This window comes from Pinus tabuliformis, chromosome Q (assembly GCF_031772625.1).
Source record: "Pinus tabuliformis cultivar Carrire ecotype Pingquan chromosome Q, CPIR1, whole genome shotgun sequence".
Taxonomy (NCBI): Eukaryota; Viridiplantae; Streptophyta; class Pinopsida; order Pinales; family Pinaceae; genus Pinus; species Pinus tabuliformis.
In genome coordinates, this window is record NC_142296.1 from 356,932,230 (window position 1) to 357,076,408 (window position 144,179).

Below are 144,179 nucleotides of genomic sequence, written 5' to 3' on the forward strand. Positions count from 1 at the left end.
TAAATTATAGCCTGTTCGAGAGGGAAGTCTCCTTTAAATTACACAAATGAACAATTCTTGGATGATCCAAATGACAAGACCTCCTTTATATATATAGGAGTCTAAGGGGTCACAATATTAAATATGAGTTGACATAACAATAATAATGTAAGGGCACAACAATAATAATAGTGGGCTTCTATGGGGCACATTAATAACAATATGGGGAAAAAATGGGCACAACAATAACAATAAGGGGTACAATGACAATAATAATAAGGGAATACACTATTATTATAGGGACCTAACAAGTTATCACATGAAAAACGTTGTCCATTAAAGAAGAAATTTATGTGATCATAAAATATTTTAGTATTGTTCAATTTTTGGCTAGTGCTTCTATTGATTTTCACCCTTGGAGTAGAATGAGCATGATTTACCTGGGGAGTACCTTTAGGATCTTACTGAGGATTGACGCATTGTTGACTAGTTTTTGCTTCGTTAAGATAACTTCAAGTGATGGTTGAAGACTTTTCTGGTTGGGATGTTTCGCCAGTGTCTCTAAGACCAATATTTATAAGAGGATAACATTGAACCTTAATGATTTCATCTAAAGTTTTTGATCCTTTAGCAAATCTAAGATTCAAAGATTTTTTCTTCTAAAGTTCTTTTCTTAGACTCACTACTTCATACTCTAATTTTTCATTATGCTTTTCCCTTTCAGTGGGTTATTGTGTTACAATGTCTATGACTATATTGTTTTCTTCCAAGCAGATTTTGAGTTGAGTGATTTCTTCAAGAAACTCTTCTTCTTCAAAGGCAACCATAAAATTATTATTTTCATAAGCCATGAGTAGTATGTTATCTTGTTCAGCTTCACCTTCATCACTATTAGACATTCCATCACTATCTTCATGAGTATAATAACTTCTTCTATTAATAAAATGTTTCTTATTACCTTTTTCAGAATTGTTTCCTCTGTCATGGTTACCTTTATGAGCACATTTGGCAGCATAATGACCAGCTCTAGCACAAGAAAAACATTTGAAGAGAAGCTTACCTTTGAATCTTCTAGTATGCAGTTGAAGTTTCTTCACAAATTTTACCTCGTCTTCTTCTGATATATATCCTGATTCCTTGAGATATTCCTTTTGTTTTCCCTTTGCAGAGGCTTTGAAAGTGGCTTCTTTTATTTTTGATGGACCTCATTTCCTCATTTCAAAGGCACTTAAAATTCCATGAAGTTGAACAACAGTAACAGATTGTAGATCCTGCTTCTCTTCAATGGCAGATAATTTTGGCTCAAATTTAGGAGATAGAGATCTTAAATTTCTTCACTCGGATTCTTCATATGATCTACAATCTCATCTACTCATAAAAAGTAACTAGCAATACTTTCATCATTATGCATCTTTAGAGTTTCATATTGAATTCTGATAGTTTGAAGCTTAGCACATTGTACATGGGCGTCTCCTTCGTAGCTCTGAATGATTTTGTCCCATATTGCTTTGGCTGTGTTGAGCTGCATGACTTTGACGAAATTTTATTATGATAGACTTCCCAATAATGCATTAACGGATTTGGCATTGGTTTCATATGATTTCTTTTCTGCTTGATCTGTGGGGATTGTTGCTGCATATTAGTATCATCCTTCCACAATTGCCCAAACATCAGCTCCAAGTTACTAAAGATGGCGTTGTTCTTTTCTTCCAATATTCTAAGTTATTTCTGTTGAAGATTGGTGGTTTGATAGATCCCATTCCTTCATGATTTCTCATCTTGAGATATCTTCCTTCAAGCAATCAAGATTCTTCTGAAGAACCCACTCTAATATCAATTGTTGGGAAAAATAATTAACAGGGAGGGGGGAGGTGAATCAGTATTTAATATTTCACAATAATGATTTCCTTTTTCAAACTGTATACGTTATTTTACAGAAATCAACCAGTGTATATCCACACTTATAATGAATGAAACTAGTGTATATATAATAAACTTTCATAAACAACTAATTCATTGTCCTAAATCAGAGTGTGATGAATTTACTAAGTAGTAAACAGATGCCGTAAGAACATAATAAATCAACACACATAAGCAGCACACATGAACACCAAGATTTTTCAGGTGGAAACCCAATGTAAGAAAAAAACCACCGTTGTTTTTGTATCAGTCTTCAATCTTCTTATTGTAAAAGGTGTTTATAAGTTTCGTACTGGTGCATACTTTTTCTAGTACACAGACATCTACCTGTTGAAGACTACAACCTTGACTCATTTCCAGCATCTACTGGAAGGGAGTTCCATCTCCTTAGCTCTTGTACTAGCTATTATGCTTACGAGCACCTAGGCACTGGCCTACAGAAGGCTACCACCTTCACTCTTTCTCTAGGGACCACATTTCATTTTTCAACCTGGACACTCCTATTACACATCAACACAATATGTAGGCCAAGTTTCATCAAATTTTTATACTGTACTCATCAATAACATTGAAGCTGAAAATCAATCACCACTGTAATACAACCATTAAATATAACTCTATCTATAAATCACTGAAACCCATCAACTCTGAACAATTAGATCATTGTCACCAGAAGAGAGAGTTGAACCCAAAACACTACGTCAACAACCAAAACAAACTACAAACTCAAAAATCATATGTCAGAATGTATACGTTACTTCAATGAAGCCAGCCTGCATGTATACGCTACTTTCTATAACCCAACCTGTGTATACCTCTAAGATACTGAATCATAAACTTTTGAACCAAAAACTGTACTACCCAAAGACATTCTGAAGATCTACTATCATGTTATAGAGTTCTAAATAGATAGCGGCAAAGATCACCCTTCTTACTTAATCAATCAACCAGGCAAACTTAATCACCTTATACAATCAATTTTACTTCAGATCTAATGAAGACATCATTGACAAATGGTAGTAAAATAGCATCATTAATTAGATATATCAGTCATTTCTAAATAACAAGCTTTTCTTCTACATAAGATACTTATAAGTGTTGAACGCATGTGTATACATGCCTTCAGTGAGGCGAACCTGCGTATAGATATGAAAATAGAAACTTATAACTTTGAAGCTTTTCAAGACTTCATATATACCCAAATCATACCATTTAAATGATAGAACATGCGTTAGCATTTAGATCTAGCCCATCCATTATCATATCATACAATGGTAAGTCATTTTAGGTCTCATGATCTTGATCCAACAATGTATTCAACGTTGCACAAGATATTTTAGATCTATCCCCCTTACAACATAAAATATACGTGTGATAGAAGTATTCATGAAAAACCCTTTTACTTGCACACAAAGGCCTTTGATCTTCTCCTCCTTATATACTAGATCCTTTCTCAATACCATGCACCAAAACGACTCTTAGAACCTATGGTATTCTTAGATGGGATCAAGTAAGCGTTATTCAGCTGAATACTGTGGGCTAATACCATGGTATGGACCCTTGGTATTCTTTAACCTTAATTTTACATCCCGTATGCATTTTCAGTTCTATTAAACTACAATCATACATATACCCACCTTTTATTCTATGTATCTATTTGTATACATGACTTGGACTAGGTGAAGTAGCGTATACGACTTAAAACATTCTCCTTCCTCAATTTCTTGTTTCTGATCTGTAATCATTTGTCCCATTATCCTGTTCTTTTGTGCCATTACGCTATTACCTCTGAATAGACATGTTACAATGTGAGTTTCCATCATACACCACTTTATCATTTCTGAACTGACTTGTATGTGGGTTGCCATAAAGGACAACACATGTACCAGAATGTGATTTTTCATCATACACCACTTTATCATTTCTGAACAGGCCTGTACGTGGGTTTCCATCAAGTACAAAACATGTACCATAATGTGAGCTACCATCATACACCACTTTATCATTTCTGAACTGACATGTATGTGGGTTTCCATCAAGGACAATACATGTACCATAATGCCAACATATATCATGTTGTATTTCTTCCTATTCTTCATGAGTAATGCTAGAAATTTCAAGTTGCTTACTAGGTGTTTCCATTTTCTTTCTTCAAGGCATCAATTAATGTTAATTATGCTTCACTATGTCCTTTGAATTCCTTCAAACTAAATTTTCAAACCAAACTGATGCAAAACTTTAAATAGACTACACACATTTTTTTTCTTTGTAGGAGCTCAATAATTCATCTATTTTATCTCTGTAATTGTGAATCTCCCAGGTTTGAAAATCCGTCTTCTAGTATCCCTACATGTCCTCATTGCGACCCTACAAGTCTGATCAATATTGGATTATGCAAGAAAGAGTTATGCCACATCTCCCACAATGACCTGATTATAGACTAGTTCAGTAGAGTGTACTTGTATGAAGTACCACGTCTCACAATTTCGACCTTCAGACCTAAAATCGATACATAGAAAATGAAAGTAGATCCTCTCTTTGTACCATTTTAGGAAATTTCAATCTGATGCTCAGAGAGAAAGTTATGACAATTTTTCACAGGTCACATGTTCGATATATAATTCGGGAGCCTACAAAAACCCTAACTTCCTTGGATCATATCTCCTAACACATAGCAAGGCAAGATCTAAAATTCATACCAATAATTCACTGAGATTGCGGATCAAATTGGTTTTAATTTTAGCTTCTGAAACATCGTAGAAAAAGCGGTATAGAAAAAGGTCCACCATGACCTATTTGGAGCAACGAAACCGTAGAATCGAAAGCTTTGATACCAAATGTTATGTAATGAGCTCACAAAATAGAAGAAAAGATAGATAAATGACTTCAAAATTAGCCTCTTCGAGGGGCAAACCTCCTTTACATTACACAAATGAAAAATTCTTGGATGATACAAATGACAAAACCTCCTTTCTATATAGGAGTCTAAGGGGTCACAATATAATTAGGTCGACAAAAAGATAATAATATAAGGGCACAAAAATAACAATAGTAGGCTTCTATGAGGCATAATAATAACAATATGGGGAAAATAGGGGCACAAAAATAACAAGAAGGGCCAAAACAACAATAGTAATGGGGGAATCAGTAGTATTATAAGGACCTAACATAGCTATAAACCACAAAGTTGTAAACATCTTACCAATGGATCCCCTTTGGAATGGGACTATAATTTTACATGGTAACATGTTATCCTAGAGCCAACTATTCTCATATATATAATACCAAGCAGGTACTATGCCATGTACCAATGATAGGATCCTACTTATCTATAGTCCTACACATCCCATCCTCCACAATGCAAGGCATTGTACCCCCTTCTCTATCTCTACATTAATTAAAACTATGCCTCTAATATCCATGAGATTGTAGTGTAGAATATATATGAAATATCAAACAAATATTCATTTGTGAGTTCTAGTTTCCCTTAGTAGACTTCAAGGAACCAATCAAACCTTGTAGCAGATAATTCTACCTAAAACATTCCCCTTACAAATTCCAACTTTGTCTAAGATGATTAAAGATATTTATAAATACAATTATGCTAAAAATTCACAATAATTTTCCAGGGCATAGGGCTCAATAGTTATCTAGGCTCACTTACCCCTAAGTCTATAGCATAGACCAACAACATGTTCATAATCGATCAACAGTGAACTAGGGATGAACTCAAAATGGAACAAGGAGGAAATGATGGTCAAATGACCATAAAATCATGGGAATAATTACTAGACACTGAACTTGTGTATTCATATGATATTCCTACCATGTATCACATGAGGGATGTACCACTTGGGAAGTCATGTAATACTTCTTATCCAATTTTACCTTTTGGACATAAGTTGTGACATTAAGAGGTGGATTAGGCTTAAAACATGTTTCATGACTTTTTATTATATTCATAAAGTGATGATATCAATATTATATTATTTTCATGATTTATCCACCATTTCATTGTTCCAGCCCCTCATCATTCCCTAATGTTGAGTCCTTATCCCACATCTCTCTTCTTTAACTTTGCCTACAAAATGGTGCATTTTATTAATATGGAATTGATTTCTATACTACACCATTAGTCTTAGTATCGATAATAACATCGATATTCTATCATGAAAACATTCTAGAATAGGCATGCAAGCCTCAAATCATTTATATACACATCAACACATAGGCACAACCAAACATAGCTCATTATTCTAATAATAATATGAATTAATATAACATAGAGATGATTCTAGGGGAGCTGAATTATGTTTCCCCGTTTTCAGGCATTTTCCTTATTGTATCAGATACATATGCATCGTCAAAATTAGTGTAGGTATGCCTATTGCATACCCTCTTCCATCTCCTATGTAGTGTTGTCAGGGATATAATAGCTCCATTATACCATTACTAACCCTATGAACATGTTATGGAGTTCCTTGACTTTCTTGTATAAGATGCACATTGTATATGCCTAAAAGTATCCTTAGAGAACCACCTAAATCATATTCTAATAAATTACATGGTTACTAATAGGAACACACATTTGTGGAAAAGAAAAATGAAACACATCGTAAATACACATGGATGCAAGAAATGAAAAATAATATGAAATTGGTCCTTTCGTTTACAAGATATCGAATTTCCCACATAATTTACATGTCAACTTAAAAACAATTCTCAATTTGAATGAACTATTTTTGGATTTCATTTTCGTAAATACATTTTCTCCAACTATAAATCCCCTCCTTATATAACCCGTATATATGTACCCTTTATTCATTTCTTAATAATCCTTCAAGTTCTATTTAATTCTTACAAGTTTCCCTTTCATTTTTGTGAGCAATACTAGCCCAATAATGTCCCTATCCATTGAGTTATCCCATGTCTAAGGAGTCCAGGATTTTTTAAGATATGAGGCTATAAGTGGAATCATCTTCAAGAATTATTTATATCCATCGCTATGAAAACTCCATTTGATGAGGTACTCAATTGATCGCTTTTCCCAATAATATTTTTAATTCTAATATTATTTTTCACTATTTCACTAATTTCAGGTAAAAGAGTTTGGACTTTAACATTTTCACTTATTATTATGATTAAGCAAGAAACATGGAGAAATGGATGTCCATGTGATGGCGAAGGTAACTGTAATTGGTAATCCATAATTTGAATCCTGCCCATGACATTATAAGGGAAATAATTCCTTAAGGTAAATTTGTTGTCCTTTTTTTTCCTTGAGGTACATCTATTTATATAGTTGTATTTTCACAAATACCCAACCCCCTCACTCAAATTATTGTTCACTCTAATGTCAATTGGCTTATTTTTTCATCCTATTTTGTGCTATAACTACATTTTCCTTCAACTATTTGAGAACCTCTTGTTGGTTCCATATCTAGTCCTATACTACTTGAGCCTTTATAGTCCCTTTTAAGGGTGTTGTGATGGATGTAGAAATATACCCATAAATTTCAATCAATGGAGAAATTATTGTTGAAGTTTCAAAGGATGTGTGGTACAATAATTATGCCATGTGAAACCCTTTCACCCATTATGTACGTTTATCAAAAGGAAAAGGCCATAAAAAAAATCTTTAATAATCATAGTTTTCCCATGGGATTGGGGATGGTAAGATGAGATTTTAGGCAATTGAGTATCCAAACAAGAAAATCATTTAGCCCAAAATTTTCCAGTGAAAATTGGATCGGTGTCACTTATAATAATCTTTGCCATTCCATAAAAATTTCCAACTATTTCCATGAATGCTTATACCATTGTAATTTCTTTAAAAGAATAATAAATAGAGGAAAATATTACTACATTTTAATTCTATCTACCACTACCATAATGACACTCTTTCCTTTAGATTTCAGTAATCTTATAATAAACTCCACTAAATATTCCTCCCAATGTTAGGTTGGTATGGCCAATGGTTGAAGGGTCCCTGTGGTATTAATTTTCTCTCCCTTACTTTGATGGCCAACCAAATATTTAGCCACAAACTCTTTCACACAAATGCATGACTACCTTCCCAAGAAAAATAATCCTTGATTCTATGGTATGTCTTCAAGAACACTAAATTCCTTTCTAAATGAGAAGTGTATAGTTCCAAAAGGACCTTTTGTTTCAGTCGAGAATTCTAAGATTAGTATAAGAAAAATTGATAACACAACAAATCATTATTCCACATCAAATTTTGTATTAAATTTTTGTCATCCTATAGTTGTTGAATGATCTTGCATAACTTGTCATCTTACTTCCCTTATCCTTTCCTCTTATAGCCAATCATATTTAGAATGGAAATAATGCATAGAAAATAGTTTGTGTATTCCTCTTTCTTTGATAATGCATTTGCCACAATGTCTTGTTCTTTCCTTTTGTACATAATTTCAAATTCATAACCCAATATCTATCTAACCCATTTTTTCCCTTCTAGATATAGTATTTATTTTAAGAATTTAATCAAATTGTTGTGAATTATTTCTACTTTGAAGAGTCCTCTATTTCTATATGGACATTATTTCTTACTTACATGTAGTGTGACCAAAATTCCATTTCCATAGATGGGTTTTAGTAAGATATTTTGTAACAGCCCTAGTTAAAAGTTCATATAAAAATTATAAGGCCACAGTGATGGGACACATATTCAAAGTTGAATGGTTGGAAAAATATCCTAGTGGGTGTTCACTTGGTTCATTATGACTAAGGAAAATGGAAAAGGCAATGGCTAATTCTTTGGAAAGGAAAAATGGTATTTTGGCAAATTTATTTATGAAAATAATGGAAATTAGGAGAAAAGGAAGGTGAAAGGTCATAGTTTACATGTGAGGAGGAAAATGAAGGAAAATAATGTAAATTGAAGAAAATAGAGGCGTCATTGATAAAAAGGCTTCTAAGGATCAGTGGGCAGGCTTGGCCAGTGTAAGATTGGTCATTTTAGTTTTCGAGCTCTCTCATTATTCTCTCTCTCATACTCTTGGATACGAATTTTCTTGGAACACTCTTGGAGGGTTGGACATACTTGGATTTTTGGAGAAAGAAGATAGAAAAGGAGAAGGAAATCAGAAGAGGACATCAATATCAGCAACTACAACGTGATTCAATTGCAGGTACTGAGTTGCATGTATGTTATCCTTGGTATTTTTTGCATGCATGCCATATGCATGTAGTTTGTTGGTTGTGATCTATCATTGGCATGGAGGATGGCCATGATTAACATTTGATTGCCTAGCCTTTCCATTTCTTGGATAGCCATGGAGATTGTGGGTTTATTTTCATTATTTTGTTGTGGTTGGTTCCCATGTTTCCTTAGCTTCGGTTGAGTTATTAGGCTTGGAGCCTTGGTTGGAAAAATGCTCTGGAGCCCTATAACATCTTGGATTGAGATACTATTCACGTATCCTTGATTGGACAAATGCTTTGGATCCCTTTGTGGGTTGAGCTACTAGTACTCGTGGCTTGGTTAGACAAATCCTTTAGAGCCCGATAAAATTTGTGGGTTGAGTTACTAGTCCTAGAGCCTTGGGTGGATAAACGTTGTGGAGCCCTGGAAGGCTTGGATAGAGACATATCTGTTGATGTTTCTTTGATGCCCAACCATCAGGTGGAATCAATTTTTAATTGTTTGAGGTTGATGCCCTATGGAATCCCTCAATGGTTTTGGATTTATGTGTTCTATGGGATCCCACCTTCATGCTTGGAATATGGCATAGGGGTGAATGGCCGAAGAGAGATTTGGGTCAGCCTTTCTACAGTTGGGCAGAACGTGGAAGTCCCATCCCAAGTTTGAATTTTTCTTCATCAATAAGAGGTTATTTCTTCTTGTATTTTTATGAGTGTTATAATGGTTTATATGTGGATCATATGGCTATGATTTCATTGGTATTTATATTGCTACTATGTTGTTATTTCTACTACTATATATGTGTTTCATGACAGTAGTTATGTATGGCTCTCATCATGTTTTTACTTTTACATGAATGAAAAATATATCTATGACCTAATGGATGAAATGGAAGTTAATGTGTTGATGTATCAATGCTTCATAGTGATTCTCAGCTAAGTATGGGACCTCTATGCTTAGATTTGTTATTTACACCTATAGATTACATATTCATCATATGTTTGAAGAAATGCATGTCATGGCTAGTAGGGGTCCATTCAAGGTCTTATTAAAGTAGATTCATTAGTAATGTTATTTGCATGTTATCATATTATTCTGAGGGTGTCATTCAATTTTAGGAAGTGACCTAGGCTCTGGGCCTGAAAATGTGGCTTAATTCCTAAGGAAACTGGAACAAAACTAAGAAAAATAATCCCTCGACACTGGATTGTAGGCCTGTGAGTGCGTCCAATTGTCCTTGGATGCCTCCATGCCCATAGAATGAGAGATTTCAGAGGTCAAGTGGTTCGAAATGTCAGTGGTACTCAGGGGTTGGTTGGAAGAAAGGTTGGGTTGTTTCCTGAGGTCCTTAATACTAATGTTGAATCTCTATATGGTGTGTTTTTTCGGTTCCACTTCCTTAGTGTGACTTAGGAGGTCTAATCATATCATAGTGGCCTCTCGTTGCATGTTTACCCCGACTGACAGGTTTCTTGGGTAGATGTTGGAGGAGGGTGTTATAGTGTGGTATGAGAGCCATGGTTCGCCCCTCAAACTGGATGGGCAGTGTGCTGGTCATGCATTCATGTCAGTTGCATATGTGTTGCTTATGGTTGTAGTTCATGTGCTTGTTGCATTTCCATGGTCTTGATCATGGTTGTAGTGATGTCAACATGTGAAGGTTGATGGTGTTGTTGTGGGATGTGTCGTCATTATTGTATGGGTTTATATGCATTGTCATGCATGTTGTTGTCTATATGCAGGCATTTCATGGTTATGGTTATGCATGTATGGTAGCCTAGACATGCATGGTGAGGTAATTGTATTAAATTAGGTCATCATGATGCTAATGGAATATTATGATGCAAATGTATTCGCTGAGATACAACAGGAGATGCAAATCATCAAAGTGAAGTTGCGACATTGGACCTCGAGGCAAGAACATGTTGTCATATAGGGTTGTATGTTGGGCATGCAAGTATGTAGCCTAAGGATTATTATGTGCATTATGGTTATGTGTATTTCTTTCATTTGATTTATGTTATGGTTAGATACATGATAGACGCTAGTTGATTAGTGTAGTCATACGCACATGTGTCAAATAGTCATGAGTGATACTAACCTCTGGTTGTATGCCCTTTTATTGTTGTTTTATGTTGTATAACTTGATGATTATGTTATATGCTGTTGATGAGCATGATGTATAACATTTTTTTGTTATATGCTAGTACCATGATGATAAGCGTTATTACATTAAGATCTTCATATTATATGTATCTTGCTATACTGGATTTTCCTATATGGTTAGGGTTATGACATTTAGGTATGAGTCAACTTCTTTGTGACATTTTTCTGTGGAAATCTCGACTGACTATGCAAATGTGACTATTATGTGTGAAAGATAAATTCCTATGAGCTTATGATGTGGACATGTTAGATAGTCACTATTATGGATATCAAGACCTTATTTGGGGTTTTGTTGATATGTTGTGAAGTTATATCGTGCTAATCTGAATTGATTGTGCAAACAAGATTGCCTCCCCTGAGATACATTGAGGTATGAGTTTGCTTATGTCATCTATTTTGTGCTCGATTATTTGATTATGACGTCTATTTGGTGTTTGAGAGTTTGGTGCCTATTATGTCATCTAGTTGATTATTTTAACATGGTATGTTTGCAAGTTGGTTGAATGTTTGATTAATTTCATAATATGTGTATGTGTTCAAACTATATTGTTCTAAGATAATTCTAATAGATATGTGTTGAGACAATTGATATGTACTTGACTGTAGTAGGTCATAGTTGTAGTATTATGTTTTATGATTGTTAGTTGATGATGGCTTGATTATTAGTCTTGGTAAAGGTTGATTTTAAATTGATAGATATAATTTTGTTTATATTTGGAACATGTGGTTGAAATGTGTGAGAAGTTGTAGGAAACATGATTGGTATTAGCATGACAAGGTAACAATTTGTTATGAAACCAGCTCAAGAAAAGATAGAAAAGATAGATCAACGCCTTAGAATTCAGCCTCTTCGAGGGGGCAACCTCCTTTACATTACATAAATGAAAAATTCTTTGATGATACAAATGACAAAACCTCCTTTCTATATATAGGAGTCTAAGGAGTCACAATATAATCCAGCCGACCTAACAATAATAATATAAAGCCACAAAAATAACAATAGAGGGATTCTATGGGGCACAGAAATAACAACATGGGGGTAATAGGGGCACAACAATATAAATAAGGGGTATAACTACAATAGTAATGGGGTAATCACTAGTATTATAGGGACCCAACATGCCCCTCTCCTTCAAAAAAGTGTTGTCCTCAATGCTTGAGTAGTTCTGGATACTTCTGCATAAAATTCTCATCCTCCCATGTGGAATCTTCAGCGGATAAGTTCTTCCACTTGATAAGATACTCTGAAATTGATCGATTTCGTAGCTGTCGAGTTTTTGTTTCTGTGACTGCTTCCGGTTCCAATATAATTTTTCCTTCCTCATCAAGTTCTGGCAATATTGTTTGAACTGGGAGCTTGTCGCCTATAACCTTCTTTAAACATGAAACATGGAAAACTGGGTGCAATCGAGAAGCTGCAGGAAGCTCCAATTTGTATGCCATAGTACCAATCTTTTGCAACACCTTGTACGGACCATAATACTTTGGTGATAATTTATTATCCTTCTTAGCTTGCTTTAGGGACATTTGCTTATATGGTTGTAGCCGTAGGAATACCCAATCACCTACATCAAAACTTCTTTCACTGTGATGTTGATCTGCCTGTTGTTTCATTCTATTTTGTGCCAACACGAGGTTATCCTTTAAGAGTTGGAGGACTTGTTGTTGATGTTCGATGTGATGTTCCACTGCCTGAACCTTAGAATTTTCTCTTAAATATGATGTGATGGATGGTGGTTGATACCCATAAAGTGCCATAAATGGGGTCATTTTTGTTGCTGTATGGAAGGAAGTGTTATACCACCATTCAGCCAGAGGCAACCATTTGACCCATTGTGTCTGTTTATCAGATACAAAGCAACGAAGATATCCTTCCAAACATTTGTTTACTATCTCAGTTTTCCCATCAGATTGAGGATGATAAGATGAGCTATGAGCTAACTGAGTACCAAGACAAGAAAATAATTCTGTCCAAAAATTTCCAGTGAAAATGGGATCTCTGTCACTTACAATAATCTTTGGGTTTCCATGTAGCTTTTGAATTGTTTCCATAAATGCAGTAGAAACTGTACTGGCTTTAAATGGATGTGATAATGCACAAAAGTGTGCATACTTGGTAAGTCTATCAACTACCACCATGATGACACTCTTTCCCTCAGACTTGGGTAAACCTGTGATAAAATCCATTGAAACCTCCTCCCAACGTTGGCTTGGAATGGATAAAGGTTGTAATAGACCCGGTGTCTTAATTGTTTCAACTTTATTTTGTTGGCAAACCAAACATTCCGCCACAAACTTTTGAATATCTGATTTAAGGCCATCCCAAAAAAATTCCTTCTTAACCCTGTGGTAAGTTTTTAAAAATCCTGAGTGCCCTCCTAAGGGAGAAGTGTGCAATTCCATAAGAATCTTTTGTTTTAGCTGGGAATTCTTACAGAGGTATAAGCGATCTTTGTACCATAATGAATCATTTTTCCAGCTAAATGTATCAGACGTACTGGAATCTTGTTGTAGCTTTCGAATAAGTGCCCACACTTCTTCATCATTCTTCCATTCCTCCCTTGCTTCGTTTATCCAATCTGGTTGGATAATAGAAATGGCGCACAACAATGCTTCCACATCCTCATCCTTTCTTGAGAGTGCATCTGCCACCACATTTTGCTTCCCTTTTTTGTAGATGATTTCAAAGTCATAACCCAACATCTTTGTGACCCACTTTTGTTGCTCTTCAGAGGATAATCTTTGTTCTAAAAAGTATTTAAGGCTATCATGATCCGTTTTTACCTTGAAGTGTCTTCCCATTAGGTAGGGTCGCCATTTCTTAAGTGCATGGAGTATTGCCAACATTTCCTTCTCATAAATAGCTTTGCTTAAAAACTTTCCCTTGATTGGACGACTTTCAAAAGCAATGGGTCTTTCATCTTGCATTAGAACAGCACCAATTCCATTTCCTGAAGCATCACATTCCACAATAAAGGTTTTTGTGAAGTCCAGTGTAGCTAAGACCGGTGCTTGGCACATTGCCTCTTTAAGATGTTCAAAGGCCTTTGTTGCTTCCGGAGTCCATGAAAATGCATCTTTCTTCAATAATGTTGTTAGAGGTGCTGCTATTCTCCCATAATTCTTAACAAACTTGCGATAATACCCTGTCAACCCAAGAAATCCTCGCAGATGCTTTATGGATGTGGGGATTTTCCATTCCTTAATGGCTTTAATTTTGCTAGGGTCTACCTTAACTCCTTCATGAGATACAATATGACCCAAATATTCCACCTCCTGGACTCCAAAGAAACATTTGGATCTTTTTGCATATAATTGTTTCTCCTCCAATAGTTGTAGCACCCTGTCAACATGTTCAACATGATCCTTCCAAGACTTGCTGTAGATTAGTATATCATCAAAAAATACTAACACAAATTTTCTAAGGAATGGTTTGAAAATTGAATTCATCAAACCTTGAAATGTTGAAGGTGCATTGGTAAGGCCAAAAGGCATGACCAAAAATTCATAATGACCCTCATGAGTTCTAAATGCCATTTTCGGAATGTCTTCAATCTTCATTTTGATTTGATGATATCCCGAACGAAGATCCAACTTGGTGAAGTAAATTGATCCATGCAATTCATCCAGTAATTCATCAATGACAGGAATGGGGAACTTATCTTTAATAGTGAGCTTGTTGAGCTCCCTATAATCCGGACACATGCGCCATGATCCATCCTTCTTGTGCACCAATACTACTGGAGCAGAGAAAGAACTTTGACTTGGTTGAATTATACCAGCCTCTAGCATTTCTGCAACCATACGTTCAATTTCACTTTTTTGGACATAGGGATATCTGTACGGCCTGATGTTTGGAGGAACACTTCCTGGAATCAGATGAATAGCATGATCATGATCACGCATAGGTGGGAGACCTTTGGGAGTCTCAAATACCTTGGAATGATTGTCCAGGACTTTTTGGAGATCTGGAGAAATAGATGATTCCGATGTGGAAACATCTAGCGAACATAATTGTGCAATTACACCTCTTTGCTCCTTTTTTAGAAGCTTTGTCATACCATTAGAGCTGATTATCTTTCTTGGTTTCCCTACAATACCCCTTAATTCAACTTCCTTTCCTTCCGTAGAAAATTTGATGAAAAGTTCTTGAAAATTAAAAGCTATTGTACCCAAGGATTGTAGCCATTGGACTCCTAGTACAACATCAACACCTCCCATTGGAATGGAAAGCATTGGGCTAGTCAATACATATTCTCCCATGGATAGCTTGATATTATGGCACCTTTAGAGAAATTTATTGTTCCTCCATTTGCAATCATCACTTGACACTCTGGTGCTGGATATAGGAAGCAATTCAATTCTTTTGCTACCCTACAATGAATAAAATTGTGGGTGCTTCCTGAATCAATCAACACTATTACCTTTTTCTTCTTGATTTGTCCTTCTATCTTGATGGTTTGAGGAGTGGTAATTCCCGCCAATGCATTACAAGATATGGTCGGATTTATTTGTTCTTCATCTAGGCTTTGTTCCTGGAGTATATCTTCTTCTTTTGACCTTCTTGCTCCTTTTCTTCTTCCTCTTCACAATCTATGTAGAATAATTTCTTCTCAGCACACTTATGACCTTTAGTGTATTTGCTATCACAACTGTAACAAAGCCCTTTTGCTCTTTTTTCTTCCAATTGTTGTGGTGTCAACCTTATAGGTTGTGGAAGACTAGGGGCAACAACACTTCCGTCTTTATAGTTGTGAGTGGTATGCTTCCTAGTTGCCATAATTTTGCTTTCCATTTTTCTTGCTAACCTGAATGCCTTCTCTAATGAATCAGGTTCCCAAAGGCGAACATCATGTTGGATATTATCCTTTAAAGACCCTATGAACACATCAATCCTATGCTCCTCTGGAATATCTTTTACCCTTATGTTCAATTTTTGGAACTCCTCAATGTGCTCCATTACTGAACCCTTTTGTTTGAGACTTATCAATTGGCTAAAAAAAGTGTTTCTTTTTGTATCTTCATAATGTGCTATCAATTCTTCCGTAAAAATTGCCCAAGTGATAAATTTTTTACGAGAGCAAAGCCATTGATACCATACAAACTGATTTGGTTCCAAATATACAGTTGCCATACGTACCTTTTGTGTGTTTTGCACATTATTGAGATCGAAGAACTGCTCCATCTGCAATATCCATGTGGCGGGATCCTTGCCATCAAACTTCCTCATATCGATTTTTGGAATATGGTGGGTCTTCGATCCAACATTAGCGTCTATGGAATCATGATTAACATTACTTTTGTTCACATCATGAGTTTACTTTACAACCTTTTCACCATTAGTAAGTATTTCTTGTAGAAAATTTGTCAAATCTGTCTTCAAATCTGCCATGTCTGTCTTCAAATCTGCCATGTCTTTCTTCAAATCCGTCTTTGAATCATCCATCTTAGCTTCCATTCCCTTTATCTTAGATTCCACGCCACTTATCTTAGCTTCTGTTAGCTTTTGTGAGCGTCACATTTGTTGCACTTGTTCTTGTAATTTTGATATATCATGTAGCATTTCTTCCTCTTCTTCATGAGTCATGCTAGAGCTTTCATGTTCCTTACTAGGTGTTTGAATTTTATTTCCTTGGGGCATCAGTTACCGATAATAATTCTTTACTATTCCCTTTGAATTCCGTTAACCAAGCTTACACAAAAATTAAAAAAAAAACTACACACCTTTTTTCACTTTATAGAAGCTTGATATTGAATCTGATGTATCTCTGTAATTTCGGATCATCTAGTTTTGAAATTGCGATCTGTAGTAGCCTTCCGTGTCCTCTTTCCAATGCCACAAGTCCGACCCAAATTGGATTATCCAAGGAAGAGTTATGTGAAATCTCCCACAGTGACTTGCTTTTAGACTAGTTCAGTAGAGCGAACTTGTACGACGTGCCACAAGTCACTGTTTCAACCATTGAATCTGAAACATGCATACAAGAAACTATAGTCCGTCCTCTTTCTATACCTTCTTATGAAATTTCAATCCAATCCCCAGAGAGAAAGTTATGACAATTTTCCCCCGGTCACCCATTTTCAATGTAATTCAGGAGTCTGTAAAAAGGGCAACTTCCTCAGATCATATCTCCGCAAATATCGCGCGAAAAGCTCTGAAATTCGGACTCAAGGTTCAGCGTGATTTCTTCTCAAATGGGTTTTTCTTGCGACTTCTGAAACATCACAGAAAAAACGTTATAGTGAAAATTCCACGATGACCTATTTGGAGTAGCGAAACCCTAGAATCCAAAGCTCTGATACCAAATGTTATGAAACCAGCTCAAGAAAAGATAGAAAAGATAGATCAACACCTTAGAATTCAGCCTCTTCGAGGGGGCAACCTCCTTTACATTACATAAATGAACAATTCTTTGATGATACAAATGACAACCTCCTTTCTATATATAGGAGTCTAAGGAGTCACAATATAATCCAGCCGACCTAACAATAACAATATAAAGCCACAAAAATAAGAATAGAGGGATTCTATGGGGCACAGAAATAACAACATGGGGGTAATAGGGGCACAACAATATAAATAAGGGGTATAACTACAATAGTAATGGGGTAATCACTAGTATTATAGGGACCCAACACAATTGTTGTGTTTATATAGCTAATAGTTGGATGTTGTGACTGTAAATAGTAATCCTCAATTGCACCAACCTAGAAAAGTAAAATAAAGGAATTGGGCAAGAATTTGTTTGGCCATGTTTAGAAACCCTCATTCGAAACAAATGAGTTCTTTGAATACAAGAAGTCTTCTTAACCTTAATATTGTTTAACATTATGTGGATATGTGTTATATTCATGAACATGTATTCAATAGGTATATTAGCTAGTCTCTAGTTGTAGGTGGATTTATCAAGGGAATTGACGTCCCTTGAGAGATGGTGTGGATATGTTCATTTGCAAGAAACATGCATGGCATAAAAATATAAGGTATCTAGTATATTGTTGTATTTATTTATACATTGACAATTATGTGTTTATGGTAGTGTGATGCAGGGAGTTGCATGGCAAGAGAGACTGCCATGAAATCTTGAAGAAGGCTCAGGTTCATATCTTCCTTGGAAGCATTGGGAACCACGGGGATTCAATCATGGTGTCTGTTATTAGTCTTTTGTGATTTGCTTGTGCTTGATTTGAATTTTCGTTATGTCTAGGGCATGGTCATGCCACTTTGTTTATGGTGTCATAGTTTTTGGTTTTCCATGGTTTTCTGCTTGTTTGCTTCTCGGTAATTGCTTTATTGTTTTGAGTGTCTTGGGAATTGGTTGGGAAAGAGGAAAGTTAATGGAGCTTAAGGAGAGCAGAATTAAACCAAGCAAGTAATGTAAGACCTGGATGAATCTTGGTACATGTGTCAGGGAAGTTGAAGCTAAGAATATGGAAATCACTTGTAGTGGTTTGGTCCATTGGTGTAAATGGACGATGGTGGGATAGTCATGGGAAAGGTAATTAGGAAAGGTGAAGTAAATGGACCTAAGGCATTAGATGCCTTGGTTACGTTGGGAATTGTTCTTCTTGATGTTGTGCACGTGTTGCATCAACAAAGGGAGTTATATTAACCTTGACTTTATGATATCTATGAATTACATTGTGATCATGATTATGTTGATATGTGTATACATTTATGTATGTATTTATGTCATGTCTAATAAGGTCATCATGGATCATGGTGATTTTATGATAATTTTTATATGTACATATGTATATATATATGTCATTGAATGACTAGATCATTAGTATTTTATTTTTATGTTTATATGTATGTGTATGTATGCATATCGTTGTCTCACAATATCATAATTTTTTTATGCTAGTGTTTATGTATATGTATCTATGTATCTATGTCACTGCCCGACAAGGTTTTCAGGGATCATTCTTGTGGAAGAATGATTTCTTATGCAGGTGACTGACATGACGAGGTTCCTGGTCTTATGCGAATCAAGTGGGAAGAGTAGTCATGATGAATATATGAGGTCAGTATCACATGGATATGAATTGATATTGTATGCTTGTGTTATGCTTATGTTTATGTTATTACAGGTAACATTGAAGGATACATCAACGAAATGAAAAAAAATGTGCTTTACGACATGCTCGGGTAAGCATGGATGGCAGGGAGACAATGGAAGCAAGGTTGCTTGGTAGAGACAGTGTGGTTTTGGATGTGTTGTACTAGTCTTGTGCATATGTTATATAGGTTGTACATGTTTCATCTATTATGTTGTGTGCATAAGGTGTTGTGCATATATAGTGTGTGTACATGTTGTTTAAGAAATGGTATGTACATGGTGGTAGAGATAGTGTTGTGCAGATGTTTAATATTTAGAGTTCGATATATATGGTGCTATGTATATGTTGGATATGCAGTGTCGTGTACATAACGTATTGTGTGAATGATGGATATGCGGTGTTGTTTGTATGTTGGATATGTAGTGTTGCACACATAGGGTGCTATGTGCATGTTGTACATATGGTGCTATGTACATATGTTGTGGTGTGCATGATTGTACAAGTGGTTTTGTGAGCATGTGGTGTCATGTACATGTTGTACATGTTGTTTTGTGATCATGTGGTGTCGTGTACATGTTGTACATGTGGTGTTGTGTGCATGTGGTAGTGTGTATCTATTGTGCATGTGATTCTGTGTACATGTTGTGCATGTGGTAATATGTACATGTGGTATTGTGTACATGTTGTACATGTGGCATTGTGTACACATTGTGAAGGTGATGCCGTGTACATGTGATGTTGTGTACACGTTGTGTAGTTGGTGCAGTGTATGGGTGATACTGTGTATGTGTTGTACATATGGTAATCATGTACATGTGGTATTGTGTGTGTGTCGTACATGATGTGTGTGGGCATGCAGTATTATGTATGTGCATTGTATAGTCATGGTATCGTGACATGTGTAATTTTTATCTTCTTCATTGTGTACGTATATGTATTATGTGCTAGTGTACATCAGGTATAGATGTATTTTGTTAGGTTGTGTGCCAGATGTAGGCACATGTATTGTGTGGTATTGTACATCGGGAATACATGGATGTATTGTGTTGTACATCGAGTGTAGGTGTATGTATGTGTTGTGTTGTACAAAAGGTGTAGGTGTATGTATTGTGTGGTGGTGGACACTAGGTGTAGATGCGTGTATTGTGTTGTGTTGTTCACTGGGTGTAGGTGTATGTGTGTTGGTTAGGTGTAGATGCATGTATTTCATAGTGTTGTATGTCATGTGTGGTTGTATGTGTGCGACGAACAATATGTTTATTTGCATGTGATTGAGGAGAAGGAACTGGGTGTTTTTTGGGTGTGGCAACTAATCCGGTGTGCATATAGAATAACAAATGTAGAAGCTAAGGATCGACTAAAGGATAAGTATCAGTATTTTATTTCAATTTTATTATGCATGCTATTTATGATTCTTGTCTATGATGATTACATGTGATCTATGATTCTAGTTTATCATGGTTACATGTGATCTATGATGTTGATCTATGATGATGGTTTTTTGAGATAACCTAATGTGATATGTTTATAAATGATGATTTGGTCAAAGGTGGTAGTCTAACTTGTTGTGACAAGAAGCGAAAAGAAATGCAAGTGTAACTTGTTGATGGGCCACCAATGAGGTACGATTTCAAGTTATTTCAATTTATTTTTAATCTAATGGAAGTTATATGCTTGGTACAACATGCATAGAAATGCCTGGTTAGGTGTTTGAAACCGACTACAAGATTTACCAAAAATAGTAAAAGGAATTGGAAAATGTAGTAGTATGTTAGTAAAGCATTCAAGATCAGGGCCATTGTGCGACATTGTTAGCCAATAATGTCCATTAATTTCCATGAGCATGCTATCACTGGTATGATGGTTTAAGGCAGGGATATGCCTTATTTTTTGTATCTTCTGATGTTAGGAATCCTTGCTAAGGGATTGACTACCCAATATGGGGGTGCCAATGGAGCTTGCAAGGTGGGTGATTGCACGGAAGGGGGTGACCAGATTTCCCAAGGGACTATGTAGTAGAGAAGGGAAGGTCGGGAATAATTTTTTTTTTTTGGTCATTCACATTTCTAGGTGGAATCAAATGCACATTTGGAGTGTGCCCTGGAATAATGACTTGGTAGCTATTCACTGAGAGGACAAATGGTGTTGGATTGTAGCGCTAGACATTGGATGCATATTTGATCTTGCATTGCATTTTGGACTTCCTGGGAAAGACTTGAATCCTAGTATTACTTTGATGGTGGAGGTGTGAGCTTCTCGATTTCCTTATTGTGGATGTAAGCATTGTATCCTTTTATTTTATGGTTAAGAAAATGTGTAGATGTGTATATCATTGTAAATATTTTATCAAGTTGGATTTATAAAGCTCCATAGACACTGTGATTATTTGTTGGGTGAAGAAAATGTGTATATGTGGTTATTATTGTAAATATTGCAGTGAGTTGTGTTATAAAGCTCCAGTAAATGGTATGTTTGTCATGTTTAAGAAAATGGTCAGTGTAAATACTGCAATGAGCTATGTTATAAATCTCCATGGCGAGTATGTTTTTTTTTAGTAGTCTTGTTGGTTATAGATTTCATTGGACACTGAGGACGGTGTTCCCCTAAGGGGGAGGGTTCTGTAATAGCCCTGGATAAAAATTCATGTATAAATTATAAGGCCAATGTGATGGGACACGTATTCCAAACTGAATGGTGGGTAAAAAAACCTAGTGGGTGTTCATTTAGTTTATTATGGCTAAGGAAATTGCCAAAGGAAATGGCTAAGGCTTTGGAAAGGCAAAATTTCATTTTGGCACATTTATTTATGGAGATGATGGAAATTAGGAGAAAAGGAAGGCACAAGTTGCATGTGAGGAGAGAAATGAAGGAAAATAGTAGAAATTGAAGAAAATAGAGGCCTCAATTATAAAAAGGCTTTTGAGGATTAGTGGGTAGACTTGGTTAGTGTAAGTTTGGTCAATTCAGTTTCGGAGCTCTCTCATACTCTTGGATACTTGTAGTTTTCTTGGAGCACTCTCGGAAGGTGTGGAAAAATTCTATTTTTGCAGCAAAGGAAGAGTAGGAAAGCACAAGAGGACATCGGGATCAACAACTACAATGGGATTTTCTTGTAGGTACTGAGTTTCATGTATGTTTTCATCACTAGTTTTGGCATGCATGGCATATGGATGTGGTTTTCTGGTTTTGATTTGTCATTGGCATGGAGGATGACCGAGATTAACATTAGATTGCCTAGCCTTGCCATTTGCTAGATAGCCATGGAGATTGTGGGTTTATTTTCATTGATTGTTTTGGTTGGTTTTCATGTTTCCCTAGCTTGGGTTGAGTTATTAGTCATGGACCCTTGGTTGGAAAAACACTCTGGAGCCCTATAACAACTTGGGTTGAGTTACTAGTCTCATAGCCTTGGTTGGACATGTTAGCACTTGAAATTTCACCTCAGGCTGAGAAAGGTAAACCTCAAGGCTACATCAAACCATTTAGCCTCGTAGCTAGCCCTACGGGGCAGGAGAAGGCTCTCTCCGGTCAATCTCGGTAGATCTTTAATGGGATGAGATGACCAACAAGGTAACACTGATATTAGGCTAGTAAATTGATTAAAAAGGTTGATTTTGGGTTTTTTGGGTTTTTGGTGGCAAATTGAGGAATTGCAATTTTGGGTGCGGGGATTTGACACAGTTTCTGCAGGGGGTTCTTTGGGGCAAGGTAGAGACCATATTGATGCCTTTGTTTGAGGTGAGTGGATGGAAAAGACCGGTGAGGAGCTAAGGAGAGCAAATAATACTTTGAATTCTCCTTAAACGGTAGAAAACATAGAAATTAAACAAATTTAAAAGCAGAGCATGGCAAGCATGAATTCTTACTTTAACACTTCATTTGTTTAATATGCAGAAGGAAAGAAAGGAGATGAATCACATAATACACTTACAAGAAAATTAATAAGCACTCCATCAATACATGAAACCACAAGAATCCCAAAAAGGACTGCAAAACCCTGGTCTTCCTTAGCCAAAAATTGCAGAGATACAAGTGAAATAATACAATGATAGCTTCTCCCTCAAGAGTCCAACCATGAAAATGAGCAAGAAAGTACATAATATAGATGATCTAACCTCTTTCCCTGCCTCCATGGGTCGAGCTCACTATCCTAGGAGCTGTTTCAACCACTTCTAAACTAAGCACTACAAACTAGGCAGTCAAAACAACTTGCCTCTATAAACTTGGAAACCAATTCATACATTTAATTTTTACCCTTTTCATAAATGAATCTTCTAGAAGAGTTACAAAAGGGTAAAAGTGTCTAAAAAGTGTCACAATTACATCAAAGAGGACCATCATTAACCTCAAAAAGTCAAACTGAGTCAAATCTGCGTTTTCTGGGCTGTACAGTGCATTTCTGGACAAATCTGCCTGACGGGTCGCGCCCCTTTGGAGCTCTGTTTGGGGTACTTGCAGGTGGCCAAATTGAGCAAAAGTGGGCTTTTTGGAAAGGTATGTGAGTCTACTTTCCAACCCAACTGGAATTTTTGAATTTGGAGTTCATTTGCCCTATCCAAAACCAATTCTCCCAAGACAGCTTTCTGCAGTTCAAAAAAGTGGCAGAAAGTCAAATTTTGCATGTATTTTGACCTTCTGGAGGCCCAAAACTCCATAAAAACTCAAGTCCATCCATGGGCATATGTAACTTTGCATGACAAATCAGGAAATGCTGAGTTTTTGTGAAAAGGAGTTGCCCTGATGAAGGGTCGCGCGGGGGGTGAGACCTGTTAAAGAGCCAAAACTTGTAAATTACCAAAAAATGCCAAAATTACCCAAAATTCTCAAAAAAATTTGGGATTTGAGCTGTGGCTAGGCTATTGAGTGCCATGATCTTTGAGTGAAGCCTCAGCCAAGATACGGAGGGGATTTGGCCTCTTTCTCCGTTTTAGAGCCTCGGTCAACCGCCTTTGAAACATCTTCATTTTGGCCTTGCACACATGCATTCTTGCCCAGTAATGGTTTTTCATGTTCCTAAGCAATATCTTCTCTTGGTTGGCCTTAGCCAACAGCCTCTCCAAGTGTGCGTTCTCCTGGATGAGCATAGACTCTCGGTTAGCAGGCAATGGGTCACCGGGTCTTCTACGGTTCAAGGTTCGGTCACTACGAAACCTCCATAGCTCATCAAGTGCTTTCTCCTCCTCCAACTGTTTGTTGTGCTGCTCCATGTAGGTGATGGTCCATTGGGCACCCTTAAATCTCCTCTGCAAAGCATCATTTTCAGCTCTGAGATGCTGAATGATCTCCTTTGCCTCTCGGCTAGGAGAACTGGCCTCAAGATCAATCACCTCAGTGTTTGGAACTCCTGATGGACCCTCATGAATCATGGGCTGTTTGTCCCTCTGTGCTGCCTGTGCTGGTGAAGGAAGCGAGGCCCCTTCCACCTGATGTGGAGATAACACTCGCTGAGCTGAAGATGAAGGCGAGACCCCTTCCACCTGCTGTGGAGATAGTACGCACCTGGATGCTGCAAATAAGGACCTTGGGCCTTTCTGATAGGTGACCAAAGGTGAGGAGTTGACATGTCTAGTGACAGGGATGTGATGCCGGTGTGATGGTCCTCTCTCCTCGTGAACAACCTCAGGATGTGGCTGTGATGGCGCTGTGAAAAACTCACGAGAGATGAACTCCTCCCATGAGATGCCCTGCTGAGTCAACTGATGCAATACTACTAGCTGAATCAAACCATAATGGTGAAGGCTCCTGTATTGCTGTGTCGGGGTCTTCCTCTGCAACATGGGCACCATCCTCTGAATGTTCTGAAAGGAGAAAACCGGGATGTTCATCATCCTCACTCGGGTGAAGTGCATCAAAAGGCGAATGTGATATGAGTACACCTGTGAAAATCTTCCCTCACAGGTAAAATAGTGCATAATAAGCCTCATGATGGGAGCATACTCGCTCCGGAGAAACCTGAATGGAAAAACACCCGCCAAATGTCTCATGAATGGTGGCCGAACATAAGGCTCAAAATGAACAGTATCTAGCATCTTGAGCTTATTCCACACCTCACCAACATTAGGTATCCCTGTAGCATGTGAGATCACCTCGGGTGTCAATGTAAAGTTCACCCCTACAAGATTGACATGTCCATCATGGAGGTGTAAAACAAAAAGGCGGGCCAACTCTCTGTGGTGCTGAATCCGAGAAATCCTCTCACAGAACTCATAACAAGACATGTACTGAAAACAAGTGACTGCCATAGGACATGCCTGTAACTCTGCTAAAGAAGTGGGCTCCTCTCGCTTATGATGTCCACCCTTACCACCATTACGAGGCCTCCTCTGTACCTCACCCTCTGCAGATGATGAATGGTCATCACTTTGCTCGTAAGTTTCGGTTTTTGACATAGTTTAGTAGCAAAGTGGACAAACTGTACTGCTGTCTCTGCCTGTAAAAAGTGTTGAATTCTATGTTGTTTCAAGGGGAAAAAGACACGAGGGAAATGTTAGGGGAGGGACCTTTTTACAAGGAATTGGGAATATATAAATATAACAGGGAATTTTTAAGGAAAATGTTGCAAACCATTATGCATATAGGAGTACATATTTAAAATCAGGGATATTGGGAAATCATTTGCAAAAATCACTGCATATGGGAAAAACATGTATGAAAGTGAACATATAGGGGAAGATAGGGAAACATATGCACAAAACTGCTGACATATTCACCAACATTTTCTATTGTTTACACATGCATATGGTAGAGGGAGATTAGGGTTTTGAATGCTTTGGGAGAGGGGTAGGGTTTACACTTTGAGTTATTAGGGAGAAGGGAGGGTTTGCATTTGATTTATAAAATAGCATGGGAGAAAAATAGGCATACATACAAGTGTGAGTGGAAAGGGGGAGGAGGGAAACAATTACAAAGGGAAAACACCTTGAAACAACACAAACCCTAGCACATTTTACCCATTAACATTGCAGTCATATGAAGAGGTTTCACTTGCACAATTTCGATCATTAAAACATGTTTCATGATATCCACCAATCATAACCAGCAACCATTTCAAGTTTAGAACACCTACCTCAAACGAATTTATGGCTTGGAGAGCGTTTGAGCAAGTTTAAAATCGATTTGCAGGGAGACAGCTCAACGGGTCGCGCACCATGCCCAACGGGTCGCGCACCTCTGACGGGTCGCTCCCGTTGTATTTTTACACTGTGGAAGGCCCTCTGACGGGTCGCGCGCACCTGACAGGTCGCGCACCAGTCCAATGCCCGAACTCGCTCTGTATTCGCTCCTTTCTCTCAATCACTCTCTCAAACCTCTCTTGCAAGCGTCTAGGATGCACAATGAGAGTGATAGGAGGGAATTTGGGGTTTTTATAGGTTTCATTTGAAAAAAATTTATTCACAAACCCACTTTCTAATGTTTTCTCTTTGACACTTGATAACACTGAATTTTTGGTTTCTTTTGTCCTGAATTTGACTCATTGAGTGCTTTGACTTGATTCTTTTTGCAGGTAGATCATCTGAGGGATCTTGGCAAGGGGACCAGGGTTGCATTTTGTTCGCTGAAGACTTTTGAAATTTCATCACTTATTTACAAAAATTTGGAAAATGACCTTGGCTTTAAAAACAGAGTTTTTAAATCCAAGGTGAAGATTAGCTGTACCAGATAAGAAATCTTGAAGAAACACTTTTACAATCATCCCTCTGGCTTGCTGAATACTCATTGACTTTTCAGACACATGACCCTGTAAACATATTTGACCAAAACCCTAGACCTAGGAAATTGACCTCAAGACAAGATAAGACAAGCTTGAAAGAGCTTAATGACTGAAATGACCTGAACCAGCAATGCCAAGAGGGGTACAACACACCAGCTCCTCCATCAGGGTTATGGCATGCCTAACGGGATGCAAAAATCGACACTGATGAGACACCTACATATGCAAATGCAAAGAGTTTTGATCGTTGATGGAGGGCTTAAGACCGACTCTAACAGGACAAACACTCTAGAGCCCTTGGTGGGTTAAGCTACTAGTCATGGAGCCTTTGTTGGAAAAACACTCTCGAGCCTGGTAAAAGTTGTGGGTTGAGATTCTAATCTTGGTGCCTTGGTTGAACACATGCTCTAGAGCCCTAGAAGGATTGATAGACACTGACTTGATGAGGGTTTTGTGATGTCTGGCCATGAGGTGGAATCATTGTTTGATGGGTTGAGGTGGATGGCCTCTCAAAGCACTGGATGGTTTTGGATTGATATGTTCTATGAGATCCCACATCCATTCTTGTTATATAGTGCGAGGGTGAATGGTTGAAGAGAGATTTTCCTCAACCATTCTACAGTTGGGTGAAACATCGAAGTCCCATCCCGGGTTTGGATTTTGCTTCATCAATAATATGTTATTTCTCCTTCTATTTCTATGAGTATTATAATGGTTTATATGTGCATCATATCATTGTGATTTCGTTGGTATTTTTGTTGCTATTACGTTGGTTATATATGTGTTTTATGACAATATCTATGTCTAACTCTCATCATGTTTTTACTTTTCTATGAATGAAAAATGTATCTATGACCTAATGGATGAAATGGAAGGTAATTTGTTTAGGCATCAATACTTCTTAATGATTCTTAGCTAGGTATGGTACCCCTATGCTCAAATATGTTATTTACACCTAGGGGTCTAGTCAAGGTTTCATTCAATTAAATCCATTAGTATTGTTATTTCCATGCTATATTATTGTTCTTAAGGTGTCACTCAATTCTGGGCTATGACATGGGCCCTCGGACTAAAAATGTGGCTTAAATCCTGGGGTCTTGGGGACACTGACACATAACTAAGCAAAATAGTCCCTAGACACTGGCTCGGAGGCCTATGAGAGCATCTAGATGTCCTTGGATGTTTGCATGCCCATAACATGAGAGCGTACAGAGGTCAAGTGGTTCAAAATGTCAGTGGGACTCATGGGCGGGTTCATAAAATGATTGGGTTAGTTCCTAAGGGTCTTAATCATGATGCTAAATTTTTGCACGGTATGCTTCCATTGGTTTGACTTCCTTAACATGACTTAGGAGTTCAAGTGATATCATAATGGCCTCCCATCACATGTTTACCCCAGCTTGTCGGTTGCTTGGGTAGATTTTGGAGGAGGTGTTACATAATTCCTCTAATTTCTTTACTTTCAAAGGAAAGTGACATTCCTACTTGCATCAAAACTCCACCAGTTCCATGTCCTAAGGTATCACACTCCATAATGAAGGATTTTGTGAATTCATCTGTCACTAAGAGGGTAGTTGTAGACATAGGCTGCTTAAGTTTTCCAAGAGATTTTGTTTCTTCTTTAGGCAAAGAAAATTCTTCCTTACTGAATAGTTTTGTTAGAAGGTTTTCTACTTGACCAAAATTGTTAAGAAACTTGTGGTAATATCTTATCAATCGTAACAATCCTTTAGTTTTCTTAAAGGTTTTTGGGATTATCTATTTCTTCATAGATTTATTTTGTCAAGATCAAATTTGTCACCCTCATTGGATACAATATGATCCAAATATTCCACTTATTGATCTAAAAAGGCATGCTTGGATGGATTTACATATAGACTTTTCTCTGCCAATTTTACCAAAGGCTCCGTGCATAACTATTTTTACTATTATGTGAGTTATATTAAATTCTTTGAGATATGGTGAATAACAATTGGTTATGAAAAAAAAAAAATATGTGCATTAATTCATATTGGAAAAAAATCAGATGCGTGAGAAACTGTAAAGTAAACCAAATTGATCAAACTCATTTAGAGTAGAGTTGGGTAGAATTTCCATTTGGAATTCTAGCTAGATTAAGATGGAATTTGGGAAGAAACTATGGAGGTTCCAAATTCCATTAAAGTCTCTAAGAGAGAGGAATAGTCATTTTTTTACTAAATCAATTCTAGCTAGGTTGAATGATGCCACCCCTAACATTTCTTGAATCATAAAGTCAATATCACTCTTCTATTCATATGGATGCATGTAAAGAATAATCTTAGGTGGTATACACTTCCACGTTGCAAATAAATAACATGGTCATGATTTCAAGCAAGTGGAAGACCGTTAGGAGTCTCTTTAACTACCTTGGAATGGTTATTTATTATATATTTGAACATCTAATAAAGATTATTTTGCAATCACAAATAAGAAATAATAATAAGTGATGTTTGCATACCTCTTGCTTTGTTTTGTTCTATAAAAGTGTGGTGAACCCTTCTTTTATTGGTACTTATGTACTAGATAGAAAGAGGTGGAGAAAAACTTACTAATTTATGGATATTTTTTAACTAGAGAGTTTATTTTCCTTCTAACTAAGGATTTCTATTCCATATTTAGAATCTTATTCTAACTTTTTTAGCTTAGATGTAAATCTATAGCACCCTAAAAGGATAAAAAAATTGCCAAAAATTTTACACCTTAAAACATTTCAATAATGTTTCACTAAATATAATGTGGTGGGTGATTTGTTTCATAATTTCACACATTGTGTATTAGGAAACAACTTAAATCTATCTTAACTCTAAATCTATCATACACTAAAATGATTAAAAAATAACACTTATGTGACTAAGAATTTGATCCTACATCTAAAATAAAATAATCTATTCCTATTAATGCATATAACATTTACCTTTTATATATATTTATAATAATTTTTTTTTATTATTACAACCTTATCTTATAAAATATTTTAAATACAATATATCATAAAGTCATGAGAATAAATTTAAAAAACATATAATCGTTCGGAAGTGACTATGAATTTTCTTAGTGCCCATAATAAACTTTATCAAAAAGTAAGAATATATGTACAAAAGATATAAGCATTTGGAAGTGACCATGAATTTTCTTACTCCCTAGTATATGAAACACAATAATGATGAATAGAGGATGATGAAACAAGATGAGACTTATGAATAGACTCGTGAACATTTAGAAGTGACTTGCCAATTGTGTTAGTGGCCTTAAATCCGACATGACATGACATGCAAAACACAGGGAGGATAACAATGCAACGCATTTTGAAGGGACTAATCAATTGTATTCCATGCTGGAAATCAACTGCATCTCAACCAGAAAGCATCATACAAATATATAACTCCTTATAGAAAAGTTATTTTCTATATATATACAAAGCTAATAAAATTGATTCGAGGAGTCATAAAAGCAATGAACTAGATGTAGGAAAAGAAAAAGAAACTTAATCAAAATGGTTCCTTTCATCTGTGATATCCATACCCACATGGTAAGTTATTTCCATAAGAGGAGACAACCATCATACTCATGAACGATAAAATTTCCAGAGGGAATACTTTGTAGTTTACTGTCTTACAATTTCCTACGAGTGGGAATGAAAAGCATTCATGGAAGTAAAGGTGTGCGTATACAACTCATTTCATAGGCCATTCATGTGCAAAACAGGACAGTATTTAAGCTCCTACCTTTTCTTCTTCGACTGCAAAAGTCGAAATTATATAATTAACCCAAAAGACAGACTATGTTCGTCAAACTATGTAGAATGTATTCTTTAATGGGCCACCAGAATAAAGCTGCTGGCCAATGGTATAAATCCTCAACCGAGCCCACAAGAAAGTTGCTAACTATTCAGTGAAGTTGTGTTTTACGGAATTCTTTTACCGGAATTCACGCAAATGGTGTTATATTTGGAAGACCCTTCTGGTCTAAAGATGATACCTTGACTTTATTCCAATCACAAACGAGAGAATTTTATTGGTATAAGAATTACGGGATGGCCAGGATATAACATTGTGATCGATCGACTTATTTGAGACTCAAAGAAATTAGTACCATTTCAATTTTTGTGTGGCTTTCTAGAAGAAGTGGTTGGTTGTGAAGCTAGCCCAAAGATGTCGAGATTGACAGGGCCACTGACAGTGGGGGGAGTTATAGGCGACGTTTTAGATATGTTCACACCTAGCGTAAAGATGACTGTGGTTTATAACTCCAATATGCAGGTCAACAACGGGTTCGAGCTAATGCCTTCGTCTCTCACAGCGCCTCCTCATGTCGAAGTTATAGGTGGTGATATGCGCACATTTTATACTCTGGTAACTTTAATTTTTTATTTACACCTGCTCTGCTTCTCCGCTCTCAGACAGCCTTGTTTTTGTATTCAGTGTTTATATCTCTTCTGGGAGGTCTTTAGATTCACGTTATCCCTTTCCTTTATTTGTGAAATAAGGAGAATAAGAAGCAAATAATGCTTGGTTGGGTTGAGTTAATGTGCTCATTTCTTACTGGGCATTTTTAGATTATGACGGATCCAGATGCTCCCAGTCCCAGCGATCCCGCAGAACGGGAATATCTACAATGGTATGCAAGTATATTGGGCAATTTTTTCTACAAAGTAGCAGTTAATGTCTAACTCTTGATATAAATGAACATGTTGTTGGACAAACCGACAGTGACGTTGAGTTGAATTCAGAAGCTCTGTAGTAGTTGAAAATATGATTTTCCATCATTACTAGATTTATAACGCCTTAGATATCCATGTCATGTTTTGCAGGATAGTTACCGATATCCCTGGAACAACATCGAACTCTTTTGGTAAGCACCGGATGCATACTCACATTAAAAGACTAAACGGTGCCCAGTACTGAGCAAACAAAATTACAGTCGCCTCCCTCTCGTTTCCACTATTTTTTTGCTTCGATTTCCACCACTTAGGGTTCATGCTTCAGATCTGTGGCTAGATAGTGTGAGCACTTCTATTTGCTATTTAGTTGCAATACCCGAATTTCTCTATTTAGTTTTCTTGTTTAATTTTATCTTATATCCCCGATAGTTCAATTGCAATTTTATATTACATTCCCGGTAGTTCAATTGCATAACAGACTTGTCTTTTGGCGGAGTAGTCTAACTTAATATGAAATAATTTTTTTCACTACATTTTTTTGGGTTAATTATAAGCATTAGGCCTTTAGCTTTAGTAGAGCTTTTTTTTTGGTAAAGTAGTCTAAATTTTATATCAGACTTATTTTTTTTTGCTAAAGTAGTCTAATTTATAGATAAAATTGTTTTTTAATTAAAATTCAGCAGAGATTTTTTTAAACTTGAGTTTGAGTTGTTTAATCACTAGATTATAGATGAAATTTTTTTTTAATTAAAATTCAGCAGAGATTTTTTTAAACTTGAGTTTGAGTTGTTTATCACTAAATTTCTAGTAAGAGGGTTTTTCAACCTGTCTAATCTATTTATGCATTAAAAATACATTTTAAATAAAAAAACATTCTTCCCTGAAATTATATTACCAAATTTCCATGAAATTTTTAATTTCCTCTGTAACAAATTTTGTCTTCCTTTGTAACAAATTTTGTCTTCCTTCGACATAAAATAATAGGCATATTTTTCTTTCATTTGTACACATCAAACATTCTATACACTCACAAGGACACTAAAATTATGTGCATCAGTGCATGGTAGTTTAGAGTTGCAGGATTATATCTTTGGTTTTCGTATCATTATCATTAACAATGCCGGAAGATGAATGGTAGGCAATCACGGTTATTAAATATTTATCTTCAGGTACAGAAATTGTGAGTTACGAGATTCCAAGGCCGTTCATTGGGATCCATCGCTACGTATTCGCTCTGTTCCAGCAGAAAGGTCGGCAAACGGTGGTCCCTCCTCCATCACGCCGCCATTTCAACACCAGGCAGTTTGCACAACACAATGGACTTGGGCTGCCTGTTGCTGCTGTTTATTTCAATGCGCAGAGAGACACCGCCGCTCGGAGAAGATGAAATGATGAAACAACGTACTGCATGTATGGCTGTTGTCCCTCTTCTATTGTATTAGCATTAGGAACCCCATAATATTCCATGAGCGTTAGTAATATTTCACTGTCCTGCCTTACATTAGGGTCGTCATAGCTGCATGAATACTACGAGTGTTCATTTGTGAATATGCTTTCTAGAGATTTTCATAGTGGAAGTGTCCTCCTGGTTAAGGGTGGTTTGGGTTTCGGTTAAACAGGCTGTGTGGAGAGATTTAGTGAAGGGATCTATCTCATTCAATTTGATGTATAAAAGGGGTACGTGTCTTTATATACGCAACACTCGGACGTACCTTTTGTTGATTTGTAACGTGTCCTAATTTCTTTCAATGCGTAACTTGGGCGGTTGAGAACCTTTTATTAAATTTGTAATATGTAGAACCTTTTATTATATTTGTAATTAAAATGCCGGTTCAGTTGTGATCTGTCACGTGTCCGAATTTCATTTTATGCGCACCATTTGGACAGCGAGGACCTTTTACTTATTTTTATTTGTAATGGGTAGAATGTTCATCATTAGAAAGGTTCTGATTGCCAATTAAAATGCCAGCTTCTCTTATTCCAGTACATCCTGTCCCTGAGGGATCCGTTTCAATAATGTCGGTCTGCTATTTCTTCTATGTCCGTTTCAATACAACGCAGTCTATAACTCAAAATTTCGTCGTCACGCAAATCCCAGATGGATTGATAGATTGTGTTGTACGGAATTGTGCGAACAATGCATTTAATCTTTCGCCATGGAATGTGTATATATTTGAAGATTTGGTAAGCTGTGGTAGTCATTAGTTGCTTTGTGAAACCTGAGTTGGAAAAGGCAAAAAAGATGTGATAAGAAAGAGTATGTATTTAGAGAAAAGTGACAACAGAAAAACATTTCATTTTAGAATATGACGTTTTCAAAAGTAATAAAGAAAATTATACTAGCAACTAGTTATTAATTCCCAAAAATTAAAACTATTTATGGTAAGATTTCACAATTATTGTAAAATTAACAGAGAGAAAAAAATAAATTTCTTGATTTCTTTCTCTAGAGCCTCATGGTGGTCATTTTATTTTTCAAAGTGTCAGAAGACATCTTTTACGTAAGGGTAAAATTAAGTATAACAATGTTGATTACAAATGTTTTATGTTCTGCCCTTTTTACCAAGGAGTATTTTCCAAAAACTGGTTACAGAGCTTTCTTTTCTGTCAATTTTGTATAATTGTGTCTGAGTTTAGTTAAAAAATTCCGATATAGCATACTGCTGTTCTTAAAATTGTAAAAGCTCATTTAAGTTTTGAGTCTAACATACCCAGCAATGATAGGTAAATTACATTTTAAAAATATCTAAATATATGTACGGTTAATACTTTATTTTACATTAAGGAATTAATACTTTTAATTGGAAACATTACAATACTAAATTAGAATAATTATTTTTGTGAAATTAAAATACTATATTTTAATAAACAATATTATATGACCGTGAAGTACCATATGACTATAAAGACAAGTTACCTATATTCTCATGTACCAACATCATTTCTCTGTCTAGGTAATTAAAAACCACATCGTAAAAAAATAGAAAATATATAAATTTAAATATTTTTGTAATTTTTTTTAATGAAATCATTAACTTTGGTATTTTTTAAGAAAGATAGAGAGAGGGAGGGAGTTAGACTTACATAGATATGGAGAGAAATAATCTGTGTATTCCAGGCTGAGATAGAGAGGTAAAGAAAGAGAGATGGAGGGAGAGATATGGATATAGATGGCGAGAAAGAGAGAGACAAGGAGAAAGGGAGAGGTGGAGAGAGAGAGAAAGAGAGAGAAAAGGGGAAGTGAGGGAGGGAGAAGTACAATGTTATTTACTATGCATTAACCTAAGTCTAGATGTTGGTTCTTATTCCTATTTTATTGATTGCATTCTATGCATTGATTTCAATGTAGTTGTTTATTTTTAATCCTATTTGATTTCTTGCATTGGATACATAGATTTTAGTATTGACATTGATTTCTAATTCTATGTTATTTCTTGGACTGGATGCATTGATTTCAATGTGGATATTGATTTCTAACCTTATTTGATTTCTTACGCTAGATGCATTGATATTTAGTGTAGATGTTGATTTCTAATATTATTTGAATGCTTACACTAGATGCATCGATTTTAATGTAGACATTATTTTTTTTTTTGAGGTAACTTGATGTATGATGTACATTAATTTCAAAGTAATTAAATTAATAGCATGTATTGATTTCATTGTAACCACAATTCTTTTTTATTGATAACATGCATTGATTTCTATGTCACTGTCATTGAACCATAAATAAAATACATAAATTTTTATCTTAAATAAATTGGTAATAGAAAATAACTACTACTGAAATTTACTTGGGGTTTAACCCTCTTTAAGTAAAATTGATTGACTTTGGAGAAAGTTACTACTAATATTAGAGAGCAAGAGAGAGAATGTGTGACATTTATTACAATAGTACAAGTTAAAGATTTGAATGGTCTATAATTTCAACAACCCTTTTCATATGATCCATATGAAAAGATGGAAAACTAATAGGCGTACAATAAGAATTGTAGAAGAACATAGTTATTTACACTCTCTATCATCTCAAAAAAATGACGTAATTGCAAATTAAATATTAAAAAGACGAGATTAATCTTATATATATTTAGCATATTTATAATGAACATAGTAATTAGATGTTCACCAAATTTTCCATGGCCACACAAGAATGGAACCAACCTAGATCCATCTAATGTGAGACCTATCACACACTCAACGCGATCAAATCCTTCAAGGTGCAAACCTTTCTTCAAGCTCTACATCAAAAAAGGAAGGTTTTCACATTGAGGGATTTGATCCATCCCAGTGCGTGATAGGTCCAATGTCAGATAGATTCTAGGTCGGTAAATAATACAATTATGATTATAGAACATAAAATCACCTACTCCTTAAGATATAATATTCATGTGTCTTGATTGGTTACCAAAAACAATTAAACTATCTAGAAATTGTTTAAGTAAAATACAATGGTATGTTTTTTCATTTAATATTTCTTATACATTTATTCTCATTAGTATTGTACAATGAAGTTAACTAAGTGTCTTTACAATTCTAAAAGATAAAAAGAAAGTTTCAAATTGTCTTTAATACTACATTAAACATATGATTTTAGATAGATGCTAAAGGAAGATGAGAAAATATTGCTTTATGTTTAAGAAATTTTTTAAGGTGAGAATTTATAATTTTATTTAAGGTTAATGATGGTAGATATAGATAACATGATTACTTTGAAATTTTTTACTTGATATAATATGTAGTTTGTTTTAATTTATTGTAAACAAGAATGAAGTGTTCAACATAATTCCCTATAAGTAAGACAAAGTTAAGAGGCTTAACTTGGGAAGTTAGTTAGTTTGTTTTTTTTTTGGCCTTGAATTTAATTTTAGATTTCCCTTATCTCCAAATTTGGATTTCATAGTAGAATTATTCCACTATAAACAATTATGAGAATAATGGGAGGGGTATAGGGCTTGCTTGAGGTATGGGAAACAGCGTAATTGGGATCATTTTGAGCTAACCAAGTAGTCCAAGATAATAGTTAGAAATTCTCATGAGAGGAGTGTCTAATTTAGTATCCGTGGACTTAGCATGTGAGGTTTTCTGTTGTTGTGAATGGGAGAGTGAAGAAGATTGATGTTGCATATTTTTGTTTAGTTGTGAAAATAGAGAAGCATAACTAGTGAAATAAAAATTGAATCAACACATAGGCATTGAGAGTGCAACTATGAATCAAGGTGGATAGAAATCCTTGTGAAGGACACCAACCTATATGGAGTTGTGAATGGGTGAAGAAGATAGCGTGGAAACCTTAAGCCTGAGCTAGAATGCCAAGAGAAGTTCAGAGAAACATGACTAAATTAACCATGAAAAACACTAAAAAAGGGGATGTACAGAGAAACCATTGGACTAACTCCCTTGTGCTTTGGAGGCCCATTGTTGTAGCAATGTGAGTTGTTAATGAAACTTTTCCTAGTGTTTTAAAGAAAGGATATTAACTTCTATTGTGAAGGAGAGTTTCCTTCATTATTTGTACCCTGCATTAAACCCTATCCCCTAGTGGGTCTTTCTCTCAAGCCGTGGACTCCTTTCTCAAAGTCGTTGGATGCAATAAAATTTTAGATGACCATGTCGTTGGGTGGAAATGGGATCTCCTTCATTTTTTCATCGATGGTTAAGTGATACAAAAAAGTAATATTCATATTTTAATGAAATAAAAGGATTTTCTTAACCTTCATTAATGTTATAAAGTTGAGTTTATAAGTATGCTTAAGTGGATGAGAAAGATGAGTATGCTCAATTATGCTTGGTTAGTAACTACCACAACTTTTATGAATGAACTCTACAAATGGGGGAAATATTTTAAGTATGTTACCTGTGATAAATGTCACATGTATGGTTCGTGAGATAGAATATAAAACCTAAAATTATATTTAATGATTTTCATGTATTATACTAGTTTGGTGGTATTGACTAGCCCAATTATGGGATTGAAGACTTGTCTTGTAGGCATGATTTGAGAGTGGAAAGATGTGTAATTACTGTAGTTGGGATAACCATGCAAGATAGTTTACTGATTCGTTGTCCAGGATCAATAGAAGAAAAATTCCCTTTAGAGATAAACCATAATAATATCCACCTTAATAAATCAGAATACTCTCCACCTTATCTGCAAGTGTCTGGAGTTTTAAATATGAGGTTACAACAAGACATGAGTGAAAAATACCTCATTCAGTGGGGTGAGGTTGTTGGTTTGGTAATTCGACATTTCTTTTTCTTGCTATGAGAAGTAACTTAGGTGTGGGTACATTTTTAGATGCCTTTACGCTATGAAATATTTTTATCACTTCAAAAGTATTCTATAGAAGTTTATGACCAATTGAAATGACTTTGATTTCTTTGAACCATGCTTGAATGTTTAATCAGATCTTATAATTTATTTAGATTTTGGGGCTTGAAATTCTTCTCCTTAAACCCATGTTGTATGATCCAAAATGAGGCATGACTGTCATCTCGCAGAAATTTGAATGTCGCAATTAACCTATAGGGGAGTGTTAAGGACATTCCATATATCTAGAGATACAACAATAATCTGTAGTCAATATAAGGTGAGGATGTTATGGATATCTATAGATTCATATATCCATGTATTTGGGAAAAATCACCAACAAATATTTACCTAAAATCCTAGACGTCTCATGCAAGGTACCAACATAGAAAACCACATGGTTGTTATGTGGAGCCCATAATAGCACTATGAAACCTAAAAGTAGATCGGGTTGATGCAGTAAAATGCTATTATAGTATGATATTGAATTATAATATGGCCTTGTAATTTCATTGTGTTTATGCATGATATACACACCTAGAAGTGGGCATGTCATATGTAATGTCAGCTCCATGGTGAGGGAGATGTGAAGACTTGATTTAAGAATAAAAAAGTTATGAAAATTTGTCATTTTTAAGTTCTGATTCAAATAGGATGTTTCAAATATCCATAAGTATATATATATTTGTATGGCATTGGTTATACTGCATTGGCAAGTGGATGGCATGATAGAGTGTTGAAGTGCATGGTCTAAAATAGTAGTTGATGGGTGAGCCTAAGTGGTACCTTAAGTTGAGGAAGATATGGAATTTCTAGGATAGTGGATTATATAGATATCCAAAGATGAAGCTATATGGACATTACGACTCTTAAAGTCCTCCTAGATGTGGACGCATATAGAATGGTGGAGAATAGAGAAGACAGTAAGTGTAGAAATTCTAATAAAGCAATTCATTGAAGGTCTGAGATCGAGAAGTGAGCATCAAGCTAATGTGTCTTGTTAGGGTGTGTTGTAGCGGCTACAATACACTCCAAAATTTTGGCCTGCATCTAATTTCAGAGCCTTCATTGGGATTTTCCTTGATGTTTGCAAATGCTTGGGCACATCCCATGAGCTCGTGTTGAGTCTTTGCACCCTCCTCGCTTGATCGTTTACCGACATCTTTTAGCATGTTGGTGAAAGTACGATGCTTGGAGCCATGTTCTAGCTATGCACAACGTCCGTCTTTGTGTGTACAAGTTGTATTCTCTATGTAAGCATGTGTCACACTAAAAAACAAAGTTGTATTCCATGTCATGCAAGTGTTGTCGCAGTCATTCAATGATACTTTACAAATGTGTTATAGACTTTTTTGGGCACTCCATACCCAATCAAACATGTCCATAAACCAAGGGCTCCTAAGCCCCTAAAAGTTTTGTTTCATACCCTAAAGGAACAAGGTCAGCTGATTACATCATCTCCCAGAACTTCACCACAGGAAACTGCTCAGAACTGGTCAAAACTGGACCATACAGGTTGCTCAGTGCTAAGGGTGCGATGCATCCCACCAACCCAGTGAAAAGGGTGCGATGCATACTGAAAAGCCCTTCTGTAGGGTGCGATGGGTGAGAGTGGACAAATGGCAGAGACAGTTTGCGAGGTGGATGACCACAGAATCTTCTAGAAACTTCTCCTATGACACTTGCCTCTCTTAATTCACCCAGGAATGAGTAAGAGATAATCAATCTCCAAGTGGAATCAAGAACTATCAGAGAGAGGACACTAATCAAAATCCCAGAAGTTGACTCACCCCCTGCAATCATCTATATATGGATCCCTCATCCTAGAGATCCAGAGGCTGGAATTTTGTATCTTGTAAGGAAGTGTTGTTGGTTTCTTGTTGGAATATCATAGTGTTGGGTGATCTAAGCTTTTCATGAGGTGAAAGAAGGGCTTTCATGCTAGAGGATGATGCTGGGTCAGAACAATTGGTTGTAATCCTCTTTGCTACTCTTGATATTAATAAAGTTATTCAAGTTTTCCTCCACATTCTTGTATGTTTGATGATATATGCATTTGTGTGGTCAATATACATCTCGTCCTATACTGTTTATGATTGTAGATCTCTGTTGTTTGATAGTATTATGCTGTTTTGATTCCACAGGTGCTCTTTGAAGCTGGGTAGATGAAGGAGAACTGGCAAGGATCTGTTAGAAGGGAGAGGAATCGAGCATGGAACCAAGCGCAGGACTGAGGTTATTGTCCTTCATTCCACTCTTATCTACTTTTCATAAAGGAAAACAAAAGTAGTTTTAGTTTGTTTGTTTCTAAGATAGCTACCAGTCTTAGTGGGACTAGTAGCTCCGAGTGACACTAGATTTCCCGATAACAAATTGGCGACTCGGCTGGGGAGCGAATAGATTGTTTTTTTGTCTATATTTTTTTGTTTTATAAACTTATAGACGGAGCCTGAAGTCAAGCTAGCTAGCCTTCGAACTTCATTTGCTATGCAAGTGCAAAGTAGATCAATGCTGCTTCAGTCTATCTCTGGGTTTTGTTTATAAACCGAACAATCTATTTGTAAAATTTCTAATTTCCATAGTGGTGGCTCTAGTAACCTCATTAGATTAGCCACTGTGATTTCTATTTACTGTACATCACTTTCCCGACCTAAATCCCTGAACTGAGCTGCAAACTGTGAACCGGAACCCAGTTGAAGTCTCATCCCTCGACCATCCACCTTTTACTCTTGGGAATCTGGATGCATCAAACTTCTCATGTGCAGTAGGTTCGCTGCATTGCACATTCCCTGTATTATAGGTGCGGTGATCAGACAAGACCTTTCTGCTCTCAGATTTTGGTTTCTGTGTTCACTCTCTTCAGCTCTATTCAGGAGTTTTGCTGTCTGTGATCAGCATACCATTGTCGAAACCCCCTTCCTTTCCATCATTCCACCTCCATTGTGCAAAGAAATGTGAATGTTTTTATGTATTTTCCGCCATTTTCAGTTCTCTTTTACAAAGTAGTAGCATAGTCGAACTGTCGTCTTTTGATTTGAAAGTGTCGCAAGTGTCGTTTTCAGTCAAAGAAAAGAATTCTATTGTTTTTGATGGTCGATTATACAGTTACTCTAGGATTTGATTTGAATTAGTAGTTTTTCAAGTGTCAAAAGCAGTTTTTAATTCAAAATAGTAAAGTGCCGTCATTATCTTCCTTTCATTTTTGAAGAGAAATTTGTCAGTACTGTCACTTTGAAAAGATAATTCAGATCAGTACTTAGCATTCTTCTTGTCATTCACACATTAAGAAAGCTGAAAACAAACACATGCATCTGCATTTGCATTTAGACTGCTTGTTGTTTTGATTTAGGATAGTGCATCTAGTGTGTGCTCTCTGCTCTATGTTGAAAGAATATCATCTCTCTTTCTTTAGTAGCTAGGATTTTCATTGCAAAAAGTAGATTAAACGATTTTTCGTCATCTTAGATTGCATTTTAGGAATTGTACATATACATCACACGGTGAACCTGAAAGGAAAATTTCTTAAGAAATATCAACTGTAAATTAAATTTAATGAACCTAAAAACACTTTGGAACCTAATGCACAACATCTAGAAGTCTAGGCTAGAGACGTATTCTGGCGTCGTAAAGCCTGGTAACTGTCGCTTTCACTACTGGTTGGGTGGTTCCTCCTCTTTGAGACGACAAGTGCCAGTACGGACTTGTGCTCCCACATATCGTCGAGTATATATTGGGAGACCACAATGGGCTATACCCTTTATCCATAGGAAGTCGTGTCTGCCGCCCTATTGATCGCAATGCACTGAACACAGCATTTAGGAAGATTGACTGACGTACCATAAAAAGTATTCTGTAGTTTTGCGATTGGTTTGGTAATCCCTCTATCTAGATTTCCAGAGTAGTCTCTTTCATTCCTTTTTAGACTCCTTAAAGGAAAAGGTCCATCTGAGCACTTGTCACTTCAGGCTCATTAAAAATCGAAGGCGACTAGAGTCATCTTTTGTTTTTTCTTGACTCTTAAAAATTGAAAAAACAAGTTGTGTCAAAGCGCCTAAAATTCATTTATTTCAAAAACATTTTCTCCTTTATTTTTAGTTGATCGAGTAATTCGCAATCGTGGAAGAAAGTCAATTGAAACCCTGTCGTACGAGTCAACCGTCTTTGTCCCCAGAATCAAAACTATTCCGGAAAAAGCAAACTCGTTTAACCAGCTCAAAGTCCCCTGGTCGGGTTGGAACAAGTGTTCCGACACCCTCGGAGACTCCGGCTACTCCAAACATTTCTGGTACTCCTACCTTTACAGAAGAAGTTCCGCAGGCACAAGAGGATAGTAGAACTGATCCTAGTGTGAGGGTAAACACTTCTATACCTTAACTGGCTCCATCCATAGCTGATTCGGAAGGTGTTGTTCCCCAAACATCAGTCACTACAGAATCTATACCTTCTTCGGCACCAGAAATATTTTACGGACCTGACAGTTTACCTCTTCCACCCGGTTTGATTGCTATAGAAGAGATTGTGGAGGATCCACCATCTAGTACTCCATCGCAATTTGGAGTGGGGGTCACTCTATATCCTTCTTCGTCAGAAATTAATCTACCGTTATCAGAAGTTCTTGTAGAATCGCTAGGAAACGTTTTGGATAGACTAGATATGTCTGAACAACCATCGACATCTAGGACTGTGTCATCTGACATAGCAGTGGCAGAACTTCCTGCTACTACTCCAACAATGTTCGTCGCCGTACCATCTGTCGCAATTAGCTCTCAATCACTAGATGGGATCCATTCAAGGGTTATTTCGACGGTATGGTCTGTTCTCGTTTGTTCATCTGGCATAATATCTAGAATCTCTTAGTTGAGTCTCAGCAAATTGATCCTTCGCAATGTCAATTTGAGCAGTCCTGTCCTCAAAGGAAAATAATTCCCTTAAGCACCAGATTACCGTCGTATGGAGGGAAATATGCCCTTTCATTGTCACCTCCAGGAGGTCAAACATATGAGAGTTCGCAAAAGAATTCAAGTTATGCTGGAATTACATCCAGTGGTTGGATACCAATACTGCCTCAACAACCAAGAGTTGTATACTCAATGAAACAAAGTATGCCTATGTCAAATATCCCCACTACACCGGCTGTTGTGACGGTGTCACAAGTACAAGCGTTACCTGTTGTAGGCCAACCTCAAGTCTCTCAGGTCGCAATCCAATAGCCCCTTGTCCCTGTGATGCCACCACAATCATCGGTTAGTGGCTCCTTAACTAGAGTGACCCAGGCTCAAACGGGTACCATTACCCCTCATCTCAGTCAAACAGCCAGTATTGGGCAACAGCACATGGTCTCACAACCATGGCTAGTGCAATATCAACAACCACAATTCCAACAAGTTTACCAAGGATCTGAGCACCAAGTCTTTGCAAGTAATGGACAGCCGTATATTCAAAACAGACAACATCAACCATTTCATAATGGTTATGCCCATCAACCTTATCAAAGCTATCAACATCAAATGCACTATGCTGGTATGCAAAGACCCACTGCTCAGCCAATCCCATATTATCCTGGGTACGCTTCGCCGAACCTGAATCAACAGTTTCCCTTCGTGGCAACTTTAGAGGTACCAGATCTAAACCAGCTAACAAACGATCCAATCGCTTACACCCCTTGGTGGCCAGCGATTCCTCATAAACTTCCGTCAGATATTCCTAAATTTAATGGAAATCCGGGTGAAGACCCGTCGAATCATGTGATGACCTCTCACTTGTGGTTTTTATATAACACTCTAAATGATGATTCAATCAGGCTTTGCCTTTTTCAGCGAACATTAACTGGTCCGGCAGCAAAATGGTATATCGAATTGCCTAGAGCTTCGTTTGTTAACTTCAGTACTCTAGCCACAACCTTTTTAACCCATTTTCAGTTACCCATAAGTTACGAAATGGGAACAGAGCTTCTTACCAATTTCAAGCAAATGACGGCCACTCACATATCCGATCATATTCATGAGTGGCGACGTCGTCATAGAATGCCAAAAACATATGTTCCTGATCAACTGTTGGCTGAATGGTTTATTAAGTCGTTGTTACCTTCTATTACGGAAGATGTGGCAAAGGGAGGAGTCATCACTGAAGAGCAAGTAATTTCTCGTGCGCAATATTTAGACTTAATCTATACTCAGTCTAGCACGCTCTACGATAAAATCCCTGATGCTCCTAGACCGAAATTTTCCATTCCTCCATCTCCTAAATCAAACAAAGACTCTCATGCCGGGGACGGTGTGATAGGAATGACCAGCACGAAAACCATAAAGGCTAAGTCGAAGAAAGCCCGTACGGTTTCAGGTCAAAATGCAAATGAAGAACTTCTCGCCTCGGAAGTAAATGTCGTATCAACTGACAAAGGTAAAGAAACCAAGCAACCAGGAGGCAAGAAGAAAAAGAAAGGGAAGAAGAAGAAACAGGAAGAGTCGTCCCCTGAAAAATCTTCTGCAAACCCTTCTGGAGATAGGAAACCAAATCGTCCATGCCTAATATGTGATGAGGATCATTGGATGAGAGAGTTTCCGTATAAAGGTGAGCTTAGAAAATTCTTCAAGAATTCAAAAACCTTGATAGTATTGACTGATTCGTTTCCAAATCCAGGAACAAATCTGGTTGCTAGTGATAATGCTTCCCCGTCCCAAGTGCTAATGTTGTCGGTTTCAAAGCAGCAAAATGATGCTTTGATATCAACAAGGAATAAAGATTACAGGAATCCACAGCTGTCAGACAACAAGGCCAATGATCAACCCAGTAGTTCGACAATAACTTCGACCGAAGTTGTGCCACCCATTATTCCTGAACTAACGATAAAGCCCGCCAAAGGGAGTAGTACACAAATCGACATTTAATCCCTGTGCGAGAGCAGCACAACATTATAATATAGTGGAGGATCCGGCCCAATCGCCATCTGCTATGTCGACACTTGAGGTACTGTAAAATTGCCCCTCTCAAAAGCAGGCTTTATTATCAACGATAGTTGGGATTGACCCAACGGATTCCAATCTTGTGTCCTTTAATCACAAAGGATATGACCCTTAGTTACTAGCTCAACTAGCTTTCCTTATTCAAGTGAAAGCCCTCAACAAAACTGTTCATCGAACAATTATTGATGAGGGGGCATCTACATGTATTATGTCAATGAGTTTCTGGAAAACTTTAGGATCTCCACCCTTATCGCGATCTTCGACAACATTAAAAGCATTTGATGGACGAACATACACCCCATATGGGATTTTAAGTAATTTTCAAGTTGAACTAGGGGGCAAAACAGTAGAAATAAATGTTGAAGTAATCAACGGAAACCTCGATTACAACATCCTACTGAGAAGGCCCTAGATATATGCTATGGCAGCCGTTGTGTCGACCTACTTCAGGAAGATTTCATTTCCCTTTCAAGGAGGAATTACAATCGTCGACCAACAAGCATTTCTCCCCAATAGTTCACAAGTTACAGGAAGCATTTCGATGATCCACGGAAGCCCTCATTTGCTTCAAAATATCAGAGTAGGTCTATTAAAAGACCCTACATTGATGGGGACTTTTTCCCTACCACCTCCAAACAATCTAGTGGAAGTGGCCATGGTGGGGACCTACAATATTTTATCTTCTATATTCAGAGGATTCCTGAACATTTTGACAGTATGGACCATCGCCATTTTAGAGATATTGTAGCAATCAATTTTCTTGGCCTGGGGGGAAAGCCCAAATCAACACTCATCAAGCATTTGGATAGATAGGTCTGAGGAATATGGCACCTCTTCAGATCCTTGGTCGCATGTACATTCTACAGACGAAGGAATAATTCAGTCAAAGATGATAGGAGAGGCACCATGGGAAGATTACCACCATTGTTCCCATCTTCCAGATTACCACGAAGATTATTCCGGCAACCTTAATCATGATTCAGTTTTTTATTTTCTATCAAATACTGTAAATATGGTGAATTCTGAGGATAGTTCTTATCCTGTGTCAACCTCATTAAAAAATGAAACAACTCCCTTTCCAAATCGAGTCTGTGATTACGATCTCGTAAAATCCAAATTAAGTATTTCAAAGATCTCGAAGGTAAACCTTCATTCCAACCACCGTGCTAAATGCAATGAAGCTTGGGGGGCATGCACCTTGATTTGCGTTATTATGCTGGGGGCATGCAAGCTTATCACGAGCAGTGTTACCGCAGGGTTCAAGCTCGCTAAAAAATAAACCTGCCACGAGCAGTTTTTATGTGGAGTTCAAGCTCGTTAAAAATTAAACATAAGCAATGAGCAAACGTTCCCCCAGAGTTTAATCTCATTAAAAAATGAACCAATTTCCGGTAAATAACCATTGTGAATGCTTTATCATCAGATTTTGAGCCCTGGTCGTGTTCTCATCATCGCCTCCACTTTGTTTTAGCCGATCATTCATCTCCATTTGATTGTTTTCCCCGTTTTGAGGAACAGCTACGAAGAGTGATCCTGTTAGCCATCCATGTGACATTGCCATGACTGGAAAATTCCAAACCTTACCTGGAACCAGCTGCTACCTGAAATTATCACTCGTTCCTCAAAAACGAGTCTCCTTTAAGCTCTTTTCATCTGACTCGTAAAATATGAAAAGATTGCCAAACGATTGGCCTCTCCAGCTCATTAAAGTGACCAGAAGTGTTATCCCTCCTCTAGATTTTAATATTTTTAGACCTGAGGGATTATTACACAAAAAGATCGAGCGCTTGTCTTGTTCGGCTTGTTAAAATTACCGAAAATTCATCCCTTTCATATTATTTTATACTTTTTCAGACTTAAGGGATTATATGACAAAAAAGAATTATTGGAATTTCCTTTACATCCCTTTCAGACTCTCTAAAATTGAAAAGGACCGAGTTATCTTTGTCGTTAAACTCGTTAAAACCAAATAGCGACAAACTTGTCCATTCAGACAAGAACGAGTTTCACTGTCGCTAGGCTCGTTAAAACATAGCGACGGGTTTGCTGGAAGGGAAAATTATAGAACAAGCACATGTTATCCTCCTTAAGCTTGACAAAAATAAAGGGGTACTAGTCACCGATGACTAGGGAAAAATTGGGAAGAAAACTTGAAGAAACTTTATTTGTAGCAAGTCGCTCTTGAACATGACACTTTCACTCCGCATCCGAGTCGGGTTGGGTTGTTCTGTTCACTGGTCATATCACCATTGGTCCATCACACCATCCATATTTGGGGTTAACATTACCAATACATGTCAGTGTCGCCGGTATGTTCAAGAGAAGTCGCTCAAAGAATTCACCTGTGTCCCATCCGCTGCAATACATTCACGCTCCATTCTTTCATGACCGCCACCCTAAACCCTGTATCATCAGATCGTTTTCACCTCCAAAATCATTTACTTCGTTCCATGTCATAGATGTGGGATTCGTTAAGGCCCTCCTACGGTAGGTCGCTTCTTGTCGACATCAGCTCATTATCCAAGAAATTGACTTAGGAACAACCCTTTCAGTACTTTGAAGCTTGCATGCCTCAATGGCAAGTTTCTCACTTCCAGCAACAGGTTTACATCAATGGCCTTCAACCGAAAGATTTTGCGTGGTGTTTGATGCCAAGTCCCTTATTCACACCACGCGAATTGTACTGTATTACCTTGAGGGTCATCATCATTATCAGTGATTCCTCTTGCACCTGTTAACAGCTTACATCATTGGCTGGTAATCAGGTGATGTCATTCCATGTTTGACTCTAGAATATCTTTCACATGGATCGACTTGTACTTCGAGTGAATATTGAATGAGTTAGAAGACCCCGGATCTAGATTCATCCATCTGGGCTGCGATATATTCAGGAAAATGAGGACACCAAATGTACATTGTTGCTACACAGATGATCATCCAAATCAAAGGATGATGACTCTATTAGAATCATCAGTCTCCCACACAGACAGTTTTCTGTCTTATGTACATGAAAATGAATTTATAAAGTTGAGCATGGGAATGCCCGCCTCAGCTAGATCATGAAAAATATTATGAAGATAATGTATTGTATTTTATCTTATTACAAGTCGCCTTCCAACTCGAAAAAACTTCGGATCCTCATGATAAAGCATTTCACCCGACATCAAAAGATTAACAGCCTCATGCTTTAGGGGGCAATTGTTATAGACATTTTTGGGCACTGCAACCCCAATCAAACATGTCCATAAACCAAGGGCTCCTAAGTCCCTAAAAGTATTGTTCCATACCCTAAAGAAACAAGGTCAGTTGATTACATCATCTCTCATAAGTTCTCCACAGGAAACTACTCAGAACTGGTCAAAACTGGACCATACATGTTGCTCAGTACTAATGGTGCGATGCATCCCACTTGCCCAATGAAAAGGGTGCGATGCATACTGAAAAGCCCTTCTATAGGGTGCAATGGTTGAGAGTGGACAGATGGCAGAGATAGTTTGCGAGGTGGATGATCACATAATCTTCCAGAAACTTCTCCTATGACACTTGCCTCTTTGAATTCGCCCAGGGATGAGTAAGAGATCATCAATCTCCAAGTGGAATCAAGAACTATCAAACAGAGGACACTAATCAAAATCCCAGAAGCTGACTCACCCCCCTGCAATCATCTATATATGGATCCCTCATCCTAGAGATCCAGAGGCTGGAATTTTGTATATTGTAAGGAAGTGCTATTAGTTTCTTGTTGGAATATCATAGTGTTGGGTGATCTAAGCTTTTCATGAGGTGAAAGAAGGGCTTTCATGTTGGAGGATGACGCTGGGTCAGAACAATTGGTTGTAATCCTCTTTGCTATTCTTGATATTAATAAAGCTATTAAAGTTTTCCTCCACATTCTTGTATGTTTGATGATATATGCATTTGTGTGGTCAATATACATCTGGTCATATATTTTTTATGATTGTAAATCTCTGTTCTTCGATAGTATTATGCTGCTTTGATTCCATAGGTGCTCTTTGAAGCTGGGTAGATGAAGGAGAAGTGGCAAGGATCTGTCAGAAGGGAGAGGAATCGAGAAAGGAACCAAGCGCAAGACTGAGGTTGGTGTCCTTCATTCCACTCTTATCTACATTTCATAAAGGAAAACGAAAGTAGTTTTTGTTTGTTTGTTTCTAAGATAACTACCAGTCTTAGTGGGACTAGCAACTCCGAGTGGACACTAGATTTCCCGATAACAAAATGTCACGCTTGTCACTCACACCATCGGTCAGTCACGCTGAGTGCATGTTGTCTTGATGGTTTGTGGTGTCTTGTCATCAAGTCATGTTGAGTTTTTGTTTGCAGGGTCATGCATGTATGAAGTCACTCATTCACAAACTTAGTAATTTTTTTGAAGCTATGTCAAGCAGACCAACCCCAACAGGTGAACTTTCGCTGAGATGCATTGCATAGTCTTAGCCATTAGTGAACATGTACTGCTGCCCAGAATTGCATAGAGCTTGAGGCTTCCTCCAAGGCACTCTACACTATGCAATCCTCGAGTTGACCTAAATGACTATCACCCAGAACAATGTAGAAGTTTCTTAGAAATCCATCTTAGTCTGTGCTGCCCACAAGAAAAACCACGAAGCCTCCAGTTGGTCAACCATAGAGTTTGATCGGGCTGTGACCCCGGGCCTCACACCTCCAAAAAATTGCACAGAAGCTATCAAGCATGCCCGCTTCCACTGACTGAATAAATTGCATAGAAATGTTAGGAAAACAGCCGTTGCCTGTCACTGCACTGCCCTAAAAAATTGCATAGTTTTCTCAGCAAGTCACCCTCTCAGCCAACCTGCTGCTCCTCTAGAAAACTATGTAGTTTTCATAGGTTGTCTCTCAGTTGCAGAACATCTCACCCAACCCAAAAACTGCACAAGGATGACTTGCAGGCCCGGCTCCCATATATGCGCAGTTTTGGCCAGCAGCCTCCTGTTGCCCACTGCAAGCCTCCCTCGAGAAATTGTGCAGTATTCACTACCAATCTCCTCCTATTGTCTGCACTGTCTCGCTAGAAAAATTGTGCATATCTGCCCTACAACCGAGTTAGATCCCATAGACAGTCCCTGTCGATCCGGATTTCCCATCTCAACCTCCTAGTGACCTTTGTGTAATTTTCATGGACAATGCTCGGAGCCCGCATCCCATATTGAAATGTGCTCTGCATAGTTTCAGAACCTTTTCCTCTCTCCCAGTCACCTGCATCTGAAAGCGAAAAAAATGCATCATGGTAGACTAGGATATTTCTGGATTTGATTTAGTCTCATCATGAGTGCTTTTAAATATAGGTACATGGCTGAGACACGGTGCGATTATGAATGAAATGAAAAAGGAGTGCATTCTAGGAGACTTATTCGCGAATGAGCGAACACATGAAGCATGCCAAGTATAAGTGAAGGAGAGACATGCACGTGCAACATCAAGCAAATAACAAGACCATCAAAGAATCCACACACCTTTCCATGCAGACGTGAAGCTATCATACACCAAGAGCACATCCATCACTCAGCAGCACCACAGCTCGACATGGACACCACTAGCAATATTAACATACTAGCTTTGTTGTGTCGAGTCATGTCATGAGTCATATAAGCCACATCACTATTGTGGACCATACTATTGTAGTCATTGTAATGTTATGTTGAAGTCGAAGAGCCCCACATGAAAATCTGAAGAGACATGTAAAGTTGAAGAGTCATGTAAGTCAAATAATCATGAGAGAAGTCGAACAGTCACAAGGGTCAGTTTTACCCTTGGCTACAAATACCCCTCATTTGTACATGCAAAAGAGTTTTCACCTTGGCTCCTCCCACATAGGCTTGAGAGTCTTTAGTCTTTTCTTTGAGGAATGACCAGTGGCTCCAACACCCCACTATCGGGCTTAGTGATTTATGTTGTACCGATGTGTCTTGGAACTTTCACTTAATTCATAAGCCTGATAATAGGCCGACACGTTTTCACACATGTATTGTATTTGTTTGTAAGAATATTCTTTGGACACTAGTAATGCATGTTTCTTCAACCTATATTAAGACATTTGAACTATTTCGGTTGTTCTAATACATATGCTTATGAAAATGTGTTGTATAAGTTGTTAACGATGTCTTGCCCATGTGGGCTATCCTGTAAGACACTCGATGAGCCCATTCCCAAAAAATTGATATACTGATTATTGTATTCATGTGGACTATTCCATTGGGTGTTGTACGTGCTATCTGTTCACTGTGTGTTTGTGACAGCTGCATCCATGTGGACTACTTTGTCTGAAGTTGCACATGTCCTATTGTGTTGTGTGTCTCACAGAGTTGGGACTATTCCCTTTCTACTTGAGACTCACCTCCACCCTCTCCCTCTACAGTGAAAGAACCTTGACACAAGTAACACTAAGCACTCACTAGGCATACCACTCTCATGTGCTGACGAGCAAGAGCTAAGGAAAACCTTTAAGAAACCAGGTCATCATACCGATGGGACTCCTACACCAAACAGTATGAGGTTTAATTGGGACATCATACCGGGGATATCCCCTAAATGTTGGCGGGTCCAGTACTATCAACATTTATGGCAGTAGAAGGAGGGTATCTAGTTATTTATGGTTGAATGTCCTCTCACTGCCACTCATCAATCATCTAGTCAAGGAAGTAACTCGCACTCCCTCTCACCTACGCACAACTCTAAAGGCGGTTACTCCTCACCTCCCAAACGTGAACATGAATTTTGTATCAGCACCTTTGCTCTGTCTGTCCTATCACCCGTTAGTTCATGAAAGCAGTCAGACTGATCCCAAGAATACAAGATCTTCCATATGCATAAATAAAGCCAAAAGGCCACTCCCACAGGAGTTGTTGTATCATTAGTGGAAGAAGTAGTTCTTGCCACACTCGAAGGTCTGGCAGAAGCTGTTGAGAATGAATAGGAACCTCTAGTCTTCCAATAAGGAGAACCAGACACCATCATGATCTTGGCCTCAAATTCAAATACAGGAGGTAGAGGGGAAGGAAGTGGAGGAGGAGGAGGCGAAGACGAACCAATAGCCTCAAATCCATAACTGCCATATTCTAAAGAAGAAGAGGAGGTCAAAGAAGAATAATACATGGTGGACCAAAACTTGGAATGGATGACTTAGGGACCATTGGCTCTCAAGGGTGCTTTTCACAGGATGCCAAAGAGTTCGGAGAGAATGCTCACAAAGTATGACCCTGACAACATAGTGAAGGCAGAATATCACTTGGACAACTTCTACTTATAGCTACAAACACTTGAGGTACAGAACAACGATGTTTCATGCAGACTGTTTCTGTGTACCTTAGATGGCCACGTATCAGTATGGTATCACAACCTTCCTATCAACTCCATCCATTACCGAGTCATGTTCAAATGGATATTTTTGGAAATATAAGTTGATGACAATGCCCCGACCATATTTCTCAAAACATTGGGTAGTCTAAAGATGGAGTCGAAAGAATATTTCAATCAGACGTTTTTTCACATATTGAACAAGTTTTCACTAGACACGAAACCTCATGGCTCCATCACTGTCGACTACTACACATTTGCACTGCCATCCAGTATTGCGCAGTTTGTTAAGCGAGTTATAAGACAAAAGTTATTAGCAAACTATGAAGAGGAAATTGTTGTAGAGAAGGACCTACACACAATTGGAGTCATCAAGGATGATGAACCTGCAAATATTCTAGAGATGCGATGAGGAAGCCCCAAGATATGGCAAGAAAGGGTAAATACAAGGAAGCAAGTGACATTGAAACCCTTACTTGTCTTGCCAAGAACTTGACAACATAAGTGTCTGAGCTGAAACAAAGAATGATCAACACATATGCAAGCAACCGGCCTCCTAGACAATAGAAAGGAAGAATGTCATGAGGTAGCAACCATTTCTTGGCTAAAACTGCATATAACAATGTGCAAATGATGAGTTTTTCTCATTCCATGAAGGCGATCACCCAAAGGTCTTGTTCGGATTGGAAATGAGTTGAGAACTTAGCATGGAACCATATGCCAAACGTAGTGAGAAGTACGTAGTGCTAGCCGAGAGACACAGGTGATGATGAAGATGTTGCACTTGATGAGGCACCCAACACTGGGTAGGTAATCAACATGTATCAGTTCTCGCAACCAATGTGGAAGACAAACACTGAGAAGCAGCCCCAAAATAAAAGTGGACGATACAATTTCAACAGTCAAGGTGCTCCCACTACATTTAGGGAAATGTGATTAAAGCTTCAACTGTTGAGGAAGGTTGATCCATGAGCCATTCAAAGGTAGAAAACACAAAGCAATCCTGGGAAGACAATGGTGGACAAGAGCACACCCATGAGCAGTGAACTATAGAACACTCTGCCGAACCGTACGAACACCAGTCCACCCCAGACACCTTAGTGAGTCTACCAACTCTTGACTACAGAATTGTGGAAGACATGAAGAAAACTTGTGAAAACATCAATTTGTTTGAGTTGGCTAAGATTCAAAGTCAACGGGATATTCAGTTGCGCACAATGGGGCAAAAATATACAGACAGTGCAACCTCTACCAACAAGGGAGCAAGAACATGTCCATGTTCACTCACAACTATGCTCAACGCACTCCATATGAAAGAAGAAAAATATGTTTGCCCTCCATTCTTTCTTTAATTCTAATGAGCCTCATCATTGGGTAACTATATGGACCTTAATACACCTTGAGTCTTACTAAAATCAACTCTTCTCATAATTCCTTACATGTTTTGATTATATTTGTCTTAATGAGAAGAGTAAATCTAAGTTGTTATGTCTAGTGGTCTAATGTGCATTTATTGCAGGTTTTTGAGATAAAATCATGACAATTTTAGCTAATTAAGGGTAGGAACTCAAATGAGACAAGGAGGAGAGATTAGGAGATATATCCTCCTCATTGAACCCTCACTCATTCAAATATTCCTCAATCAAATCACACTAGCTCAGAGTTGCAAGAAGCCGAGTCATGGAGATCATTGGTAGCCGAGCCAGTGACAGTTAAGAACCAGTTAATCTTGAGTTTGGGAGCCAAGCCTCCCTAGATTTAATGAAGTCGTTGGAGACTTCATTTTTACAAATAAGGAGGCCTAGAGCCTCACTAGGATTCATATTTTTTATGTAAGAGCACTAAGCATTTTCGAGGAGTAGTTTTGTGGAAAAGCATTGTTATGTAATTTTTCTGATATGATAATGAGAATGAGGATTTCCTTGATCTAGCATTGATTTGACTCAGAGGACTGAAGCTCTTAGGTTAGGGCCCAAACCTAGTAGCAAAGGCTCCCCTTATTGTACTTGTATGCTTAGGTTATTTCATAGATTAGTTGTTGAATTAATTTTAGCATTGTTTCATTGCAAGTAGTTGTGAAGTTGATTAGTTTGCTTTGATTTGTGCATAGCTTTAGCAGTAGCTTAGAGAGATAAAAGAATATCAAAAGGCCTGATATCAAGTGGATTTTGCCTCACTCCTTCCTTCAGGGACCATGTTTTGAGGACAAACTCCTATTCAACCCCAAAAAGACAGAATTTTGATTTCTTATGGAATTTATGGTTTTCTTCTATTTAGGCCACATCTTTTCAGCTTTCAAGAATAGGTTTCAATTTTCATTTCTAATAGATTTAGCATTGTATTAGATCTCATGGTGTTTTAGAATATTCTACAAGTATTTCCATGCATGAACTAGGCAACTAAAATATGAAATTTTGTTTTCTTAAGTTGATTGGAAATCTTCGTTGTTTGATATGATTCATGGATAAATGTCAGTAATGTATGTATTGAAGGAGTTTCAATAGTGCAGGAAGATATCATGACAACAACCACAACCTATCCTCATCCATCTATGATCACCAAAAACTACTAAGTCCCTCAACCAATTCATCATTCGATAAGAACAACTTTCCAGGTTGGTTGAGCAAATCCAACCACCTTACAAACTTTGTTTTTAACTTTGAAGAAGTCCTAGACACTCCCTTGCCTTATTTCTTCCATCGTTCACCTTCCCTAGATCTTATACCACCTTCCAAATCACTTCTATTTCTCTTGATGAGATCCTATAGGAAAACAGGGGATCCTATAAGAATACAGGGGATCATGTAGGAGCATTAGGACATCCGGTAGGAAGCATTAAGACGTCGTGTAGGATGACCTATAGTGGCCTATTTGAGGTCGATTTCTAGAAAAAGAATGCAGGAAGATAGGAGAAGACCCCCACTTTCCTCCCAAGTCATCTGACCTTTCACAACCATCTCTAACCCACGTGCCACATCACCAAGAAGATTTAGAATTCACATTTTTACAAAAAAATAACAAAAAGGAAAAAAGAGTTTTTGTGTTCATTCATATGCACAACAGTAAAAATTTTGGTTATTTCAGATTGAATGCCTAGGATAGTTAGGATTACACACATGCTAGCTTACAATTCCTCTAAAGCAAGATCTCTTAACAAATAGTTAGATGAATGGTGTGTTTAAAGCATTTATTTCAGTCTTTCATTACTGTTGTAGACAATATTTCCATTCTTCCAATTAGGGTAAGATTCCCCTTTCTTCATTGGTAATCAAACTTCTTTTGAATCAATAGAAGGCTGGTTTAAGAAACCATAGTAGTGACAAAGAGTGGACCCATTGCATCTGCTTGTGTATACAACACTGTCACCTCCAACTTTGTATGAAACCTGAGATGATGAAGTAAAGTTGGTAGCCCCAAGAGTTGTAGCATTCTTGCTGCAATATTGGTGCTCATTAGATTTCGGCATCGTTGCTGGGGAGGTGTTTGAGTAAATGTGATTTTTGCTTTCTTTCTTCAATTTCGTATCTCTTTCATTCAGCTATTAGCTTCATTTTTGCAAAATTAATTGTAAGTTGGTTTGCTTTCTTTTCCATTCTGCAAGTAAGATTTCATTCAGTGGTTAGTTTCCATTCATTTTGTTATTTCAATTCTGCAATTAAGTCTTAAAGCTTCAAAAACAAAACAAAACAAAAACACTTCTTTCACGCCTCATAGGAATAGGTATAACTTAGGGAAATTTCTACCAAATACCCCCACCACTGCCAATAGCTAGCCTTCCCTCTTCTTCGGTGGCTGTGAATTGGAGGACCCCTTAGGCGAGAAACCAGAGATTTTTGAAGAGCCTAGAGGAGGAGAAGAAGAAGGAAAACCCATTCCAACTGACCTAATGGATGAAAATAGAAATGACATTAGAGAGAGAGAAAGAATTAAGGGTGATTTTCCCATTAGAGAAACCAATGGGGATGCCAAGATGAAAAAACATAAGCCCCTCTTCTCTTCCTCACTTTCATGGCCTGATCTCAGAAGATGTAGATACTTTCTTGTTTGAGTTCATTGTCATATGGAGAACTTATGATTACACCACTGATGATTAGAAGTTGAAATTATTCCCATCCACTCTCAAGGATGCAACTCTGTGCTAGTTCATGGGTTTACCTGGGGATACCATCACAACCCGAGCTTAGATGCAGCAAGCTTTCAACAAGAAGTATCGAGACTATTGTAGGTCTAAAGACACTAAAGAAGAAATTTTTAGAATGAACTTGGGGCATGATGAATCCTTAGAGGATTATGAGGAAAGATTCCTGCTTAGCTACAGAAGGGCTAGGTACACACTTGATCTTATGTCACTGAAGCTAGTCCTACTCAAGGGGGTAGGGGAAGATATTCTAGATACCTTAAACATGCTAGAAGGAGGGGACATATACTAGCTACCCTATGAAGATATTATGACTGTTTTTAAAAACCATTCTAGGGAAACTAGGAAAAAGGGTAGGGACAGTCAACCAATTCCCAGCTCATCCTCTTCCAACACATCCATAAAAGGTGAAATTGGAAATATGCTGGAAGATTTCAAGAGTGAAATGTTACAAACCCTTGCCCTATAGATGGACACTATACACATCAAGAGAAAGTAGGAGGAAGTAGAGAGAGCGTTAGCCATTTTCTTCCCTAGATCCACAAGGAGGCACCCTAGGAATGAATGTCCATTAAACCTCATAGAAATCTGCTCGGTTTGTGAAGAAAACCACTCCACAGACAATTTCCCTTCTCTACCTGGACTAAAAGTTGTGTATCAAGGAACTAAAGGGTTAACTGAACAACTCTGCTACATAAATCAAAGGAGGCCTCATGGACCTCTACCATACCAGTAGGGCATGCAATAGTCATCCTATGCATATTACAACCCTAACCAAAACAAATCCATTCCCTCTTGGGGGCCACCTTCTCATCCCTCCTGGTCTACACCTTCTCCTTGGTTTATTGCACCTCAGTACCATTCCCAGCCAACCAACCGGCCATTTCCACCAAATACTCTTCCATAGTCATAGTGGAATGCACCACCCATGGGGTGGATGCCCCCATACAACAATGCTCTAGCTTTATTGCCTTCACCTCCTACTCAACCACAAATTTTACACCCTGCTCCACCTAAAAATCCTCAGATGCCTACCTAGTCAAATCCAAACCCGAACAACAGGCAGGAACAACATGTATACAATGGAGAGACATCCTACCCTACTTATGCTATGGAAATTCAAGAAATCAACTTAAGGCCTGGGAGAGTACTCTCAGACAACCCATCTCCATCTCCACGTAGGGAGAGTGAGGAGGAAAGAGAGGAAAGTATTCCTAGAACGAATCCACCATCGTTTCCTGAAAGATTAACTCATCCAATCTAAACTATCCCAGAAGAGAATGAGCTTCTCGGTGAATTGAAAAATCTATGTGTCAAAATTCCACTTCTCCAAGCCATTAAGGATGTACCTATTTACAACAAACTGATTAACGATAAGTGTTTCAAACATCCAAGGAGGTGATAAAGAGACACCCCTACCATTAATGTCATTGGAAAACTGCCCAATATAATGTTGGGGCAGGTAATTTTCCCAAAGTATTTAGACCCTGAAAGCCTTGTAGTAGATGTGCACATCAATGGCACCATTGTCCCACACACCTTGATAGATCTTGGGGCTTCCATTAATGTAATGAATAAGTACGCCATGCTCAAACTAAATCTCGAAGGTTCATTAAGAAATACCACAAAAGTCTTGCAGCTTACAGACCATTCCATAGTGGCCCCTGAGTCGATTGTTGAGGATGTGATGGTCTCCATTGACTCCAGGGAGTACCATATAAACTTCCTAGTTCTCAAACCTAAGGCCAAGCTTAATGGTTATCCTCTCATACTTGGGATACCTTGGTTAGCCACTGCCAATAGCTACATCAGCTATAGGGTTGGAAATATGACTATCAAAAATGGGCATTTGTCCAAGCAGTTGGTATTGTACCCTCCTACTCAGCGATCTTAAGAACATGATTTTCCTTTATGGCTAGAAGAGGAGGAAGAAGATGAAGTCTACTCAGCCCAACTCTATACCTTAGAAGCTACCATTGGAGGAGGACAGTCGGATGAATATGACTTCGTTGAACACATACTCCAAAATCCAACTCCCAAGACCTTGTCCTTACAGGAATTAGTAAAGGAAACCAAGAGAAACCATTAGATTGATCTATTCTTACCTGATTCAAACCCTACTTGTGTCAAGATAATAAAATTCAATCGTGAAAGAACTATGAAAATCAACCCCTCTCTTTCTGTACACCAATAAGAGGAGTTGTGCAAAATGCTAAGGGAACATCTGGATGCCCTCGCTTGGAGTTACAAATAAATAAAAGGATTTCACCCCTCAGTGTGTACTCACCACACTTATATCAAAGAAGGTTGCAAACCATTCCGACAATCCCAAAGGAGAATGAATCCATCTCTCGAGGATATAGTCAAAAAAGAAATGCAAAAGCTGCTCGATGCAGGATTCATTTACCCTATCTCGGAAAATGAGTTGGTTTCTCCTTTGGTGTTTGTTCCAAAGAAAAATAGGAAGTGGAGGATTTGTGTTGATTATAGAGAGTTGAACAAAGAAACAAAGAAGGACCATTTCCCTCTACCTTTCATTGACCAAGTATTAGATGGCTTGGCAGGAAAAAAGTTCTTCTCTTTCCTCGATGGGTTCGGTGCATACAATCAAATCCAGATTAGCCTAGAGGACTAGGATAAAACCACCTTCACTTGTAATTGGGGTATTTTCACTTATAGGTTCCTTCCTTTTGGCCTATGCAGCACCCCTGTCACGTTCCTGAGGGTAGTCCTCAATATCTTTGCCGAGCTAGTCCATGATGCACTAGATATTTATATGGATGATTTTACACCCTATGGGTGTGATTTCCAGGAGGTTCGCTAAAATTTGCGTAAGATACTGAACAAATGCATTGAAATGAACTTGTCCCTTAGTCCCAAAAAATGTGAGTTCTTGATGGCTGCAGGGACTATTCTAGGTCATTCAATATCCTATAAAGGACTTTAGGTGGAGCAAAAAAAGGTATCCATAATCCAAAGGGTCCCAGCTCTGCAAAAAAAAATGGATGTCAGAAGTTTGCCAGGTTTAGCTGGATATTATAGGATATTTATAAAAGACTTTAGCAAGTTGGCTTCTCCTTTATTTGGGTTATTGGCCAAAGACTCCGAATTTTTATGGTCAGAAAGCTGTCAAGAGGCCTTGGACACCCTAAAGAACAAGTTGACTATTGCACCTCTTCTCTGAGGCCCAAATTTGTCTCTTCCTTTCCATATGCATGTCGATGGCTCTCACAAAGCCATAGGAGTAGCACTAGGCCAAATATATGACAAGCTACCTTATGCCATTTACTTCATCAATAAGAATTTGTCAAAAGCCAAACTTAACTACACAATGACTAAAAATGAGCTCCTAGCTATTGTGCATTCATTCAACAAATTTATGAATTACATTACATGTTACCAAACATTTTTACATACTAACCATGCTACAATTAAATACTTGATGAATAAACCTGATGTAAATGCCTGGATTATTAGATGGTTACTTTTGTTGCAACAATTTGGTTTAACTATTATTGATAAGCCTCGCAAGGAGAATGTTGTTGCAAATTTTTTTATCCAGATTGACTTTGCCTCCAAGGGAGGAAGGAATGGTTGATAATTAGTTACCAGATGAACACTTATTCACCATTTGAGTTCTCTTTCCATCATTTTCTGACATAGAAAATTACATGGTGTCTTCAAATTTTTCACCAAATTTGTCCTCCAAGGAAAAGAGAAATATTGTAGGGAAGAGCACCCCATTCACTTGGATTGGGGGCAACCGCTTCAAGGTAGGCCCAGAACAAATTCTAAGAAGATTTGTCAGGGAGGAGAAAGTCTTTGACATCCTTCTAACCTGTCACGATGGACCTTATGGAGGTCACTTTGCAACCACAAGAAAAACATTCAAAGTACTACAAGATGGTTATTATTGGCCCACTCTTCATCAAGATGTGAGGAGGCATACTAGTCAGTGTGATCGGTGCGAAAGGATGGGGAACCTACCCCAAGGGATGAAATTCCTCTCCAACCTCAAGTGAATTTTGATCCATTTGACAAGTGGGGCATGGATTTCATTTGACCCATTGACCCTCCATCTAGGCAAAAGTTGTACATCATTGCATGCACTAACTATTTAACGAAGTGGACTGAAGCCAAGGCCATCAAAGAAGCAACATAAGAGAAAATGGCTGAATTCTTAAGGGAAAATGTATTTTATAAGTTTGGGTACCCTAGAGAACTGGTCATTGATCAAGGCAGTCAGTTTACATCTCACATGATTGAAAATCTATTAAGCGAACACAAGATCAAGCATAAAACCTTCACTCCTTACCACCCACAGCCTAATGGGTGAGTGGAGGTAACAAAAAGAGCGCTGGAAGGAATTCTGACCAAAGTAATTAGAAGCAGTAGAAAGGACTGGGTAGATAGATTAGTTGAGGCCACTTAGGCCTACAATACCACCTCAAAGACCACCACTAGATTCACTCCTTATGAGCTGGTCTATGGGAAGAAGGCCCTACTGTCCATTGAATTTGAGTACAACACCTTAAGAATGACAGCACAACTGGATCTAAATCCCACGAGGGCACAACAAGAAATATTTCTTCAGTTCAACGGGTTATAAGAATTTAGGATGTAGACCCTCCTGCACATAGAGGTGACGCAAGCTCAAAAGAAGATTTGGAATCACAAAAACATAAAGGAAAAATAGTTTCAAGAAGGTGATTGGGCTTTGATGTATGATTTGAGATAAAAGGATTTTAAAGGAAATTTAAGGACTAGATGATCACCCTCTTATGTCATAGAAAAATGCCATGATAATGGTTCAGTACAGATAAGAGCCATTGATGCAGAGGATATCCCTTTACTTGTCAATGGGTATAGATTGAAGGTCTACAAGAAACCCTTGTCAGGGAAAGAATTCATCAATGGCATTACCAAGACAACGATGGTGGTGGAGCAAGTCTCAGATTCTACCCTATCAAGTCCCTGAAAAAAGGAGAAAGAAAAGAAAAAAGAAAAAAGAAAATAAAGAAAAAGAAGAAAAAATAAAGAGACTCAAGTGAAAACCTCCACGAGGTAACTGAGTCCCACTGTTGGGTTGAAAACCTCTTGGGGCAGCCTAATGGTGTTGAAAAGGGGAAAGAGGAAGAAGATCTTTTAGTGGAAACCTCTTTTGAGGCACCCAAGGGAGGCAGCTAGGATGAAAACCTCCTTGGGGGTAGACCATTTTTTTCAAAAAAAAAACAAAAAAACAAAAAAAAAAAAGAGAGAAAAGGAAAATTTGGAAAATTTTCTTGCAGGTCAGCAAGAGGAGGATCAACGCAACTGGAGAGGAATAGAAGTACGCAAAAAATACATATTTTTGTCCCTCCATCCTTCCATTTATGAACTCCTCAAGCTCAGTTTACACAAGTTCTATTTTTTCTACAGGATTCCCTGTAATCCTACAGGATTCCATGAAAACCTACAGGAGTTTCCTGTAGGAATTACAATGGCTTTTAAATCCAAAGAAAAGTGATCTTAGAGCAAAGGGGATGACAAGCATGTGTCAAAAAACAAAACATTCACTCCACCTCATCATCTCCATGCCATTCAACACCATGATACCACTGAATCCATCCAATAAGTCAATTGAAAAATATAAAGTTTTCAAAAAAAAAGGAAAAAAAAATAAAAGAAGGTGAGAATAGAGGATAGAGGGAAAATACCTGAAGGCTATACCTCTTGCCTACCATTCACTAGAACCCTTCTCCACTTATGTCAACAATCCTCATTCTCCACAAGTGAAAAAATGTGTGAGAGTTTAGGGGAAAGGCAACTACAAGACATCCTATAGGTTTCCTATAGGATATCCTATAGCAGCCTAATCCACAAAGAAAGCTTCTCAGGGTTGCATCCATCTCCAGTAAAAACATTCAAAGGTTGCAGAATCTCCTCGAGAGCTCAACAGTAGTAGCAAGATCACCACATCATTCTGCAGCACCTCCACATCAAAAGAAACCATCATCAAAGCAGGCCAATACAAAGAAGGATATGCAGCAAATACACATCATAGGAAATAATTCTCTAGCATGCATCATCATCAAAGCATCTTACCCAAAGGTATGTCATCTTACTCATTCTCTCTCGTTAGCATGATATAATAAAAAATATAGGATTATGTAAGAGTTATTTTTATAAGCAAAGGTGGCCAGTTAACTTGGCCACCTTTGGCCATTTGACAAGGGGAAAACAGTTAGACCACTCCACATGTTGCATTAGTCAAATTAGAAGAAAAAGGAGATAAGGCAAAAAATGGTTAAGTTATGGAGGAATGAACTGGGAAATGATTACAAGGTAAGATGGCATGATGGACCGATAGTGGGACTAATGGCCCAAAAGGAGGTGCTCGTACTTAGATAGGGAACACACCATCCCATATGATCAACCATATGAGGAAATAAAAAATTGATTCCCATGCAAAGAGAGCATTAGAAATCTCGAGAATTCCTCCAAAATAGGTTACTCTCATCTTTCTTGAAGCAACACCTACACGAGACAGTTAGCATTTTGCAGCACAGGAGACCTACATGTTCCTACGTGAAAACCTACAGGTTCCTATAGGAAAACCTACAAGATACAGAGAAATCAATCTATAGGATTATCAGTGGGCACTACGGGAGGAGAAGTCAAAGGTTGTCCTCAGCATAACATAATTAGTGAGGTAGGATCTATACCTTCCATGTTTTCATGTTAAAAAGAAGAAAAATAATCATTTGATTAAGGAAATTACAATCTACGAGAATTGTATTGCATAGTTAACACTGCATCCTCTCTCACCAACCAGAATTATTGATTTTTATTCATCCAAGCCTCCACAATTACCAGGGAAAGATGACAGGGGGTTTTAACAAGAGAGAACCCACAAACACAGTGAGAATTCACCATCACCCTCCTGTAGTATAAATTTTCACCAGGCACAAAAGGATGTGGTCCTTTGAGAGGATTAGAGGATACAATGATGAGGTGGCCAGGGACTTTTCTCTCTCACTCATACCCCTCACTAGGACCCATGCCACTGTTGTGGTGAAAGGCCTATTGGTAGAAATCACCCCTGAAGTTATAAGAAGAATCACTACACTCCCTTTAGGGTTACCTTGGAGAAAAGAAGAAAAGGGTAACAACACCCTTGCAAAGAAGAAATTAATTTTGGAAGGGGAGGAGCTAATCAGAGACAAAAATGGGGTTAGAAGAGGAAGCATTCCATAACCTTGGAATGAAGTTAGTTACCACCTCATTAAATACATATCATGTGAAAGGAAATTCAATGTGGTGTATGGATACCACTTCACACTCCTCCAAGATATGATATTTGGAGTAGACAAACCTCCTCAAAATAGATTAAGTACACCCTACTTTCTTCTTGAATCACTAATAGATATGAGCATCAAAGTGTAGAAGGGAAAACATCAGCAACTAGCCCATCATGGGTTGATCAAATTTATACTAGAAGATGCTCTACAAAACCTAAGACTCCCTATTACATGGACAACTTTCAAAGACATGCAGGGAGAGGGAGCCATTAAAGCTCTCAAATATGACAAGATCCCCACTACTAGTGATAGGGATGAAGAAACAAAAGGATCAAATGAAGAGGAAATAGAGGAGGAAAAAGATGAAGAAAAGAAAGAGGAAAAGGAAGAATAGACCGAAGAGGAAACAAAAGAAGAGATAGATGAGTAGAGTGAGGAACTAGAGGAAGAAGAGAAAGAGAAAGACAATGATGAGAAGGAGAATGGAAAAGGGGAGACAAAACAGAAGGAAGAATAGAGGTCTACAATTCAAGGAAAAGAAGGGGAAGAATCACCAAGGGTATTTCCAAAACCCACAGAGAAAGAGGAAGCAACTTCTCTTACTACCCTACGTACACCTATCATGTCAAAAGGGAAAAGACAAAGACAAACCCCATTATACTTTATGATAGGAAAGACCACAAGGATTAGGCAAGGAAGACCTCAAACACCCAACAAAACTCTTGTTTTAATTGAAGACTCACCAAAGCAGCAAGAAAATGTAGCTCCTCTTGAGAAAAAACAAGGAAAAGGATCATCAAGAGAAGCCTTTCCCAAATCTCCCATCACATATGTCAGGAGGCCAGTCACAAGGTCTTCCTCATCAAAGGGAAAATGTATCCTAGAGGAGACATAGAAATACCTATAGGAAGCAGAGACCATCCTACCGAAAACTCTATTAAACCTACAAGAAACTCAAAAAATGGACCAAGAAGGCATCACTCAGCAAGAAACAAAGAAGGAATACCCAGAACTGAGAGAACCTAGTCCACAACCCGACATCAATTCTTACTATAGGTTCATTGAAGGGGGTAGGGTCATCCCACATAATTTTTTATTCTTTTAACTTGAGAAAGATAGGGTAAGGACACACAGGTGGATGCCAATTTCAAAATCAAAAGGAATGGAGGATGTAGGCCACATGGAGGAGAAATTGGAGGAGATGGCTAGAGAACTGAGCAGCATAAGGGACAGAGAGGCAATGATGAAAGCTGAGTTGGAAGCTATGGCCAGTTTATCATTAGAGGAAATCCAGTGTAGGATGCCAACAAAGTCTTATGCGTTGTATCTCAAATAACAATGTGTACAATTCCAAATTAAAACTTTAGTAAAGAGAGGCACTATTCCCTTCCATTACTATAGGCAATTCATTGATCTCTATGATCAAAGCACCTTCGAAGATACAGCAAAAATATCTGAGTTTTACCTATACAACTTGGCCTTGATAAATTTGAATGTGTGGGACCCAAATTCAAAACTAGGAGACTTGTAATTGATGGCCTTAGAATAGTGGATGAATCATGAGGAGACAAGAGCTACAGAGATGAAAACGGTAATGGAAAGAGAAGAGACATAATCATGTATGATAAGAGTTGAGAAATCTAATCCAATGGTTGTCATCAACACCCACAACCTGATTGCAAATGATCTTATGCTTGAACCTAGGTACCTTGCTGCCTAAGAATAGGTAGGCACACACTTTGAAGATATGTTCATGTTTCTAGGAGATGACAGCATTCAAGCTTCCCAAATGAGATGGAACACCTTGCGTTACAGCCTAAAAATCAGAGAATGAGAGAGGCAATAAACAAAAACCCCATGTACAAGTAAGCTCTACAAAGTCTCAAAGTCAATTGGATTGGCTTGAGACTCAGTCCACCACTGCTTTTAGGAATTCTCGAAGGAAGGAAAGAAGAAGAAGAAAGAAAGTAGTGGGAAGAGATAGAGAGGAAGGTAGTATTTTATTCACAGGATGAAGAAACTACAACAGAAGCATGGGATGTGAGCGAGGCCACAAGAGCAATGAAGGATATGGATATAGATTAAGTTTCTTGGAGGAGGAGAAACACTTTCTGTAGGGGGGTGCTGATGAGCCTCATCATTAGGTAGGTATATGGTCCTTAATACAACTCCAGGCTTACTAAAATCAACTATTTTCATAATTCCTTACATGTTTTGATTATATTTTGTTTAATGAGATGAGTAAAAGTAAGATGTTATGTTTAGTGGTATAAAGTGCATTGATTGGAGGCTTTTGAGAGAAAATCATGGGAATTTTGGCTAATTAAGGGTAGGAACTCGATAGAGACAAGGAGGAGAGATTATAGGAGATATTTACTCCTCATTAAATCCTCACTCATTTGAATATTCCTTAATCAAATCACACTAGATCGAAGTTTCAAGTAGCCGAGTCATGGAGATTCTGGGTAGCCGAGCTAGTGACAGTTAAGAACCAGTTCATCTTGGGTTGGGAGCAAAGATTCCCTAGATTTAAGGTAGTCATTGGAGACTTCAGTTGTATAAATAAGGAGGCCTAGACCCTCATTAGGATTTAGATTTTTCATGTAAGAGCATTAAGCGTTTTCAAGTTCAAGTTTTGTGGCAAAACATTGTTATGTAATTTTTCTAATATAATAATGAGAATGAGCATTTCCTTGATCCAACACTGAGTTGACTCAAAAGGTTGAAGTTCTTGGGTTATGACCCAACCCTAGCAGCAAAGGCTCCTCTTATTGTACTTGTATGCTTATGTTATTTCATAGATTAGTTGTTGAATTGATTTTAGCATTTTTTCATTGCAAGTAGTGGTGAAGTTGATTAGTTTGCTTCCATTTGTGCATAGCTTTAGTAGTAGATTAGAGAGATAAAAGAATACCAAAAAGGATGATGGTAGGTGGATATGGCCTCACTCCTCCCTTCGGGGACTATTTTTTAACGAAAAACTCCTATTCAGACACAAAAAGACAAAATTTTGATTTCTTATGGAATTTAGGGTTTTCTACTACTTAGAGCAACATCTTTTTAGCTTTCAAGAATAGGTTTTAGTTATCATTTCTGATATCTCTAGCATTGTATTAGATCTCACGGTGTTTCACAATATTTTTCAAGTATTTCCATGCATGAAATAGGCAACTAAAATATGAAATTATGTTTTTTTAAGTTGATTGGAAATCTTCCTTGTTTGATATGATTCATGGATAAATGTCAGTAATTTAGTTATTCCAGGAGTTTCAATAGTGCAAGAATTTCTCATGACCACAACCCATGCCTAACCTTATCCATCCATGATCACCAGAAACCACTAAGTCTCTCAACAAATTCATCATTCCATAAGAACTTTCTAGGTTTGTTGATCAAATCCAACCATGTTACAAACTCTGTTTTGAACTCTAAAGAAGTCCTAGCCACTGCCTTGCCTTGGTTCTTCCATCATTCACCTTTCCTAGGCCCTATACCACCTACCAAATCACTCCTATTGCTCTCAGTCGGATCGTGTAGCAATACAGGGGATCCTGTAGGAGCATTAAGACATCTTGTGGGCAGCATTAGGACATCGTGTAGGACAACCTGTAGTGGCCTGTTTGACGCTGATTTGTGGAAAAGGCATGCAAGAAGATAGGAGAAGACCCCCACTTGCCTCCTAATCCATTTGACCTTTCACAACCATCTCTACCCCACCTGCCACATCACCAAGAAGACTTAACATTCACATTTTTACAAAAAAGGGACAAAAACGAAAAAAGAGTTATTGTGTTCATTCATATGCACAATAGTAAAATGTTTGGTTATTTCAGATTGCATGCCTGGGATAGTTAGGATTACACACATGTTAGCTTCGAATTCATCTGAAGCAAGATATCTTAACAAATAGTTAGATGAGTGGTGTGTTTAAAGCATTTATTTCAATATTTCATTACTGCAGTAGACAATATTTCCATTCTTCCAATTAGGGTAAAATTCCCCTTTCTTCATTGGCAATCAAACTTCTTTTGAATCAATAGAAGGTTGGTTTCATAAACCATAGTCGTCTATCACCAGCTTAGTAATGACAAAGAGTGGAGCCATTGCATATGCTTGTGTATACAGCACTGTCACCTCCAAGTTTGTATGAACACCCAGTTGATAAAGTAAAGTTGGTAGCCCCCGGAGTTGCAACATTCTTGCTGCAATAATGGTGTTCATCACTTTTTGGCATTGTTGCAGGGGAGGTGTCTAAGTAGATGTGATTTCTGCTTTCTTTCTTCCATTTCTTATCTCTTTCATTCAGCTATTAGCTTCATTTCTACAAAATTAATTGTAAGTTGGTTTTCTTTACTTTTCATTCTGCAAGTAAGGTTTCATTCAACAATTAGTTTCCATTCAATTTGTTATTTTATTTCTACAATTAAGTCTTAAAGCTTGAAAAAAAAAAAAAAAAAAAAAACACTTCTTCCATGCCTCGTAGGAATAGGGATAACTTAGGGAAATTTATACCAAATACCCCCACCACTTCCAATAGCCAACCTTCACTCTTCTTCGGTGGCTATGAGTTGGAGGACCCCTTAAGTGAGAAACCAAATATTTTTGAAGAGCCTAGAGGGGGAGAGGAAGAAGGAGAACCCATTCCAACTGACCTAATGGCTGAAAATAGAAATGATAGAGGAGATAGAGAAATAATTGAGCATGCCTTTCCCATTAGGGAAACCAATGGGCATGCCAATATGAAAAACATAAGCCCCTCTGATCTTCCTCACTTCAATGGCCTAACCTCAAAAGATATAGATACCTTCTTTTTTGAGTTTGTTGTCATATGCAGAACTTGTGATTACACCACTAATGATCAGAAGTTGAAATTATTCCCATCCACTCTCAAGGATGCGGCTCTGCACTGGTTCATTGGTTTACTTGGGAATAACATCACAACCTAGGCTCATTTGTAGCAAGCCTTCAACAACAAGTATCGGGACTATTGTAGGTCCGACGACACTAAAGAGGAATTTTTTAGAATGACCTTGGTGCAAGATGAATCCTTAGAGGATTATGAGGAAACATTCGAGCTTAGCTACAAAAGGGCCATGTGCACACTTGATCCTGTGTCACTAAAGCTAGTCCTACTCAGGGGGGTAAGGGAAGATCTTCTAGACACCCTAAACCTGCTAGCAGGAGGGGACGTCTACTAGCTACCCTATGAAGATATTAAGACTATCTTTAAGAACCATTCTAGGCAAGCTATGAAAAAGAGTAGGGGTAGTCAACCAATGGCCAGTTCATCCTCTTCTAACACATCCATAATAGGTGAAATTGTTAATATGATAGAAAATTTCAAAAGTGAAATGTTGCAAACCCTTTTCCTACTGATGGACACTATTCACATCAAGAGAAAGAAGGAGGAAGAAGAAAGAGCATTATCCATTCTCTACCCTAGATGCAAAAGGAGGCACCCTAGGAATGAATTTCCATTAAACCTCATAGAAATCTACTTGGTCTATGAAGAAATCCACTCTGCAGACAAGTGCCCTTCTTGATCTAGGTGGCTCCAGGGACACACACAGGACAAAGAGGGCTAATCAAAACTCAAAAATCAAAGTGATCAGAATGCTTTCGTCCCAAGGCCATAGCATAGATCTTGTTGTCCTGATCGTGATGGTACAAACAGTTTGTCAATCTTAGTTCGTATGAGGGAGAACGATCCAGTCAAAGTTTTCATCAAAGTTGGGTTGTGGGATGGGTTTAAGTGTCCTACAAATTGACTGACCCCGGGGCATGAAATCTAGCTCTTGAAAGCAGAAGAAATTATGGCCTCGTTAGATTGCCCAATATCCCTTATTTTTGAAATATTTAAAAATGACTATTCATTTTTAAAAAAATCAAAAATATATATATAAATGAGGTGGTGGGCCACCACCTCCACCACCCCAAACTATATAACAAAAATTGTATTAAAATAAGGACCAGTGGGCAATGATCCCCACCAGTCCAACCAAAGCCACCAAATTTATATTAAAACATATTATGTTTGGGGTGGGCGGGCCACCTCTGGTCGACCCGACCCACACCCCCCAACCACACCACTATATGCGCCAAAGTTAATGCGACCAACAAACACATGCCATAAAAACTTTGGTCCGGCGGGAATCGAACCCACCCGACCACATGGCCGGGCCACTCCATGGGCGGCCCAACTATCCCTCTTAACACGCAATGACCCAAACATTAATATGACAATCGTTCCAACAATGCCCCCCATTTAATACAATGCCCTTTCAATCTTCTACTAGGGTTATGGGGCGGGCTGCCCAATGCGGACCCAACCCCCAACAAAAAATATAATGCAGGTTTTTAAACAGGAAATGTTTTAATATGGAGGAATCGCGGTTTGACCACCTGACCTTCTCCTTGTAACTTGGGCCTTATACCAATCTGCCCAACTGACTTCATTGATATTTCCACCTAAGATGTTATATAAACCTCCATTTCATCAGTGTGCCCAAGCATGGAGGAACCAGGAGTGTGCATGAAAATCGAGACAAATTTTTAATTAATTTTTAATGTAGAGTGGAACCATGAACCTGAGAAAAACACAGGCGGAACCATGATTGGGCGAAATTCTCAAGAGGGTGAAGTTTTTGCAGTGTCCAAATTGGACAAACTTTATGTCAATCCTACACCTCTATGCAACACGAACCCAATGGCATAGTCAATTTCATGATCTGAGCAACAGATTTGCAGAGGGCCCAGAGGAGGGAATCTTTGAGGAATCTAGGGGGAATCTAAAAGATTCCTTAAGCCCTAGATTTTTACTTTCTCAGAATTCAGAAATTTGACAGTCAATTTTGCGCTATTCAATGCCACAAATATGATGATGCGTTCATATTTTCCATTTGATCATTTCATTTTTTGACCACTTCTCAAAGTGGAGTGTAGGTGTCAGCATTCGACATGCAAGCAATCATTCCATGTGATTCGACACCGTGAGATTGATGGTATGGCCAACTTCAAAAGTTTGACATCCTTTTCTTCAAATGGTCCCAGGATGTGAGGTATATGCAATGTGTTCATTTACTTCTTTTGCTATGAGATGCATTGTGTTGCACTAATCCCTATTTGATGTTTGATGTGGGACCTTGTTTTTTACTTGTTTTGATGATTCCTGCTTGATGTGATGCAGAATCATTTCTGGGATGTACTTATTGTCATGATTCATCATGTTCTACTGAGATCCCTTTCTTTTTATGTTGATGGGATACTCATGTGTCGCCATGTATGTTTGCATTGAGATCCCTTTTATGCCATGTTGGCAGGATGCTCATTATCATCATGCATGATTTTATGTCATATTGATAGGAGTCCTTTTGACTGAGAGTTCTTGTAGGGGGACGTCTCTTGGAGCCACTCCTGCGTGAGGGAATTTTTCTTGTATGATAGCGACGTCACCTCTTATGTAAATCATCACTATTGACAACACTTAATGCAGTAGCCTAAACCATCTTGACACCAAGTCCCAGAGACGTAGTCCCTCCTGGACGAACACCATTATCAACGGCTTATGTATTCATGTGTTGATGAATGTCATTTTCCTCTTCTTTACAACATGCAGATGTATTCATTTATGTTCTTTTAAAAATGAAATTTAACACATCACAGAAGTAAAAGGTCTTGGAAGGGTACTTTATCACACTCGGACATGAATCAAGTGGTATCAGAGCGGTCTTTGCTTGGATGTGAATTTCAAGCATGAACAATGGAACGTGCAGTGACAGAGGATGAAAAATCAATGTACGAGACCATGCTCAAAATTTACAAAACGATGGAAATAATGTATGAAGCTCTACAAAAAGAGATAGAGGAAAAGGAGTGAATGCAGCATCAGTTGCAAGCCACAGAAGAGGCCTAGAAGATCTAAAGCACAACAAAAAAAATATTCAAACAGAGAATGTTGAATTGAAGATGCGTCTACAAGAAGAGAAAGAGGAAAAACATAGTTTTCTACAACAACTGCAAGCAAAGGACGAGGCCTTGGAAAAGCTGCAGCGTGACCCATGTGAGTTGAAGAGTAATTCTCTAAATTAATGTATATGTCCTAATGATGATTTCGTTGTTTTTGAAAATCATACCATAGGAATTGGCTTCAAACTATTAAAGAGAATGGGTATGAAGGAAAAGGCTTGGGCTTTAATGGCCAAGGCATTGTCAACCCCATCAAAGTAGAAGAATTACCCTGTCGAGCAAGACTTGGGTATGTCAGAAAGGAAGTTGGGGAATGCACCGAGACAGCTGGATAACCACCAACAACAGATGATGACAAGCCCTCATCAGTTCTTTCCAAATTGAAAAAGGAGGTAAAAGATGTTGATTTCCTTTCAATTTTGTCTTCACATAGTATGATTTCTGTGGGAGATGTGGGGATACCAATTACAAGGACAAACATGAGACTTCTTACCAGGATGAGATACAAGGAAGGAGAAGAACTTGTTGTTAATAACCAATGCATAACTCCACCATTCGAGGTTGTGTAGAGACCTCAATTTGAAATCTTGGGATACACCGAGGGAGAATGCTTGAACGTGTCAGATGCTTCTGAGACATCATTGAAATCGTCGAGGAAAGAGAATGATGGGAACACATCCCCATCATCCCATGGCAGGGAAAGAGCTGAGGCAATCTCTCATCACCATACATACACCAGAGACAACAAGGAAAGGTATAATTAGTTTTGATATTCGAATGGTCATTTTTATTATAATCATGTTGTTAATGATGAACGTAAAACATGGCATCGAAAAACATGTACCTTTTGTGGATTACATAACCATACATTTTCTAAGTGTTGGAAAAGAATAGCATAACAAACAAAGAAGAGGCATGAAATACCCTCTCAATAGTAGGTAAATAAACATGTTAAGCATATATGGAGGAAAAATATGTATTGCATTCATTGTGACAGAAGTGGCCATCAAAGAGCCACATGTTGGAGGCTCCATCCACAACACTTACTTAAAGACAAAGTTTCGGTGCATGAACCAGGTGAAATGATTGTTCGACAAGCAAAACCACCACACGGGGGTGACCCATTCACATTTATAAGTGAAAAATGGTTTCTAGATATGTTATCTTGTCATGGTCATGCTTTTTTAAATCATTTGTTTCATTTTAAAATGTAAAAGTGATGATGTGTTTTCCATCACTTGTTCAGCAATAATGATGTCTGGTCTTATTTTGTGTTGCATTTTACACTCTGAAAGTGATGTTGTGTTTCCATCACTTGTCGAAGAAAATAGTGTTTGGACTTATCTTTGTAAATCATGTGTTGCAGTGATGATGTGTTTTCCATCACTTCTTGGAGCAACAATGATATGTTGGCCTTGCTGTCATAGCTGGGGTATTGTGTCCATTTTGATGTAAATTTGACCATCGAGTATGTGTTATAAACTCGTGGAAAGTATCAGATGCTTGGGTCAGTAGTTGGTCATGAAAGTCAAGCATGTAATTTTCAGAATGGTACTATAGTTTGTAGAGGTTACAGGTGTCAGCTCGTCACTTAAGGCTCCGAAGAACAAAAAGTGAAGGAGATGGAAGCAAGACCTTTTTAGGACACTTGTGATGCAGACAAGGTACATAAACGTTTCTGACTATTTTTCATGCTTTTGGAGAACCAAAAGCTCCTTAGTGGGGAGGATTGATCCAAGTGGCTCTAGGGACACACACAAGACAAAGAGGGCTTATGGAAGCTCAAAAATCAAAGTGATCATAATGCTTTCGAACCAGGATGAGAGCGTAGATCTTGTCATCTTGATCATGTTGGTGCGAATGGTTCGTCAATCTAAGCTCGTATGAGGGAGAATGTGCTAGTCAAAGTTTTCCTCAAAGTTGGGCTGTGGGCCAGGTTTAAGTGTCCTACAAATTGACCGACCCTGGGGCATGAAATCTATCACCCAAAAGCAGGCGAAATTGTGGCCCTGTTAAATTTCCCAATATCCCTTATTTTCGAAGATTTTAAAAGCGACTATTGATTTAAAAAAAGATCAAAAAAATATATAAATGAGGTGGTGGGCCACCACCCCTACCATCGCAAACTATATAACAAAAATTGTATTAAAATAAGGGTCAATGGGCCATGACCCCCGCTATTCCAACCAAAATTGCCATATATATATTAAAACATATTATGTTTGGGGTGGGCGGGCCACCTCTAGTGGACCCGACAAAAACCCCCCCAATCGCACCACTATATGTGCCAAAGTTAATGCACACAACAAACACATTCCATAAAAACTTTGGGTCAGTACAAATCGAACCTGCCCGGTCACTTGGCCGGCCCACTCCATGGGCAGCCAAACTGTCCTTGTTAACATGCAACGGCCCAAACATTAATACGACAGTCGTTCCAACATCGCCCCCCATTTAATACAACACCTATTCAAATCATTGTGGGGGGTATGGTATGGGCCGTCCTATGTGGACCCGACCCCCAAGAAAAATATAATGCAGGTTTTTAAAAAGGAAAAGTTTTAATATGGAGGAGTCGGGGTTTGACCACTCGACCTCCTCCTTGTAACTTGGGCGTTATACTAATCCACCCAACTGACTTCATTGATATTTCCACCCGAGATGTTATATAAACCTTCATTTCATCAGCACGCCCAAGCATGGAGGAACCAGGAGCGTGCACGAAAATTGAGGCAAACTTCTAATTAGTTTTTAATGCAGAGTGGAACCATGAACCTGAGAAAAACACAAGCAGAACTAAGATTGGGTGAAATGCTGAGGAGGGTGAAATTTTTGCAGTGTCCAAATTGGACAAACTTTATGTCGATCCTACAACTCTCACCAACATGAACCCGATGGTGCAGTCAGTTTCCTGATCTGAGCAACAGATTTTCGGAGGACTCGAAGGAGGGAATCTTTGAGGAATCTAGGGGGAATCTAAAAGATTCCTTAAGCCCCAGAGTTCCACTTTCTCTGAATTTAGAAATTTGACAGTCGATTTTACACTATTCGATGCGACAAATCTGATGGTGCGTTTAGATTTTCAATTTTATCATTTCATTTTTCTGCCACTTTTCAAAGTGGAGTGCAGGTTTCAGCATTCGACATGTGAGCAGTCCTTCCATGAGATTCGACGTCACGAGATTGATGGTAGGGCCAGCTTCAATAGTTTGACATCATTTTCTTCAGAGGGTCCCAGGATGTGAGGTATATGCAATGTGTTCATGTACTTATTTTGCTATGAGATGCATTGTACTGCACTGATCCCTATTTGATGTTTGATGTGGGATCTTGTTTCTTACTTGTTTTCATGATTCCTGCTTGATGTGACGTGAAATCATTTGTGGGATGTACTTGTTGTCCTAATTCATCATGTTCTATTGAGATCCCTTTATTGTTATGTTGACGGGATACTCATGTGTCACCATGTATGTTTTCATTGAGATCCCTTTTATGCCATGTTGGCAGGATGCTCATTATCATCATCCATGAGTTTATTTCATACTGATAGGAGTCCTTTTGACTGAGAGTTCCTATAGCGGAACGTCTCTTGGAGCCACTCCTTCATGAGCGAACTTTCCTTGTATGATAGGGACGTCACCTCTTATGTACATCATCACTATTGACAACACTTAATGCAGTGGGATAAACCTTCTTGACACCAAGTCCTGGAGATGTAGTCCCTTGTGGATGAACTCTATTATCAACGATTTATGTTTTTATGTGTTGATGAATGTCATGTTCCTCTTCTTTATAGCATGCACATGTATTCATTTATGTTCTTTTAAAAATTAAATGTAACACATCACAGAAGTAAAAGGTCTTAGAAGGGTCCTTTGTCACAGCCGGACCTAGATCACTTCTCTACCTAGACTAAACGATGTGTATGACGGAACTAAAGGGGTGACTGAACAACTCTGCTACACAAATGAAAGGAGCCCTCACGGACCTTGACCATACCAGTAGGGCATGCAGGGGTCATCATATGCATATTACAACCCTAACCAAAACACATCGATTCCCTCTTGGGGGCCCCCTGCTCATTCCTCCTAGTCTATACCTTGTCCTTGGTCTTTTTCACCTTAGTACCATTCCCAGCTACCCAACTTGCCATTTCATCCATATACTCCTCCACAACCAAAGTGGAATGTACCACCCGAGGAGTGGAGGCCCCCATACAACAATTCTCTAGCTATATTGCCTTCACCTCCTACTTAACCACAACTTTTACACCTTGCTACATCTAAACAACCTTAGATGCCTACCCAACCAAATCCGAACCTGAATAACAGGCAGGCAAAATAAGTATATAGTGGAGAGACATCCTACCCTGCTTATGTTGTGGAAATTCAGGAAATCAACCTAAAGTCTGGGACAGTACTCCTGGAAAACCCACCTCCACCTCCACCTCCACCTAGGGAGAGTGAGGAGGAAATATAGGAAAGTATACCTAGAGTGAATCCACCGCCCTTTCCTGAAAGATTAACTCATCTAGTCCAACCTACCTGAGAAGCGAATGAACTTCTGGGTGAATTGAAAAATCTATGCGTCAAAATTCCAGCTCTCCAAGCCATTAAGGATGTACCTATTTACAACAAAATGATTAAAGATAAGTGTTCCAAACATCCAGGGAGGTGAAAAAGTGACACCCCTCCCATTAATGTCATTATAGAGTTGTCTGACTTAATGTTGGGGTAGGTGATTTTCCCAAAGTATTTAGACCTTGGAAGCCTTAATCGCACCATTGTCCCACACACCTTGATTGATCTTGGGGTTTCCATTAATGTAATTAATAAGGACACCATGCTCAAACTAAATGTCTAGGGTTCATTAAGAAAGACCACAAAGGTCTTGCAACTTGCAGACTATTTCACAGTGGCCCCTAAGGGGATTGTTGAGGATGTGATGATATCCATTGACTCCTCGGACTACCATGCAGACTTGCTAGTTCTTCATCCTAAGGCCAAGCTTAATGGTTATTCTCTCATACTCGGGAGACTTTGGATATCCATTTCCGATGCCTACATCAGTTGCAGGGATGGAAATATGACTATAAAAAATGGGCATTTGTCCAAGAAGTCGGTCTTGTACCCTCCTGCTCAACCATATTCAGAACATGATTTAACTTTATGGCTAGAAGAGGAGGAAGAAGTTGAAGCCTACTCAGCCCAAATCTATACCTTAGAAGCTTCCATGGGAGGAGGACAGCCGGATGAAGATGATTTGATTGAACACATACTCCAAAATCCAACTCCCAGCATGTTGTCCTTAGAGGAAGTAGTAAAGGAAACCATGAGAAACTATCATATTGATCTATGCTAAGCTGATTCAAACCCTACTCGTGTCAAGACAATAGAATTTGACCCTAAAATAACTTTGAAAATCAACCCCTCTCTTTCTGTATGCCAAGAAGAAGACTTGTGAAACATGCTATGGGAACATCTAGATGCCTTCGCTTGGAGCTACAAAGAAATGAAGGGAGTGCACCCCTCAGTGTGTACTCACCACATTTATATCAAAGAGGGTTGGAAAACAGTTTGGCAACCCCAAGGGAGAATGAATCGAGCTCTCAAGGATATATTCAAAGAAGAACTGCAAAAGCTGCTGGATGGAGGATTCATTTACCCTATCTCAGAAAGTGAGTGGGTTTCTCCTTTGGTGTTGGTTCCAAAGAAAAATGGGAAGTGGAGGATTTTTTTTTATTACAGAGAGTTAAACAAAGCAACAAAGAAGGACCATTTTCCTCTACCATTCATTGACGAAGTATTAGATGGCCTAGCAGGAAAAAAGTTCTTCTCTTTCTTAGATGGGTTCAATGAATACAATCAAATCCAAATTAGCTGAGAGGACCAGGATAAAACAACCTTCACTTGTCTTTGGGGTACTTTCGCTTATAGGGTCCTTCCTTCTACCCTATGCAACACCCCTGCCACTTTCTAGAGGGTAGTCCTAAGTATATTTGCTAAGCTAGTCCATGATGTCGTGGAAATTTATATGGATGATTTTACACCCTATGGGTGTGATTTCCAGGAGGATGTCTCCAACTTGGGTAAGGTGTTGAACAAATGCATTGGAATGAACTCGTCCCTGAATCCCAAAAAATATGAGTTCTTGATGACTACAGGGACTATTCTAGGTCATTCAATATCCCAGAAAGGACTACAGGTGGACCCAAATAAGGTAGACATAATCCAAAGGGTCCCAGCTCTGCAAAAACAAAGGGATGTCAGAAGTTTTCTAGGTTTAGCTGGATACTATAGGAGATTTATAAAAGACTTTAGCAAGTTGGCTTCTCCCTTATTTGGGTTATTGGCCAAAGAGTCTGGATTTTTATGGTCAGAAAGTTGTCAAGAGGCTCTGGACACCCTAAAGGACAAGTTGACTACTGTACCTATTCTCTGAGGCCCAAATTGGGCTCTTCCTTTCCATATACATGTCGATCCCTCTCGGAAGGCCATAGGAGTAGCCCTAAGCCAAATAGATGACAAGCTACCTTATGCCATTTACTTCATCAATGAGAATGTGTCAAAAGCTGAACTAAACTACACAGTGACTAAAAAGGAGGTCGTAGTTGTTGTGCATTCATTGAAGAAATTTAGACATTACATTACAGGTTACCAAACATTTGTACATACTAACCATGCTACAACTAAATACTTGATGAATAAGTCTGATGTAAATGGCCGGTTTATTAGATGGTTAGTTTTATTACAATAGTTTGATTTAACTATTATTGATAAGCCTGGCAAGGAATGTTGTTGCATATTTTTTTATCCAGATTGACTTCGCCTTCAAGGGAGAAAGGAATGGTTGATGATCCATTACTAGATGAACACTTATTCACCATTTCAGTTCTCTTTCCATGGTTTTATGAAATAGAAAATGACTTGGTGTCTACACAGTTTCCACCAAATTTTTCCTCCAAGGAAAAGAGCAAGATTGTAAGGAAGAACACCCTATTCACTTAGATTGGGGGAAACCTCTTCAAACTAGGCTTGGATCAAATTCTGAGAAGATGTGTTAGGGAGGAGGAAGTATTTGACATCCTTCCGACCTGTCATGATAAACCTTTTGGAGGTCACTTTGTAGCTAAAATAGCAACATTCAAGGTAATACAAGCTGGTTATTACTGGCCCACTCTTCACCAAGATGTGAGGAGGTATACTAGCCAGTGTGATCGATGTGAAAGGATGGGGAAAACTACCCCAAGGGATGAAATGACTCTCCAACCTCAAGTGAATTTTGAGCGATTTGACAAGTGGGTCATGGATTTCATTGCACCCATTAACTCTCCATCCAGGGAAAAGCAGTATATCATTGTGCGCACTAACTATTTAACCAACTGGGTTGAATCCAAGGACATCAAAGCAGAAACATAAGAGAAAGTGGTTGAATTCTTAAGGGAAAATTTGTTTTATATGTTTGGGTACCGTAGAGAACTGGTCACTGATCAAGGCAGATAGTTTACATCTCACATGATTGAAAATTTATTAATCCAACACAAGATCAAGCATAAAACCTCCACTCCTTATCTCCCACAAGCTAATGGACAAGTGGAGGTAAGCAACAGAGCATTGGAAGGAAGTATGACCAAAGTAATTAGAAGGAGTAGAAAAGAATAGGTAGATAGATTAGTTGAGGTCACTTGGGCCTAGAATACAACCTGGAAGACCACCACTAGATTCACTCTTTATGAGCTACTCTATGGGAAGAAGGCCCTGCTGTCCATTGAATTTGAATAGAACACCTTAAGAATGGAAACACAACTAGATATAGATCTCACCAAGGCACAACAAGAAAAATTTCCTTAGTTGAATGGGTTAGATGAATTTAGGGTGCAAGCCCTCCTGCACAGAGAGGTGACTCAATTTCAAAGGAAAATTCGGCATGACAAAAGCATAAAGGACAAATAGTTTCAAGAAGGTGATTGGGCTTTGTTGTATGATTCCAGATACAAGGATTTTAAAGGAAATTTAAGTACTAGATGGTTAGGGCCTTATGTCATAGAAAAATGCCATGATAATGGGTCAGTACAGATAAGAACCATTAATGCAAAACCTATCCCTTTACTTGTCAATGGGTACAGATTGAAGGTGTACAAGAAACACTTGTCAAGGAAACAATTCATCAATGACATCAGTAAGACAATGATGGTGGTGGAGCAAGTCTTAGCTTCCACCCCATCAAGTCCTTGAAAAAATGAGAAAAAAAAGAAAAAATAATGAAAGAAAGAAAAAATAGAAAACTCATGTGAAAACGTCCATGAGGCACCTGAGCCCCACTGTTGGGTTGAAAACCTCTTGGGGCAGCCCAATGGTATTGAAGAAAAGTAAATAATAATAAGATATCTGGGTGAAAACCTATTTTGAGGTACCTGAGGTAGGCAGCTAGGATGAAAACATCCTTTGAGGCAAACTAGTTGTTTAAAAAAAAAAAAAAGAGAGAAAGGGAAAATTTGGAAATGTTGCTTACAGGTCAGCAAGAGGAGGATCAACGTCGCTAGAAAGGAACATAAGGACCTACAAAATCCATATTTTAGTCCCTCCATCTAATATTCATCATTAATTCATCCATTCTTCCATTTATGAACTCCTCCAGCTCAGTTTACATAGGTTGTGTGTTTTTTATAGAATTCCTTGTGTTTTTTATAGGTGGCCAGGGACTTTGCTCTCTCACTCATACCCCTCACTAGGACCCATGCAACTGCTATGATTAATTTCCTATCCGTATAAATCACCGTTGAAGTTATAAGCAGAATCACTACACTTCCTTTAGGGTTACCTTGGAGAAAAGAAGATAAGGGTAACATCGCCCTTGCAAAGAAGAAATTCTTTTTGGAAAGGGAGGAGCCAATGGAAGAAAAAAATTGGGTCCGAAGAGGAAGAATTCCATACTTGATGAGCCTCATCATTAGGTAACTATATGGACCTTAAGTCACCTCCTAGCATAGTCAAATCAACTCTTCTCACAATTTATTACATGTTTTGATTATATTTTGTTTAATGAGATGCGTTAAAGTGAGATATTATGCATAGTGGACTAATATGCATTGAATCCAGGCTTGAAAGAGAAAATCGAGGAATTTTTGGCAAGATTAAAGTTTTAAACTCGAATGGGACAAGGGAGAGAGATTGTAGGAGGTAAATCCTCCTCATTTACTCCTCCCTCATTCAAATATTCCTCCATTAATCACACCATCTCGGAGTACAAGCAACCAAGTCATGAATATTAAAAGGCAACCGAGAAAGTGATAGTCAAAGACTTAGTTCATCTCGAGTTTGGTAGCCAAGCCTCCCTAGATTTAAGGAAGTCGTTAGGGACTTCAGTTGTATAAATAAAGAGGCCTAGAGCCTCATTAGGATTCAATTTTTTTTTGTAAAAATACTAGATATTTTTGAGCTCTAGACTTGTGGAAGACATTGCTATGTAATTTTCTGTTTTGATAATGAGAATGAGTTTTTTCATGATCTAGTACTAAGTTAACTCATAGGGCTAAAGCTCTTGGCTTAGGTCCCAGCCCTAGCATCAAAGGCTCCTCTTCTTGTATCTGTATTCTTAAATTAGTTTCATATATTCATGATTAAATTGTCCTTAGAATTATTTCATTGCACGTAGTGTAGATTTGATTAGTTTCTGTATTAGTTTGCTTCCATTTGTGATTTCCTTTAGTAGGAGGCAAGAAGGGAAAAAATCATCACAAATTTGTTAGTGGGTGTCTTGGCCTCACCTCTTCCTTCAGTAATCATGACTTGAGGAAAGGACCCCTATGCAGCCCCAGAAAGAGAGATTTCTATTTACTCATAGAATTTAGAGTTTATTGTACTTCAACCAGCATTTGATCAGTTTACAAGTGTAGGATTTAATTACCATCTCTACCATCTTCAGTCTTATAGTATATCTAATCAATTATTCCATTTCATTCTACAATTTTCCTCATGCATGAAGTAGATAGCTAGCTCATTAAACTATGTTTTTCTAGCTTATTAGAATTCTTCTTGTTCACATGATTTTTTTGGAAAATATCAATGTTTGATCTAGATCAGGTGTTTTAGGAGTAAAGAGAGATCCCATAGCAAGAAACTACCTTCCAACTTCATCCATCCATGATCATTCCCTGCTTTCACCAAAACCTTCACCAATTTCATCCTTTTACATAGAAACTCCTCCAAGCATGTTGAGAAAATCCAACCATATCCTAACCTTGGTTTTGAGTTCTGAGTGACCCTAGGATTTTTCTCACTCCAGTCCACCTACCAACCACCTTCCCTAAGCCTTCCATCACCTCCAACACCCATCGTTTTTCTCTCGGCTGTATCCTGTAGAAATACAGGGAATCTTGTAGGTTTTTAGGTCATCGTGTGGGCTTTCCTATAGTGGCTTATTTTGAGGCCGAATTGAGGGAAACCTTCTAGGAAGCCACACAAGGGTACCTGAGGGTCTCCCAAACCTCTGAACCATCCACTAGCATCCCTAAGCCATGTGCCACATCACCAAAAGATATTAGGGTTTACACTTGATTTTCCATAAAAGGAATAAAAAGAACAAAAATAGATTTATTTTAGTACTTTACATGCACAACAGTGATGTTTGATGTTTTGAAATTCCATGCTTAGGATAGTAGCATTTCATACATGTTAGCTTGGCATTCTTGTAAAGCATATTTTCTCAACAGTTAGTTAGAGAATGGTGTGTTTTTAGCATAATATTTCAGTCATTTTCCTTATTGCAGTAGAAAAGCTTTCTCCTAAAGTAGAATTCTCTTTTTCTCATTAGGAATCAAGTTTCTTCTGAATCCGTAAAAGTCTTTCTTGAAATCCCTAATGGTCTTTGGCTAGTTGAACTGTGACAAAAGGCATAACCATCACTTTTACTTCTTTATACAACACTATCACGTCCAAGTTTGTACGAACCCAACGTTGATAAAGTAAAGCTGGTAGCTCTAGGAGTTGCAACATTCTTGCTGCAATACTAGTGCTCATCACTTTTTGCTGTCATTGCTGTGGAGGTGTTTGAGTAATATGTGATTATTGCTTTCTTTCTTCCATTTCTTTTTTCTGATATTCTGCTATTAGTTTCATTTCTGCAAAAGTAATTTAGATTGCTTCCTTTTCCATGCTGCATTATTTGCTTTCCTTTCCATTCTTCAAGTAAGATTTCAATCAATTAGTTAATTTTTCATTCAGTCAGTAGCTTTCATTCATTCTACAATTTCTTTCAAAGTTAAAGAAAAAACACAAAACAAAACAAAAACATTTTTTTCATCCCTTGTAGGAATAGGGATAACTTAGGGAAATTTATGACAAATACCCCCACTGCTTCAAACAACCAACCTTCCCTCTTCTTCGGTGGTTGTGAACTGGAGGAACCCTTAGGTGAGAAGCCAGACATATTTGAAGAACCTACAGGGGAAGAAGAAGAAGAAGAATCCATTCCTACTCAACTAATGGCTGAAAATAGAAATGACATAGGAAATGGAGAAAGAGTTGAGAGTGCCTTCCCCATTAGGGAAACCAATGGGGATAGTAAGATGAAAAATATAATCCCCTCTACCCTTCCTCATTTCAATGGCCTGACCACAAAAGACCCAGAAACTTTCTTATTTGAGTTTGTTGTCATATGCCAAACCTATGACTATGCAAATGACGAGAAGAAGTTGAAATTATTTCCATCCACTCTCAAGGATGCAACCTTGTGCTAGTTCATGGGTTTACCTAGAGATAGCATCACAACTTGGGCTCAAATGAAGCAATATTTCAACAACAAGTATCGAGACTATTGTAGCTCTAAAGACACTAAAGAGGAAATTTTTAGGATGACCTTAGGAAATGATGAATCCCTAGAGGATTATGAAGAAATATTCCAGCTTAGATACAAAAGGGTCAGGTGCACACTTGAGTCACTGAAATTGGTCCTGCTTAGAGGAGTAAGGGAAGATATTCTGGATACCCTACACTTATTAGCAGGAGGGGATATCTACCAGTTACCCTATGAGGATATTAAGGCTGTCTTTAGAAACCATTCTAGGGCAGCTAGGAAAAAGGGTAGGGGTAGTTAACCTATGGTCAGTCCATCGTCTTCCAATTCATCCATCAAGGGTGAAATTGGAAATATGGTGGAGGATTTCAAGAGTGAGATGTTACAAACCCTTTCCCTACAGATGGACACTATGCACATTAAGAGAAAGTAGGAGGAAGCAGAGAAAGCCTTGGCCATTTTCTGTCCTAGATGCACCAAGAGGCACCCTAGGAATGAATGTCCATTTAATTCTATTGAAATCTACTCAGTCTATGAACAAAACCACTCCATAGACAAGTTCCCTTCTCTACCTAGACTAAAATCCATATACCAAGGAGTTGAAGGGGTCACTGAGCAGCTCTACTACATAAACCAAAGGAGACCTCATGGGCCTAGGCCATACCAATAGGGCATGCAAGGGTCGTCCCATGCATATTACAACCCCAACCAAACCACATCCATACCTTCGTGGGCCCCCCTGCACATCCTTCCTGGTCTACACCTCCTCCTCAGTCCTTTGCACCTCAGTATCATTCCCATCTAGCCATCCAGCAAGTCATTTCAACCATATGCTCTGCCACAACCTCAGTGGAATGCACCGCCCTAGGGGTGGAGGTCCCCATACAATAATGTTATATCTTTATTGCCTTCACCACCTACCCAACCACAAATTTTACACTTTGCTCCACCTAAGCAACCCCAGATTCCTACCCAGCCAAATCCAAACCCAAACGACAGACATGAACAACAAATATATAGTGGAGAGACATCCTATCTAGCTTATACTGTGGAAATTCAGGAAATCAACCTGAGATTTGGGAGAGTACTTCTGGAAAACCAACCTCTACCTACACCTAGGGAGGTTGAGGAAGAGAGAGAAGAAAGCATGCTTAAAGTAAATCCACCACCCTTTCCTAAGAGATTAACCCAACGACTCTAGCCTACCCTAGAAGAGACTAAACGTCTGGAAGAATTGAAAAACCTATGTGTTAAAATTCCACTTCTCCAAACTATTAAAGATGTACCTATTTACAACAAGTTGATTAGGGAGAAGTGCTTCAAGCATCCAGGGAGGTGAAGAAGAGATGCCCCTACCATTATTGTCATTGTGTAGTTGTCCAACCTAATGCTGGGGCAAGTAATCTATCCAAATTATTTGGACCCTGGAAGCCCTGTAGTTGATGTGACCATCAATGGCACCATTGTTCCACAAACTTTGGTCAATCTTGGGGCTGCCATTAATGTGATGACCAAGGACACCATGCTCAAGCTCGACCTCCAAGGTTCATTGAGAAAGACCACAATATTTCTGCAACTTGCAGATCGCACCACAGTGACCCCTGATGGGATTGTGGAGGATGTGATGGTCTCCATTGACTCTTGGAAATACCCTGTAGATTTCCTAGTTCTCCAGCCTAAGGCTAATATTACTAGTTACCCTCTCATCCTTCGGAGGCCCTGGTTAGCCACTGCTAATGCTTACATTAGTAGCAGAGATGGAAACATGAACATCAAGATGTAGAATTCCTATAGAAACTCCAATAGATCTAGAAGTATAGTTAAATTAATGACCAAATCCCTTGATTTAAGGGGGAATCTTCATGTGGGGCATCAATCCTCAAATAATTCAAGTGGATGAGGTGTGCTTAGGTTTGAACATGCACTTAGATGTCTAAATGGTTTAGGAAAGTGTTCAGACCAATATTTCCATAATATTAAGCCTTTAAAGGTAAAAAATAAGGGAAAGTTGGCCCACCAAACTAGTTTACCAAAAACCAAGTGTGAACATGATTTTTAGTGCATGTGGCTAAGTCAAGGATACTTAGGCTAAAAATAAATGTAGATGTTAGGATTATATTCCAATACCCCCCCTTCATCCTAACTCACATATATAAATTGAGTTCCGACCAAGATGCCATGTTAGGTACTCAGGTACAAAATAAAAGATCCTCATAAAATGAAGAAAGAGCAAAAGCCTCGTGGGAACAACCCCCCCCCCCCCCCCCTCCCGAATAAAAGAGGAAAAAAGGGCTAAGTGGCCATAAGGGCCTACTCATCTATCAGCACCACTCCAACCATAGCTCTTAGTTCTGAAAATTTATTTTCAGTGAAAGACTTGGTGAAGATGTTTGCAACTTGCTGCTCAGTGGGGCAGTACTGTAGTGATATGACTTAGTCACAGATCAGCTCACAAATGTAATGCATGTGAATCTCAATGTGCTTGGTCCTCTTTCTATGAACTGGATCAATCAATATTTTAATGGACCACTGATTGTCACAAAATATGATAGTCGGAAGTGGATACTGAATGCCAAACTCAGAGAGAAGCCCCTGCAACCAAACAAACTGTGTAGTTGCATTCGCTGCACCTCTATACTCTGCCTCGACTATAGATAAAGCAATCATGGATTTCTTCTTGCTAGACTAGCAAAAAGGCCCTGAACCAAAACTGAAAACATAACCAGAGGTGGACTTACGGTCTGTACCATCACGAGCCCAATCAGAATTTGTGTACCCAATCATTGAAAGTGGGAAATCTATAGCATAAAAGGTACCAAAACTAGAAGTACCTTTCACATATCTAAGGATTCTCTTTTCATCTCTCCAGTGAAGCTCATGGGGCTCCTGCATATATCTGGAAAAAACTCCTACTACAAAAGATATATCATTTTGGGTGTGAGTAAGATATAACAAACTCCCAACCAACTGTCGATACAGTGTATTGTCCACCAAAGGTGTAGTACCCGCATCCTCAAATTTTATCCCTGAAAGAAAGGGAGATGCTGCGGCTTGCATTCTGTCATGTGAAAGTGGACAAGTAGATTTGATGCATACTTAGACTGTGCCATCTTGATCCCTGAAGTAGACTGAGAAACTTCAAGACTAAGAAAGTAGTGCAACAGTCCCAAATCTGTCATGGAAAATTGATCGTGCAATGCTGATTTTTCTGAATCAATAGCTGATGTAAGCTTCCCTGTCATTAGTAAATCATCTACATAAATTACTATGGTCAAAAGGGAATCATCATGTTGCAGAAAATAAACATTTGGATCAGATTTACACCGAATGAATCCAATGGAAAGTAGGAGAGAATCCATCTTTGCATACCAAGCCCTGGGAGCCTCTTTTAGGCCATACAAATATTTCTTTAATCTACAAACGAGGGAGTTTCTGAATGTATCCATGTGGCTTCTCCATATATATCTCTTCCTTGAGATCTCCATGAAGAAATGCACTCTTCACATCCATGTGATGAACTTCCCATCTGCGAGAAGCAACAATGGCTAAAACTAGTCGAATGGAGTCCATTTTTGCAACAGGTGCAAATGTCTCGGTGTAGTCTATGCCATGTACTTGTGAGTATCCTTTAGAAATAAGTAGAGCTTTGTACTTGCTGATCTCACCATTTATAGCAATCTTTGTTCGATAGATCCATCAGCATCAAACAATCTTTCTTCCTTTGGGAAGTGGAACCAAATCCCATGTGTTGTCTTCCATGAGAGCAGAGTACTCTTCATCCATGGCAGCCTCCCAAAGTGGGTTTCCAGTAGCCTTAGAGTGTGACTGTGGATTTGAACCAAGTTTCATATAGCAATGTATGGGAAGCAATGGTTTGGTGGCAGCTAGGGCTTGAGGAGCCCCAAAAAACTGTGATCTAGTCCTTCTCGCATCCGCAGGATCACCGACTAGTTCACCCACATCTTGCAGGGTTTTCTCTACCCAAGTTGGCAGCTGAGTTGGAGCAGCCATGACCTGCTCCTCATCCTCTAAATCATACCCAGGAGTCTTCTCTGATGGCTTCTCTGAAGTCCTCGAAGAATTTTTAGTGTGAGAGTCCAGCAATCTATATCCTTTGACACTGTTAGGATATCCAAAAAAAATACATTCAACACCTTGAGGCTCCAAATCCTTCCTCTTATCTTTCGGAATTTGAGCCCATGCTCGTGAACCAAAAATGTGAAAGTGCGACACTTTTGGTTTCTTACCAGTCCAACATTCAAATGGAGTGGTGACTTTGAGTGCTTTGTGAGGAATGCGGTTCTAAATGTATGTTGTACATTGTACAATTAATATCTTCAGCCCATACCTTAGGAGCTAATGATTTGGACTGTAGCATACAATTGGCCATCTATTTTAACGACTGGTTTTTCCTCTCTGCGACACCATTCTGTTGTGGTGTATATGGCACTGTGTGTTGTAGCTGTATACTTGCATGAATACAAAGTTGTTGCAGATCCTTGTTAACATACTCCCCCCCATTATCAGCATGGAGTATCTTAATCTTACACCTAGACTCATTCTCAGCAAGTGCTTTAAATTCTATAAGGAATTCAAATACTTTCGATTTTAATTTCAGACAGAATACCCAAGTAAACCGAGAGAAATCATCTATGAAGGTGAGTACATATCGAGCCTTACTAATTGAATGCTGTGGAAATGGGCCCATCATGTCATTCTGAATCAGACCAAGAGGTGAAGAAGCTCTATGTGCCTTCCCTTTATCAAAATGTTTCTCCGGATGCTTGCCAAGAATGCATCCTTGACATACATCACTTGTGAATTTAATAGCAGGCAATCCTTCTACCATGTTTTCCTTGCTGAGTTGATGCAAGTAATTATAGTTTAGATGGCCAAATATTTCATGCCATAACCTTATGATATCACTAGATTGTGACAGAAATACAGTGCTAATAGATTTAGGAACAAAGTGGGAGATAAATACAAACGAGAACTGTGATCTGCAATTCCATGTGCAAGCTGTGAGCTTGTGGAAATGTCGGTAATCACTGCGGAGTCCGGATTGAACTCCACCTTCCTTCTAGAGCCAGAATGACTGATCTGATATATCAAGAGAATATTTGAGCACATCGAGGGAACATGAAGCACATTTGTGAAACAGCCCCCTTCAAGGTCTATAATTCCTCTTTGCACAACTTTGCGAGTGTGGCACCTCCCAAGTAAATTGGGGATTTGGTGCTTTCTTCGATGTAGGAAAAATCATATTTTAATGTAGCCATATCATTCGATGCACCTAAATCAAGGATCCGAGCTGATGGAGTGGATGTGAAAGCCATTAAAGCATGACCATCTCATGCTCTCCCTCTCCCATCTCCTATTCTGTTATCATTCTTGTTCTTTGCATTCTCGGGCACGGTGAGATTGTGCTGTTGCAATTGCTTAGCTGTCTCACTGATTTTTTTACACATGCAATTTTCTTCGAGATGAAAACCTTTGGAACAGTAGCTACAAAGTGTTATTTCCTTATTCTTCTTACCCTTAGGCAAAGAAGAGCTCTCTAAAGATTGTACGAGTCTCTCCTTCTTCGATTCATTAAGTTTACCCCTCCATTTTTGCTTGTCTCTACCATTGCTCTTTGGAGCATCAGTAGCCACAAGTTCTTGGTTTGTTGAGCGCTTGATGGCACCCATTTGGACTAACTTAGCTTTCTATTGAGTCAATGCTATAATGAAGTCAGTCAATGGAGGCATTTTCCATTTTTCCTGAGTGAATTTAGATGCTTGAAAAGACGATACAAATACAGAATATTCAGGGCCTATTTTCGATAGAATCGAAAGGATGAGTTGATCTTCCTCTTTCTTGACTCCACATGAATCAAGTTCAACTAGAAGGGATTTAAACTTGGTGAAGTATTCTTGCAGATTGCTGAAATGAGTTGGAGCGAGGGATACGAGTTCATTCTCCAGTTGATGCACTCTCATTTCATCCTGTGTTATGAAACTAGCTCAAGAAAAGATAGAAAAGATAGATCAACGCCTTAGAATTCAGCCTCTTCAAGGGGGCAACCTCCTTTACATTACATAAATGAACAATTCTTGGATGATTCAAATGACAAAACCTCCTTTATATTTATAGGAGTCTAAGGAGTCACAATATAATCCAGCCGACCTAACAATAATAATATAAAGCCACAAAAATAACAATAGAGGGATTCTATGGGGAACAATAATAACAATATGGGGGCAATAGGGGCACAACAATATTAATAAGGGGTATAACTGCAATAGTAATGGGGTAATCACTAGTATTACAAGGACCCAACATGCCCCTCTCCTTAAAAAAAGTGTTGTCCTCAATGCTTGAGTAGTTTTGGATACTTCTACATAAAATTCTCATCCTCCCATGTGGAATCTTCAGCAGATAAGTTCTTCCACTTGATAAGATACTCTAAAATTGATCAATTTCGTAGCTGTCGAGTTCTTGTTTCTGTGACTGCTTTCGGTTCCAAGATAATTTTTCCTTCCTCGTCAAGTTCTGGTAATATTGTTTGAACTGGAAGCTTGTCGCCTATAACCTTCTTTAAACATGAAACATGGAAAACTGGGTGCAATCGAGAAGCTGCAGGAAGCTCCAATTTGTATGCCATAGTACCAATCTTTTGCAACACCTTGTACAGACCATAATACTTTGGTGATAATTTATTATCCTTCTTAGCTTGCTTGAGGGACATTTTCTTATATGGTTGTAGCCGTAGGAATACCAAATCACCTACATCAAAACTTCTTTCACTGCGATGTTGATATGCCTGTTGTTTCATTCTATTCTGTGCCAACACGAGGTTATCCTTTAAGAGTTCGAGGACTTGTTGTTGATGTTCGATGTGATGTTCCACTGCCTGAACCTTAGAATTTTCTCTTAAATATGATGTGATGGATGGTGGCTGATACCCATAAAGTGCCATAAATGGGGTCATTTTTGTTGTTGTATGGAAGGAAGTGTTATACCACCATTCAGCTAGAGGCAACCATTTGACCCATTGTGTCTGTTTATCAGATATAAAGCAATGAAGATATCCTTCCAAACATTTGTTTACTATCTCAGTTTGCCCATCAGATTGAGGATGATAAGATGAGCTATGAGCTAACTGAGTACCAAGACAAGAAAATAATTTTGTCCAAAAATTTCCAGTGAAAATGGCATCTTTGTCACTTACAATAATCTTTGGGTTTCCATGTAGCTTTTGAATTGTTTCCATAAATGAAGTAGAAACTATACTGGCTTTAAATGGATGTGATAATGCACAAAAGTGTGCATACTTGGTAAGTCTATCAACTACCACCATGATGACACTCTTTCTCTTAGACTTGGGTAAACCTGTGATAAAATCCATTGAAACCTCCTCCCAACGTTGGCTTGGAATGGATAAAGGTTGTAATAGACCCGGTGTCTTAATTGTTTCAACTTTATTTTGTTGGCAAACCAAACATTCCACCACAAACTTTTGAATATCTGATTTAAGGCCATCCCAAAAAAATTCCTTCTTAACCCTGTGGTAAGTTTTTAAAAATCTTGAGTGACCTCCTAAGGGAGAAGTGTGCAATTCAATACGAATCTTTTGTTTTAGCTGGGAATTCTTACAGAGGTATAAGCGATCTTTGTACCATAACCAATCATTTTGCCAGCTAAATGTATCAGACGTACTGGAATCTTGTTGTAACTTTTGAATAAGTGCCCATACTTCTTCGTCATTCTTCCATTCCTCCCTTGCTTCGTTTATCCAATCTGGTTGGATAATAGAAATGGCACACAACAATGCTTCCACATCCTCATCCTTTCTTGAGAGTGCATCTGCCACCACATTTTGCTTCCCTCTTTTGTAGATGATTTCAAAGTCATAACCCAACATCTTTGTGACCCACTTTTGTTGCTCTTTAGAGGATAATCTTTGTTCTAAAAAGTATTTAAGGCTATCATGATCTGTTTCTACCTTGAAGTGTCTTCCCATTAGGTAGGGTCACCATTTCTTAAGTGCATGGAGTATTGTCAACATTTCCTTCTCATAAATAGCTTTTCCTAAAAACTTTCCCTTGATTGGACGACTTTCAAAAGCAATGGGTCTTTCATCTTGCATTAGAACAGCACCAATTCCATTTCCTCAAGCATCACATTCCACAATAAATGTTTTTGTGAAGTCCAGTGTAGCTAAGACCGGTGCCTAGCACATTGCCTCTTTAAGATGTTCAAAGGCCTTTGTTGCTTCCAGAGTCCATGAAAATGCATCTTTCTTTAATAATGTTGTTAGAGGTGCTGCTATTCTCCCATAATTCTTAACAAACTTGCGATAATACCCTGTCAACCCAAGAAATCCTAGCATATGCTTTATGGATGTGGGGATTTTCCATTCCTTACTGGCTTTAATTTTGCTAGGGTCTACCTTAACTCCTTCATGAGATACAATATAACCCAAATATTCCACCTCCTAGACTCCAAAGAAACATTTGGATCTTTTGCATATAATTGTTTCTCCTCCAATAGTTGTAGCACCCTGTCAACATGTTCAACATGGTCCTTCCAAGACTTGTTGTAGATTAGTATATCATCAAAAAATACTAACACAAATTTTCTAAGGAATGGTTTGAAAATTGAATTCATCAAACCTTGAAATGTTGAAGGTGCATTGGTAAGGCCAAAAGGCATGACCAAAAATTCATAATGACCCTCATGAGTTCTAAATGATGTTTTCGGAATGTCTTCAGTCTTCATTATAATTTGATGATATATTGAATGAAGATCCAACTTGGTGAAGTAAATTGATCCATGCAATTCATCAATGATAGGAATGGGGAACTTATCTTTAATAGTGAGCTTGTCGAGCTCCCTATAATCCAAACACATGCACCATGATCCATCCTTCTTGTGCACCAATACTATTGGAGCAGAGAAAGAACTTTGACTCGGTTGAATTATACCAACCTCTAGCATTTCTGCAACCATACGTTCAATTTCACTCTTTTGGACATAGGGATATTTGTACGGCCTGATGTTTGGAGGAACACTTTCGGGAATCAGATGAATAGCATGATCATGATCACGCATAGGTTGGAGACCTTCGGGAGTCTCAAATACCTTGGAATGCTTGTCCAGGACTTTTTGGAGATCTGGAGAAATAGATGATTCCGATGTGGAAACATCTAGCGAGCATAATTGTGCAATTACACCTCTTTGCTCCTCTTTTAGAAGCTTTGTCATACCATTAGAGCTGATTATCTTTCCTGGTTTCCCTACAATACCCCTTAATTCAACTTCCTTTCCTTCCGTAGAAAATTTGATGAAAAGTTCTTGAAAATTAAAAGCTATTGTACCCAAGGATTGTAGCCATTGGACTCCTAGTACAACATCAACACCTCCCATTAGAATGGAAAGCATTGGGCTAGTCAATACATATTCTCCCATGGATAGCTTGATATTATGGCACTTTCCAGAGCAATTTATTGTTCCTCCATTTGCAATCATCACTTGACACTCTGGTGCTGGATATAAGAAGCAATTCAATTCTTTTGCTACCTTACAATGAATAAAATTGTGGGTGCTTCCTGAATCAATCAACACTATTACCTTTTTCTTCTTTATTTGTCCTTTTATCTTGATGGTTTGAGGAGTGGTAATTCCCACCAATGCATTACAAGATATGGTTAGATTTATTTGTTCTTCATCTAGGATTTGTTCTTGGAGTATATCGTCTTCTTTTGACCTTTCTTGCTCCTTTTCTTCTTCCTCTTCACAATCTATGTAGAATAATTTCTTCTCAACACACTTATGACCTTTAGTGTATTTGCTATCACAACTGTAACAAAGCCCTTTTGTTCTTTTTTCTTCAAATTATTGTGGTTTCAACCTTATAGGTTGTGGAAGACTAGGGGCAACAACACTTCCGTCTTTATAGTTGTGAGTGGTATGCTTCCTGGTTGCCATAATTTTTCTTTCCATTTTTCTTTCTAACCTGAATGCCTTCTGTAATGAATCAGGTTCCAAAAGGCGAACATCATTTTGGATATTATCCTTTAAAGACCCTATGAACACATCAATCCTATGCTCCTCTGGAATATCTTTTACCCTTATGTCCAATTTTTGGAACTCCTCAATGTGCTCCATTATTGAACCCTTTTGTTTGAGACTTATCAATTGGCTAAAAAAAGTGTTGCTTTTTGTATCCTCATAATGTGCTACCAATTCTTCCGTAAAAATTGCCCAAGTGATAAATTTTTTACAAGAGCAAAGCCATTGATACCATACAAACTGATTTGGTTCCAAATATAATGTTTCCATACGTACCTTTTGTGTGTTTTGCACATTATTGAGATCGAAGAATTGCTCCATCTGTAATATCCATGTGGCGGGATCCTTACCATCAAACTTCTTCATATCTATTTTTGGAATATGGTGAGTCTTCGATCAAACATTAGCATCTATGGAATCATGATTAACATTTCTTTTGTTCTCATCATGAGTTTCCTTTACTACCTTTTCACCATTAGTAAGTATTTCTTGTAGAAAATTTGTCAAATATGTCTTCAAATCTGCCATGCATGTCTTCAAATTTGTGTTCAATTCTATCTTCAAATTGTCCATCTTAGCTTCCATGCCATTCATCTTAGCTTCCATGCCATTTATCTTAGCTTCTGTTAACTGCGTGACATTTGTTGCACTTGTTCTTGTAATTTTGAAATATCATGTAGCATTTCTTCCTCTTCTTCATGAGTCATGCTAGAGCTTTCAGGTTCCTTACTAGGTATTTGCATTTTCTTTCCTCGGGGCATCAGTTACCAATAATAATGCTCTACTATGTCCTTTGAATTCCTTCAAAATAAATTTTCAAACCAAGCTTAAGCAAAAATTAAAAAAAATCTACACACCTTTTTTCACTTTGTAGGAGCTCGATATTGCCTCTGATGTATCTCTGTACTTTCCAATCATCTAGTTCTGGATTTATGATCTGTAGTAGCTCTCTGTGTCCTCTTTCCAATGCCACAAGTCTGACCCAAATTGGATTCTCCAAGGAAGAGTTATACGAAATCTCCCACAGTGACTTGATTATAGACTAGTTCAGTAGAGCGAACTTGTACGACATGCCACGAGTCACTGTTTCAACCTTTGGATCTGAAAAATTCATTCAAGAAACTACATTTCGTCCTTTTTCTGTACCTTCTTACGAAATTTCAATCTGATCCCCAGAGAGAAAGTTATGACGATTTTCCCCAGGTCACTTGTTTGGAATGTAATTCAGGAATCTGTTTGGAGCAATGAAACCCTAGAATCCAAAGCTCTGATACCAAATGTTATGAAACCAGCTCAAGAAAAGATAGAAAAGATAGATCAACGCCTTAGAATTCAGCCTCTTCGAGGGGGCAACCTCCTTTACATTACATAAATGAACAATTCTAGGATGATTCAAATGACAAACCCTCCTTTTTATATATAGGAGTCTAAGGAGTCATAATATAATCCGTCCGACCTAACAATAATAATATAAAGCCACAAAAATAACAATAGAGGGATTCTATGGGGCACAATAATAACAATATGGGGGCAATAGGAGAACAACAATATTAATTAGGGGTATAACTGCAATAGTAATGGGGTAATCACTAGTACTATAGGGACCTAACATCCTACTTGCCGAATAGTACTTCCAATGTGGTCCAGACCGCATCGGGATTAGTGGCTCCACTGACATGAAAGAGGATTTCTCTGGAAAGTGATAGTCACGTCAACCCAATTGCTTCATCTAATTTATTGAAATACTTGATTTTCTCTACTGCAGAAGTCGGTTCAGTCTTCATTCCCATTGTTACCCCGTAAAGTCCTTTGCTTTGGAGGAGTAGAGTGATCTTTATCTTCCATTTGAAGTAATTGAAAGGATTTAGAACAAGTTTTATGGGCTGAGAGAGATGATCCACTAGATTCGAACTAGCTCCGATACCATGTCGAATTCTTGTCGAAACTTCGATAGATCTAGAATTCTAGTTAAATTAAACACAAGTAATTTGTTGATATTCAAGAGAGGAGAGAAAGGATTTGCTCCAAAAATCAATGTATTAAATTAATGAACAATATTAATACATGAGAAACCAAACCTATAATCCCAAGGGGAGGTGGTTATATTGAAATTGTTGAATCTAGAAAACTAGGAAAAAACTAGTAAAAAACTAGAAAAGGCTAAGAAAAGCTAAAGGGAGGCCTAAAATAGCAACAATGACTTGAGACAACCTATGCCAACTATCAACCACAATGAAAGAATTAGGAGGGGTGCATTTCCCAATGAAGGCAACTTTAAAACATACTAAAATGATCCGGGGGACCAAATCCTTTGATGTAAGGAGGAATCTTCATGTGGGGCGCCAATCCTGAAATAACTCAAATGGATGAGGTGTGGTTAGGTGTGAACATGCACTTAGATGTCTAAATGGTTTAGGAAAGTGGTCAGACCAATATTTCCATAATATTAAGCGTTTAAAGGCAAAAAACAAGGGAAAGTTGGTCCACTGAGCTAGTTTACCAAAAACCACGTGTGAACATGATTTTTAGTGCATGTGGCTAACTCAAGGATACTTAGGCTAAAAAATAAATGTAGATGTTAGGATTATATTCCAACACAAGAATGGGCATATGTCCAAGTAGTTAGTCCTCTACCCTCCTGCTCAACCATCTCTAGAACGTGACTTACGTTTGTGGCTGGACGAGGAGGAAGAAGATGAATTTTATTCTGCCCAACTATATACCTTAGAAACAACCATGGGAGGGGGACAACAGGATGAAGATGATTTGATTGAACATCCTTGGAAGAAGTAGTAAAGGAAACCCAAAAAAACCAACCCTCTCCATGTCAAAACCATAGAATTCGAGCCCAAGAGAGCTTTGAAAATCAATCCATCTCTTTCTGTTCTCCAAGAAGAAAAGTTTTGCAACATGCTAAAGGAACATCTACATGCCTTTGCTTGGAGTTACAAATAAATGAGGGGAGTGCACCGCTTGGTCTGTACTCACAAAATTTATACCAAAGAAGGTTGCAAGCCAGTCTGACAACTCCAAAGGTGGATGAATCCAGCTCTTAAAGATATAGTCAAAGAAGAACCGCAAAAGCTGCTAGATGTATGATTCATTTACCCTATCTTAGATAGTGAGAGGGTCTCTTCTTTGGCGTTAGTTCCAAAGAAAAATGGTAAGTGGAGGATTTGTGTCGATTACAGGGAGTTAAACAAAGCCACAAAGAAGGACCATTTCCCTCTACCTTTCATCGACCAAGTGGTAGATGGTGTGGCAGGGAAAACATTTTTCTTTTTCCTAGATGGATTCAATGGGTACAATCAAATCCAGATCAGCCTGGAAGACCAGGATAAAACCACCTTCACTTTTCCTTGGGGTAATTTCACCTCTAGGCTCCTTCCTTTTGGCCTATGAAATGCTACTGCCACTTTCTAGAGAACAGTCCTTAGTATCTTTGCTGAGTTAGTCCATGATGCGATAGAAATTTATATGGAGGATTTTACACCTTATCAAGGTGATTTCTGGGAAGCTCTATCCAACATAGGTAAGGTGCTGCACAAATGCATTGAAATGAACCTATCTCTCAGTCCCGACAAATGTGAATTCTTGATGACTGCAGGGACCGTGCTAGGACATTCAATATCCCAGTGAGGACTACAGGTGGACCCAAACAAAATAGCTATAATCCAAAAGGTCCCACCTCCACAAAAGCAGAGAGATGTCAGAAGTTTCCTAGGGTTAGCTAGATATTATTGAAGGTTTATAAAAAACTTCAACAAGTTGGATTCTCCTTTATTTGGGTTTTTGGCCAAAGAATCTAAGTTTCTATGGTCAAAATGCTGTGAAGAGGCCCTGGACACCTTGAAGGACAAGTTAAACACTACACTGATTCTCTAAGGCCCAAAGTGAGCCATCCTTTTTCATATTCATGATGATGCCTCACACAAAGCCATAGGAGTGGCCCTAAGCCATATAGATGAAAAATTGTGTTATTCCATTTACGTTATCAGTAAGAATCGATCAAAGGCTGAAATGAACTACACAGTGACTGAAAAGGAGCTCCTAGCTGTTGTTCATTCATTGAATAAATGTAGGCATTATATTACAGGCTAAAATTTGTACATATTTACCATGATACAATCAAATATTTAATGAATAAAACTGATGTGAATGCTCGGATAATTAGATGGTTACTTTTACTAGAACAATTTGATCTAAGTATTGTTGAGAAGCCTGCCAACGAAAATGTTGTTGCGGAATTTTTGTCCAGATTAACCTTTCCTGTAGGTGAGGAGGGAATCGTTGATGATCAGTTACGATATGAGCACTTATTCGCCATTTTAGTTCTCTCTCCAGGATTTTCTGACATAGTAAAATATTTGGTTTCTACACATTTCCCACTGAATTTGTCCTCCAAAGAGAAAAGAAAGATTGTGAGGAAAAGCGACCCCTTCACTTGGATCGGGGGCAACCTCTTCAAACTAGGCCCGGATCAAATTCTGAGAAGGTGTGTTAGGGAGGATGAAGTCTTTGACATCCTTCTGACCTGTCATGATGGGCCTTGTGGAGGTCACTTTGCAACAATGAGGACAACATTTAAAGTGTTACAAGTTGGGTATTATTGGCCCACTCTTCATCAGGATGTGAAAAGATATACTAGTTAGTGTAATGAGTGCCAAAGGATGGGAAAGACTACTCCAAGAGATGAAATGCCTCTACAACCTCAAGTGACTTTTGAGCCATTTCACAAGTGGGGCATGGACTTCATTGGGACTATTGACCCTCCTTCCAAGAAAAAGTAGTATATCATTGTGTGCACTGACTATCTGACTAAGTGGGCTAAAACCAAGGCAATTAAGGCAGCAATAGAGGACAAGGTCACTGAGTTCTTAAGGGAGAATGTATTTTACAAATTTGGGTACCCTAGAGAACTGGTCACTGATCCAGGTAGCCAGTTTACATCTAACATGGTTGAAGACTTGTTAAGCCAGCATAAGAGCAAGTATAGAATCTCCACCCCCTATCAGCCACAAGCTAATGGGAAAGTGGAGGTGACCAATAGAGCGCTGGAGGGCATCCGGACCAAAGTGGTTAGCAGCAGTAGGAAAGATTGGACATATAGACTAGTTGAGGGCACCTGGGCCTATAATACCACCTGGAAGACCACCATTGGATTCACACCTTATGAGATGGTCTATGGGAAAAAGGCCTATTGTCCATTGAATTTTAGTATAATACATTGAGGATGGCAACCCAACCAGATCTTGATCTCAACAGTGCAAAAGAAGAGAGATTATTCGAGTTGAATGGTTTAGATGAGTTTAGAATGCAGGCCCTCTGACACATAGGGGTAACTCAAATTCAGAGGAAGATCTGGCATGATAAGAACATCAAAGATAAGCAATTTCAAGAAGGTGATTGGGCCTTGTTATGTGATTCTAGATATAAATAATTTAAGGGCAAGTTAAGTACAATATGGTTAGGGCCTTATATTATAGAGAGATGTCATCATAATGGTTCATTGCATATCAGAACCATAGAAGTAGAGGTCATTCCTTTACTTGTTAATGGGCACAGATTGAAACTTTACAAAATGCCATTGTCAAAGAAAGAGTTCATTTATGGTATCAATAAAACAGTGATGGTGGTGGAGCACATCTCAGCTCCTGCCTCATCAAGTCACTGAGAGAATAGAAAAAAGAAAGATAAGGAGACTCAGGTGAAAACCTCCATGAGGTGCTTGAATCCCACTACTAGGTTGAAAACATCTTGGGGCGACCCACTGTTGTCAAAAAAAAAAAAAAGAGTGAAATAAAAAGATCTCTGGGTGAAAACCTCTCTTGGGGCACCCAGGGCAAGCAACTAGAATGAAAACCTCTTGGAGGCAGACTAGTTGTTTTCAAAAAAAAATTAATAAAAAAATAAATAAAAAAAGAGAAAAGAAAAGTCATGAAAAATTGTTTGCAGGTCAGCAGGAGGACGATCAAAGAGAAAAGGAGAATCAAAAGGGACCTATTCCACTCATATTTTTATTTCTCCATCCATTATCCTTCATCATTCCACTAGTCCTTCCATTTTTTCACTCATTTGCCTCAGTTTGCAATGGTATTGTGTTTTCTATAGGATTTTGTGTAAACCTACATGATCCCCTAGAAACCTATAGGATGATCCTATAGGAATTACAGTGGCTTTAGAATCCTAAAGTGAGTAACCCTAGGGAAAGGAAATGACTTTTCCTTGTCAAAAAATAAGAAAACCATACATCACAATTTCTTTAGCATACCTCTCTCCACCTTGATCACCCCTGCATTCATCATTAAAAAAAATCAATTTTCAAAAAAATTCATAGTCTTCAAGAGAAAACACAAAGAAAGGATGAAACAGAGAGTAGAGGGGAACAACACCTAAATGTATTTCTCATTATTCACACTCCTAGACCTGATCTCTATGCATGTCATCATCCTCAAGTCCCAACAGTTTTAAATGATTAAAAATTATGAGGGAGAAGTAGCTACAGGACATCCTGTAGAAAATCCTGTAGCGGCCTATCCCACAAAATAAAAATCATGAGTTGCAGTGAGATTCCGTCATGGAGATCCAAGGGTGGAACAAGCTCCAGAGCAGCAGCAGAAAAATCATCTTCAACACTAGGTACCTACATGTCAAGGCAATCATCAAAAGGGAAAGATATATATAAAGAAAGGAGAGAGAAATAACATGTAGCCAACACACAACAAGCATCTCATGTCCTAAGCAAATTGCAGCAAGTTATTATCACCACAGGTAAGTATCTTGCTTCACTCTCTCATTTTCATAATGTAATCAAAAGATGTAAAAATTATGGATGAGTTGGTTTATAAGAAAAAGGTGGCCAATTAACTTGGCCAGCTTCGTTCAGTCAGCGAGGACAAAACAATTAGTCCCCTCACACATGGCAGTATTCAAGTCAAATAAAACGAGAATGAGCTCATAATCATTTGGGATTATGGATGCCTGAAGTGGATGTTGATTACAAGGAGAGGGGAATGATCATGTGGTAGTGGGGACCAATGGTCCAAAAATAGAAAAAATCATACTTCGGTTACCAGCACACCACCTCACTCAACTCGATCATAAGAGGAAATAAACGTTTAGCCCCATGCACTTATGCATTCATCTTCTTGAGGCTCACTCTACCAGTGTTTCTCTCATACCCAAGCAACCTACATAATAGAAAAAATTCATCTTTGCCTGTGCAGCACTTCCTACAGGATCAAACAGGAAATGCTACATGATCACACAGGAATCCTACAGGATACAATGAGGCGGTCTATAGGATTGGTAGAGAAAAGTTTCAAAGAAGGAAACATAGTGGTTGGCTACAACAAGCACCATGAGGAGGTAGGATCTACATTTCCTTCCATTTTTCCAAGTGAAAAGAACATAAAAATCCCCTAGCTTGATTGAATTTCATAGGTGTGCAATGAAATAGTTCCACAAGTATTTCAGTCCCATCTCCTCCTTCATTAAAATTTGTATCATACATCTCTACTCCTCAAAATTCACCAGACAAAATTACATGGGGGTTTAATATAAGGGAGCCCATCAACACTGTGAGGATTCACCAACACCCTCCTGTGCTAGAAATCTTCACAAGGCATAATTGGATGGGGATTTTGAGAAATTAAGGGGGTATGATGATGAGGTATCCATATATTTTTCTCTCTCCCTCATTCCACTAACAAGAACCCATGCCACTATGGTGGTGAGAGGCCTCTCCATAGAGCTCACCCCTGAACTCATAAGCATAATTACCACACTTCCCCAAGGATTGCCTTGGAGAAAGGAACAAGGGGGATAGTCAAACTGCCAAGAAGAAATTCTTTTAGAGGGAGAGGAGCCCATTGAAGACAATAATGGAGTAAGGAGAACAAGCCTACCATACCCCTGGAATGAGGTAAGCTACCACCTTATAAAATACATATCATTTGAAGGTAGGTGTAGTGTGGTTTATGGATATGTCTTTAGGCTTCTTGAAGAATTGAGGTTTGGAGCAAAAATGCCTCCTCACCACATGTTCAAAATACCATATTTCCTTTTGTAATAACTGATAGATACAAGCATAAAGGTGTAGGAATGAAACTACCAACAATTAGCCCACCATGGGTTGATTAGAATTATCATAGAATATGCCCTCCAAAACCTAAGAATTCCTATCCAATGGGAAACTTTCAGAGACATGTGGACAGATGAGGATATCAAATCCCTCACCTATGATACTAGACCTACTGTTAGTGAGAAGGATGAAGAAGAGACCGAAATAGATGGAGAGGAAGTAGGGAGGGATGAAAAGCATATAGATGAGGATGAATATGAAGAGAAAGGGGAAGAAGGTGATGAAGAAATAGAGGAAGATGTCAAGGAGGACACTAATAAAAAATATGACGATCTAGAGGGAGAAGAATAGAATGAAGACAAAGGTGAAAAGGGAAATGGAAAAGAAGAGGTAGAAGACAAGGAGGAGTCACCCATGGTGTCTCTAGAACGCACTGATAAAGAGGCAATAGCTGCCCTCACTTCCCTTAGCACCCGTATCAAACAAAAAGGAAAAAGACACAGGGAAACCCCCTTATACTTTAGAACAAGAAAAGGTACAAGGATAAGGAAGGGAAAACACCAAACTCCAACCAAGGTTCCCATTGTTATTGAGGACTCACCTAAATAGTAGGAGAAGATGGCTCCTCTTATAAAAAATGAAGAAGAAGGATCCTCAACACAAACATCCCCTAAGTCTCCTATCACCTATGTGAGAAGGCATATAACCAGATCTACCTCATCCAAAGGAAAAGACATTCTATAGGATACACAGCAGGACCTACAGGAAGCAGAGGAAGTCCTATAGGAAACTCAACAATTGGAAAAGGAAGGAAGTATGTAGTGAGAAACAAAGAGAGAGGAGCCAGAGCTAAGGGATCCTAGTCCTAAACCTAACCTTGACTCCTACTATAGATTTATTTATGGAGGGCAAGGTCATTCCACAAAAAAATTCCATTCCACTATTCTTTGAGCTTGAGAAAGAAAGAACTAAGTAGCCTGAGGGACAGAGAGGCCATAATGAAGGCTTAGTTGGAGACAAAAAATGCATGGTTGAGAGGACAACTGTAAGAAAGAGAGAATCAATTGGCATCCATGGCCAGTCTATCTTTTGAAGAAATACAGTGCAGTATGCCAGCTAAGTCCTATGAATTATACCTTAAGGAACAATGGCTACAGTTCCTAATGAATACCATAGCACAGAGAGGCACTATGCCATTCCAAGATTATAGACAATTCATTGATCTTTGAGATCAAAATACATCAGAGGATAGGGCTAAGACATTTGAGTTCTACTTGCATAACATGGCTTTGACAGGTATGAATGTATGGGACCCTAATGAAAAGCTGGGGGATTTACAGTTGATGGCTTTGGCATCATGGATGAACAATGAGGAACCAAGGACTACAAAAATGAAGAAGATATTGGCAAGGGAACAAACTGAGCCTCTCATGATAAGAGCTTAGTAGTCCAATCTGATGCATGTCATTAGCACACATAATTTAATTCCAAATGATCCTCAACTTGCACCCAGGTATCTTGCTACCCAAGAGCAAGCAATTACACATTTTGAGGACATGTTCAGAATGTTAGGGGATGAAAGCATGCAAGCTTTCCAAAGGAGATGGAATACTTTTCCATATAGTGTGAAAATCAGAGAGTACCATTCTCCTCAAAGGATGAGAGAAGCACTGAGAAGGACACCCATGTACAAAAAAACCATCCAAAGGCTCAAAGTCAACTTGATTGGCTTGAGACTCAGTCCACCACTGCTCTTGGGGATGTTAGAAGGAAGGAAGGAAGAGGAAGAAAGAGAGCAGTGGGAGGAGGTAGAAAGGAATGCAGGATTCTATGCATAGGAAGAGGAAACCACAACAGAAGCATTGAATGTCAGGGAGGCCACTAGATCTATGAAAGACATGGATATTGATTTAGTTGCTCTAGGATGAGCAACACTTTCAGTAGTGAGGTGATGATGAGCCTCATCATTGGGTAACTATATGGACCTTAAGTCACCTCCTAGCTTAGTCAAATCAACTCTTCTCACAATTTATTACATGTCTTGATTATATTTTGTTTAATGAGACAAGTTAAAGTGAGATATTATGCTGAGTGGACTAATATGCATTGATTGCAAAATTTAAAGAGAAAATAGAGGAACCTTTGGAAAGATTGAGGTTTGAAACTTGAATGGGACAAGGGACAGATATTGTAGGAGGTAAATCCTCCTCATTTACTCCTCACTGATTTCAATATTACTCCATTAATCACACCAGCTCGGAGTACAAGCAACCAAGTCATGAAGATCAAAAGGGAGCCAAGCAAGTGATGGTCAAATACTTAGTTCATCTCTAGTTTTGGAGCCGAGCCTCCCTATATTTAAGGAATTCTTTAGGGACTTCAGTTGTATAAATAAAGAGGCCTAGAGCCTCATTAGGACTATAATTTTTGTTGTAAAAACACTAGTTATTTTTGAGCTCCAGACTTGTGGAAGACATTGTTATGTAATTTTATGTTTTGATAATGAGAATGAGCTTTTTCATGATCCAATACTGAGTTAACTCAGAGGGATGAAGCTATTGGGTTAGGGCCCAACCCTAGCAGCAAAGGCTCCTCTTCATGTATCTATATGCTTGAATTAGTTTCGTAGATTCATGATTAAATTGTCCTTAGAAGTATTTCATTGCAGGCAATGTAGATTTGATTAGTTTACTTATTAGTTTTCTTCCATTTGTGCTTTACTTCAGCAGTAGGTTAGAAGGGAGAAAAGCATCACAAATCTATCAGTGGATGTCTTGGCCTCACCTCTTCCTTCAAGGATCATGACTTGAGGAAAGGACCCCTATGCAGCCCCCAAAAGATAGATTTCTATTTACTCATAGAATTTAGAGTCTACTGTACTTGAACCAACATTTGATCAGTTTACAAGTGTAGGATTTAATTACCATCTCTTCCATCTTCAGTCTTACAGTATATCTCATCAATAATTCCATTTCATTCTACAATTTTCCTCATTCACGAAGTAGATAGCTAGCTCATTAAACTCTATTTTTATAGCTTATTAGAATTCTTCTTGTTTACATGATTTTTTTGGAATATATCAATGTTTGATGCAGAGCAGGTGTTTCAGGAGTAGAGAGAGATCCCATAGCAAGCAACCACCTTCCAACTTCATCCATCCATGATCATTTCTTGCTTTCACCAAGACCTTCACCAATTTCATCCTTTTACATAAAAACTGCTCCAAGCATGCTGAGCAAATCTAACCATCTCCTAACATTGGTTTTGAGTTCTAAGTGACACTAGGAATTTTCTCACTCCATTCCACCTACCAACAAACTTCACTAAGCCCTTCCATCACCTCCATCACCCATCATTTTTATCTCAGCTATATCCTGTAGAAATAGAGGGAATCCTGTAGGTTTCTAGGACATCTTGTGGGTTTTCCTATAGTGGCCTGGTTTCAGGGTGAATTGAGGGAAAACCTATGATGCCACTTAGGGTTACCTGAGTGTCTCCCAAACCTCCCAACCATCCACCAGCATCCCTAAGCCACCTGGAACATCACCAAAAGAGATTATGGTTTACACTTGATTTTCCATAAAAAGAATAAAAAGAAGAAAAAAAACATACTTATTTAAGTCCTTTGCATGCACAACAGTGATGTTTGATGTTTTGAACTTCCATGCTTATGACAATAGCATTTCATACATGTTAGATTGACATTCTTGTAAAGCATAGTTTCTCAGCAGTTAGTTAGAGAATGGTGTTTTTTTAGCATAAGATTTTAGTCATTTTCCTTATTGCGGTGGACAAGCTTTCTCCTAGAGTAGAATTCTCTTTTTCTCATCAACAATCAAGAATCTTCTGAATCCATAGTAGTCTAGCATGAAATCCCTAGTGGTATCTTGTTAGCTAAATAGTGACAAAATATAGAACCATCACATTTACTTGTGTATATAGCACTATCACCTCCAATTTTGTACAAACCCCGGGATGATAAAGTAAAAATGGTAGCTCCATGATTGCAACATTCTTGCTACGATACTGGTGCTCCTCAATACTCTTGGAATGAATTTAGTTACCACCTCATTAAATACATATCATGTGAAGGGAGATACCGTGTGGTGTATGAATACCACTTTAGACTCCTTTAAGAGCTAAGATTTGGAGAAGACACACCTCCTTAAAACAAATTCAATATACCCTACTTTCTTCTTCAATCACTGATATATATGAGCATCAAAGTGCAGGAGGGAAAAAATTAGAAACTAGCCCATCATGGGTTGATAAAGCTTATCTTAGAAGATGCTCTACAAAACCTAAGACTCCCTATTACATGGAAAACTTCTAGATACATGCAGGTAGAGGGAGAAATTCAAGATCTTGAATATGACAGGAGCCCCACTACTCGTGAGAGCGATGAAGAAACAAAAGGAGAAAATGAAGAGGAAAGAGAGGAGGAAAAATATGAAGAAAAGGAGGAGGAAAAGGAAGAAGAGACAGAAGAGGAAACAAAAGAAGAGATAGATGAGCAGAGTGAGGACCTAGAGGAAGAAGAGAAAGAGAAAGACAAGGATGAGAAGGAGAATGGAAAAGTGGAGACATAATAGAAGAAAGAACAGAGGTCTATATTTCAAGGTAAAGAAGGGGAATAATCACCAAGGGTATCTCTAGAACCCATAGAGAAAGAGTCAGTAGCTCCTCTTTCTTCCCTAAGTATGCCTATCAAGTTAAAAGGGAAAAGAAAAAGCCCCATTGTACTTTAGGACAAGAAAGTGCACAAGGATTAGGCAAGGAAGACTTCAAACACCCACCAAAAATCCTACTGTCATTGAAAACTCACCAAAGTAGCAAGAAAGGTTAGCTCCCCTTGAGAAAAATCAAGGAGAAGGATCATCAGGACAAGCCTCTCCCAAATCTCCGATCACATATGTTAGGAGGCCTGTCACAAGGTCTTCCTCATCAAATGTAAAAGGTCTCCTACATGAGACAGAGAAATACCTATAGGAAGTAGATACCATCCTACAAGAAACTTTGTTAAACCTACAGGAAACTTAGAAAATGGACCAAGAAGGTATCACTCAGCAAGAAACAAACAAGCAAGACCCAGAACTCAGAGAGCCTAATCCACAACATAACCTCAACTCTTACTATAGGTTCATTGAAGGGCGTAGGGTAATCCCACTGAAGTTTTCCATTCCTTTATTCTTTGAACTTGAGAAATAGAGGGCAAGGACACACAAGTGGATGCAATCTGCCAAATCAAAAGGAGCGGAGGATGTAGGCCACATGGAGGAGAAATTGAAGGAGATGGGAAGAGAACTAAGCAGCATAAGGGATAGAGAGACAATGTTGAAAGCTTAGTTACAAGCAGAGAATGCATGGCTAAAGGGATAGTTACAAGAAAGGGAGAGCCTATTGGTAGCTATGGCCAGTTTATCCTTAGATGCAATCCACTACAGGATGCCAGCAAAGTCTTATGCCTTGTATTTGAAAGAATAATGGCTACAATTCCAAATTAAGACTTTAGAACACAGAGGAACTATGCCTTTCTAATACTATAGAAAATTCATTGATCTCTATGATGAAAGCACCTTGGAATATAGAGAAAAAATGTCTGAGTCTTAACTTCACAACTTGGCCTTGATAGATTTGAATGTGTGGGACCCAAATTCAAAACTAGGAGACTTGCAATTGATGGCCTTAGCATCATGGATGAATCATGAGGAGGCAAGAGCTACAAAGATGAAAAAGGTAATGGAAAGAGAAGAGACATAACCCCTTATGATAATATCTGAGCATTCTAATCCAATGGATTTGATCATCACCCACAACCTGATTGCAAATGTTCCTATGCTTGCACATAGGTACTTTTTTTTCCCAAGAACCAGCAATCACACACTTTAAAGATATGTGTAGGCTACTAGGATATGACAACATGCAAGGTTCTGAAAGGAGATGGAATGCCTTGCCTTATAGCTTGAAAATCAGAGAATACCATTCTCCTCATAGAATGAGAGAGGCAATAAATAGAAAAACCATGTATAAGCAAGCTCTACAAAGACTCAAAGTCAATTGGATTGGCTTGAGACTCAGCCCACCACTACTTTTACGAATGTTGGAAGGAAGGAAAGAAGAAGAAAAAATAAAGCAGAGGGAAGAGATAGAGAGGAAGGCAAGATTTTATTCACAGGAAGAAGAAGCTACAATAGAATCATGGGATGTCAGGGAGGCCACAAGAGCAATGAAGGACATGGATATAGATTAAGTTGCTCAGAGGATGAACAACACTTTCAGTAGGGGGTGATGATGAGCCTCATCATCGGGTAACTATATGGACCTTAATACACATCTACGCTTACTAAAATCAACTCTTCTCATAATTCCTTAAATGTTTTGATTATATTTTGCTTAATGAGACGACTAAAAGTAAGGTGTTATGTCTAGTGGTATAATGTGCATTAATTGCAGGTTTTTGAGAGAAAATCATTGCAATTTTGGCTAATTAAGGGCAGGAATTCGAATGAGACAAGGAGGATATATTATAGGAGATAGATCCTCCTCATTAAATCCTCACTGTTGAATATTTTTCAATCAAATCACATTAGCTCGGAGTTGAAAGTAGCTGAGTCATGGAGATCATGGGCAGTCCAGCCAGTGACAATTAGGAACAAATTCATCTTGAGTTTGGGATCCAAGCCTCCCTAGATTGAAGGGAGTCATCAGAGACTTCAGTTGTAGAAATAAGGAGGCCTAGAGCCTCATTAGGATTCATATTTTTTATGTAAGATCATTAAGCATTTTCGAGTTCAAGTTTTGTGGGAAAACATTGTTATGTAATTTTTATGATATGATAATGAGAATGAGAATTTCCTTGATCTAGCACTAGGTTGACTTAGAGGGCTGAAGCTCTTGGGTTAAGGCCCAACCCTAGTAGCAAAGGCTCCTCTTATTGTACTTGTATTCTTAGGTTGTTTCATATATTAGTTGTTGAATTGATTTTAGCATTGTTTCATTACAAGTAGTGGGGAAGTTGATTAGTTTGCTCCCATTTGTGCACAGATTTAGCAGTAGCTTAGAAAAATAAAATAATATCAAGAAGGATGATAGCAGGTGGATTTAGCCTCACTCCTCCCTTTAGGGACCATGCTTTGAGGAAAAATTCCTATTCAGCCCCAAAAAGACAAAATTTTGATTTCTTATGGAATTTAGGGTTTTCTGCTACTTAGGCCAACACCTTTTCAACTTTGAAGTATAGGTTTTAGTTGTCATTTATGATATCTCTAGAGTTGTATTAGATCTCATGGCATTTCACAATATTATGCAAGTATTTCCATGCATTAACTAGGAAACTAAAATATGAAATTATGTTTTCATAAGTTGATTGGAAATGTTCCTTGTTTGATATGATTCATGGATACATGTTAGTAATGTATGTATTGCAGGAGTTTCAATAGTGTAGGAAGATCTCATGACAACAACCCCTGTTAAAATTGGAAACCAGGAAAAAACTTCATGTGGGTCATCTTATTCATGGCTGATAATATTTTTATTAGATTCCTCTCGTTGAGAGGTGTAGGATTGATATAAAGATCATCTAATTTCGATAACTATTCATGGAGATATGAATTTATTTTGATTATGGAATTATTATCAAGCCGACCTACAACTCATGTAGGCTCAGAAGCCCAATAGTCGCATCTATTCACCCACCAACGTTGTGTATAAATATAAGAGGAATTTTCCTCATTTGGACTCACTCATCTCATCACATCTCTCTCTCTCTCTCTACTACGCAGAAATGAGTCTCTTCTCTACTGCGTTGAAATGGGTCTCTCTCTCACACATGTGACACCGGAAGCTGTTGAATTTGAAGCTGCAACTGCAGAAGTAAAGATTGACTTGTGTGGCCTAGAAGATCTCCTCTTTGGAACTGCACTATGGTATCATCTGAACCTCCTCTGAAAGCCACAACTTTTGGTGGTGGAATGAAGTCAATCCGACGAACGGTTTGCAAGATATCGACTGCCCTAGTTTGAAGCCGGAAACTGTTGAAATTGAAACTGCAACTGCAGAAGTAAAGATTGACCTGCGTGGCCTAGAATATCTCCTCTTTGGAACTACGCTATAGGTTCATCTGAACCTCCTATGAAAGCTGCAACTTTTGGTGGTGGAATGAAATCAATCCGACGAATGGTTTGCAAGATATCGACTGCCCCAGTTTGAAGCCAGAAACTGCTGAAACTGAAGCTGCAACTGCAGAAGTAAAGATTGACCTACGTGGCCTATAGGATCTCCTCATCTGAACTGTGTTGTAGGTTTATCTAAACCTCCTCCAGAAGCCAAAACTTTTGGTGGTGGAATGAAGTCAATCTGACAGTTGGTTTGTGAGATATCATCTGCCTTAGTTTGATAATGAAGCCACTAATGTTGCTGCTGCTGATCTAGGGTTTGCTACTGCTGATATGAATCAGATTTATTGTACTCTTTCTCTCTGTTGAATTATTGAAGATAAAAGAAGATTTGATCAAATGGTTTCCCCACACATTATTGGGTTTGTCCCTGGCTAGCCGCCACATCTTTTGTCTCTTGTCTTGGCTTGTTTTCTGTCGATCGTTTAATGTTCTATCTGCACTTTACTTTATGTATATGTGATTGCTAATCTATGGAATATAATAAGAAAAAGAAGTAAACTGTTATAAGCATAGAACATACCATAACTTAACATGGGATTATAGTTGAGGTGAAGACAAAGCCCGAGTAAGAGCAAGAGAAATCATCGAAGAGAAGATTGGCAAGGCTATCCTAAAAGAACTATGGGGTCCTCAACACTCTTTCCTGCCAAAGACAAGCTCTGTGAGAAAGCTGGCTATCACGGATGGAAGATTTATATCGATCTAACCCTTGAGAATCAAGGAGTCTTGGATCATGTGAGAGGCAATATTGTTGAGCCTCCATCAAATGCATCTGATGATGCCTGGAACAAATGGAAAAATTGAGAAGTCAAAACAATAGAAGATCATCTGAGACTCTATCGACAAGCACTTGGTGGCCTACATCTCTAAAGTGGAAACCTCTAAGGAAATCTATGATAGACTGGATTACCATCTAAATGGTACGTGTTCAAGATTACTCTTCTGAACTATAATGTAATTCCTGGTTTCAAGGAATTAATGGCTAGATGCATTCAAGAAGAAACAAGGGAAGAAGTGCAAGAAATGCTCATGCCTAAAGGTCCTCTTGTTGCCTCTTCTTCTCATGCTAAGAAAAGAAATAATTCTGGGACTAAATCAAAAGGAAAGGCTGGACCTAAGGCTAGAAGAAAATGACGATGTTACATTTGCGATAAAGCAAGTCACTATGTATGAGATCATGAGCATCATGATGAATGAGATCATGGACATAAAGGGCAACATGAGATCATGGACTTATAGGATAGCATGATGATGATGCACACTAGTTTGAGTAGCATTATGATCGATAAAATCATGGACATGGGCAACATGATGATAATCATGATTAGAGCAGCATGGTACAGTATGCAGTGGTGCAACTAGAAATCACTCTGATGGCAATCAAAGGAATGACAAATTCAACAACAAAGGTAAGAGGAGAGCTTGGAATCAAGGACGAGGACAAGCATTCAAGAAGGCTATAAATTCCAGGATGTATTAAATGCACCTGACCTCAAAAAGAACCTAGTGTCCATCTCGGCAATGGAAGACAAAGGCTACAAGGTAACCTTCAACGATGGCAAGGTACGTATATGGAAAAATAATGTTAAAGATGCCTTTACTCTTGGGTTTAGTAATGATTCATTATATCGAGTTGATGGAAGTCTGCTAGGTGTCATGTCTTATGACACATCTCTTCAGTTCGAACTTTGGCATTAGAGGTTTTCCCCCCTTCATTATAAAGCTATACTCAGTGTAAGACAAATGGTGACAGGGATGCCTGAATTCTGAGTAGAGAAAGAAGGTGTAGGTCCAGGATGTGCCGAAGGAAAGCTCAAAAGGGGACCATTCCCCTCAAGCCAAAGTAAGACCTCTGATATATTACAATTGGTTCACTCAGGCATACCTGAGGCTGGCATTAAGAGGGAGACTACTACACCACATACTGCTGAGCAGAATGGTGTGGTGGGAAGGAAGAACCGCACGGTGATGGAAGCGATCTGGGCCATGCTACATGATCAAAGACTTCCGAAGTTTCTTTGGGCTGAAACTACAATCACCACCGTATATGTACAAAATCGATGCCCTCTTCAAGCATTGGGTTCCAAGACTCCTGAAGAAAAGTTCACCACAAGGTGAACAATCTTCCGACTTTGAGGAGCTCTCAAGAAGCCGACACCAGGGAACTGAAAGAAAAGGATGATGAATCAATGCCTGATGTAGAAGAACCCATGGATCTGATTGATTCTCATCCACATGAGCCTTCCTCTTCTAGGAAGAGGCCTTTATGGCTTAGGGGGATACTTGATGATGCTGAAGGACATGCTGCACCCTGAGGAACCTTCCATCAAAGTAAGAAACTTAACAGGTATCAGGGATACCTGACCATCATGAGCACGATCATATAAAATGAGCCTTCATCATTCTCAGATGTCTTCAAGCATTAACTATGGAAGGGTGCTATGACCATAGAATATGAGTCTATTATGGAGAATGATGTTTGGGAAGTAGTTCACAGACCCTGAACAAGACAATTGTTACTTCAAAATGGCTTTACAAGATAAAGCATGCAGCAAATGGAGGTATGGAAATGTATAAGGTTCATTTTGTTGCTCGTGGTTTATCCCAGAAGGAAGGTATAGACTATGATATTTGCACCTGTTTCCAGATATACGACCATTCGCTTGATCATAGTCCTTGTGGCTTCACAAGGATGGAACCTACATCAGATGGATGTCAAGACCGCGTTCTTGCATGGTTCTATCAAAGAATAGGTCTATGTGGAGCAACCTGAAGGATTTGAGATTTATGATTGAAAATCTCATGAATGCAGGTTGAAGAAGGCTCTCGATGGGCTAAAGAAAGCACGCCGAGCATGTTATGAGAGGATCGATAGCTACTTGATGAAGTTGGGATTCACTAGGAGCGAAGCTGATCCTAAGCTTTACTTTAAGGTTGAAGATGACAAGCCTCTCATACTGGTGTTGTATGTGGATGACCTCTTTCTAATAGGTGCAGACCCTCTCATTCACAAATGTAAGAGGGAGCTGGCTTCTGAATTTGAAATAAAGGACCAAGGACTTGAAGTATGGCAGAAGCCAAGGGAAATTTTCCTATCTCAAGGAAAATATGTGGTAAAGATATTGGAAAGATTTGGTATGATGGAATTCAAGCCTGTGACTACCTCGAGGATCTTAAATTTTAGAAGTTATATGGTAGTGATGTCGGACCAGACTTGGGAAATGCCTCCGAGTTTCAAAAACTCATTCGCATTGATGTTATTGGTGAACCTCCACCCGAACATATGCTTTGTAGTTAGCATTGTGAGCTCATATTTGTTTGAGCCTCACTGCGTTGATGCCAGGAATCTTCTGAGATGTCTTCAGGACACAATCTCTCATGGATTAAGATACACTGTTGGAGATGTGAGACTACTTGGATATACTGATGTTGATTGGGCAGGTAGTGTGGTGGACTATAAGAGCAGTTTCGGGTGTTGTTTCACCTTGGGATCTGCTTCGATATCCTGGATGAGCAGGAAGTAGAAGTCGGTGGCTTTGAGCACCGCTGAAGCAGGATATATTTTTCCTAGCATGACCTCGTGTGAGGCAGTCTGGTTGTGAAAGCTCTTCAGTGCACTGTTTGGATTTACATTGGATACGACTGTGATTCTCTATAACAACCAGAGGTGGGATTTGATTATTGAGGAATCCCGTATTCGTCGATTGCTCCAACAGATAGACGTCATCGGGATATGGTAAGCTGATGAGCAAGGAGGCTCCATTGCATTAAGATGATGTATAGGTTGATACACCTTGTCAAATCCCTGAGGAAAGATATAATCTGTGATTTTCCCAAACGACTTGGAGTCGGCAAGAAACCCTTGTACAAGGGTCCTGCATGTTGCATACATTGAGATCTGGGAGCTCTTAGGGCTTACGGTTATTACTGGAGCAACATACGACCACAGGGTGACTCACCCTCCCCTGGTGGTGCGCAGTGGAACAAGATGATTCGCTCTCTTATGGGACAAGATGATTTGCTCTCTTGTGGAACAGGATGATTCGCTCTCCTGTGTAGCGGGATGATTAGTTCTCCTATGAGGCCTGGATTGATGTGTTCTCCATGGCGATTGTAGCAGGATTGATGTGTTCTCCTGTGAGGACATGATTGATTAGTTATCTTGTCGAGGAATCCTACCCATGCAGTCTGGGACTCATGGGAAGTACCTTTCATCTGATCAATGAGCACGGAAATGAAGTTAGGGACCATAGTAGTACCGATGGATGGATCGGTGTATCTACCGTACTCCCTATGCTAGGATGACCTCCATTGATCTGGGATCAATGATACTGGTCTGGGACCAGTGGTAGGAGTTGTACCATACTATGACGTTGACTTCGGGTCGGTTGAGACTGGTCTGGGACCAGTGGTACATAATCTGAGACTGACTTCGTGTCAATGCGGTATTGGTCTGGAATCAATGAGAGAGGTACATACTATGACGCTGACTTGAGGTCGGTTGAGACTGGTCTAGGACCAATGGTACACTCTCTGAGACTACGATACTGGTCTGGGACTAGTGGTAGGAGTGGTAATTACTATGAAGTTGACTTCGGGTCAGTTGAGACTGGTCTATGACCAGTTGTACGCACTCTGAGACTGACTTTGAGTCAGTGGAGGATGATACTGGTCTAGGACCAGTGGAGTTGTACTCACTATGATGCTGACTTCGGGTTGGTTGAGACTAGTCTGGGACCAGTGGTACATACTCTGAGACTGACTTTGAGTCAGTATGATACATCCTCGATCATTTCTTCTTCTTCATAATTCGGACAAAAGTAGAGCAGAACAGAACAATGCAAGAGAAGAGCAGAACAGAGAAAAACAGTACCGCTTAGTACAAGGCAGAACAAGACAAAGCAGAATAGGTAGAATAGATCAGAGCAAGGCAAGGGTCAGGCTGTACAGGGCAGTGCATTTGATTGATGAATAGTAACGACTGATAGATAGATTGCAGATGAAGTTCTCCCTGGTTGAGAGGGAGTGTTAAAATTGGAAACTAGGGAAAAACTTCATGTAGGTCATCTTATTAATGGTTGATAATATTTTTATTAGATTCCTCTCATTGAGAGGTGTAGGATTGATATAAATATCATCCGATTCCGATAAGTATTCATGGAGACATGAATTTATTTTGATTATGGAATTATTATCAAGCCGACCTACAACTCATGTAGGCTCAGAAGCCCAACAGTCACATCTATTCACCCACCAACGTTGTGTATAAATATAAGAGGACTTTTCCTCATTTGGACTCACTCATCTCATCACATCTCTCTTTCTACTGTGCAGAAATGAGTCTCTTCTCTACTGCGCTGAAATGGATCTCTCTCTCACACATGTGAAGTCGGAAGCTATTGAATTTGAAGCTTCAACTGCAAAAGTAAATATTGACTTTCGTGGCCTAGAAGATATCTTCCTTAGAACTTCACTATAGGTTCATCTAAACGTCCTCTGAAAGCCACAACTTTTGGCGGTGGAATGAAGTCAATCCGACGAACGGTTTGCAAGATATCGACTGCCCTAGTTTGAAGCCGGAAACTGCTGAATTTGAAGCTGCAACTGCAAAAGTAAAGATTGACTTGCGTGGCCTAGAAGATATCCTCTTTGGAACTATGTTGTAGGTTCATCTGAACCTCCTCTTAAAGCCGCATCTTTTGGTGGTGGAATGAAGTCAATCCGACGAACGGTTTGCAAGATATTGACTGCCCTAGTTTGAAGCGGGAAACTGCTGAAACTGAAGCTGCAACTGCAGAAGTAAAGATTGACATGCATGGCCTAGAAGATCTCCTCATCTGAACTATGCTATAGGTTCATTTGAACCTCCTCTAGAAGCCAAAACTTTTGGTGGTGGAATGAAGTCAATTCGACAGTCGGTTTGTGAGATATCGTCTACCCTAGTTTGATAATGAAGCCGCTAATGCTGATGCTGCTAATCTAGGGTTTGTTATTGCTGATATGAATCAGATTTATTGTCCTATTTCTCTCTGGTGAATTATTGAAGATAAAAGAAGATTTGATGAAAGGGTTTCCCCACACATTGTGGGGTTTGTCCCTGGCTAGCTGCCACATCTTGTGTCTCTTGCCTTGGCTTGTTTTTTGTCGATCGTTTAATGTTCTATCTGCACTTTACTTTATGTATATGTGATTGCTAATCTGTGGAATATAATAAGAAAAAGAAGTAAATTGTTATAAGCATAGAACATACCATAACTTAACAACCCCAGCCTAACCTCATCCATCCATGATCACCAAAAACCACTAAGTCGCTCAACCAATTCATCATTCCATAAGAACAACTTTCCAGGTTTGTTGAGCAAATCCAACCATCTTACAAACTCTGTTTTGAACTCTAAAGAATTCCTAGCCACTCCCTTGTGTTGGTTCTTCCATCATTCACCTTCCCTAGGCCCTATACCACCTTCCAAATCACTCCTATTTCTCTCGGCTAAATCCTATAGGAATACAAGGGATTCTATAGGAGCATTAGGACATCCTGTAGGAAGCATTAGGACATCATGTAGGACGACCTGTAGCGGCTTTTCTGAGGCCGATTTGTGGAAGAAGCATGTAGGAAGATAGGAGAAGGTCCCCACTTGCCTCCCAAGCCATCTCACCTTTCAAAACCACCTCTAACCCACCTACCACATCACCAAGAAGATTTAGCATTCACATTTTTACAAAAAAAGGAGAAAAAGGAAAAAAGAGTTATTGTGTTCATTCATATGCACATCAATAAAATGTTTGGTTATTTTATATTGCATGCCTAGGATAGTTAGGATTACACACACGTTAGCTTAGAATTATTCTAAAGCAATATATCTTAACAAATAGTTAGATGAGTGGTGTGTTTAAAGCATTTATTTCAGTCTTTCATTACTATAGTAGACAATATTTCCATTCTTCCAATTAGGGTAAAATTTCCCTTCTTCATTGCTAATCAGACTTCTTTTGAATGAATAGAAGGCTGGTTTGAGAAACCATAGTGGTATATTTCTAGCTCAGAAATGACAAAGAGTGGACCCATTGCATCTACTTCTGTATACAACATTCTCACCTCCAAGTTTGTACGAAGCCCGTGTTGATAAAGTAAAGTTGATAACCCCAGGATTTGCAACATTCTTGCTGCAATACTAGTGCTCATCACATTTGAAATGTTTAACTACAATGTTTACAACTGTTTGGTCGATTCTGGTGCATCAGTCAATGTCATGCTACTCTCCATCACCAAGAATATCAATGCGTAATGGATCAAGACATTTGCACAGATCATCCAACTCAATCGGATATGCATACCATCCATTGGTGAACTTCAGGATGTGATCATCTGCTTATGTCATGATGATCAAGTTCACCAGTGCATAAACATTGTTGTTTTGGACATACTAGAAGTATATGGCTTACTGCTTAGCATAGACTCATCTACCAAGTTGAATGGATACTTTGCAACAGACTGGTCACACTTGTGGCTTCCATATCAGAGCAAAAGAAATCGAATATTTGTGTTATCCAAGAGATACATGAGGAATAACATCACCGCCATCAATGGTGAGAAAAAATCGTTGGCCTTCACAAAGCTCATGTTCGGCAAGCGCCTCTTGGAAACAATGTTGGGGTGTTATCTCGCACAACGAGCTCTGACCCCACCAGATGTGCAGTTGGGTCTCCTTCCTTGCCCAGCTGATGAAAATGAAACAAGTACAACACATTAAAATACTAGTAGTAGTAGTAGTAGTAGCAATAGTATAGGTGCTTCGAATGGACCGTGTATGGATGAGTTGTAGACCATGTACATTGACGGAATAGAGACACAAGATGGCTCTGGAGCCAGGTGTGTCTTGATTGACCTGAAACACGGGAAATATTTGATCTTGAGCCACTTGGAGTCCATGTACATGAACAACATCGCTGAATATGAAGCACTCGTGTTGGGTTTGCAAAAGGCCACTAACCTCAACGTTACTACACTCAAAGTGGTATGTGATGCAGAAATAGTGGTACGAAATGTATGTAACACCATACATTGTTTATCACCTCATCTCAAAAGTTACCGGCAAGAGGTATGGCAACTGATCTCTAACTTCCAAACATTCAATATGACTGTTGTGCCAATAATGTGTAACTCAGTTGCCAATGCTTTAGCAAACGCAGCTGCTAGTATGTCACCACTTAGGGATAGATTTATTGTTAAAATTTTGTATAAGGCTTCTATCCCTGATAACATAGGTAATCTATGCTTTTTTTATTATGATCAATAGATACTACACTTCATGGACAATGTTGATTCTTTCAAGGAAGCAGCGGCTGATGAAGTTGAGCATGAGCAGTCCCTGCAAGTTGAAGTTGATGACAAGAAAGGAAACCTCATCCCCAAGGGTGTGGTTTCTCTCAAAAGGCTCTATGGCTTGTAGAACCTCTTTCAAGGGTCAAGAAACAATAGAACCCACAGTTCCACCATGATGAACGAACAAATCAATCTGGGAACAGACCATAATCCGAAATTTGTCAGTCTCGGTACTTGCTGCACACTGCAGGAGGGACAGGTGTTTGTCTGCTTGTTCAAATAGTACCACAATGTGTCTGCGTGAGGACATGATGGCCTGAGTACATACAACACGTGAATAATCCAACACGTGATTCTAATCAAAGAAGGGGTCAAGCCATTGCATCAAAAACCGAGGAAAGTACATCTGTCACTTGAACCCCTTATACAGAAAGAACTGACTAAGTTGTTGGAGGCTTGAATCACTTATAGAGTTCATTATTTTACATGGGTTTCTAATTTAAGTTATGTATGCAATAAATTCAGGGGAATCTTCTTATGGATTGATTTCTAAAAATTGAATTATTCCCCGAATGAAAACAACTACCCCGTGCTGTCATCAAAACCTATGTTACACAAAATATCTAGAGCAGGAATGTTGTCCTTACTTAATGGTCTTTTTGGATACCGCCATGTTTCGATAGTGGAACCTAATATTCTGATACTGGTTTAGGAGAAGCTTGATGAGAGGGTTGACAACCGTCCTGTCAACAACTAAGATCACAAACTCTATTTTTAGTAGGTCAGGTCGCGCCCTACGCCATGTACATAGTCTATTTACTACTTGTTGTTTTTTTTTTTTTGCTCACTATTTTTGTTTCAATTTGTTTTTTTTTAGTATCATTCTATTTTTGGTTTTCAAATTAGCACTACCCTCTACTAAGTTCTGGGTTTTGAATGAGTATGTGGCTGAGATCTAAAGAGCCTTGTGACATTGTAGTACTTGGCCAGTCCTGCGTCTGCCTTCTCTCTACTTGGTTATAACCTTGGACCGATTAATTCTTGACAGGAAACATGAGTTGTCTACAAGGGACTCTTGGGTCCAACCATGAACCTATGTCTACACTGGGAAACCCGATGCCTATACTCAACCTTCTTCTCGGTGTGTTCAAGCTCACCCAACTAGTAGAAATGGAGAAGGGGAAAATATAAATGAGCAAAACTATGTCAGAGGTCTTATATTCTCCTCTAAAGGAACAACCTCTTCTGCTCTCAATAAGTTGCAATCCCCCTTCTTCCCCAAAAATAAATAAGTGCCTATGCTCAGTCCTCTTAAAAAATACAAAGGCACAAGAAGATAAAGGTTTCCTTTGCATAGAGGTGAAGTGTGCAACTCCACCAGGGTACTGACCAGGCTCGCTGGTAGTGGCACAATTCGTGTTTTATTGCGTGACTCTTCCAGGGTATTGTCCAGGCATGTTGGTAGCAAATGTTATAAGACCATCTCAAAAAAATATAGAAATTATAGATTAATGACTTCAAAATCAGCCTCTTCAAGGGGGAAACCTCCTTTACATTACATAAATGAACAATTCTTGGATGACACAAAAGACAAGACCTCCTTTCTATATACAAGAGTCTAATGGGTCCCAATACAATCAGAGCCTACATAACAATAATATTGTAGGGGCACAACAATAACAATAATGGGCTTCTATGGTGCATAATAATAACAACATGGGGATTATATGGGCACAATAATACAACAAGGGGGTTGCACTAATAACAATAAGTGGTTACACTAGTAGTATAGGGACCTAACATCCTCCACTCCTTCAAAAGTGTTTTCCTTGATGCTTGAGTAGTTTTGGCAGTCTCTGTATAAAATGTTGATCCTCCCATGTGGAATATTCAGCGGGTAAGTTCTTCCACTTGATGAGATACTCTAAAATTGATCAATTTCATAGTTGTCGATTTCTTGTTTTTGTGGCTTCTTCTAGTTCCAATATATTTTTTCATTCCTCTTCAAGTTCTTGAAATATTGTTTGAACTAGGATCTTCTTACCTACAACCTTATTTAAGCATGAAACATGGAAAACTGGGTGCACTCAAGAAGATGCAAGAAGATACAATTTGTATGCCATAGTACCAATCCTTTGTAACACCTTGTACAAACCATAATACTTTGGTGATAATTTATTATTATTCTTAGCTTGATTGAGGGATATTTTTTTGTATGGTTGTAGTCTTAGAAATACCCAGTCACCGACATCAAAACTTCTTTCACTGCGATGTTGATCTTCCACTGCTTGATGTGATTCTTGATGTGATCTTCAACTTCTTGAACCTTAGAATTTTCTTTTAAAGATGATGTTATGGATGGTGGATGATATCCATAAAGTGCCATAAATGGGGTCATTTTCGTTGCAGTATGGAAGGAAGTCTTATACCACCATTCAGCCAGAGGAAACCACATGATCCATTATTTCTGTTTATCAGATACAAAGCAACGAAGATATCCTTCCAAACTTTTGTTCACTATCTCTGTTTTCCCATTAGATTGAGGATGATAAGATGAGATATGAGCTAAATGAGTACCAAAATATTCCACCTCTTGTACTCCAAAGAAATATTTAGAGATTTTTTCATATAATTGTTTCTCATCGAATAGTTTGACCACCCTATTAACATGTTGAACATGATCCTTCGAAGGCTTTTTGGAGATTAGTATATCATCAAAAAATATTAACAAAAATTTTCTAAGGAAGGCTTTGAAAATGGAATTCATCAAACCTTGAAATGTAGAAGGTGCATTGGTAAGGAAAAAAGGCATGACAGAAAATTCATAATGATCGTCATGAGCTCTAAATGTTGTTTTCAGAATGTCTTTAGTGTTCATTCTGATTCGATGATATCCTGAAGAAAGATCAAACTTGGTGAAGTAAATTGATCCATGCAATTCATCCAATAATTCGTCAATGACAGGAATGGGAAATTTATCTTTAATAATGAGCATGTTGAGCTCCCTATAATCTAGACACAGGTGCCATGATCCATCCTTCTTGAACACCAATACTATTGGAGTAGAGAAAGAACTTTGACTTGGTTGAATTATACCAACCTCTAACATTTCTGCAACCATACGTTCAATTTCACTATTTTGGGCATAGCTATATTTTTAAGGCCTGATGTTTGGGCATAGGTGGGAGGCCTTTGGCAGTCACAAATACCTTGGAATGATTGTCCAAGAGTTTTTGGAGATCTGGAGAAATAGATGATTTCGATATGGGAACCTCTAGCTAACATAATTTTGCAATTACACCTCGTTGTTCTTTATTTAGAAGCTTTTTCGATCTGTTAGAGCTGACTATCTTTCCTAGTTTCCTTGCGATACCCCTTAATTAAACTTCCTTTCGTTCCAAAAAAGATTTCATGAAAAGTTCTTGAAACTTAAAAGCTATTGTACCCAAGGATTGTAGCCATTGGACTCCTAGTACAACATCAAAACCACCCAATGGAATGGAAAACATTGGGCTATTCAATACATATTTTACAATGGATAGCTTGATATTATGGCACTTTCCGGAGAAATTTATGGTTCCTCAACTTGAAACCATCACTTGACACTCTGGTGCTGGATGTAGGAAGCAATTCAATTCCTTGGCTATCTTACAGTGAACAAAATTATGGGTACTTCCCGAATCAATCAACACTATTACCTTTTTCTTCTTGATATGTCCTTCTATCTTAATAGTTTTAAGAGTCGTAATTCCATCCAATGCATAACAAAATATTGTCGGATTCATTTCTTCTACCTCTAGGGTTTATTCTTGGTGTATATCCTCTTCTTTTGACGTTTCTTGTTCCTTTTCTTCCTCCTCTTCAAGATCTATGTAAAATGATTTCTTCTCAGCACACTTATGATCTTTAGTGTATTTGCTATCATAACTGTAACTAAGCCTTTTTTCTATTTTTTTCTTCCAATTGTTGTGGTGTCAACCTTGTAGGTTGTGGAAGGCTAGGGGAAACAACACTTCCATCCTTATAGTTCTGAGTGGTAGGCTTCCTTGTTGCCAGAATTTTGCTTTTCATTTTTCTTGCCAACCTGAATGCCTTCTCCAATGAATCATGTTCCCAAAGGTGAACCTCGTGTTGGATGTTATCCTTTAATGTCCCTATGAACACATCAATTATATTCTCCTCTGGAGTATCCTTTACCCTTATATTCATTTTTTTGAAGTCCTAAACGTGCTCCATCATTGAACCCTTTTGTTTGAGATTTATCAATTGGATAAAAAAAAGTGTTGCTTTTTGTATCCTAGTAATGTGCTATCATCTATTCCATAAAAAATTCCCAAGTGACAATTTTTTTATGAGGGAAAAGCCACCGATACAATACAAACTGATTTTGTTCCAAATATAAAGTCGCAGTACGTACCTTTTGTGTGTTTTGCACATTATGGAGATCGAAATATTGCTCCATCTATAGTATCCATGTTACGAGATCCTTACCATCAAACATCCTCATATCAATCTTTGGAACATGGTGGGTCTTCAATCCAACGTTAGAGTCTATGAAATCATGATTAACATTTATTTTTTTTCTCATCGTGAGTTTCCTTTACTACCCTTTTGACATTAGTAAGCATTTCTTGTAGCAACTTTGTCAAATCTGTCTTCAAATATTCCATGTTGAGTTTAAGTTTTTCTTCTATACCATCCATATTATCTTCCATGTCATTCTTTAAACCATCCATATTAACTTCCATGCCTTTATTTAAACCATCCATCTTAGTTTTCAGGCCATGCATCTTAGCTTTCATGCCTTTCTTTAAACCATCCATCTTAGCTTATGTTACTTTTTATGAGAGTGAATTTTGTTGCACTTGGTCTCTTACTAGGCATTTCCATTTTCTTTCTTCGAGGCATCAATTAATGATAATTATGCTTCACTATGCCTTTTGAATTCTTTCAAACTAATTTTTCAAACCAAACTGATGCAAAATTTAAAAAAAAACTACACAACTTTTTCCAATTTGTAGGATCTCGATATTGAGTCTGTTGTATCTTAGTAATTTTAGATCTCTAAAATCTAAAAGTTCATCCTACGATAGAACTCTAACTCTTCTTTCTAACCCCGCAAGTCTTATCAAGATTGGATTCTCCAAGGAATACTTATGCCAAATCTCCCATGATGAATTTATTATAGACTCGTTCAATAGACCAAACTTGCACAAAGTTCCAAATGTCACTGTTTTGAGCTTAAGAACTAAATCTGATACAAAGAAATGTCTAGGCTATCCTCTTTCTGTAACGTTTTATGGAATTCCAATCTGATACTCAAAGATAACGTTATGATGATTTTCCCAAGGTCACATATTTGGGATGTAATTGGGGAGCTGCAAAAACCCTAAATGTTTTGGACCATATCTCCTAAGATATAGCAAACCAGGATCTTCAATTTAGCACCGAGCTTCATTGAGGTTTCTTCTCAAATGGGTTTTAATTTAAGTGTCTGAAACTTCATAAAAACAACATTATAGCGAAAATTCCATGATGACCTGTTTGAGATGGAATTATGGAGCTTGCAAAAACCCTAACGTCCTCAGTTCATATCTCAAGGAATATAGTGAGACAAGATTTGAAATTTGGTCCTAAGGTTCATAACGATTTCAACTCAAATGGTTTTTTTTAGCTTATGAAGTGTCGTAGACAAAAATTTATAGTGAATATTCCATGATGGCCTATTTGGAGCAGTGAAACCCTAGAATCCAAAGGCTATAATACCAAATGCTAGGAAACCAACTCACAAAAAGATAGAAAAGATAGATTAACGACCTCAAAATCAGCCTCTTCGAGGGGAAAACCTCCTTTACATTACAGAAATGAACATTTCTTGGATGATACAAATGAAAATACCTCCACTCTATATATAGGAGTATAAGGGGTCCCAATACAATCAGAGCCTACATAACAATAATATTGTAGGGGCGCAACAATAACAATAGTGGGCTTCTATGGGGCATAATAATAACAACATGGGGAATATATGGAAAAAATAATACAATAAGTGGGTTGCACTAATAATAATAAGGTTTTAAACTAGTGGTATAGGGACACAACAACAGAGCAACACTAGAGATGAAAACTTATACCCTGAAAATTTTTAACTCACAAACCAAACTACCCTTCCTAATTTTTAAACACTATGATCAAGCTCAAATTTGTTGTTGTACTTGACTGAGTTGACAAAAGGTGAACCATGTCTATCCATGGGGTAATTGGGGAAGCTAAAGTAACCCGCACAATGATTCAATACTCCCTAAAATACCAAGGCCTTGTGTTGTGAATATACCAACACAAAGAAGTTGGAATTGAACCTGTGTGTCACCAAGTTTTGTAGTGGCTGCAACACCCTCCAAAATTTTGGGTTGCATCTAATTTCGAAGCTTTCCTTATGTTTTTCCTTGATGTTTGCAAACACTTAGGCACATCTCGTGAGCTAGTGTTGAGTCTCTACACCCTCTTCGCTTAATCGTTCGCTGAACATATTTTACCATGTTGGTCATAATGTCATGCTTGTAACCATATTTTGGCGATGCACAAGGTCTGTCTTCATTTGTAAAAGTTTTGTTTGCTATGTAATCATCTGTCACACTCACACAAGAAGTTGTATGTCGTGTCATGCAAGTGTCATCATGTTCGTTCAATGATCCATCACAAATATCATGCTTGTGCCTCACACCTTCAGTCAGTCACACTAAGTGCATGTTGTCTTGATGGTTTGAGGTGTCTTATTGTCAAGTCATGTTGAGTGTGTGTTCACAAGTTCATGCGTGTATGAACTCACTCGTTTTCACACTTGGTCATTTTGCTGAAGCTATGTTAACCAGACCAACCCCAACAATAGGATCTTCATTGAGCTGCACTGTGCATTCTCATCCCTCAGTCAACATGTACTGCTACCCAAAATTGTGTAGAGCTTAAGGCTACCTCCCAGGAAATATGCACTACGCAATATTAGAGTTGACTCGACTAACTATCAGCTAGAACAACAAAATTTTTTCTCAACAAGCCATCTCAATCTAACATGCCCACAAGAAAAACCACCAAACCTTGAGCTGGTCAACCAAAGAGTTTAACTAGACAGTGACCTTGGGCCTCACTCCTCCAAAAAATTGAGCAAAAGCTTCCAAGAATGCTTACTTCCTCTGACTAAATAAATTGCGCAAACATGCCAGAGAAAAACTACTGCTTGTCACTGCATGCCCTAAAACATTATGTAGTTTTCTCAACCAATCACCCTATCAGCTGACCTGTTGCTCGTATTAAAAACTGCACAATTTTCATGTTGTGTCTCCCATCTGCACAACAGCCCACTCAACCCAGAAACTATGAAAGTATGTCTTGGAGGCCAGCCTCCCAACTCTGCATAGTTGTGGCCAACAACCTCCCACATCCTACTACCATCCTCCCCAAAGAAATTGTGCAGTGTTCACTACCAGTCACCCCCTGTTGTTTGCATTGTCTCCCTAGAAAAATTGCGTAGATCTACCCTCCAGCCAAGCCAAATCCCGCAGAAACTCATTGTCGATACGGATTGCCCATTTTAGCCTTCTAGTAACCTCTACAAATTTTCACGGATAGTCCCCGGAGACCGCATCATGGCTTGAAATGTGCTCTGTGTAGTTTCAGAGCCTTATCCTCTCTCCTAGTCACCTACATCTGAAAGTGAGAAAAAATTCCTCATGGTGGACTAGGAAATTTCCGGATTTGATGTTGTCTCATCACAAGTGATTGAAAATATAGGTACATGGATAAGACATGGAAAGACGACGAACTTGACGATCAAGGAGCGCATGGAAGGAGACTTGTTCACGAATGGATGAACACATGGAGCATGCCAATGACAAGTGAAGGAGAGACATGCACGTGCAACATCAAGAGAAAACCAAGACCATCAAAGATGTTACACACCTTTCCGTGAGGAGGTGAAGCTATGATACACGTCTATCACTCAGCAACATGACAACTCAACATGGACACCACCACCAGCATGAACATACTAGCTCTGTCGTGTCGAGTCATGTCATGGGTCATCTCTGCCACATCACTAATGTGTACCATACTATTGTAATCAATCTAATGTAAGGTGGAAGTCCAAGAGGCACACATGAAAATATGATGAGTCATGCAAAGTTGAAGTGTCATTTAAGTCAAACAGTCATCAAGGAACTCGAAGAGTCACAAGGGCCAGTTTTACCCTTGGCTATAAATACCCCTTGTTTATACATGCAAAAGACTTTTCACCTTGGCTCCTCCCACATAGCCATGAGAGTTTGTGGTAGTTTCTTTGAGGAGAAAGCAGTGGCTCCAACAACACGCTATCGGTGTTAGTGATGTATGCTGTACTGATGCGTCTTGGACCTTTCGCTTTATTCAGAACCCTAATAATAGGCCAACATGTTTTGCCACATGTATTTTATTTGTTTGTAAGACTATTCTTTGGACACTTGTAATGCATGTTTCTTTAACCTATATAAGACAATTGAACTATTTTGGTTGTTCTAATACATATGCTTATGAAAATGTGTTGTATAAGTTGTGAATGTTGTCTCACCTGTGTGGGCTATCCTACCGAACACTCGACATAACCACTCCCATAAACTTGATATAATGACCATCAGAGTCATGTGGACTATTCTGCTCGGTGTTGTATGTGTTATCTATTCACTATGTGTTTGTGACTACCGTATCTGTGCGGACTACTTTGCCAGAAGTTTCTCATGTCTTGTTGTGTTGAGTGTCTCTGATAGAGTTGGGACTATCCCCTTTCTACTTGAGACTCACCTCCACCCTCTCCCTCTACGGTGCAAAAACATTTACATAAGTAAAAATAAACGCTCACCAAGCACGCGAACCTAATTGTTCGAAGATAAAGTAGACCACTCTCATGTGCTAACAAGCAAGAGCTAAGGTAAACCTTTAAGACAATGGCAATTGGGCCATCATACTAGATGGTACTCCTTGATTAAACGATGTGAGGTCTAGTTGGGACTTCATATCGGGGAGATCCCCTGAATGTTGGCAGGTCCAACACCGCCAACAGGGTGCAACCCTATGAGTTAGTAAAAAGTGAGAAAAGAGAACCACATCTTGTTGTGCCTTGGTATGGTGGTGTTATGTGGAATACCAAGTCTACCATGTTTCAGTTGTCTAGACTTTCGCTTGGAAATAAGAAGGGTAAATAACTTGAGATCCATAACTTAGTGCACATTGTTCAAATTTGGTTCAAATTTCTATCATTAGAGAGATAGCGATGAGATAAATACGATGGTGGTCATAGAAAAGAGTTCAAAGGTGTTCACAAGAAGAGAATCTTTGAGAACCCCATCCATATAAAGTAACCTTAGACATTAGGTCCAATCATCCCATTCCCTTAAAATGTTCGTGATGGGACTGGGTGCCTTATAACAAAGTTTTAAAGATAAGTCTCAACATGTATGCTAGATGGGATCAAGAGAGAGTTAGTGAGCTTCATCTTGCTAATAGATTTTCCCTTTTATAAAATGAAAGGTTTTCTACAATGAATTGTTAAATCTAGATATCGAATTATTTTGATATTTTTTAATGATTGGTTTACTAATAGATCATTATGTGTGGGATACAACTATAGTAGAGAATTAAATTTGGCTAGTACAGGTTAATGCTTCCGTGCACAAAGCAATAATCTCTGTTGAAATTGATTTTTTTTTTTTTACACGCTAATATAGGCATGTCATTTGAAAATATAAGGACTGTCATATTACGGTAAATAATCAATGAATTTTTAGTGGAATGGTGTAGTAAAACTTTGAAAAATCTTCACACAATAGGGAAGATGATTCAAGTGAGAAAACATTTGTTGAGACGATTCTTAATTTGCTTGAAAAAGTGAGACACTTTAAGGTTCAACTTCAAATATATGAGGTAGATAATGAATGTATCATTAGAGTTCACGAGAGGAAAACCAATGTAAATGAAATTTTTATATAAAGTATATCATATTTATATACATAGGTGCAATATTTTCTAGCTCAAAATAATGTGGAAAAATAGTAGTAAAAGATGGTTACTGGCCCATATGATATTTATAAATAAAATCAAGCGAACAACAAAAAAGGAAGAAGCATTTTGAGGAAGACGAACATGAGCTCCAAGCGATATACATTTGGTGAGGACACGTCTAGTGAGGATCCATACTAGTTGAATAAAACATTGGGTAATGAAACCATATCAAAGTTGCACAAGGAAAGGAAGAAAATGATAGAAAATAGTTCCCTACTTCAGGAGTTCAAAGAGGAAAAGCTTCCTATTTATGATGGTGAGGTCAGGAAAAATGAGGAAGCTAAAATTTGGGTAATATTTTTGAAAACGTACCTCAAGGTGCATTATTAGGCTAAAAACATTAATATTAGATTGAGCATATTCAACATTATAGGAATGGATGACATATGGTGGGGCGATATCAAAAGTTTCAAGGGAATTGAGGAAAGGAAGCTAGCTTTGAGAAAATTTGATCAAAGAATTGGTTTTGAATAAATTAAGGAATATATCTATGGATTCCTATGTAAATAGATTCATAGAGATATTAAATATATCAAAAATCAAAAAGTGAATATACAATTATTTCTTAGTTGATTATCACATCCATATGAATATCTTAGTGAGTACGATGAATCTAGAACAAGTGATGACACCATCACAAAAGCTAACAACTCTTATGAATAATCAAAGAACAAGTTGGAAACCTAGACAGCATGGAAGAAGAAATATGAAGTTCGATTCAAGAAGTAAGTATCGAATTAATCATGCTACAAGTAGTATGGAAAAAGTGTCAAATTTACTATTTTTGTAAGGATTTAATACCGATATAATTATTCCATTTAAATTTGGAATAAGCTAGTTTGTGGAGCAAAAGAAAAGCTATAAGAGAAAAAGAAAGGATCATTGAAATGATTCATGTGTGGGGAGGAGAAAATCATATGAGATTGCCCTTGAAGGAAGCATGACAACATAGGATATTATAATTATTAGAAGACTACAACTATCAAAGATGTAGCTAGAAGCATATCCAAAAATTATGCAACCATGGAAAATAAACAAGAAAACTACCAAGCTTTACTGGTGCAAATGGAAGGTATACTTGTAAACCACTCTATTTAAATTCTAGTTGAACCTGGATTTAATCTGAATTATATTTTTTTTATAAATTGTTAAAGTATGTGTCTTACATGAAAGGAAGCGTACTAGGTCATGGTTGGTACAGCTAGCCATGTGAGGTATGAAAATTTTTACTGGATCAACTTAAACAAGCCCTTTTCAAATGAAAAAAATGCATACTAAAATGATCTTAAATGTGTTTCCATATGGGTCATATGACATGCTAATTACCATTGACTTGTTGGAAATGAGAAAAAAAATGACTCTTTTGATATAGTTTTAGAATGTGAAGATGAAAATGGAAACAAAAGGAGCTTATAAGAAATGAAAAATACAATATCATCGAGGTATATTTCATCATCACATATTAAGAAATGCTATGGGAAGGGATGACAATTATATTCTATTCATGTATTAAATTTCTTTGAGACAACAATTTAAAATTTGAGAATCATCTAGTGTTGAAATAATTTGGGGATGTTTTTTTATGTGAAACACTAGGATTTCCGCCTAAATAAGACAAAATTCTTGATAGATCTTGTGGGCAGAGAGGTCTTAGTGTCTCAAGTGTCATACATGATGAGTATAAGTGAACTCGTAGAGATGAATGTTTATTTAAAATAAATTTTGGGTAACCAATATGTTAGGCCAAGTGTACACCCTTATGGATAAACAACCTTGTTTATGAAAATGAAAGGTGACACTCTTAGGTTGTATATGAAAAATACAAAACAACAAAAAAATATAACTATTAAAAATAGGTACCCATTTGCATGGATTTATTTTCTATTCAATTAATTGTGGGGAGACATAGTGTTCTCCAACAAACAATTAAGATCATTGTACCATAAATTCTAGATAAAATATGACGACAACACAACATTTCCTTCAGGATTAGGTATGGTCATTATGAGCTTATGGTGGTGTCATTCTGACCCATCAATGCACTATCTACATTTATGTGTTTAATGAACAATATTCTTAGTATACACTTTGACAAGTTTGTTTTAATATTCATTTATCCAAGAATGAGGAAGAGCATCAGAAGTACCCCAAAGTACGCATAGAAATTTTAAGAGAACATATGTTGCATGCATAATTCAAGTAATATGACTTCTTTCAAAAATAGGTACATGACTTGTGTCATGTAATCTAAGAGGAAAGTGTTCCGATGGACGTTGGAAAGACTAAGGTGATCATTAATGGCTAGCACCTAGAAATATGAATAAATTGAGGTCATTAAATGGTTTGGTTGAGTACTATAGAACACTTCTCTAATGACTTTTAAGATTTCTCACCCAATCACTTCATTGAAGAAGGAAACAATGAAATTTAACTAGACAATACAGTATGAAGCTATCCTTTTCTAGCTAGCACACCTCTTAACAAATGTGTTTCTATTAATATTTGAGATAAGGACAATGAAATCATAGTTTTTGTAGATGCCTACAGAAAAGGACTTGGAGGAGTTGTTATGTAAGAAAGGAAATTGGATGAGCATGAACAACATTATGCGACACACAAACTAGAATATCTAGGCATCATACATGCCATGAAGATGTAAAGGTATTACCTAAAATGAAGGATATTAGTGTTCCTAATAGATATTAGTGGGTTGAGATATTTCTTTTATTAGCATGGATTGAATGTCAAATTAGCTTGGTGGATGACTCTCCTCAATGATTCTCATTTTGAAATTTGGCACATCAAGGGGAAACAAAATCAAGTAGCAACACTACAAGGAAAAATTTCATTGGTGAGGGTCATTCCTATGACAGACCTTCAGGGTTCATCACTAATGTCACATATGGTGACGATATTTAAAAAGGCGTTTTTGTAAGCATATATAGTGATGATACTTTAAGGTTTGTCACCAAAGCAATTTTCAATCACACTTTTGGTGAGGGTTGTTAAAGGCCCATCACTAATTCTCATTTTGGTGACACTTTTTGTGAGGGTCGTTGAAGGCCCATCACTAATTCTCTCTTTGGTGACACTTCTAGTTACGATGTTTTATTGAGTGTCACTAATGATATTTTTGGTTACTTTTGGTGATGGTCAATAAATGTTTGTCATCATTGATCATTCCAATTAGTTTTTGATGATGCTTCATGCCTATGACAAACCTTTGAGGTCCATCACCAATGTCGCCTATAGTGACGGTCTTTAAAAAATCGTTGTTGTAAGTGTATATAGTGATGGTCCTTTAAGGTTTGTCACCAAAGACATTTTCAATGCAACTTTTGGTGAGGGTTGTTAAAGGCCCATCACTAATTCTCTCTTTGGTGACACTTCTAGTGGAGATATTTTATTCTCCCTCACCAATGCTCTTTTTGGTTACTTTTGGTGGTGGTAAAAAAATTTTAGTCATCATTGATCATTCGAATGAGTTTTTGATGATGTTATGTACCTGTTACTATATTTTTTGTCAAAAGATAATGATTTAAGACCATTGTTGCAGATTCTTTCTCATTATGTGTCCAAGGTCATAGTGGTTATAATAGTCAGTAAATTTTTTAAGAAGTAATTAGTGTGTATCATTTCCCTCAAGTCATAAGAATATAGTTTTCCTATGAGTCAACACATTATTCATCTCTATTAGGTTTATTATCTAGCAAATTTCCTTTAAATAAAGTTCCACTAGTGTGTGTAGGAACTATATTATTTAATACATAATCAAGCTCTATAAATTCTATCAATGAGAGAGACCTATGACTCCTAAACACTCATGGCACACCTTAATATGCTTTGGAATAATACACTAACATTCCTTGGCACCTCGCATGTCTTGGAACATATTTGTCCCTGGAACATCTTTGTACCTAGAACATCTTGCCATGAGTAGGATGCCCAAGCACATGTTGGCATGCCCTAACATAGCATAGCACTCCCATATCTTGTGTCGGCATGCATTGTATTCCCTAGCATGCCCTGGAACACCTTGGCATAATATTGCATTGACAAAAATTAGCACTTAGCACACATTGGCTCTTAGCATGTATTGGAACATATTATTAGTCTGCCTAGCATGTCCCTTTTGAAAAAGACAAAGTATCAACTTATTAACCCTCTTATGTGTTCATTTCCTTGCATTCTATCTTGGTTATTCCTTTTGTTGCCTTGAAACTCCTTGATTCATATTGGCATACTCTGGCACCCTGCACATCCTAGCATGTCTTAGCACCTGGCATGCCTTGGAACTATTTGGCACATGTTAGCACACCCCGGAACTACCTAGCACACTCTAAAACTTCTTGACATTCCTTTATATTCCCTGGCATGCCTTACCCACTCTTAGAATACCTTGTCATTCCCTCCTTGGCATGATAGCTAGCACTCATTGACACTCCCCAACACACCCTCATATTCATTCACTTCCATGCATTTTGACCTAGTGCTCCCTTGTGTTGTCCTAGTACTCCCTAACACTCCTCAACATGCATTGGCACTCTGTAGCACACCTTATCACTCTTCGATATGCTCTGCCACTTCATAGCATACATCATACTCCCTCACACATATTGGCACTTGGAACGTGTTGGAACTTGGCAAGTATTAACATGTTTAACATATGTTGAGATGAATTGGTATGATTTTGCATGGTTTAATATTAAATTTATTTGAGATCAATTATTGGAAACTAGATGAGAAGAAACGAAGGAAGATTTGGTACTCTGAATTCATTGAAACTTTGCACTTCGCACCTATTGCCATCTAGTTTTGGTGTGCCTAGCATGCCCCCCATGGAAAAGGTAAATTGATGACTTATTAACCTTATTATGTGCTAATTTCCTTGTAGCTTAACTTTTTCCTCCCTTTTGTTGCCTTGAAAGTCCCTCGCATGCATTGTCACACCCTTGTACATCTTGGCATGCCTTAGCACTTGGCACATCTTCGCTTGTTTGACATGTCTTCATATTATCTAGCACATGTTAGCATACCCTATTATTCCCTAACACACCTTGGAAATCATGACCTCACAACTAGCATTACATTTTTCCATGACTTGGGAAACTTACATTCACTAGAACACCTTGGCACTCCCTAGTTGTCATGCCCTCTGTTATCCTCCACAATGGCCCAGGCTGATGAGGAGACCAATGGAGGTAACCACAGACCAATATTTTAGTTTGGTAGATATCCCTACCAAACTAGAGAGGGCCCTCTCTATTAAGTCACAGCCAAGAGATTCCTAGAATGTAAAGGATTTTAGGCTAGATAGCTAGGCTCAGGTGGGTTTTGGAAAATTTAGGGTTTTGTTGCTAGATAAGGGAGAAAAACCAGGTAGCTAGGTCAGAGGATCAAATGGTTACAACAAAAAAGATATAAAGGAGCAAGGTAGCATTACTTTTTTTATGGAACTTAGGGTTTATCAGTCTACGGTAGTGTTTAGAAGAAGAAAAAGGTCTTAAGGAGCATGAAACATGAATTCATTAAGTAAGAAAGAAAGTAAGACATAATGATATTTCCATCAAAATAGATCTTTATGTAAATAATTTTTTTTATAAACTCTAAGGAAAACCATTGAAGAATTGATGAATGTAAAGATAGGATGAATATTTTTCATGTAAATCTATAATACAGAAAAAATAACATCACAACTTACTGCACATGAATTCCTAGATAATAATTGCAAATTGTGTCCTTTGATTTCTAGAAAATGTCCAAGTACAATCTACCATAGTTCTCTCCTCTGAAATCCAACCTGTTCTATCACTGAGAAAATGATACATAAAGACCAAAACAACATCTCCCAACTCTCATGGGTCAAATTCATGACTCTAGAAATTGTTCGATGAGGTGTTCTAACCAAACCCTAATGTCTGGGGAAGTTAAAGACAACTTCTGTGATTAACTTTGACACCAACCTCTCTCATAAATGAGGTCAAATTTACATCAAACAAATTACAAAGACTAACCACCCATTATTTACATTTACTTTTACCCCTCAAATTCATCTACTTCACCCTTTTGACTTTTACCAAAGTCAAACTTAGGAATTACAAAAAATTACACAGTGAAAACTTTACAAAAATCTCAGAAATTTCTGGGTGTGTAGCGAGTTGTTGGAGGCCATTTTTGAGTGACTTCCTAAAGTCAAAAACCATATATGAAGCCTTTTCGGGAAATCTAGGAGAGTGCAGATGTCTTTATAGTGTTTGTGCACTCAAAATGACCCATTTTTGGTTGATATATGACCATTTTCCCAAGGTGTCTCCAGGTGCACAACGAAATGGAAAAAGAGGGGCAGAAAGGTGATTTTTGGCCTATTTTTTGCAAATTTTGGGGCCCAGACCAAGAAACTGGGAAAATGGGTTTTTAGAGGGGGTTGGTATCTTTCTAAAATTCTAAGTCTCCATGATTTTGATCCCTTAGGGAGAATCACAGTGTGAGCTCGTTGCGCTCCGAAACAGAAAATTGGCAAAAAGTTGCAAGTTTGCACGATTGTGCACCAAAACACAAAATTTTCTCCAAATCCTCCCAAAATTTGTCCAGAGATGCTTGATGAGTTATGTTATGAAATCATAGATGCATCAGCAAGAAAATCTAACGTACCCTTCTCCTCTTGTTTGATTAGGGTTTCCTTGAGTTTTTCCTTCAACTCCTTGATTTTGGCCTTGGCAAACTGATTCCTTGTGTACTAATGGATGGCCATTTTCTTTTGCAACTTGTTATCCCTATTGGCTTTTTCAAGGAGCTTCTCAAGGTGGCAATTAAATTTGTCAACCCAAAACTCCCAGTCCTCATTTATTTCCATGGAAAACCTCTCTTCAATGGTCAATTCTTCCATTGGTGGATTTTGTTCTACTTCCCTCTGAAGTGCCTTCCTAAGACCCATTGTCCTTGGTATATTCCTTGCCACATTTACTTCATGTTGTTCAGTGTCCTCATGGTCCACCACTGCCTTTCATTTCATCTCTTTTTTCTTGGCTTTGAATTGCTCTTCCTCCATGACTAGTTGTTTTGCCTTAAGTTGACTCTTTTCATGCTCAAGGAATGAAATGATGAATTTGACCCTTTCCAAAATTTCCTTAAGCTCCATTATCTGAGAATCCTTCTCTTTGATGGATTTTTATAGGGTTTGATTTGAATCATGTGCCTCCAAGTCAACTAGGTCAAATTCATGCTCAATGGGCTCCTCGTCATGCAAAGAAGCCTCATGACGTGATAGTGATCCTTAGTCTGCTGATGTAGTAGGGTTGGACCCTTCCTCAATATGAGGATCAAACACAAGGATTCTACCTATCTAATATGGCTTGGTCACCTTAGGCCTAGGTTCCTTCAAAACCTCATCATGTTTACTTGATGATACCACCTCCTTGGTGAAGTGGTTATATGTGTTTTCAAGGCTGCCTCAATGAAGGTGTGCGATGTCAGGTTCTTCTCTTTCAACTTATGGAGTATTATAACCTTGATTAGGCTATGGTGAAAGAGGCTATGATAATGCACTTTTCCTTTCAATTTCACCCTTTTAGACATTTTGGTTAGGATCTTATACAAGTAGCTAGACAAATTTAGAGACTTGGAAGCTGTAAAGTGCATGAGCAGTCTCATGTGGTATTGATATGGCCTAGAAAATCTATCGTCACATGTGAAGAACTTCATGAAAGCCTTCCTCAATGGTTCATATCTCTCCAACAAGTATCTAAATGGGAAAACATGTGAGTGAGATCCTTTGCATTGTGATTTCAAGTAGGGTTTATACTCTTCTAGGTCTAGGTTCATGCCTTTGAACTAGCTTTCACCGTGGTTTGGTATGGTTGTTGCTTGAGAGATGGCATCCAATCAAAAAATGAAATCAGTCCCTACAATGGTGATATTGTCTTCCTTCAAGGTGACGGAAAATATACCTGTGAGATGCTCATGGTAACCTACTTCCTGCACTCTTTGACAAAACCCTAAACAATTGACATCTTCAAAGCATTTCATGACAAATGGGGAGGAGGTGATTTCATTGCAATTATAGGGCTCAAACCTCAGTATATTTTCCCCCTTGTTGTACTTCGTCTTCTTTGATGGTCCATACTTCAAACACTAGGTGAAAGGCAAGAAAAAAAAGTGAAATTTGCTATTGTGAGGGAATGATGTAGTATGATGGACATAAGAGTTGCCTAAATTAGTAAGGAAATTTAGGGGGTAGGGGATGATGTCAGTGAGTAGAGGAAAAAGAAATTTTGCGAAATGGGTGAGTGGAGGGGGTGGAAAAGGCCAAAACATAGGCCTATCCTAGAAAGAGATAGGGTAGATTAAGGTTTAGAGGAAAATGATAGAAAATGAGGGGATACGTCTTTGTGATGGATGGAAATGGTGTATTAGATGAAAACAGAGGTGTAGGGACAAGGAATATAGGGATTATGGTAGCAACTCATAATTTGAGGACCAAAACCATGAAAATAATGTAAACCCTAAGAGAAGAAGTATTTGATCATTTTCTTCACATATGAGGCAAAGGAGGGCATGAAAATGATTAAACTTACTTTTTATAGAGCCTAGAGGATGAAATGACTTAAGATAAGCTTTGAAAAATGAATTTTGGTGGTCAAACAACAATTTTGGACAACTTTTCCCCATGCATAGCGAAGGCTTCCTCTACACAGTGTGCTATCCAAGTGCACAACGAAGGTTGTCTATGCACAATGAGAGTCAATTTTTACTAGTGATGGCTATGGAATCACAATTTTTTGCAAAGGAGAGGGAGGAGCTCGATGCTAGGATGGTAGAAAAGTGAAAATGAGTGTGAATGAGCTCCTCCATGTGCTTTTATAATTTTGTTTTGGTGTCTAAGTGCTTAATGTGGTAGGATGGCCCACCTCACCAATTCACTTTCTTTTTTAGTTTTGTAGCATTATGAACTCTTCTTGTAACTTTAGAACCTTAGGAAAAGTATTACATCTAAAGACATAAATTACATTTGAAATCAAGTGTTATTGAACAAATTTAGCTATTTCTCCTCCTCATTTTTCAGACTTAAACATGAAATGACTGATTTTGTGACCTTAACCATAATGAACTAATGGAGACACTAAGCAGAATGGAGACCATGATGATGTGATTGAAGTTATATTAATGATGTTTTCATGATGGTAGACTCAACTCAGTGATGAAATTGATTGGCATATGAAATTCTTGAGAGAGTGGAAATAGCCCTAGACACACTATCCAGTGACCAAATGTTTGTTTGAAGACTCATTGAAATGAAAAAAATTGACTTGACACCCTAACAACACCTTGTAAGAGAATATTCAATCACTGGTGACAGACTGAAGTCACTGACACTAAGACACTCATAGATAAACTTACTTTTTTTGGAACTTGGGAACGCAACCAAGTCATTAGCAAAACAATATTATGCCTAACCCCAAGTATCCCTTTCTCTAAAATTTCTTTATCTATGCCTTATCACAACCATAGGCTTGCCTCCTACAAGTACTATTATGAACTTCTCCTAAAACATTTCATCCTTGGGATGCTTGGAATTCATTGACACTCCTTGGCACACACTCTTATTTGTTCATTTCCAAGCATTTTGACCTAGTTCTCCCTTGTGTTCCCTGACTCTCCCTAACACTCCTAACCATCCATTAACACTATATGCCATGTGTTAGAACACCTTTTCATTATTTGGCATGCCCTTTCATTACTTCGATATCATGCCCTCACAACTAACCTTACTTTTTGTTAGACTTGGCTGGAACCCAACCGAGCACTGCCCCGATTACAACAACTTAACCAATTCATAGTTACTACAACTAGATTATGCCTTGTTCATGTAAGAAATGCCTATACCACATCTTAGGCTACTCATGTCCAATCTCAACTCATCCCACTTAATAAGCTACCAATTCAAGGCTCACATCCAAACATGGCCATAAAACAACTAAGAAGCATAGTTTACATCTTGACATGCCATAGCGCATGCCACATCTAATGGTGGCCTGGGTACAGGCGATATAGACAATCACGCAAATCCTACTACAACTTCTTCTAAATCTGACAAAATTCCTTCTTCTGCCTCCACTAGAGTATCAATCATATATTTCTAGACAGACTGTATATAAATTTTCCTTTTTTGGCCACTATCACCAGTCCTTTTCCATTAATTGCCCCAACCCTTGTTATCAGGAGTAATTTTCACAACAAAGGCCCGTTTATCACTATCGGAGCTGTAATTCCAAAGGAATCATGTAATACACTATCGGCGGGGTTTAGAATGGCAATAATGCAAATAAACGTAAATTACACTATCAGCGGTTTCAAATTTCCATAATGCAATTACACATGGAAATACACTATCAGCATTGTTTTCCCCAATGGGATGCATTAACACGCAAATACACTATCGGCGGGTCTTTATTCCATAGGAATGGAATAACACTATCGGCGGTCACTATCGATGATTCCACGGGAAATGGAAAAACACTATTGCGCCGGCTAATGACCCTTTCCCGATGCGATAACACTATAGCCTTATCGGTGATTGCAATCAAGAGTTTCAACGTTCCCTCACTAGGCTCCTGCGCTTAAGACTTGCGATGCGACAAGCTTCGCGGAACCGATAGGTTTTAAATCCTCCCCTATGGTGTTTCAGATCCAAAAGTGTCCAAACTTCAAACTTTGACAGTTCAAAGGGTCAGTTCCTCTCCACTTAAACAATGCGATGCGATAATGCTTGCAGACCCGATATTGGTATGAGCCACATTTAATAAGATTTCAAGTCCGGAACTCAATTCCGACAAAGTTTTTCATGGTTTCTCAGTGTAAACCAGAATTTCACCTGTGAGACCAACCATGCATTTAAACGAAATGGGGCACACCGATATAAGGAAACACACTCCAACAAGCTTCAATCGAAGTATTAGTTGGGAAACAAGGCCGAAACACTGTTATAGAAGCTTAAAAGATAACGCTACGTGAATCCAAATTTACACATAAACACCAGTTTAATAGACAAATACAAGTTCAGATACACAAAAAGGGTTTCAAAGGCCACCACACCTCCAGGATTGACCAATACATAGAGAAATCCTCTTCTTCTTTTGAGAGATATGCGATAAAAGCATGCGGTCAAAATCCCTTTACAATAACATCCAATTTACATATATATTGGTTCGTGTTAACAATCAGATCCTAAAACAGAGGCTTAAATTTATTATAACTATCAGTTCGATGAGATATCCTCCTCGAGAAGCTCCACTATGCTAACTAATCCTATCTGTCCAGTGAGGTATTCTCCTTGAGAACCTCCACTATAGCTTAATTAATCAACACTTATTACATCATGATTTACTCCTAGATTCTATCTCTATGTTTAACTAGGAAAACATGGAAATTTATGGCTAAAGGATCCCACTCCTTTGTTTGTAGATTTTTTTGTATTTTTGGAATAAGTTTGAAGTCTTTTCCCTCCAAGTCTCATGCTCCTGCATCAGACTCCTGAGGACAAAATTCTTCATGGGCTCCTGTCCATGAGCTCTTCTACAGAACTACTGAATTTCTGTAGTATGCTTTCTGTTACCCAAGTAGCTTCAACAATTGGTTGATCCTTCCATTTAACCAAATAGTGGAAGTACTCTTATCCTCTAGTTTTCTTGAACACTTTCTTGTTGAGAATCCTTTTTGGGTATAATGCTTTTGTTGTAGGTAATTGTTTTACCCAGTCAATTTCTTGTGTCTCTTGATCTTCTTCTGTATCATCTATAGTTTCACCTTCATACTTATAGAGGTTAGCAACATTGAAAGTTGGAGATATTCCAACATCAGGGGGTAATTCAATTTCATATGCATTTGCAAAAAACATCCTTAACACTCTGCATGGTCTAATTTTCTTGAACTTTAATTTGCTATACTCCCTCTTTGGAAATCTCTCCTTTCTTAGGTGTGCTAAAACCAAATCTCCAACTTCAAAGTTCACCTCTCTTCTTCTCATGTCTGCTCTAGTTTTGTACCTGATGTTGCTATCCTATAGCTATTGTTTCACCTATTCATGTATTGCTTGCATTTCTGAAGAAAAATCTTCTCCCTCTTCACTTCTCATCTCATCTTTTCCCAAGTTTCTTAACTTAGATACTCCTCTTGGGTGCATTCCATAAAATATACAGAATGGACTCTGTCCTGTACTCCTATTAGTTGAGTCATTATATGCATATTCAGCCTGTGCCAACACTTGATCCCACTATTTTGGATTTTCTGTAGTAAGACTCCTTAAAAGATTGCCCAAACTCCTGTTCACTACTTCAGTCTGTCCATTAGTCTATGGATGATAGGCATAACTGAAACTCAGTTTAGTTCCCAACTTCTTCCATAGTGTTCTCCAGAAATTTCCAACAATTTGGAATCTCTATCTGAGACAATACTCTTAGGTAACCCATGCAATCTTACTATCTCCTTGAAAAAAAATTAGCAATGTGAGTAGCGTCACCAGTTTTATAAAATGGAATAAAATGTGCCATTTTTGAAAATCTTTCCACTACAAGAAAAATTGAATCATTCCCTCTTTGAGTCTTTGTTAAGCCCAAAACAAAATCCATACTTACCATATCCCAAGGCCTATCTGGAATTGGTAATCGAACATGCAAACCTATGTTTTGGCTTCTTCCCTTTGCATATTGACAGATTTTACAAGTTTTCACATACTTTTCCACTTCAGACCTCATTTTTGGCCAGAAATAAAATCTATTCAATTGTTCATAAGTCTTCTCTATACCAAAATGTCCTGCAAGTCCACCACTATGTTTCTCTTTGATTAAATTCTCCCTCATAGAACAGTTTGGTATGCACAACTGAATTCCCTTAAACAACAATCCATCTTTTAAGAAATAATCCAACCATTTACTCCTATCCATCAAAACAGGATTCTTACAAGCTTCAAATGCCTCTTTAAAATTTGAATATGTTTCATATAATTCTTTAAGAAAATCAAAACCTAACACTTGAATTTGACTCTCTTGAAGTAATACATTTCTCCTACTTAAGGCATCTGCAACTTTATTTGATTGGCCATTTATATGCTTCAAGACAAAATGGAAACCTTGAAGATACTCTACCCATTTAGCATGTTTCTGGCTAAGCTTTGGCTGCTGCATAATATATTGTAGTGCATGGTTATCTGAATAAAGTATGAACTCCTTTGACATTAGATAATGTCTCCACTTCTTCAATGACTGCACAACTGCATAGAACTCTTTATCATAAGAATAATAATTCTTCTTTGAATCATTCATATTTTCACTAAAATAAGCTATAGATCTGTCTTCCTGACTTAAAACACCTCCAATAGATTTCCTGTTGGCATCACACTTCACTTGGAAAGGCTTACTAAAATCAGGTAGAACCAAAATAGGTTTTTCTGTGATCTTCTTCTTCAATAGCTAAAAATTATTTTCTGCGTTAGCAATCCATCTAAATCATTGTTTATCCTTCTTTACGGTCCCAATAATAGGAGCATTGATCTTACTAAAATTATTTAAAAATTTCTTTTGAAAGCTAGCAAGACCATGAAAACTTCTTACCTCAAAAACACTTTTAGGTGAAGGCCACTCCATTGCCTTGATCTTCTCTTGATCCATCTTTAGCCCTTCAACAGAAATAACAAAACCCAAATACACTAACTCCTCTTTCATGAATGAAGACTTCTTCAAATTCAACAATAACTTCTCTTGCTGTAATCTTTGTAAGACATAATTCATATGTCTCATGTGCTCCTCCTTAGACCTGCTATAAACTAATATACGTCCAGATATATTATTACAAATTTACCAATAAACTCTTTAAGAATTTCATTCATGAGTCTCATAAACTTACTTGGTGCATTTGACAACCCAAAAGAAATTACTCTCCACTCATACAATCCCTCATTTTTCTTAAAGGCAGTTTTCCACTCATCCCCTTCTCTTATCCTTAGTTGATGATACCCACTATTAATTTCTAGTTTTATAAAATACTTTTCTCCACTGAAACAATCCATCAAATCTTCCATTCTAGGTAAAGGAACTCTATACCTGATTGTGATTTTATTGATGGATCTTGAATCAGTACACATTCTCTAGCCTCCATATTTCTTTGGACTCAACACTGTTGGTATTGCACAAGGACTCAAACTTTCTCTGATCAGTCCTTTGTCAAGCGGTTCCTGAACCTGCTTACTAAATTCTTCATTTTCTGTGGGAGTCATTCTATAAGTTACTTTGTTAGGTAGATTTGCTCCAGGAATCAAATCAATATGATGGTTGATTCTTCTAATGGGTGGTAACTCATTAGGAAAATCATCAACAATGATATCACAATAGTTGTCCAACATTTCTTGAATTTTAATGGGTAGATCAGAAGCTTTAGTAGAACCCATTATTACCTTGGGCTTGCAAATTACAAAAAAAATTACCTCATTCTCTTCAATTTTTTGTAAGTATTCCTTTCCTCCCAGTAGCAGAGTTTTTGGATCAGTCTTCTTTCCTTATGCATCTTCTTCTCCCATAGTCAGTAACATATGATTTATACCATCTTTACCAAACATGAACGTGTTTCTTTTCCCATCATGCATAGATCCTCTGTCATATTGCCAAGGCCTTCCAAGCAATATGTGACACACATCCATTGGCATCACATCACATATAATTTTTTCCTTATATTTTCCCAACTGCAACTCCACTTCACACTATTCATTCACTAACATCTGATGTCCCTTTTGTAACCATGACACCTTGTAAGGTGTTGGATGTTTCATTGTCTTCAGCTTCAATTTCTCCACCACTTCTGTAGAGACCAAATTATCAGTGCTGCCACTATCAATGATCATCTGACAACATTTCCCTTGAACCTTACACACTGTCCTGAACAAAGTCTTTCTTTGTGATGGTTCAACTATCTCCTTTTCTAGCTTGAGAAAAGATTTATTGATTACTAAATATTCTCCTCTCTTTGGTATATTTTCTTCTTCTGTCACTGTTTTTGTTGTTGCTTCTCCCTCAACTTGAGCAAAAATTGCATTCCTCTGACTTGTTCCTGCATTCTCTGGGCACTCAAAAGCTCTATGTCCTAGTTTGTTACACCTGTAACATCTTACTTCTCTTCCTTTGCCTCTACCTCCTCTTCCTCTAGAAAAACTCCCTCTGCCACTTGCATCACCTCCTGTGGTTGCATGCTGGGTTGAGCTGCTGCTAGCTCCATCTTTAGGTGTTGTAGATCTTCCTCTACCACCTTGACTTCCCCTTCCTCGGAAAGTACCTCTCCCTCTGGTAGACTGCTTCCTCATGAGTTTTTCTTCAACTCTCAGTACCATCTGATAAGCTTCCTCTACTATTTTAGGAGACAATATACTTATCTCATCTTGAATGTCCATCCTAAGACCATTCACATATCTAGCCACCTTCTCATCTGTATCCTGAGTTTGTCTAGATCTTATGCTTACCTTATAGAATTCCTTTGTGTATTCTTTCACTGTCATAGACTTCTGTCTAAGATTCTGCATCTCTCTGAACAAGGTTTGCTAATAATTACTTGGTAGGAACTTACCTCTTAGCTTTTCTACCATCCTGCTCCAATTTTTGATAGGTTTCTTTCCAAGTCTCTTTCTTTCCGCCTGCACTCCATCCCACCAAAGCGCTACATGTCCTTTTAGCTTGGTGACAACAAACTTTACTTTCTTCTCATCTTCTATTTCTTCATAGTCAAAGAATTTCTCCATGCCATTAATCCAGTCTATCAATTCTTCTGGATTCAATCCTCCTTCATATATTGAAACCTCAGTCTTTGGCCTAGCTGTGGATCTCAACACTGACTGGAAGAATCTCATCTTAGGAGTAACTGCTATAGTTTCCTCCTCTCCTTCAGCTTCAACCTCAGGCTCACTAACATCTCCATCATCTATATTTCTCCCTGCTATTAATGCTTCCAT

At 38.2% G+C, this 144,179-nt stretch overlaps 1 protein-coding gene across 1 annotated transcript; it reads left to right on the top strand.

The window, feature by feature from the left end:
- Positions 1-31,180: 31,180 nt before the first annotated feature.
- Positions 31,181-33,076, top strand: LOC149219649 (CEN-like protein 1). Its single transcript, XM_089382641.1, has 4 exons — positions 31,181-31,381; positions 31,585-31,646; positions 31,840-31,880; positions 32,859-33,076. Exons 1-4 carry the CDS (start codon positions 31,181-31,183, stop codon positions 33,074-33,076), a joined length of 522 nt encoding a protein of 173 aa, XP_089238767.1.
- Positions 33,077-144,179: the final 111,103 nt, after the last annotated feature.

Bases quoted from the DNA above. Each gene is read 5' to 3' on its own strand.
- LOC149219649 (XM_089382641.1), top strand. From the start codon at position 31,181: ATGTCGAGATTGACAGGGCCACTGACAGTGGGGGGAGTTATAGGCGAC. The intron at 31,382-31,584 runs GTAACTTTAATT...GGGCATTTTTAG, and splicing joins TGCGCACATTTTATACTCTG to ATTATGACGGATCCAGATGC. The intron at 31,881-32,858 runs GTAAGCACCGGA...ATTTATCTTCAG, and splicing joins AACAACATCGAACTCTTTTG to GTACAGAAATTGTGAGTTAC.